Source organism: Acartia tonsa, chromosome 12 (assembly GCF_053477335.1).
Source record: "Acartia tonsa isolate MP-2025a chromosome 12, ASM5347733v1, whole genome shotgun sequence".
Taxonomy (NCBI): Eukaryota; Metazoa; Arthropoda; class Copepoda; order Calanoida; family Acartiidae; genus Acartia; species Acartia tonsa.
This window is the reverse complement of record NC_137271.1, coordinates 30,596,771-30,711,245: the sequence shown is the minus strand read 5'-3', so window position 1 is coordinate 30,711,245 and position 114,475 is coordinate 30,596,771. Positions and strand designations below refer to the sequence as shown.

Genomic DNA, 114,475 nt, shown 5'->3' with positions numbered 1-114,475 from the left:
TTTTCTTGGATGCATCTCCAGGTAATAAAATATGTAATTATACCTCTTGGGGCAAAGCCCCTAGAGGCTAGGGGCGAAACCGCTAGTATCCTTATATATTATCTAATCAGACGAAATAATTAGAAAGAAGAAAGGCGGAAGAGCTTTATCTCTCTTTCTCTTTTTATCTTTCTTTCTTTCTTTCTAGCTTTCTCCCTTAGCATACAAACCACCCTTAATTTCCCCCCCTTGAAAACATCTTTTTTGTAAAAAGTAAAAGTATGTTAATTTTTAGTTTAGCGAATCTTTAATTTTCATAAAAAAAATTTGGGGGTATTTATTGCTATTTTAGGAATATTATTATTTCAGAAGTTTTTCAGACGAAATTTTTATTTTTTGATTGTAAGAGTTTGTAAGACAACTATTTTTCCTTATTTATAACAATAACGGCACGCTTTTAATAATTAGGAAAGAAAGGTTCCTTATTTGTCTCTAAAATGTATTTTTTTTAGTTTAACCCTACATAAGCTGTGCGCATTATTTAGTTCATAACTTCAATCTTTGGTTCATAATTCCCCCTAGAGCTAATTTTGCACAACAAGCCTTCCCTATACACATTACACTTCCCCCCCCTATGGCCCTCTCTGTCCCACCACATCCACAATGGTAAAAAGAGTAGTATTTAAATTTTCAATATAAATTGACTTCACAAACAAATAATTAATTGAATTAGGTTTCAGAAAATTTGAAATATGATTTTTTTTATATTCAAGGTTTTAAGAAAGTAATTTAATAGCTATCTTATTGTTTTTTTTTAATGTTCAACAATCAATATTTAACAACTTTTAAAAATCTCAATTTTTGTCAAATCTTTGAAAGATTTGAAAAAGTTTCACTTGTTTAGAACATTAAAATTTCAAAACAGAGGAACCAACAAGTATATGATGGTACCAAACCATGCAAAAAACTAAATGAATACATGCATTTTGGAGGATTTTTACATTCGAAGATTTTTTTGTGAGTGAAATTGCAATCTTCATGGGAAATGCTATAAAAAATTATAGTGTCTCTTGTATTATCAATAGCTAAAAAAACTTCAGTCCTAGCAGTGGCCGTTTTTAGTAGAAATAAAAGAATTACCTCAATTTTACTGTATTAGCAAAGCTGTTTTGATAAAAAATAAGATATTTACTTCTTACTTATTGATTTCATAAAATTACAATATTTCAAAGTTGCTTGACAAAAAAATTCCAAAAAGTTCTTCTCAGTACATTTCAATTCTACTGTGCGACCACCTTAACCCTGCCTAGACTATTTGGAGGGGGGGGGGGGGGATTGTAGCACAAAAAAATTCCCCTTGAATTTTCGTACTTAGTATATACGTGCCTAGCCCTGGCCTTTCATCACTTCCTTCCCCCCACCTCCTCTTTTTATTTCAACGTATGCTGTAAAACTGTCAAAAAATAGAATATCTATCTACCTGCTTGTGCTAGCTTTGTTTACTATAGATTTTTTCTTTTATTTTAAACTAGTTATATTATATCCTTGCTATCAAATAAAAAAAAACAGTGAATTAACAGTACAACTGTACTATAGTAAGCTAACGGTGATAAAATGAATACAATACAGTTTTGTGTACAATATATCTGATACTATAGATTTATTTATGATAGTACAGTTGCTAAGGGTTAATTAATGATAAGAAATATGTACATTCGGGGTTAAACATTAAAACTTATTTTGGATCATGAAAAAGCAAACGAATTAGTGGAATTCGTCGTATTTTCACAGTAGTTTTTCTTCTATTTATATCACCTGCGGGGGCTCTAGCCCTATAGGGCAAATTTAAAAACACTGCGGGGCAATCATTAACATTAAACTAACCTAAAATAACCCATCCTAAGCTACTGTGAAAATACGATGAAACATGCTACTTTGTTTTCTTTCCCCTTTCGTAACCCTTATTTTATTTTTATATGTATATAAAGTTTATCAAAAATTTGAATATTTTTTAAAAAAAACTATTATTTATTAATTCTAAGGTTAATGAATTAACAGATTTTTTTTAATATGAATCCTTATGTAAATGTAACAGGATCTGAGTCTGTTTGTCTGTCCTAAGGATCTCTCTAACCACTGAACCTATATGGTTCTTTTATACCGTGTCCTGGAAAGGTTTATAACTTTTTGGGGGTGGGGGATTGTATTGAATCTTCTCCCAAGAGAAATCGCCCCTAGAATAGAATTCCCCCGCCCCCCTTTTTTTTATTTTTCTTGTTAAACTACAATTGAAAGGGCCTTAGAGCCTTTAGGGTCGTATCCGCCAGTATAAAAAATGTACAGAAAATATAAAGGGGGCTTATTACCCCCTCCCACTTTAAAAAAAAGTTGTTATATTTTTTAGTAATAATTCGTTATAATTTTTTTTTTTTGGGGGGGGGGGTTGTATCTCTTTCACCCCCATAAAAAGATTCCGACTACGTCCATTACAAAATCCTTAATTTATGTAAGTCTAGATTATACAACTTTGTACAGTACAAGAGATTAAAAGATTAGATTGAATTTATTTTAATTACAACCAATCCCCCTCCCCCCATCTTTCACTAAAATTAATAAAAGAAGCCGAACTTTCTATTTTTGAAATCCCACAAAAAAATATATCATGAGTCTAGCATGCAGTCGTCGTTTTCTAATATGTTTCTGCTTTTAAACTAAAATTGTATAATAGTAATTTGATTTTTTTTCAATTGTTACATACAGAAAAGCAAGCTTTTTTAAAATAAGATTTTCGAATTCAATTTTTGGCTTTTTTGTGTGCCTTATGCCTATTTATGTTATTAGATTTAGGAGACAATATATTTGGCTGTTTTTACTTATTTGCAACATTAAAGTAATGTCCCACCTGCCTTTCCCCTTACCTTTTTTTTATCTCACCACCACCAACCCCCCCCCCCCCCCCATCAGCAGCAGTGAGTGAAGGGGATGGAAGAAGGAGGAAAGTAGTATAACTTAGCGGTCAAGCTGAAACTTGTTTAATCAAAGAGCATGATGAAATAGATAAATTATTCTGATAAAAGATAATCTTTGTTTGCTTATAAAGATAAACTTTGAATGGGCAATGCATGAAGAACGTTATTAGTCACACCCCCTCTAATTACAAAAAGCAAAATTTTATATACATATATACATCGATATGGGGTTGGAGAATTAAAGTTACACCCCCCTCACGAAAACAACTACCTAATGGAATAAAAATTGTAGTTGGGGAGAAAAAAGCATTTTTCGTCATTTTTAAGCCCCCCCCCCCCAAAAAAAAAAAAAAAACGTAGATTATTAGTAAATGATTTTTTCAGAATAAAATATTGAAACAAAACATAAAAATACATATTTAGGAATTGTCTCTTATTATTTGCCACCATATTACAAACATAGCAAACATTTTTCAGCTTCAGTTTATGTTTTTAATGTCCAATAAATTCAATTTCCAGATTTATGCGGATTTTTAGTTTGGAGATTATTAAAGAAAATTAATATGCGAGTCTCGAGCTAAAAAGAACAATGCAATCCATTAGTAGCTGCGATAATAAATTTATTTTCTAGGCAGTTAGTTACTTTTCAATTCTGTAATATAATTTTTCAGAATCTTAAGATCTCTGAAATTGCTGGTCCCATTAAGTTTTACCTTTCTGGGAAGCTTTATAAATGGGTGGTTTTAGGCTATTTTCTTGCCCATCCAGTTCTGGCCCTAGTGTCTAAGGAGAAGCAGCTGGTTTGCAATAAAGTAAGGATAACAACATTATCCAAAATTATCAGCCTTTAACTAATAGTTTACATGTACAGCTTAAAACAAAATATGCCAAAAACAAGTATTTATATGAAAACATTTAGAAATGAATTATCTATAACAGTTCTTTCCATGGATATAGCTGTCTTTGTTTGCTGAGGGTTGATATTACTATGTGTTAAAAAAAGTAATCTTAAACAAATATCAAAATTTTATAAGAAAATTTGCTCATCAAATAGTTAAATCTAATGGTGTTTGCAAAAAACAGTAAATAAGCGTTGTAATATATTTAAGCCATAAACTGCTCAATGCTTCTAAAAACCCTAGTGAAGATTCCCTCGATTTATATGCCCTGCTTCTCGTGGTATTTTTCTGTAAAGATTATATTGACTATTGTGTACTTTTCTTATCCTTTCTATTACAATTTTTTACTTTTTACCTAGAAGTTTGTTAAAACTGAAGTAAACATTAATATAATATAATTTATTTTCTCGTATTCATTTGAATCCGGTGGATAGGAACCGGTTCTCATGAATACGAAAAAACTATGTCTAGCATCGTATTATATCCAGTTTTCTACGAATATAGAAATGTACAATCATAAGATTAAAACTAGTTTTTTTAGCCGGTGCCTTCGGCACCACGGGGCTAAAAAAACTAGTTTTAATATTATAATTGTACATTCTATATCCGCGGAAAGCCGTTTATAATACGATACGAGAAATAACTATTCTCGTATTCATTCGAATCCGGTGGATAGGAACCGGTTCACATCCATAGGAAAAATTATTATATCCAGCTTTCTACGAATATAAAAATGTACAATCATAAGATTAAAACCAGTTTTTTTAGCCCCGAGGTTCCGAAGTTAAAACTGGTTTTAATCTTATAATTGTACATTCTATATCCGCGGAAAGCTGTTTATAATACGATGAAAGAAATAACTATTAAAAGTATCATACACCAAAAACTCTTCAGTTAGAGAGAAAAAATGAGATATTTTGCATGAGAGTCAGACATTCGGACATGGACGAAATATAGCGTAGGTGCGCTACTATTAGTTTTATTTATTTTTTACATGATTATATCATTTGAGTCACCACGAATTTATCATGCTTATTTCATAATTTCAGGAAGGTAGGGGACATTGAACTGTAAATTACACTAGTACCCAAAGTTTTATAATAAAGTTATTTTATTCGTTGGCTCAAAAACTATTGGTACTTTTGTTGAAATTTGGTTAGTTTTAAACATTTCAACGAATAATTTTAATCTACATAATTTTGTTTATCATCAATGGGGAAGTTTATTTTTTTTATCGTCATTTGCCTTTGGGTTAATTTTAAATACTTCATCGAATAATTTTAATATACATAATATTGTTTATCATCAATGGGGAAGTATATTTATTTAGCGTTCTATGTCTTATCCCTTGAGATCCCTGATAATTATGTTTGTTTGTTTGCTAATATATTGGCTGAAGCTTCCCCAAATGCACTCTGCATGTTTTATTTTATAGAAGCACTAGCGGCTTCGTCCGCCATTGATGTTTGATAGTTAATTGTGCTCCTTATTAATATGAATGTTGTCAAAAAAATTCAGCATTCTATCTTTTATAGGAGCTGAGTAAACCTATTTCCCCCATAGCGTTACGGACTGACTGACTTACGGACAAAGTGAATTATAAAGTAGCTTCGCTACTAAAAAAGGACCAAGGATATCTCCTACAAAAAAGGGGGGATTTTTTTGTTTTTGGTGGGGTTGGGGGGGGTTGGGGGTGTCCCAAGAAAATAGCTTAAAATCACCACAGGACCAATAGGTATATACCCTGAAGAGAAGAATTCGATCGGTTCATTGGTTACCGAGATCTTAAGGGACGGACGGACGGACAGACAGACAGACGGACGGACGGACAGACAGACAGACATCAAGCTACTTTGTATTATAGATAGCTATTCTATAACTAGGGGGATATGTCCGCCTATATAAACTTACTGAATATTTAAAGTTTTAACTTTATCATCTACTAGCGGTTACGACCATAGAAGCCTCTAGGGGCACTTACGGTGGGGAGGAAAGTAGAAACCCCCTCACTAATAAATAATTTAAGCTTTAGAAAGAAATTTTTTTTGGGGGGGGATTTTGTTATAGGGGTGATTTTTCTTGAGAGGATGAACATACCCACCCCCAAATAGTTATAAACCTTCCATGGACCTATAAAAAAACTTCTTTGTAAAGGAAAACCAGTTTAGCGGTTAGCGAAATCCTACTATAAAAACTTATTACATTTTAATACTACAATTGAAAGTGGGAGTTCCCCTAGAGGCCTCTGGGGGCGTAACCGTAGGTATCAAATAATTTACCAATAGCTTTATCAAAGAAATTTTTATATTTTATCTTCCGTTAGGTATCCCTCAAAATATCTGTTTAATCCTTATAGTACTTTCAACCACAATGCATAGCTATAGGGAAATTTTCATAAAAAGTATAAATATGCCGGGTTAGGATAACTTAAACCTCAACCAAATAAAAATTTAAAAAAGATAAAATTATTTAATTCACTGTTATTTTACCCATATTTTCACTGATTTTAATTTTGTAAAAATAAACTAGAATTATTAATTAAGCATCTATTTTGTTTATGCCCAACCACCCCCCCCCCCTCCCCCCTCTTCAATTAGATTAGGTTCAGTTAAGTAAGGCTTGGGAATCCCTCAGGGTTAGAACTTTCTGAAAAGACTGGAATCTTTTTGCGGGTTGGGGATATTTTGAGTTCAAGAAACGATTCTAGGGATTTTACTGATTACATACATATCAAATATAGTTTGCACATATACTAAAGGGGTGGGGGGGGGGAGGGGGGATGTTAGATTCAATTCCAGTTTGTTCTTTTGTGACGTCATTTGTGACGTGAACGTACATCCCTCCACGCTCCCCCTCCCTCTAAGCAATCATTTATGTTGTTAACCCTATCCACCTAACCTTCCAGGGACATTTATTCAAAAAAAAATTAGCATAAAAAGTTAATTAAAAAAAAATAATTTTGTTTTGTTTTCTTTATTACCAGTCGATATATTATTACTAAGATTTTGCACCAGAATTTTATGTTCTCTATCAAAGTGTTTGCAGCTGGCTAAATAATGATACCCCCATCCCCTCTTACTGGATGAACAAACTGACCAATGAATGAGATTCATATTATCAAGCCAAATTGACGATAAATTTTCTCCTGTCAATATAACCACGTCTATTATATCCTAGGCTATATCCATTGTATTAAATTTTAATTTATGCATATTTAGAAATGAGTCTTTTGGTTCAGAATACATGTCTTTTATTTAGGAAATTTTTAATTTCCCCTTAATATCTCTCCTTTTCTCCAAGTTACCCAGGGATATATAGGGATGAGACAATGGAAGATAAATTGAAGTACATCTCAAATTACGAAAAAACTTATTTTCTCTTCTACAAAGTAAATTATCAGTGGAAAAGTTTACACACTTCTACTTTGCACAACCGAATCCTGTTGACATGAAAATACCGCAGTTTTTAGGCCAACGAATTAGGAAGTGTTTTTTTTTTTAATTTTGGTACTAGTTTAATTTTCAGTCTAATGTCCCTTCAGCTCTGAAGTTATCCCTTTATGTTGAGGTGTTTATATAGCGCATATAGCGTATATATACTTTACTGTCGACTGCGCTCCTAGCACCTAGGTGCCTAATATTCAGCTGGGTAAGAAGGGGGCAAAAAAAATAGCCTAAAACCGTTCCAAGACTTAAATCTTTAACCTTCCATGGTTATCTGTGTGTGAATCTTCCTTTTGAAGGAGAACTCAGTAGTAACCTTCAGACAAAAAAAACCTTACTGATTTATATAATAGGAGGATATGCATACATGATACAAATGTTCTTCTTGTTACTATTGTTGCAGTACGTTATTTTTTGGACTATTGTTGTTTTAAAAAATTGACTGTTTTGTATAAACCCTGTTATTTTATCCGAAAATCGGGGAAAGGTTTGAAAATTAATAATTGGGCCGTAACCGGATAAATCTAGAATTTTGCTTTAATTTTACTATTTGCCTACACTGTACAGTAAGAGATATAAGTTTTCCGGAATTGTAATGTAGGGAGTAGATTTGAAATCTGCATCAAATTTTAAGGATTTTTTTATAAAATTCGTTTTTTTGTAAAATTCTTTATCTAAAAGCGGAAATACAAATTAAGTTAATTAATTTTGGCATCCGTGATTGGTGGATTTAAAAAATCTGCGCTCTGATTGGATGTCGTACATCATTCAACCAATTAGAGCGCAGGTAGTTTAAAATCCACCTATCCTATTGGTCAAAATTAATTAACTTAAAATGTATTTCCGCTTTTAGATAAAGAATTTTACAAAAAACGAATTTTATAAAAAATCCTTAAAATTTTATGTAGATTTCAAATCTACTCCCTACATTAAAATTCCGGAAAACTTATATCTCTTACTGTACAGTTACTATATTAAGGCTATGACTGCTACATGGGGTAGCCATGATTTTAGGGTGTTGCTGTAGAACTGCCAATTTGTAGTGAGGAAATTATGATTTTTTGGCATTAGTTGAAGGGAGGGAGGGGACATTGGAATGTTTATTACAATAGTACCCAAAGTTTTATAATAGCGTTTTTTATTCGCTGGCTTAACAATTTTTGGGACTATTATTGAATTTTGATTGGTTGGTTCATTATGTTGAATATTTAGACGTTTCAACCACTAGTAGGAGACTGTATAATCTAATTGTTTCTTGGTTTTATCACTCAAAAGGTGTATCAAAATTCAAACCATGCTTTTATTGTAGCTCTTAGGTGTAATTAAATTTATGCTTAACTTTAGGAACATCTTTTTTCAAAAGTTATAAGCATAAATAATACATATATGTACAATGATCATACATATATGCATGACATTTGAATGTACATAATATTTGGATTTTAGTGGGTGTAATCACACTATGATTTCATCCTTCTATGAATATTCTGTAACTATATTGAATTTAGGACTAAAGAACACACGTTTTAGTAGATAAACTAAGATAAATGGATGTAATATATACGTGGATATTATTGCAGGGGAAAAATTTATGTCAATTTAGATTGAGTTAGGTTGTTTATCAAGTAGAAGGGGAGGGGGTAAAGGGTGGAATGGTTGATAATGTTATTTTTGCCCACTACAAGGTTGACTTTATTAGATATCATGAAAATCTGGTGTAAGATAGGTCCATCCGAAAAAATTTGCATAAAAGACAAACATTTTTTAAACACCAACTTTTTGGAAAATTTATCTTTAATATCATGGCATATGAATAAGAATCATTTTGTTAAGTTTTAAGATCGTTTTTGTCATATTAACATGGATTATCGTACATGCTTTACTTAGATATAGATAAAGATTTGTTTCATATGAAAAGTAAAATCCTTTGATAAGATAGAATTTGTTCAGAATCAATATACCTCGCAAACCACCGGGCCTGTAGAATTCTTCTTTTACAGGAAAGCTTTAAATATGTCTAGATGTCTAGGCCAAATTATAATCCATAGTTAAAAACTTGTTTAAAGATATAAAAATGGCCAGCCTAAAAGTTATTCTAAAGAGCAGATAAATCAATTTATTTAATCCAACATTTGCTTGTAACTAAACTTTGATACTTACAATTAAGAACATTTACACTAAAAATATCTAAAGATACACCCCCCCCCCTCCATCCCCATTAGTCAGTTTAGTTTGAAAATACCCTTAGTATATTCTATAATTCTCTTCCAGTTTCTAGGTTCTTCTCACCCCCTTTAAGCAGCGAAGCTACTCTATAATTATAAATGTTGTCTGTCCGTCGAAAATATGACTATCTTAGCTGTTATCAAATATTTTAATAGAATATGGTAATTTTTTGGAAAGATTCTCTGCACCAAAGAATATTCATTTTATGATTTACTTGAGCCGTTGCTCCTAGTTAAAAACAAAAATAACCATATTTTTTTGTGCTTCTTTTGAATGTCGTCATCCTTGTTTGAAGGGAATTTATGTACAACCTGTACAAAATTGTGTATGGAATGTATACTCAATCATATGGTGTACCAGAAAATGAACCAAATAATGCCATTTCTCGCTGTCGTACGCTATCATGCGTCATGTTGGAAGGGTGACGCGAATTTCAGATCTCAGTTTTCACTTTTTGATTTACTATTTTTCTCTATAAGATAAAAGCGATGCTTGCAAGATTATTTTATTCGCTATAATATAAAGAAAATTCTTTCTAAAATCAGGAAATATGTGATCTGAAATTTGCGTCACCCTTCCAACATGACGCAAGACGGCGTATGACCATGATAAATGGCATTATTTGGTCAACTATCGGTGTAGCATTCTATTTTTACACAAGGATAAGACACTTGAAGCCAAAATAATATTTTGAAATTTCTCTTTAAAATTTGGGTATTAAATGGTTATTTTATAGGTGAATATGAATAATGACTTTTTGCTTTCTAATAAAGTCATTCAAAATTATTTTATTTTTATGCCATCCGATGTGCTATTTCAATCTATGGGGAAGCAAAGGGTGTAATATTAGTTATTTCTCGCATCGTATTATAAACGGCTTTCCGCGGATATAGATTTTAATCTTATGATTGTACATTTTTATATTCGTAGAAAGCTGGATATAATACGATGCTAGACATAGTTTTTTCGTATGGATGAGAACCGGTTTCTATCCACCGGATTCGAATGAATACGAGAAAATAGCTTAAAACCAGACTTAGATTCAAAGTTCAAGGGACTCTATATTTGAAGGGATTGTGAAGGGTAGAAAATAGCATGATACAATCATAAGACTTAAAAATTATAGTAAAAAATGTTAAGCTTTAGAAAAAAAGCCTTACTGCTTTATATAATAGGATATTGAAATTAATAACCAGAAACAAAAAATCTCCTAAAATATTTCTTTCATTTCCCTACTCCCCCCCCCTTTCCTTGCCCCTATAGTATATAAAGATGAGTCCCCCTTATTTATCCGTCAATTAATACTTGTCAGCCATAGTGATATCATATAACACCCACTTTATACATAATTAAATTTTGGTGATTTATTTCATTAATATATTGTACAAAAGTAGCGCAGTAATAAAAATTATAATTCTCAGTGATTTATTGTTAATACCTTTTCTCGTATTCATTCGAATCCGGTGGATAGGAACCGGTTTTCATCTATACGAAAAAACTATGTCTAGCATTGTATTATATCTAAGTTTCTACGAATATAAAAATGTACAAGCATAAGATTAAAACCAGTTTTTAGCCCATGCCTTTGGCACCTCGGGGCTAAAAAACTGGTTTTAATTTTTTAATTGTACATTTTATATCCGCGGAAAGCGGTTAATAATATGATGAAAGAATTAACTATTTTAAAATTTTTATTTAACTACTGAGTGATTACTTTTATGTCAACACAACAATTTAATGACATTAGACTGTCGATATAATGTCAGCAACGATCACCTTTTGTAAATTTGAAAATTACTTCTGTATAATAGTCAATTAAAACTGCGTTCTTTTGGATAAATATAAATATATACATTAGGCCATAAAAGTTTTCCGGAATTTTAATAAATATAATAGATTTGAAATCTGCATAAAATTTTAAGGAATTTTTATAAAATTCGTTTTTTGTATAATTCTTTATCTATAAGCGCAAATACAAATTAAGTTAAATAATTTTGACATCTGTGATTGGTGGATTTAAAACTATCTGCGCTCTGATTGGAGAAGCTTAAGTGACGTACATCATTCAACCAATTAGAGCGCAGGTAGTTTCCAATCCACCTATCCTATTGGTCAAAATTTATTAACTAAAATTGGATTTGCGCTTTTAAATAATGAATTATATAAAAAACGAATTTTATAAAAAATCCTTAAAATTTTATGCAGATTTCAAATCTATTATATTTATTAAAATTCTGGAAAACTTTTATAGCCTAATATACATTATACATACATGTTATCTTTCTCTAATTAATTCTAAGATTTTTATTGGAAATTTATCGTATTCTATTATAGAAATTTTCCGCGGATAGTAAATGATAAGATTAATTAACGTTTTTGTTGGTCCTGAGGGGCCTAAAGCACTTTATTTCTTGAATTGGTTAATATTTTATTTTAATTTATTCGTCTTGAATTAACTTTTTTTTTCAATTACAGAAAGAGTTATAAATAAATGCATTTGTAATAAAGCTATAACCATTAGGAGGAAAGAAATATATTTTATTGGTTTTATGGGATTTATTAGGATTAATAGAAAAACTTTTGGGGGAAAAGTCACAAAGTTTTTGCCATTTAAATGGTTTTATATCCTAATATAAATCAATATGTTAAACGTTTATGGATTTTATAGATTAATTGGATCATGGAAAGAAAACGTAGTAGCGGGTTTCATTGTATTTTCACAGTAGCTTTTCTCCTATTTCAAGTCTCTGTGGGGGGCTATAACCCTGCGGGGCAATCATTAACATTTACCTAACATAAAATAAACCACCAAAAGCCACTGTTATATTGCGACGGAACTTGCTACTTTATTTTCTTTCCATGATCCGATTAATTAGCTAGTACATAATTAAAATAGATTTCGTCCTAATTTATGTTATCTCAATAAACAATATAAGCAAACTCAAAAAAATAGATAAAGAACTTAACTGATAACAATTCGTATTTAATTTCAGAATAATGATAATGACGCTGTATTAAAAATGATAATAAAAATGTATTTAATAATAAGTTAGTATATACACAGAATTGTTGTAAAAAACTGATTTTCTAGAAACTTTTGTATTTGTTATACTGGTGCTGTGGTAACTTCTTGATCTCATAATGTAAGTATTATTCTATAATATTAAGTAAATTTTTGTCTGGAGCGAAAGATCTCACTAACCTTTGAACCGATTTGGTGTTTCCACCCAACCCTAATAAAAAATAACCCCTCCAAAATTTTTTTTTTTAATCTTGAAATGAAATTGGGGGGGGGACTTATCTTAAGTGTCCTCAGAGTCTTCTAGGGGCATAGCCGCTAGTATTTAAATAACGCAGCTACATTATAACAAGGGTATGTAGGTACGTACGTTAAAATTATTCTTTCTCATTTTTAAAGAAACACTAAAACGATTGCGTTTATACAAGCGAAAATAATTAGCTTTGTGGATCACGTCTAATTATTTCAATATCATTTAGATATCACGCAATGGTCAATTCAGTGGTTATTTTTTGGGGGGGGGGGGATTATTAAGGTACGAATAATAGGGGGAGGAGTTTTAATAACTTATTAAACTTATTTGAATCAGTTCTTTAAGACACCTTACTTCAAAATGTTTTTCGCAGCTTGGAATCAAATTATTGCACGGTAAATCTTTTATTTTTTTTTGTAATTTGAATTATGTTATATAGTTTAAAATATAAATGTTATTTTTTCAGGTTTTCTCCAGATATAGCTGTTGTCCTGTATCGTGGACCCTTTCTTATTATCCTTTACCTTGGATTGCTGGCAATCAATCTAGCAGTATGGACAAGAGCCGGTGTTAATTATATCAAAATTTTTCAACTTAAACCTGGGTAAGATTTTAGATAGTTGATTTTATATTTTAGTAAAGGGTATTTGTTTGTCTGTTATGATCTCGCCAACCACAAAACAATTTAGCCGTTGGTCTATTTTATTCTAAAATTTAAATCTTTGGATGGTTTTAGGCTATTTTACTACCATATCTACTTCGGATGAAAGATCCTAATATAAAATGTAAATGAAAAATAAAGTTACTTTTAGGGTCGCTTCATATAGGTCATGATTAGGATGTTATGATTAAGTTGTTAAGCCAACGAATAAGAATACGTTATTAAAATAATTTTGGTACTAGTGTAATAAACAGCCCGTTGTACCCTTCCTTCCTGTATTGTACCCTAAAACATCTTCTCGATAATTAATGTTTATTTTTCAGGAGACGTATAATCCCAGCGGACTTGTTGCGAATCTCCGGCTGGCTAATGCTTCTATGGATGTTCTTCATTGTTGCCCTGTACAGTCACAGCTACTTCAACCTTATCTTCACCGACCCGTTCTCCATCCCTTTCATCTTTATCTGCAGCCTTGTGGCCATCTTGTTCAACCCTCTGAACATGATGTACCGCAGCTGTCGTGCCTGGATTATACGTACAACATGGCGGATAATTTGCGCGCCATTTTACAATGTAAAGTTTGCAGATTTCTGGCTGGGCGATCAGCTGGTTTCTATGGCGCAAGTTTTCAAGGATTTGGAATTTTCTTCTTGTTTTTTCATCACAAAATTTAGGTAAAGTTATTCTTGTATCTCATGATTGTAACAAACGAATGGAAATTTTTTGGTAGATTCTTTTTTTACAATCTTTATCTGTAGGCAATATTTTTACTTATGATTTGTAATTTTCATTAAAGTGACTAGCGGATACAGAACAACACTGTCCCCTTATTTTTAAAATTTAATTTAAATTAAAAGAGGGTGTTGTTCGTTCATTATGACAAATCCAATGGTGGGGGGGGGGGGGCGGGGGGGGGGTTTAATTTCAAAATAAAGAGGGTTATTTGCTCGACAATGAGGGTCTTTTACTAACGCTAACCATTTCATGACCCTTTGTAGACAAAATTACAATATAATTTATTTTCAGTGATGGTGTCTCCACCGTACCTGATACAGCCAGCTGTATGTCCTCTACCTGTCTCCCATATTTGCTGGCAGGAGCCCTTCCTAGCTGGTGGAGGGCCGCTCAGTGCTTAAGACGATACTGGTAAGATTTTGAAAAATAGCGATTTAGATAGATATCTTTCAATACAAGAAGGAAGGGACAATTGGCTGTTTATAACAATAGTCAAAAAAGCTTTAGAATAGTTTTTTTTATTTCACTTTGGGACTATGGGTTTTATTTTATTTGGTTGGTTCATTGAGTTTAGTGTCCTAACAATTGATCCACTAATTGCCACCTTGCCAATAGATATTTCATAATAGATAACTAATCTTGTATTTTAGTGATACTGGGGAGACACTGCCCCACCTTGCCAATAGATATTTCATAATAGATAACTAATCTTGTATTTTAGTTATACTGGGGAGGCACTGCCCCACCTTGCCAATAGATATTTCATAATAGATAACTAATCTTGTATTTTAGTGATACTGGGGAGGCACTGCCCCACCTTGCCAATAGATATTTCATAATAGATAACTAATCTTGTATTTTTGTGATACTGGGGAGGCACTGCCCCACCTTGCCAATAGATATTTCATAATAGATAACTAATCTTGTATTTTAGTGATACTGGGGAGGCACTGCCCCACCTTGCCAATAGATATTTCATAATAGATAACTAATCTTGTATTTTAGTGATACTGGGGAGGCACTGCCCCACCTTGCCAATAGATATTCCATAATAGATAACCAATCTTGTATTTTAGTGATACTGGGGAGGCACTGCCCCACCTTGCTAATAGATATTTCATAATAGATAACCAATCTTGTATTTTAGTGATACTGGGGAGACACTGCCCCACCTTTTCAATAGATATTTCATAATCGATAACTAATCTTGTATTTTAGTTATACTGGGGAGACACTGCCCCACCTTGCCAATAGATATTTATAATAGATAACTAATCTTGTACTTTAGTGATACTGGGGAGGCACTGCCCCACCTTGCCAATGCCCTGAAGTATTCTTTTGGTTTAGCTGATGTTGCTTTAGTTTATCTTAAAGTGTTTTATAGGTAAAATTTTTTAACAAATTTGATTAAAAACATACTTTTCTTTTTTCATTTATACTTTTCTCTTCCTTTTATAAATTATTTTCCTTGTCTCTCTCTCTCTTTCTCACTTTTTGTCTCTCTCTCTCTTTCTCACTTTTTGTCTCTCTCTCTGATTTTTTTCATTTATACTTTTCTCTTCCTTTTATTGATTACTTTCTCTCTCTCTATCTCTAACTTTTTTCTCTCTCTCTGATTTTTTTCTTTTCTCATATCCCCCCCCCCCTGTTATTATCTTCATTCATCTTTCTCTCTCTCTTATCTCTATCTTTTTTCATTTCTCCTCTATCTTTCTCTCCACTGCTCTGATCCATTTCTTTTTTTCTCTTTCTCTCTTGATCTCTCTTTTCCCTCTAAATACCTTCTCCTTTTTTAGTTCCGATATTGTGATGTATGACTACATATGGTTTGTGTACCTTGTGAACAAGACCATCCAGACCCTGTACTCCTTCTACTGGGACATTGTGATGGACTGGGGCCTAGTCACCCTCAAGTTTGGCTTCATTCCCGTCTGGTCCCGCGCTAGGATGCTTTACACACACAGGTATTGTGCAAATAATTGCGAACTTAATTATCCAACTAACTTATCGACTCTCCCCTTGTATCTAGAGGCACAGTATTTATAAGTGAAGGTAGGGGGGTCAGAAAATGGCCTGACATTTTTTTTTATCTTTTTGCTAACATTTTAGAAATTTTATTCAAATTTTATTGCCTTACCCCTGCGGTCCAGTAATCCTGATGGTTTAGCCAGTACCAATTATAACCTAACCTAACCTTACTTATTTAAACTTATATTTAAACGAGCAACAAACTAACTATTTATTCATACAGGAAAAGTTTCTATGTTTTACTTTTAAAAGATTGTTAATTTTTTTCTATTTTGTAGGTCTATCTACATCTTGGCAATGATTGAAGATTTTGTGCTGAGGTTTACCTGGCTGTACGCTCTGGTGCTGAAACAGTACCTGCTGCTGCCTGATCAGAGCACTGTCACCATTCTTGCCACGCTGGAGATTATTAGGAGGTAAATTTTACTTTCTTGTTCCTTAAAATCTCGGTAAGTTGGGTTCATTTACATGGATGTCCAGAGAACGGAGGGGGGAATAAATTGTTGTTTACCACCCAAAATAATGTATTATATTTTACCCTCCCAGCTAAAGATTTAAAAGTTCTGGGTACTAAAGGGTTATCTTAGTTACAAAACTTTGGGTACCAGTATAATTTACAGTTAAATAACCCATTCAATAAGTATTATTTTTCTCATATTTTCTTTTAGAATTATCTGGAATTGTTTCCGAGTTGAGAACGAGCATGTAAACAATTGCGGAGAGTTTAGAGAGGAGAATGACCTGCCCCTACTCACTCCTGATGATATTCCAGAACTTTATGTTCCTGCCAGGTAGATACATATATAGATAGTAGATAGAAAATGGATAGTTAGATAGATTATATGAATTATGGAAAGGATGCTTTTTATTCTAGGTATATAGTTAAAAGATAGATAATAGATATCGAGACAGATTCATATATAGATATATAGTAGATAGATAATGGATAGCTAGATAAATATTAGGTAGTTATCAAAAGGACGCTTTTTCCTTTCAAGATAGATAGTTCAAAGATAGATAATAGATATCGAGAGCAAGTTGTCCATGCAAGGTTGATACACAGATATATAGTACATAGATAATAGATATTAAGAGCAATGTTGTTCTTCCAGGTTGATACATAGATAGATAGTAGATAGAAAATGGGTAGCCAGTTAAGTAACAAATAAATAGATATGGAGAAGATAATCTTTTTGTTCCGGCTAACAATTAGTTATTAAAGTCTCTTTGGAAAGTATATATCCTTTAAATTAATATTTTTATTTATTTTAGCTGCAAGAAACGTAAAAAGTTCTTCTCCTTTGACTTTGGAAATAACGGCGATGAAACTGAACCATTATTGAAGGTAATTATTGATTGATTGGTCAATCTATTATTTACTATGCTTTTTCTTTTATTTTCTCATTCTGTTTTTTATCCCCTTTCCCTTTTTCTCGGTTTTTTCAAAACCTTTCTTTTTATGCTTTAATTTAATTTTCATTTCTCGGGTATCTAAAGGGATTAGACAATGGCCGATAAATTAATGTACATTCCCAATTATTATAAGCAAAATTGCCCCTATTGTTGATTAAAATTAAGGTTGAAACTTATGAACACTCAACTTAATGAATCAACCAAAAATGAACTGAAAAAAATCCCCAAAGTTGCGAAGGCAACGAAGAGGAAAAGGTTATTAATGTTATAAAACTTTGAAGACCTAGGTAAAAAAAGGCCCAATGCCTCTTCCCTACCCGTTTATTACAAATCTTTTTTTTTCACATCTTTTTATTTCTTTTCTCTATATCGTTTTTCTTTTTTGAATTCAAATAAAATTTTTATTCAGAGTCCCCCGCGATGCTCTAGCCCTTCCAAGACGTACAAAAAGATGGAAAGCTATAGCACCCTGAACCCAAGTGTTGCAGTCACTATACAAGCAACTGCCAATCCTTGGAACTCCAATTATTCTGTTCTTGTTGTCTGACCCTAGATTTGTTCTTTTTTTTGGTAGTATGCCCCTATTTTTTTTATATATAAATACATTCTGTAATTTTACAAAATTTTATAATATGTATGTAATTAGTTATGTAACATTTTTTGTCATTCATATTATAAAATTCTTATCACGGTTCACTAAATTTTTAAAAATCTGTTACTTCAGATTTTTATAGAATAAGATAAATGACTTTTTAATGATATAAAATTATTTTTGTTTGAAAAAATTTTCTATAAATGTTGACCCTTTTATTTGTTTAAAGCTAAAATACATCCAGTCATAATTGTAATAATTTTAATAATAATTAATAATGTATGTATAATAGAACCTTTGAATGGTGGCTCCATGTAAAGTAAAGTCCTGTAAATTTATTTTAATAGCCATTTTTCCTTTTTGCATGTCTTTAAAAATTCATTCTGTGTTTTTTATTTATAAAAATTGGCTGTAGATAAAGTATAAACTCCTGTAATTGTTTTTGAGTAGCCATTTTAGGCTTGTCTTGGATGTCTTTAAAATTCATTCTGTGTCTTTTCCTATTTTTATTATTATGTTTCATGATGTTCATGATGTAGTTTAATTGAATCAGTATTAATTTCAACTTCATTGTTATTGTATTTTTCAATAACTTGAATTATTTAATAATAAATGGATATAAATTGTAGTTTTGTGTTATTTTTTAGATTTATTTTATAAAAAGCATTTTTCATTTCTTGCTCGTCAATTATCCAGTTTAGGATAATAAAGTATAGATAATTAAACAAGGATGACAGCATCCATAAGTAGCTAAGCACAAAATCTATTATGAAAAAGACAAACGGACAAAGTGAGTTGTAGAGTTTATTATCTGTTATCATAACAAAGGAAAGAAAGAGAGATAATATGCAAAAACTAAAGATCACGAAACCTGTAAAAACAATGTGTTTATGTCTGAAATTTGTAAAAAGAAAAGCAGTCAGCGTTTTTTTTATATCTAATTGTGGTGAATAATTAAGGGAATATTGGCAAGAAGTTTCAGTTGTGTAACTTTCGTAGGAGCAGTAAAAATCTGTTGTAAAAGTAAAAGCTGCTTAAAAGCAGTCTGACCGCTATAAAGGTTATTTACATAATCATGCTTTATATTGATGGAAATGTTGACAAGAAGTTTCAGCCTTCTATCTTTTACAGTAGCCGATAAAATAAGTTGTGAAAAATGAAAGCTGCTTAAATGCAGCCCGATTGCTACTGATCTTTTATACTTAATTATGCTACTTATTTATGGGAATGTTGACAAGAAGTTTGAGCCTACTATTTTTAATAGGAGCCGAGAAAATTATGTGTGAAAAAAGCTGCTTAAAAGCAGTTTGACCGCTACGAATGTTTTATACTTGATTATGCTCCTTACTAATTGGATTGTTGACAAGAAGTTTACAGGAGCTGAGAAAATCAGTGGTGAAAATTAATGCTGCTTAGAAGCAGCCCGACCGCTACGGATCTTTTATACTTAATTATGCTCCTTATTTATGGGAATGTTGACAAGAAGTTGGAGCCTACTTTCTTATAAATTTGTTAAATCAAAACAATAGAGGGGGAAGAGGTAAAATAACTGTATATCCCCATCCCATGGACCCTGTGCTGATTTTCATTTGGGTCTTTGAATATCAGCCAATAGCGTCGCAGATATCAACATAGTTAAGTCGCTACAAAAGAGCTGAAAGCAACGAAAACGGTCCCCAACACTGGATCTAGGTAAGTATCAGGATTTATATCTATACCTATTGATTTATTATCAATCTATCTTCAATTGTCTTATCCCCAAAACTCCCTGTGATTTGTGATTACTCCTTTTCTAAAGAAGTGAAGAATCCCAATAATGCATGCAAAGTTACTTCCTGAACAGTCAATGAGGCTCGACCATTTACGAGGCCACTATATAGAAATACTAGAGTTGGCTCGATATAACTATCTCATTATTGGCTAGTTTTCTATAAGTACATATCTATTTTTCAATAAATCAATTATCCTCCCCCGCCATTACTATCCTAAAGAAAGAAGTAAATATTTAATGATTTAAATGACTTTAAAAAGATTTTTTCAATTATAGTTTTTTCACTTTACCATCACCAAATGGTTAATATGATTAAAGTTTTATTTTAGTTTTAATATTTGAACACACAAAGGAAGTGTCACCACAATCGAATTCTTTTAAAACAGAGTTTTCTTAAATTTACTATATTATGAACGCATATTTTTTGTTTATTAAATAAAGATTATATACTGAAATGTAATTCAAATATCAACATGAAGTAAAAAATTTAATTCTTTCTATAAACAAAAAGAAACAGGTCTTATCGCTTTGGTCAATGAGAGTTTAATTAGGATTATTAGAGCACTATGAGTATTAAACACTCTACCATTGGAAGACTCGAGCTCATTTATAGACGTTTATTTTCTAAATAGATCTGTCATGGATCTTGATGCAATATAGCAGGCCGTTTTGTACATGTTAAAAATTAGAAGATTTCATTAAATAAAAGTAATCGCAAATATACTTAGTAAATAATGAATAATATCACAGATAGTCAGGGATATGACATCGGACAATAAGTTGATGTGCATACATTCTCTATTTTGATAAACAAAAATAACTTTTTCTGAAGATTGATATTAATAATTGGTATTTTTTTTATCAATCGTGTACCTCATTTTTTTTAAGCTTACCAATGAGACAATGTACTGTAAAAAATTTAGATACCTATATGATTTACAGTTCCTTAGAGAAAATATATAGTGTGGATCTAAATTGAGTAATGCTTTTAACCCTTACAGATCGGGCCCCAATTCCCACCTTAATAGATCGGGGGGGGGGGGTCGTATTGACCCCCCCCCTCTATCTCAGCTTCTGTTACAGATAAAAACGTAAAATTTTTTTCTGATGGTTCATGTGTATTTTTAGAGAAAATTACTTTTTCTGGTCATGGCGGTCAGGCCGCTCCTTAGCCGCTTTTTAGCGGCCAGCCGCTAAATTTTTAAACAGCTGTAGAGCCGCCAATTTTGCAGCTAGAATGACCAAATGTTAGGACGAACTTTTATTTTTCATAACAAAAAAATTACTTTTTCTGATCATCGCCGAAAAACAACAAATAACGGAAACCGCCATTTTCGGCGGTTACGGCAGTAAAACGGCGGTTGGTGGCGCCAATTAATATTTTCATCTGTTATTGTTGCTCAAGGATTTACCAAAAAAAAAATATAGGTCTCTAGCTGTAATAGAAGCTGTAATATTCATTATATATGTCTGTAGTAAAAGCCGGACAAAAATCGGTCATAAAGTCGGTCAGGGTGCGGCCAAACGGTCATAACACCACTTTTCTCATAAGGTCATTGATATCTCAGTATTTACCAAAAAAAATTTAGGTTTCTACCTTATACACTAAAGTCATAATGTAGAAATTAAGATTTATTTAGAATTTTTTTGAAATTTTGGTGCTACCCAACCGACTTTGACCGGACACCACGACCGACACAGACCAGATATCCTAATAAAATCAACTCTTGCCGACGTATAATTACTAAACTTAAAAAGTCATGAAGTCACAATTCTCTATCTTACCTAAAAAAATGACATTGAAAAATCTAAAGGGGGGGTCAATATGACCCCCCCCCCCCCGATCTGTAAGGGTTAAAAGGTACTAAATGTTAAATTTATGAAGCTGAATATGGAACGTTTTACAATTCAAATAGAATATTACATTTTTTTAACTTATTAATATCAGATGAAATTCCGTTGCCTTCTTATTTTAAAATAAATTGAGATTACGAGTTGATTGAGTATTTTTTGTTCATTTGTTTTTTTATTTTAGGTCAGGTTAGGTTAGGTTATTTTGGGTACTTAAAGGGCATATGACCCGCCCCCCCCCCCCCTATCCTCTATATTTTAAATAAGTGGGGTGGGTATCAGTAATCAACCGGCTATTACTTCCATTTTTGTTGTTGACGATATAAAAAACACTCTAAAGTATGATAGGTTATATTAAAAAATATGGTATAGAAGAATTTCATATAAATACATGCATACATATATAAAAAAAGAGAGGGGATGCAAGAGAGGAGAGAGAGAGAGAGAGAGAGAGATAGAGAGAGAGATAAAGAGAGAGAGAGAGAGAGAGAGAGAGAGAGAGAGAGAGAGAGAGAGAGAGAGAGAGAGAGAGAGAGAGAGAGAGAGAGAGAGAGAGAGAGAGAGAGAGAGAGAAGGAGAGAGATAGTAACAGAGAAACTCGGAATAAAACTCCGTATATTTGGCTCTTATACTTTAGTTTGGGTTCAGAGTCGCTCCAGTATACATAATGTTAAAAAATAGTAATATGTTCAATATGAAATATTCAGGTTAGGTAAAGATAAATAAAACATAATTGATTTAATCAATAAAGATATTTTAATCCCATTATGGCGTTTAAAACTAAAAAATTGTTAAACAAAAATTTTAGTATCAGTTTTAAGGCAATGAACTATAAATTAATGTACATCCCAAATGATAATGAACAATCAAGTTTTAGAAAAAGTACCCAAAAATAAACTTTGGGCACTATGATGATTTAAAGTCCAATGTCTCCTCCCTACCTGTTATATACCCTTGATTCATTTATGCTGTTTAAACTAAACTTATATTTTTAAAATCAACGAAAAATTTAAAAAACAGTTTTCATGGCTTATGTCAATTAAGTGGTGTTTAAAAAAGTGGAAATTACTGGCAGTTCTTAACCTGACTGTTTTCGGAATAGAATATTTAATGCATGCTTAATGACATTAAATATTTGTTGACGTGGTCAACAAAACTGTGTTTTAATTTCTTATTAAGTTGATAAAATAACAGCAAAAAAATATGACAGGAATTTTTTTGTCAATCAAAATCTATTAGGTGATTAGTAAGAAAATATTACCCATAGTAAAAAGTAAAAAAGAAATATCAACACATGATCATATTCTCTAAAAGCACAACATAATTAGTTCGGTGGTTAATCTTAAAAATAGACCTGGATCCCCCTGTAAAGGACATTTTTCGTCTGCCAGCAAATTGCTTTCTGCTCTTTTGTAGCGACTTGGCTGTGTTAATATTCCCGACTCTATTGGTGGATTTTCAAAGACCTAATTGAAAATCGGCACAGGGTCCTTGGGAAGGGGACATACAGTTATTTAACCCCTTACCCCTCAATATTTTACTCTAATATCTTAAAGAACAAACAACGATTTTTTTGCTTTACAATAGTTGTTGATAATATGATATAAAAATGTTTGTATGGTAGTATATGAATAAACCCATATAAATAAAGGTATTGTTGTTCAATACTAGAAATACAATTAACCTTCACTCACACAAATAATTATTATTAAACAAGGATGACAACATCCAAATAAGCTAAGCTTTAATGGACTGGACATTCATTGACAGAGGTAATGCACTTTTGATATTTGATATAAACAACTCGTAAAAGCATTAAATATAAAAATCAACCTTTAAAAAATCATGAAAAGTATTTTTCTTAAAATATTAAATGAAAAATCAGCTTTTAAAAATGAACATACAGGCGTTTTGGTAAATATTATTGAGCTACTTTGCTCTCCAAAATTTTCGGTTAGGGGTGCTTTATTCAAAGTTGGAAGTCAATAGGACAAGTATAACATGCTTAAATAAACGGAAGAAAGATACGGACAAGTCACAAAAGGACAACCGAAATTGTAAAGAATGTTCGCTTAAAAAAAGACATTAACTAAAGCATGAAATTGAATTTATTATTTTTGCCATTAATGTTGTTTGTAAAAGAACAGCTGAATTTTAATAGGGTCTGTACGTACTTCCAAGTAATTTAGGTAATTATTTCTTGGTTTTTATTAATGATTGAAAATCTAAATAGCTTGCATTGTACGATTCTCAAATTCTCATTTGCTTCCAAATGAAAATGTTATTTGCGCCAAAAATTAATATATAGTGTTTTCATTAAATGATGAATCTTTAAAAATCTAGGTATTTATTTTTTTAAAATAATTTATGTTTTTGCTTTAAAACTTTTGCATGTTGTGTTTGTTATTGCTCAGCTTATGTGGATACTATTGTTATTTATTCTTGTTAAAATTATAAAAAAAATATACAAAAAATGCTATTATTTTTTATTTCCATCTACTGATCAAATATATAAAGTCAATAAAATGATTTAATTTCGACAAATTAGGTGGTTAGGCTAAAGTTGATTCTTTTATAAAAACTTCTCAATTCAAAAAAACCTTTTGATTGCATAACCTTGTCGTTATTACGTATCTTAAACTAAATTGCGCCTTTTCACATGCCAAAAAATAACCCCTAATATCAAATAATCAACCATTTTTCTACATCATAATAAACCAAAAACCTACTAGTAGACTTAACTTTTTATTATAATTAAAATTTTAATCACACGCGATACTAAAGTCAAACTAACATAAATGATCAAGTTTTTCTTAATTGAAGATATTTTGTTTTCTTTCCAAACAATAAGTTGTTCACAGAACTTTCCTTCTTATGGAAATGGATCTCAAAGACCCCATCTTAAAAAACAACAATTATATTCAAATGAATAAATGCATTATAAGTTTGATTTAAAGGTTGCCTTAAGTAGACAAGGAGAAAGGGGATATTGAAATGTATCTTTTACTTTTGTAGGGTTTATTAACACATTATATCAATTGTTGGCTTAATAAATGAGTATTTATTAAATCTTAATAGGGCTGTAAAATCCAAAGGTGTATTCCAAAAAAAATTGCGCCACTAATCGCTTAGTGGGGCAAAATTGTTTTCGTGAAAAATCCACCAAAATCACATTAAAAATCTACAAAAATTAAATAAAATCTTATGTTCATAACCCTTCTATGATTTTGTTTAATTTTTTTAGATTTTTAATGTGATTTTGGTGGATTTTCCACGAATACAATTTTGCCCCACTAAGCGATTAATGGGACAATTTTTTTTAAAGAATCCACCTCTGAAGTGTTCAAACTATTGCAATAATAATTTCAATCTACAGAAACTTTTAATTTGTTATTTAGTGGTGTTTATATTTGTATTGTCTTACTCTTATCCCTTAATTAAAATCCCTGTTGTTCGCCGTATTTATGAGGGGGGGGGGGGCCTCAGACGGTCCACATGCTACAAAAGAAATTTTTCTAAGTTGTTGCAATATCTTGTTTGGAACAGATAAAGATAATTGATATCCGTTCATTCTACACTTCCATCTTTACAAAATATTATATTCATATATATGGATAATTTTATTGTGCTGTGTTTATATTAACATAATACCTTCAGTCTTCTTGTCATTAAAATAACGTCATTTTGATAAAATGTCAACCATGTCGCCCTTTTTCAAATTACAATGTGATGACCTTAGAGTAATGTTATGTCGGTTTATGTTAGACATGACCTCTCTTATTTAATGACTTATAATCCATTAGAATTGCATATCGACATAAAAAATTTATACTTTTTGTTGTCTTTATATTATTATATTTTATTTACTAATATAGTTAAAACGAATCAGCACTATACCTAAAATATCACCTGAGAAATTCGCATTTCCTATATGTGTAACATTACAGACGAACGGAAAGACGACGTTTAAACGGAATTAATTATCGAATAGCTTCCCACTTAAAATACATTTTGAATTACGCTATGTCATTTGAATATACTGGGTCTCCAATTAAAGGGAAAAGCAGAAAAAATAACCAAACACCATCTTAATAATCAAATATATAATTTAAACAGTCTAATTCTATTTTATATAATAGAGTAAGAATTGAAATTTGATAGATTGTATATTTAAGCCTGTAACCTTATTAACTATGAAAACAATACAGATAATATGTTACTTAATCCTATTATTCAATAGATTTACTACCTTAGATGGCCAATCAGACACAAAAAATTGATAGGCGAAGACTTTTATTATGTTTTTTTTCACATGGGATAAAATCTTAAAAAAGACCAAAGATATTTTTGAAAGCGAAGCTTTTCTATAATTAGGGTCGGTCCGTCTGTACGTATGTAACGGATAGCTTTTTTCGTTAGTCTAGGCATGTTAGAATTGTCCTATCGATTTCAAATTTTGCATAGTGATTTCTGTTGTAGTAAGGTACGATTTAGAAAGCTTAGCAACTCTATAATCGTTACCATAATGTCCGTATGTCCATTTTAAACATACTGATTTTTAACTTTCTTAACAACAAATTTGTATGTGTTAAAATCATCCGATTGTTTTGATTTTTGGAATACTGATTCCTAGGACACCAAAGTACAATGTTATAAGCAAAGCATCTCTATAATCAAGTCCTAAAAACGTAAGTATGTCCTTAAACATTATCCTGTATTTTTGCAGTTTTTCAACAAATTTAATTAAAATTTTGATTCGACATTTATGTTCCGATTTTTCAGTTCTGACACACTACAAGTATAAATGTTCGTTTGTCCTACTATTTCAGAGCTTCGCTTTTATGGATGTTGGTCATCCTTGTTGAGATATAAATTCTTCAAGCAAAGCTTTATCCTACAGTAGCTTACCAATACTGTGGTCGGAATCTTCCCACACTTTGTTTTTAATGGTCTAATTAAGGCAATGGTCCTTCTATATATCTTTCTTCATAACATTTTACATTCATTTCATTAAAACCAAAATTTTTTTTCTATTCATAAATGACTTTTCAAGCATCTTCCTTTTGTTTCGAAATAAATTGAAAACAAAGGAGGGGTATCGTTAGTTAGTTTATTAATTATTAATTACGTCTGAAATGAGGTGTGAGGAGATTAGTGCTCGACAGGCACTTTAAGGAAAGGCATCAATAAGTGTATTTGTCAAATGATTGCCATTCAAAGATTATTTTCTAATTACAGGAAGAGTGACAAACATCCTAGTACCTTGGAATAATATGTTGCAATTATTGAATACTTATCAAATTAATTATGTCTTTCTAATGATAAGTAAACATAAACATACAAGAAGGCGTTGAAATACTGACGGTAATATTTTATTCAGGTTTGCTAGTTTAAAAAAATAATTTGGTGAGCAGTTGCCAGCTGTTCTTTTTAACTGTATGCAACATGAAAAGTACATAAGGCTCCCCCTTCTAGTGATATAAAACAAAAAAAGGCGGTTTTATTTTTAGGTTCACAAAGCACTGCAAGCAAGTGTCAAAAATTTATTGGCCGTCTTGAATTCCCTTATTTTTTTTCAGTCATGCTCTCAGGAATATAAAGGGATAAGACAATGGCCGATAAATTTACTACACCCCAAAGTATGATAAACACAAATCACCATTCTGTATATTAAAATAAGTGGTTGAAACGTTTTAACACTCAACTTAAAGCACCGACCAAAGTTGTTAGGCCAACGAAGAAGAAAATGTTATAATATAACTTTGGGGACAAGTGTAATAATAAGCCCATTTTCCCCCCCTCTCTCACTCTCTCTCTCTTTGTATGCTCCGCTGTCCTATTTAAAAATTTTAGGCTGCTCTCGTGATATTTGACTGAACTGAGTCGAGGTAGAAGAAAACTACCTTTCATTGCTCACTGATTATTTGATTATTCTCTAATTCCCGTATAATCTTGGCATTTATTGAGACAGATTGTATACCTATTAACTCATATATAAACCAACTAGAACGAATAATTATAAATGTGCAGCAGATAGGAAGAAAAAATGACCAAGTATATTTGTTAAGCTTTAGAGGGGACAATGGGATGTTTATTACACTGACCCAAAAAGTTTTAAAGTAACGTTTTCTTATTCGTTGACTTAACAACTTTGGGGATCGGAGTGAATTTTGTTTGGTGGATGCATTAAATTGAGTGTTCAAACGTTTCAAACACTAATTTTAATCTACAAAATTGGTAATTTTGAGTATTATTATAGGGGATGTACATCAATTTATCGGCCATTGTCTTATCTCTTTCGATACCTGAATAAAACAAAATTCTTTTCCAACAGTTGCCGTTATTGAGTTTTTTTGCAAGTCTTAGAGCATAATGTAATTTGGTTGGTTAATTTTGCTAAGTGTTATTTTGCATAATAGGAAACATTGTTTTCCTAAGACAGTCTCTAACTATGAACCATTAATCAATTTTAGGATTAATTATTCCTATGTATTTATTTTTTCTTTTCTTTTTAACCACTAAATTAATAAAAGCTTTATAATTAGGAACGTGATTTTCCATTTATTTTATTTTTGTAGCGAATTTTCTTTACAAGTGTTTTTTTGTGTGGTTCCATGCTATTTTTCTACCCCATCTCTCCCCTGTCAAAAACAAAGCCCTAAGATGCGAATGAAAATTGTAAAATGATCGAACCAGCCTTTTATGAGATCTTCTAAGACCTACATACAGACAGACAGATTTATAAATTATTTATATTATATATTATTTATAAATTATTTTTTCGGGTTTTTAAGCTTTACATTTATTAAAGCTATGCTAATACTGCACGAAATCTTTCTTGTTTTTTGGAATATATGATGGATCATTAGTAACTAATTATCTTATAATTAGCCTATCTAAAGTTATTTATTAAAAGCAATTAAAAAAATAAGGCAAAAACAGATTTAATCAAAAGAATCGATAGGACAATTCTAACATGCCAAAATTGACGAAAAAGCTATCCGTTACGGACGGACGGACGGACCGACCCTAATTATTTAAGATTTATTGGTTTCTTTTACTGTATATATATGACAAATTTTGTAGCTTTTACAATGCTAATCAACCATGGATCTTAAGAGATAAGACAGTGGTCGATAAAATTTATATACATCATATTTATCCCTTTGAACATCAAAATTCAATAAAAAAAAGTTTTTAAGTAAACGAATAACATAACTTAGTTACAAAACTTAAGTTATCAGTATAATTTATATTCCAGTATCCCCTCCCTTCCTGAAATCGTCCATAATTGTAAATATTTAGTTAGTTCTATTCACAATTGGTTGATTTATATGAACAATTCTGATAAGTAATTGTCCATAATTGGTATTTATTAGATATTCATTAATGGATCATTAAAGTTGCTCATTATTCATTTTTTATTAGTGCCAGTGCTACTCTACAACTGACCTTTGTGATTAAAGTGTCTTTTTTCTAATCTTTAGTTAAATTGTTGATAATATGAATATTCTATTAATAAAAATTTTAATTATTGCTTAAAAAAAACATTTTAAAATTAATCTAATTTAAAAGCACGAAATTATACCAAAAATAAATGACAACATTTTTCAACTTTTTAAATATTAATGAAAATTGTCAAAATCTAATTTGGGATAAAGACTTAGATTCTTAAAAATATGATATAATAGAATCCTAAATTTTATGATTTCAATCCTGAAATTGTGCGCTTAAAACAAATGAACAACAAAATATTGTAAGTTGTAATGCCCTTTATTCAAAGTGCTTTCAATCAAACCAAATCTAAAATAGACATCAAAATGTATTTTTTGGTCCATTCTTAATATGTGGGAACCGCCGATAAAATTAATCCTCCTAGTTATAATTTTTAACAACAAATTTGAGGGGAAAGATTTAATAATAGTCTATTATCCATTCCATGATTTTATGAGGTTAATGCAACAGAATTTTATCCCTCTGGGTTAATTAGTTTTCAAACTAATTTATATTTTAAATTTTAAATGAATATTAGGGCGGGTCGATTTTCAATCTTTTTCGGATTTTCACATTAGTAGACATTGGCAGGGGTTACTGGGCCAATATTAAAACCCTGTGAAACTTGAAAGGGTTTTTAAATCCAAAAACAACGGGCGTGTGGTGGGGGGTATAAAATGTGCCCACCCCCTTATAAAACCAAAAATTGAAATTCCTTCAAACACAGACATGTTGCATATCAAAATGACCGCATTGAAATGCTGATTACGAATCTGAAAACTGTTATTAAAAATATTGCTCCTAGTTCGAATAAGATCTCATTAGGTACCTAAAAACAGCCGATTTAGTCAAAATTGTTTATTTTTGTAGGTTATTTGAAAATCATTTCAGACTAAATCAATATTTTTCAAAACTGTTTTCAGATCTGTAATCAGCATTTCAATGCGGTCTTTTTGATATGCAACATGCCTGTGTTTGAAGGGGGCGGGCACATTTTATACCCCCCGCGCGCCCGTTGTTTTTGGATTAAAAAAACCTCTTTCAAGTTTCACAGAGTTTTATATTTGCCCAGTAACCCTTGCGAATGTCTACTAATGTGAAATTCCAAAATCGACCCACCCTAATGAATATACACAATTTGTTTTAATTGTTTCAATAAATGTATTTTAAAACACATTTCAAACATAAGAAGTTAATGTCTGCAAGAACAATACAGACACACCGACGACGGACCAAAAAAATCAGAAGCTTGAATCAAATTTACCCACCATAAGGCGGACAAACATAGGAAGTTATTAAGTTGCTTTGGTACTAAAAACTTATCAAAACGAATGCAAAACTTCCATAAAAATGTTGATGGTAATACACTTTTAAGTTGCACAAACGTATTGATTAAAATTTGCTGAAAGTCTGAAAAAGTATTAAAATATTGTATTCATATATAACATGTAACAAGGGCACAGCTAGAAGTTTATGGGGGTGGGGGCTGGGTTGAAGCTCTTAATATTATCTTTGGCAAAATTGTTATGGATTTTTTATCATCATTAGCTTGTCGTCATAATGTCATTAGTTAAGTATGATGTCGATAATATATCAGAACAAAAAATTTTATTTTAAGAAGAAAAAAAAACATTAATTGAGCCAGGTTACGATTTTTTAAAGAAACTTAATTCTTATTAGAGTTGGGTTAGGTTTGAGAATGACAATTATTACACGATACTTTTTTAAGGGTAGGGGGGTGTTAGCACCACTTAACACCCCTCCTAAAACTGTCTTTAGTGGTAGATCTTGTATTCGATATTGGAAGAAGAAAAACATATACTTTATGCCAAAAAATACACATAGAAATAGGAAACTTTTTCTTGGGAGCATAGTTACTCTGGTATATATGTTGTCTGTTAGTCTTTCCGTTAGTGTTAATTTAGTAGCGTAGCTTATACATAACTAGTTTATTAGTATGTCTGTCAGTCAGTACGTCCGACTTAAGGTTAATTGTCCAGTCCATCCAGAAAAGGAGGAGACATTGAGCTGTTTATTACACTATTCCCCAAAGTTTATAATACCGTTTTCTTATTCAATAGCCTAACAAATTTGGGGACTTTTATTGAATTTTTATTCGTTGGTGCACTAAGTGATTCAATCACTAATTAAAATCTACAGAAAGGGTAATTTTGTGTATGAACATTTTGGATTTATATTAATTTATCTGTCTTATCTCTATAGTAATGGTCTATCCTACTATCTTAACAACTGTGCTACTTATGGACATAATTGTCCTTGTTATTCATATAGTATTACATATTATTCCGTTTTTTGGGGGGTACATGGTAAATATAAAATAATTTATCAGCGTGACAAAATTGGTCTATTTACAACTGTCATATCTTGGCTTAATCTTTGTCGTTTTTCTTAACATTTATGTTCATGTGAGCATTATATTTTATGAAAGCGAAGATTTCTTTTAATTATGTTATGTCTTTATGTCCGTCCGTTCGTAAAGGATAACTCTTCTCGTTGATTTAGGCATGTTAGAATGTCCTAACGATTCAATCTTTGCATGGTGATTCATGTAATAGTAATACATTTCATAAGCGTAGCAATTTTATGATGATCCTAAAAGTCGGGAAATATGATGAGTTTTGTCATTAAAAATATTTTATGTTATCCTAATTTTCAAATCCCTAAGTATAATATTAGTCTTAGTCTTACCATCTAAGTATGTCTACATTAGGCCATTAGTATTTATTTCAAAAAGGGGGTGGGGAGTTCAGTGCTAGTCAGCCATTTTGTGGAGATTCAAAATTTCATTTGTGGTAAGATGAGGGTTAAAATGTCACTTCTTTTTTGTCTTAGAACTTTTAAAGTAGGTTTTTGGTAATAAGTATGGTTTGGTCATATAGTAAAAAAATTTATTGATAATTGGAAATTAGAAACTTCATTTCCAGAAAGCCTTCAAAACCGATAAATATCCGGTGGATTAGAACCGGTTCTCAGCCATACTGAAATATTATGTATAGCATCGTTTTATATCCAGCTTTCTACGAATATAAAACTGTTTAAAATATGTTAAAATATATAGCCCGTGCCTTTGGCATCTCAGGGCTAAAAAACTGGTTTTAATCTTATATTTGTACATTTTTATATCCACGGGAATATATACGATGCTATAAGCTTTTCTATAATTAGGTCCGTTCCGTAAGTCCATAACAGATAGACCTAATCGTTGATTTAGGCATGTTAGAATTTTAAAATTGATTTTGCATTATGATTCCTCATAGGTACAACTCATAAGCATAGTTATTCTAAAAGTCCTAATGATCAAGGGGGGGGGGGGGAAGTTCTGACACATTTGCGTAAACCTGGTGTATAGGCTTCATCTTTAGACTGAGAGGATAGGTTATTAGGGATAAAATCATTCTTATATGATGAATTTCCCCCAGATTTAAGATTTTTTGGATAGGCCACCAGGTTCCGGAGCTCCAGGCCTCCAGGTGGTCTCTCTACAGGTAAAAATGAAAAACAAATTTTTTTTTTATGAGTTAGATGTCAGCTTATGAGACAAAATATGTATGTTTTTTTCTTCAAATATGTGAATAACAATCAAAAAGAAGCATATTTTGTTTTATAAGTTAACCTCTAACTCTTCAAAAAAAAATCTTATTTTTAATTTTTACCTGTACAGAGACCACCTGGAGGCCTGGAGCTCCGGAACCTGGAGGCCTATCCAAAAAAGCTTAAATCTGGGGGAAATTTATCATATAAGAATGATTTTATCCCTAATAACCTATCCTCTCAGTCCAAAGATAAAGCCTATACACCAGGTTTACGCAAATGTGTCAGAACTTCCCCCCCCCCCCCCTTAAAAGATGATAAATTTTGACATTAAATATATTTTCTGCGATTACGTATAATATCTATAGTCAGTCTTACAATTTAAGTATGTCTGTATTAAGTCACCAGTTTTTTTCCAAAAAAAAGGGGGGGGGGAGGGTTTATTGTAGGTAAGATAGGGGTCAAAAATGTACAGTCCAATAAGTTATTTTTCTGTAAACTTTTGTCTTTATTGTCGTAGAATTTAAAAAGTTGTTTTTTAGTTATAAGCATGGACATCTAAAAAGTGATGAAAATTGATTATCAGAAACTTCTTTTACCTACCTAAAGTCCCCCCCCCCCCCCTTACAAACATTTCATCCCCCTCACACACACACATTAAAAGGCAAATTTATATGTAATTTATCTAGACGGAGGAAGTAATATATTTTTGTACAAGACGTGAACAGGAATTTGGGAAGGTTAGATCAGATTAAAAAGGAAATTATAATTAAATAAGATACATTATCATTATTAATATGTCTTAGGTTACTTATTATTAATACTGAAGATACTCCAAGTCAGGGTCAAGGGACTAAGATTCGTACAGTTTCTTTTATTAGCTTCGACCAAAATATAAATATTTGAATTTAATTGCTAAGCTCTATTACTTTTCTTTCATGTAAGATAAGATTCAGAAATGTTTTAATCTCCTTAACTATAAGACATATCTTATTATGTAAAGTAGTAAGGTTTTTTGTTTGTCCGTTAAGTTCTCCCTTTTAGAGAAGCTGCACATTAGGGTGGGTCGATTTTGGAATTTCACATAAGTAGACATTGGCAAGGGTTACTGGGCCAATAAAAAACACTGTGAAACTTGAAAGAGGTTTTTTAATCCAAAAAACAACGGGCGCGCGGGGGGTATAAAATATGCCCGCCCCCTTATAAAACCAAAAATTGAAATTCCTTCAAACACAGGCATGTTGCATATCAAAATGATTGCATTGAAATGCTAATTACAGATCTGAAAACCGTTTTGATTAATAAAAAAATTGAAAAAATATTGATTCAGTCTAAATGATTTTCAAAAAACCTACCAAAATAAACAATTTTGACTAAATCAGCTGTTTTTAGGTACTTAATAAGATCTTATTCGAACTAGGAGCAACATTATTCAAAACGGTTTTCAGATTCGTAATCAGCATTTCAATGCCTGTGTTTGAAGGAATTTAAATTTTTGGTTTTATAAGGGGGTGGGCACTTTTTATACCCCACGCGCGCCCGTTGTTTTTGGATTTAAAAACCCCTTTCAAGTTTCATAGGGTTTTATATTAGCCCAGTAACCCCTGCCAATGTCTACTAATGGGAAAATAAAAAAAAAGATTGCAAATCGACCCGCCCTACTGCACATAGGTCTCGGTATGGTCTTAGTCTATTCATTTTCAGACTTAAGTCCTGGGGTGTTTTTTTGCCCACCCACTAGCCTCCACCTTCGAATACAGAGCTACTACTTGCTATGAGCTCAACTGTTACTTTTAGTATTAAACAAATTTGCATTCAGATATTTTCCTTATAGATTTTGAGCTTTTAAAGAGTAATTGTAACTTTTTGTGGCTGTTTTTGTGTGCATATCCTTGTTTTTATACTTGTTAACATTAGTTTTCTTATTTAGTAATGTTTATTTTTTGTTAAAAGATTTTTCTTACTACAGGAAATTAAAGAAAATAGCTAAGCAGATTAAAACAAGGACAATTATGTTTAACATACGCGCAGCATTAAAAGATAAAAAGGAAAATAGAAATAATGAAACATAAAGAAGTACTTTTTCTAATTATAAAGTGGCTATTAAAGTGCTAAATTGACTCTAGTTTAAATATATCAATCCTTGGCACAGTAAATAGTTCACAAAAATCTATTTATTATGAGCTGAATGATTTTATAATGGCAAATAAAATAATACCTGTCTACTGGACGGACTGAGGGACGCATTCATGCCTAAATCATAAAGTAGCTGCGTTACTAAAAAATTAAATAGTTTGTTAATGTTTTCTTTTCAATGATAAGAGAACTAGTTCATTTGTAACTAAGGTTTAAAAACTTTTTAACATTATAAAATTAAATTAGGTATTTATAAATCTAAAAAAAATCTTCCAGGAGTCTTCTTTTGGATATAAGTGCCCTTGTTTAACTTGAATAAGATATTTTTTTCTTTATATAAAAGAGAAGGTACTATCATAAATGAAATCGAAAAACAAATAATCAAAAGCTTTGTTTAGTTCAAATTAACTTTAATTAATGGAATTTCCCTCTGTATAATTTTAATTAGAGCTAAAACTTATTCTTCTCATTTACTTATTGAAGAACAAACGCAAACAAAACTTTATGAATCTCAATCTTATTATATTGTGCTGGAATACAAAATTAAATTCTAAAAGTTTTATCAAAATAATTTATCAAATTTCCTGTTCAATTTATTGAATAAATTTGAAATTTTACCCACCTATATTTGGGTTATTTGTTTTAGATATTCCTTTCCCTTCCGTGTGTATAAATAATCATGCCTAATCTACTATGAATCACCGCTTTGAACGCCACTGCACCATGGGGCGAAGCCCCTATGAACCCCCCCTCCCCCCTAAAAGAAAAGTTAATATTTTTTTTACAAATTTTAATTTTTGTGTATGCGAAAAACCTGGGTTTAATTTGTACAAATTGAAATTTTTGTGTATACGGCAAACAACCTGGGTTTAATTTGTATGAATTGAATTTACCACAGAGTACTTAAACAAAGAATAACTTTTAAAAATATTTCTATTTAGGAGGGTTGACTTCCATTACTTCATAGGGTAAAGCCCCTAGAGGCTAGGGGTGAAGCCACTAGTTATTAATATTTCATTTTCTTTGCCATTTATTCCGTTGTTAATAAATTATGCATGTTAAAAATTTATATAAAAATTATATAATTAATTCTATATCTAGCTTAATTATAAAGAAAGGATCAATTAGACTGTAAACATGAAAAATATGCAAACTAAAACTTGTTGAATATGAAAAATGATTTAAAACCTAAAAATAAAAGAAAAAAGAATGGACTCCGTTTGGCATAATTTATTTGGTTAGTGTTTATATTATACTAGATGTTGCTTAGAGGCAGATCAATATTTTACCTTTCAACAAAATTTTCTCCAAATTAAACTTTTTTTCGGGTAGGTAGGGAGGGGAGAATAGGAAGAGAGTTGTGGAAATCAGAAAGATTAGCATTTTTTTGAAAAAATAAAATATAATAATTTTTTTTCTTTATAAATGATCAATATTACCAAGATTTGGAAGAGCTAATAGGACGAACCCCAATCTGTCCTACTTTGAGATATACGATTTCAGTGACGTCATATACGTTTCAGGAAAGAAAAAGGGAAGGGGGGAAGAAAATCTCTTCAAAAGAGATGGGAGTAAAGGGAAGAGATTTTCTTCCCCCTTCCATAAATGTAAATGACGTCACTGGAATCGTCTTTCTAAAAGTAGGACAAATTGGAGTTTGTCGCTAATAGCCCCAGTACATATAATGTTGTTAAAGATTGACAACCTAAACAAATACAGAAAGAAAAACCTTTGGGTTAATAACAGACTTAAAAGTTTTATGAGTTATTTGAAAAATTGTTTTTTTTAAACAGGTTAGTTTGTTTAACAAAATGCAATGGCAATAGACAAAAATTTGAAATGAAGGTTTTTTATGGATAAAAACAGCAAAATTAAACATAGAACTGAAATAGTGTAACAGTACAAACGAATGCATGTTATAGTTTTCATATTTATTTTTCCACTAGATAAAAGATTTGTTTTTAATTTGATATCTATCAGAAAAAAATGTAATCATGAAAAAAAAGTAGAATAAAAACACATAGTTAACTTGGCTGTAACAGAAAATTGGATCAAATATAAAACAACCTATGACCCCATGAAGAAACAAGAAATGGAAATAAAAAGGACTAATCTTTTGTCATGGTGTGGAAGCGGTAAAGCTTTCTTTATTTCATTGCCAGAATATTGTCACAATTTAGGCAAGTACATTTGGTCCTGTCTTTTTATTCTTTTCTGTTTGATTTGTATTTACATATAAATAAGGATATAAACACAAAAAATGATGAATATAAATTAGTATGAATGTTGTTGCTAAAAAAATTTTGTACTTCTTTTTCTTTATATAAAAATTTGCTATAGTTATTATTTGGGTCATATGTCCACAATTTTTTTTTAAAGGTACCAATTATATTTGAAATATATTTTGCAACATATAAGTTCGTATTTTGCCACTAAATTACAAAATTATAGTGAAGAAATGACTAATACAAATTAGTTATTATATTTATCAATGTGAACAAAAGAAAGATTACCTTGCATGTATACAAATATCAAGCTATTTTGTCAGCAAACAATATTAATGATAGCATTATTTTTTTAGGGGTTTACAGTAAAAAGGATTAACCAATTACAAGTTGCACCTTATTTGTTTAGTACAAATGGATAAGTAGTTTGATAAATTACAATAATATCTTAATACTTGAAATATTAAGTTAAAATTATCTTTAGGGGTGATTATTGTTTTAATTCGGTTAACAAGAAGGCCTTTTCTATTTCATTAGTTTAAATGTTATACAATTGAATATTATGTGTTAAAATCTGAGTGTAAACCTGTGTTTATTGATTTTAAAAAAATGGGACTAATATTTAACAAGAAGTTAAACCTGTTAAATACCTGGGAATTGTCAGTATCATAATCATCATTTTAATCAAACAGTATGTAACTCAATGGATTATGTTTTTGCAAATATCAAAATATACTTTTAATTTGAATTTTGCTATTTTCTAATTTTTGAAGAAATAAAATTTTCTTAGATATTAAATTTATAGAAATTATGAGATTGATGTACTCAGCTCATTACAGACAATCCAACTGACCATATGAGTTGTAAAGTAGATGCTCATATGCAATGGCATGCACAGGGATTTGTCAGAGGGGTGTATTTCTTGGAGAAGGAGGGGGGAGGCTGAAAAGGGAAGACAGGTCCTTGCAATTTTAAGTTTAGGGGGTTGTTGACTCCTCCCTTCTTCAAGTTACGCTCATATAGCAACATAATCATCTTAAGAATGAAAGATTATTTTCATGGGAATCTACACAAAAATCAATCATATCTTCCCCAAAAGTGTTTCATACAAACAGACAGATCTTTTTAACCACAGAGTAGCTTCACAGCAAACAAAAGATTGATCATTGACTCAACATCCACTTTTCTTCATCTTTAACTCTTCTTAAAGCTCTCTTACTCTCTCTCTCTCTCTCTCTCTCTCGCTTCTTCTCTATCTCTCTCTCTATCTCTCACTCTCGCTTCTTCTCTCTCTATCTTCCCTTTTTTCTCCTTATCTCCTTCTCACCTCATTACCTTCTCCCCTGCATTGTTTGAAGAGTAACACTCTCAAGAATTCCTTCATTTTCGTCAATTTTTAGTTGCAATCATGTTCAACATACAGGGTTTGTCTGTTAGTTTGTCCATCTGAAAGTGTAAAGAAGGTTTACAAATAATTTGTATAATTATTGACGATTGAATGATTAATAAGGAGATTATAAATTGTCCTAATAAGATAAGATTTATGGTAGTTATTTAGTGATTTGTTGACAATATGAATTAAATATATATTTCTTTATTACTTCTACATATAAAATTGCAAAAAGACAAAAAAGGTAAACATAAAAGAAACAAAAAGGGCGAAAATATTAAATGAACAGTTATGGATTATGAATGTAAGAGGGATAAGGAAAGAAGTAAACATTAACATGAAAGACAAAAAATAAGACTAACAGAAGAAGGTGAATTGTAAATTAGCCGTGGTTGAAAAAAAAACATTGCCTTTTTTCATAGTTTGGCTTCAATTCAATTGTTATGCTGCAACGTATTCATACTGCACTTCGTGGGTTGAAGAATCATCTATTTTGATAGCTCCAAGAGAATATACAAATGCAGGAATTTGGGGAAAAGCTCTTTCACAATAAATTTGGAGTTTTTAATTTTAGTTCCTTTAAACTAGTGTAACCTATGAATAAGTCTAACCCCTTTCATATTTTAAATCTCAAAATAGCCTTACATAAATATCATGTTATGTCATGGTTATTTCTTCAATTAATGAATTCACATTAAAAGTTTATGAAAACCAAATTTATCCACATAATTTTAATTAGTAGTAAGTGCACTTTTTATATAAACTTTATTCCTTTTATTAAAAATGTTAGTTTGTCCTACTTCTACTTTTTAAAGATATAATTTTTAACCTTACCTTTCTTTTATCCCTGTGTCGACATTACTACCATGCACTTTATATTCCAACTTGTCTAGGCTTTCCTTGTACACTTTTTATAAAATACTCTTTTTTTATAATACAATTAAATATAAGTTAATCATTAGCTCTATACCAACAACGAAATTAATTCGGTAAACAATCACGAAACATATACGTGTTTTTCAGTTGTCATTGGGGGGGGGGGGGGGGGCAACACAAAGTAACCGACCTCTACATATGCCCCCAAATATTATTTTATATATATTTCGCTTGTTGGTTATACCTTATACATACATTATAGTATACAAAATTTATATAAAAAAATACTGACATAGACCTATTCATGCTGGTCTAACATTAACCAAAAATAATCGACCACAATCTAAAAAAAACAAGTAATAAAATATTTTGGTGAAGATTTTTTCTAGGGGTGATTTCTCTAGACAGGATATAGCCATCCTCACTCTAAATAGTTTAAAACCTTCTCTGGACCTAAAAGAATCTTTTTTGTAAAGGAGAACAATATTGCTTAGCGAGAAACTAAAAGACTCAAAAAAATTTACTACCTAATTGCATATTTTTTTCTCATTATATGATCTTGTTTATGATCGTCAACGTGTTAAATTCCGTGGATCCTCTAAATTATAAATATCTATGCATAAACATGGATATGCCTAAACCACAAGGAATGATTTATCAAACATGTATTTTAGGCTGCCAACTCACGGAGGGAGAGGACAATGAACTTAATATTAATTTACATCCCTTATATTTCCCCAATCATCAACCAAGATACGGAGAATCTAGGACATACTCTTTAAGGAAAGATATATTTTTTATCCATTGTGCTATACCTGTATTTGTGAAGCCTAATATTCTCTGTTGCAAGTTTAGGATACAAGGATAGTTCAACAGATCTATAGTACAGATGTATATACAAACAACTAACTCCCTTTCTTTTTCAAAGACCTCTTTCGTCTGCTTCTAAATTATTTTCTGCTACTTGGCTGTGTTAATATAAGCGACACCATTGGTTGATTTTCAATAACCCAATAAAAGGGTTGCACAAGACGGTTGCGATGGGGAGATACAGTTATTTAACCCTTTCTCCCTCCCTCTAGTGTTTTACTCTAATGATAGTTCAATAGAATAACATTAAACCTTTTTTTATATATTAGGTATTAGGTTCATAATTGTGTATTTCTTAGATTTAAAATATTCTAGGTAATTAGCTTATTCTGATCATGTACCTATCACTATTTTACTTTTTGTATGTTCAGACACAAAAAAACACTATTCATGAAAAAACTGTCGATGACAGACAAACTAAGGGCATGATTTTGTACAGTACATAATTTGTACATTTGGGGTGTTAAAGAATTTTAAGAATATATGTATATTAAGATTATTTATGTAAAATTGAAGAATTGTGAAAATTAAATATTCATTCAACTTTTGAAAGCATTTTATAATTGTTTATTTAATATTATACTCTATATACTTACGTACATTTTTGGATTTAAAGCCCCTTGTCACCACAAGACTTTATAGGCTCTTGTTTAAAAAGGAACACATTTTTATCAAAAAAAGGAAACTTTAAGGTTATCATTTGCCAACCATTTTAATTCACATTTTAGTATAAAACAAAGTTTAGAAAAAAAATAGCTGATAATAAATCACGTGTTTTCATAAAATTGATTGAGGTATACCAACCATATAATTAAGCTATTGGTCATTCCATAATTTATCATTTTACTTGGTGGTTTCCCCTACATTGCAAAAGGACCACCACAAATTTGAAATACTGAATATTTGATGTTTTAGGAATGTCTTACATGGTTAGAGTTTGCAAGAATTAAAATTTAGGGGGGGGGGGCGTGAGGGGGAGGTAGTGGTTCATTGTAAGTATGAGTGAAAGCACCTTTTACTTCATGTTTTTGTTTTAGTTGCAAATCTCCTCTACACACAGTACACTCGAAGCGACAGTAAGAGAAAATAAATTTCCCTGACATAAGGCCAACTGTTTCTAAAATGTCCCAATGAACATATAAATTAAGTGGAAAAAGGAAAATCTTAAAATGAGGCCTTTTTAAGAAAATTAGATTTGAAAATTTCAAGTTCAATTTTCATCCCCTAGGAGTTACCGCCAAATCATGGCAAGAAAAGCAAAGATTATTTATTTTAAATTTTAAATAAGTTTGCTTTTATAAAGTTCTTCATAAAACCACTCCTGAAGGGAGTTAATTAATGACCATTTTTATCAGTTGCTTTGCTAAGGTCACGGAAATTCAGCCTTAAATAAATCATATATAGAGAGGTTTTATAAAAGACTTCATAAAAGCAAAGTTGTTCAAAATTTTAAATACATAATCTTTGCTTTTCTTGTCATGATTATGCAGTAACTCCTAGGGGGTGAAAATTGAACTTGAACTTAAAATCTAATTTTCTCAAAAAGGCCTCATTTTAAGATTTTCAGTCTTTTATACTAAATTTATATGTTCATTGGGACATTTTAGAAACAGTTGGCCTTATGTCTGGGAAATTTTTTTTCTCTTACTGTTGCTTCGAGTGAACTGTGTACAGTATTTTTGCAAGAAAATTTTTAGTTTTAGCTAGTTGGCATCAAAATATGCACCCTAATTGTAGGTATCGTCGATAAAGTATAAATCCTATGTCTTACTTTATTAATTTTTAGCCAACATTTTTTAAATTCATGATTAAATTGTGTTGTTTATTTTCAAAACCTCGTTGTTTTGATAATTCAAAGTAAACATAAAATATGATAAAATACATATATTGCTTATTTCTTTATCTTTGTTATTTGATATTTAAAAAATATACCTTAAAATTAATATAATGTTTTCACTACTATAAAAAAAAACATTGATAATGTTAGACCTGATGGTAAACAATCGCAACTACGAAAAAAGAAACATAATTCGTACAAGAATGAAAACAATGAAACGACAGAATAGCTTTTAAAGTTACTTTTAGGTTTCTTGTCTGAATTTTTTAGGCCTTTAACTTTAATTGTTGTGACGTATCATATGTTACAAAAATGTTTCTATTTTAGTATATCACCGTATGTGTATGTGTCTAGCTCCTGTTGGGAGCTCCTAACCCTAATGGTCATACCTTCGGTGTTCTAACCCTGCAGGGTTATCCTGTACACAACCAAATTAAACCTGACCTAAAGTAAAATGAAAGAAACCGAAAAACTACCACATCGATCCTCTTATTTTAAATTCATATCAAGGCAGGGAGTGGGGTAGGTGCTCGACTAGGAACTTTTGGGAAATTATCCAAAAAATGGTTAAGACTTTCTTTCAGTGACTAAAAATAAAAGTAGGGGGTTGGTTTTCTTAGTTCAGTGATAGATCCACGGGATTTCCCCACGTTAATAATTCATTAATCCTTTGTTTTTCAGATATTTGTTACAATGATGATAATAATGAGAGAGGGAAAATAATATTTTCTTAATACTGTCAGAGCTAGAAATGGATAGAAAAGAAATAAACAATATTTTCAATAAATTTTCAGGTAAAACTTTTGAAATTTGAATTGATTTACTTGTAAAGTAAAAGTATATGTATGTATTTTTCTGAATGTCCACTAAGATCTAATAAGCTGCATGATCGCAATTCCCCTCAAAGATCCTATTCGAGCATACAAAACCCCCATTGATTTGAAATTAAAAATAAGTCGGGGGATATGTTAGTTTTTCATGTGTTTGGGTTTTACTTTAAGTCAGGTAAGGTTAGGTTAAATTTGATATAGGGTTTTTTACCAAAGGGTTAAGGCGTGGTAGGGTTAGGGTTCCCCGCAGGTGTTAAACATGAAGAAAAAAAACATCCTCGCTTGCCCTTCCCCTTCTTTTTAATTTATTTCTTTCGTCAGTCTGATCCCCTATACCAATGAGAATCCAGTGTAAAACTTACTTAGTCCGTAGACTATAGTGTAGATGTATATACAGACAACCACCTCCCTTTCTTTTTCAAAGACCTCAATCGCCTGCTTATTAGTTATTTTCTGCTACTTGGCTTTGTTAATATAAGCGACACCATTTGTTGATTTTCAATTACCCAATAAAAGGGATGCACTAGGTGGTTGCGATGGGGAGATACAGTTATTTAACCCTTCCTCCCTCTAGTGTTTTACTCTAATGTCCGTAGGTGAGTCAATCATGCTAAAAAACTATTTTAACATATATAAACAAACATAGGAGAATGGCCTTGTGATGTTGCAATAAATCTATTCTTGATTATGACCACTGAACTTTTGTTCTCTAAATCACTTTGTCCGTATTCCAAACAATAATTTTTGTGCATAGCTCCTTTCCTATGATGCCATCCTTGTTCAAATATTGAACTAATATTCAGAAAAAGTTGAAAAATATTGCAAAATTTAATCCTCGCTCTCTCTATCTCTCCCCCCCCCTCTCTCTCTCTCTCTCTCTCTCTCTCTCTCTTTCTAAAAATCTAATTTTTGTAAAAACCTTTTTCATTAGATTTTCCTTTTCTCTTTTTAATGGCATTCCATCTTTTTTGAAACTTCAACATTATTCTTTCTTCTTCTGGCCTGTATTAAAGCATTTTTAGTATCCATATTGATAATGGACATTTAAAAAATATTTTGTACACCAAATACTTTTCTCTCTAATAAAAAAACAGAATATTTTTGTTATGGAAATATTTTTCTGCTAATGTTGATTATAAATTTCTGCTAGCAATATGGAAATTCGGGAGTGGGGACAAAACACCTAATTTAAAAATGCTAAAAATGCCTAATTAAAAATACCTAATTATAAAAATAACTAATATTAAAAACGCCTACTTAAAAAACATCTAATTTAAAAACATCTAATTTAAAAATACCTATTTTAAAAATTTAAATTAGGTGTTTTGTCACTTTAGACATTTATAAAATTAGGCATTTTTAAATTAGGTATTTTTAAATTAGGTGTTTTTTAGTAGGCGTTTTTAATATTAGCTATCTTTAAAATTAGGTATTTTTAATTAGGCATTTTTAGTTAGGCATCAAGAATTTAAGAATATCGTGTAAATTCATCATGTACTTTGTTTATAATTAAAAATTAATTATTTTTTCTTCAAATTGTATCACTTGACCTTGTCTTTTTTTTAACTTTGCACGGTAATGCATTAGGCCTGTACTTTTCATATTAGATAGTAATAGTACAGATTTTTAAAAAAAAATTTGATGGTTATGACGCGATTTAGGCCAATCTTCAAAGTCTAAAATGAAAAGTAAACAAAGTAACATTCTTGTGTGGAAAATGTATGTACAAGAAACAGAATATGATATCTAAGATTAGAAAAAAAAAGAAATATAATACAATAAATTTTGAAGATTCATCTTTTCCTTATATAAAAGTAACAGGATTTCTGTCTGTTTGTTTGTGAGTAGCGAAGGATCTTTATAACCGCTGAACCAATATGGATAACCTTTACAGCGAAGCTTCTTATTGGTCCAAGGAAGGAGGGCAACTCCACTCTGCTGAGAGAAATAGCCCCTAGAAAATGATAAGCCTTCCCCTCTTAAAACAATTAAAATATTTTTAATTTGAATTTATGTGTACTTGTGTGTTTCTTAATAATGGAATTGCAACACAGACTTTCGTGACTATATATAACTAGAGTTGGCTCGATATAATTATCTCCCTATTGGCTAGTTTTCTATATGCATATTTATTTCTCAATAAATCTATTTTCCTCACCCGGCATTACTATCTAAAAGAAAGTAAATATTTAATAATCTAAATGATTTTAAAAAGATTTTTTAAATTATATTTTTTTTTTACATTACCATCACCAAAGGGTTAATGATGATGATTACAATTTTAGTTTAATATTTGAACACACAAAGTGTCGCCACAATCGAATTCTTTTAAAACAGAGTTTTCTTAAATTTATTATATTATAAATTTAAATATTCTTTTTTATGATTAGAAATTAAATACATTGATATAAGGTAAATAGCAACATGAAATTAAAAAAATCGTTCTGGGCAATGAGAGTTTATTATGGATTATTGGAGCACTATGAGTTTTAAACAAATATTCCTTGGAAAACTTGAGCTTGTTTATAGACATTTATTTCCTATATAGATCTGACATGGATCTTGAAGCAATTAAGCAGGCCGTTTTGAAACATGTTAAAAATTGGAAGATTTCATTAAATAAAAGTTATCGCAAATATACTTAGTAAATAATATGCTTGTTAAAATTATATTCTTTGTTTACTTACAATATTTGAATCAAAACAAGCATGAAAATAACTTAATATCGTAAAAAAGAACTACAGCTAAAAACACCTATAAATATTTAGGTTTATCCAGGTTTCGGTAGACGCGATTAAGACTCAAATTATAATTGTTTGGATGGTTTGTATTTTTTTAAAAGGAGAGATTGCTGAATTTTAAAAAGTTGATTTCCCTGAGGCTTACATGCGGCTGACGCGCGATTAACCTTGCTTTATCTTCAGTGCATACTTTTTAAACCTAAATATTTCCATTATTCGCAGTTTAAATGAGATTGAAATGAATAATGTGAAAAAATCCATTTTTCACTAGCGCTTTTTTCCCCCATATTATTTTTATAGGAGGTTAATCTATAATTTACTTTGCCTGTCAATCAGTCCATAACACTTTAGGGGAAATGTAAATTGTTATCAGCTAATATTCAAGATAGATAGCTGAATTTTTTTTGTCAAGACTCCGATCAATGAGCACCCGGTATGCAATTTACTTTGTCTGTAGGTCTGTCATTCATGCTATAATATAAATGTAAAAAAATAAAACACGTGAAAAAGATTTCGTGATTTTTCCTATTCAATATATTTCTTCTGGATTTCAACAAATGCTCTTTAAATCACCTTGTCCGTATTCAAATCCATGATTTTTTGTGCTTTGCTAAGAAGAATGTTATCATCCTTGTTTTTCATATTATTCCAAACAGCTTCGCTACTATTGGGCATAATAGACTTTTTTAATGAAAATAATGCCGTAAAACTAAGATACTTTAACTAAAAAAAAGTACAAAAAATAAGACTTAAAAGCATTCCCTTTAAAATATTAAAACGAAAAGACAAATGGAAGGATGATTATTTATAGTTAAAGAGAAATTAAAAAGTATATAAATTTACTTTATTGCATTACAATTTCTGGACATTATTTTGCATAAACAATGTGCATTAGCGAAATTAACAATCACAAAAAAGCGCCCAAGTAAAATGTTAAATTAAACAAATATTGAAATTATTATTACTAAAATTGTTTAAAGACTGACGTGTTTAGAGTTTTTTTTCCTTTCTCGGTCTGGTTTTGTGCTATATTGCAAATACACACACTTACAAAAAATCGCACACATTTTAACACCATATTAGAGATAGAGGGGACACTGGTCTTTTTATTGCATGCACTAATCCCCAAAGTTTTATAATAACATTTTCTTATTCGTTAGCTTAACAATTTTAGGGACTTTATTCAATTTTGATTGGATGATTCATTAAGTTGAGTGTTCAATCGTTTCAACCACTATTTTAATCTACAGAAGGGGTAATTTTGTTTATCACCATTGGGGATGTACATAAATTTATCGGCCATTGTCTTATCCCTTTAGATTCCTGATGTAATGTAGAGATTTTACGCATCTAGACAAAAAATAAAATGCAAGTTAGTAAAAAATATGCGATCATTAATAACATTGAGACAAAATCTGATTAGTCTAGAATAGGGTTGGGCCGGATACCTGATATCCGGCTGATTTATAATGCCGGATATAACCGGCCAAACTGGATATCCGGCCCAACCCTAGTCTAGAATATATCATGTTATATTTTTTTGGGTCTAGGTCTGTTCACAGTAAAATGTTCCTGTAACGAATATCTCCAAAAATCTTTAAATTTTAAAGACTGCTAGCTGACAAACGGCTGAACGTACATACATATCATGCCTGCACACCGTTTTAAGTGTCATTAGAAGGCCTACAAATAATTTATAATAGTTCAAATCCAATTATGTACAGGGAAACTTCACTGAAAAAAGTACGTGTAAAGTTAGTCTTTTTTTGCGCATTTACGTGCACTGCGAGATAACTGTGCATTATTGATTAATGCAGCCTATTGACTATTCCTGATTATTTGTAGGACTTCTTTTTCGGTTAAAATTTTGTGCAAGCATAATCTATATGTTAAACCGTTTGGCCGTTAGAAGCCTTTAATGTTAATAGATTTTTGAAGATAATTGTTATCAGGAATGTTTTTTCATGAACTGCACTTGACTCGATATTTTAAGTAAGATTTGTACTCCCACCTAAGTAAAAATTCTTTTAACCATTAATAGTTGGGCCCCTTGCCGCACCTTAATCAGTCGGGGGGGGGGGTAGATATACCACACTTTTCTGGGATCTTGCTGAGTCAAGTATCAACTGTTGGGAATATCAAAGGATGACTCCATGCAAAATTTGAGCCGGATCCGGCCAAAACCGGCCGTGAATTTTATGAAAAACCGGTTTTTTCCGGTTTTTAGGGGGTATCTGTAAATCGATTCAGCTGGAGCAAAACCGGTTAGAGGTACAAAAAATTTTACTTCACATGAAATTTAGCCAATGCAATTGCCTACAAAAATGTACTTCATCATCAACTTGATTGGACAACTCTTTCCCCTCCTAAATGTCCATTAAAACCTCGGAAACGGCAAAAATCGCCAAAAATCACGCCTTCGGCGGCAAATAACGGCTAAACGGTAAGCCGGAGGCAAATGAAACATAAATAAAGAAATGTCTGCCTCAAAAAGTTGTTCAACATCAAAGAGATGCTTGAAGTCTCTAAAACGACTCCTTCCCCTCCTTTAAGGGGAAAAACTGAAAAAACGTGATTTTCAAAAGTATGCCCACTTTGTGGGTGTGGGGGGCACTGAACCCGTCACCCCAGGGTCACCAAATATAAAGTCTAGGCGGCCCACAATGCTGAATTTTCACCAAGTGAAAGTCTTGTGTCATTATCTCTTATAAGAAAAAAGTTATTAATTAATTAAAATTTCAAATTGTGATATTTTGATGGATTTCTTTGATGAAATGACAGGCCGGTCAATTTTTAGGCCATTTTTTGCGGTTTTTGGGCCGTCACGCCCAAACGGTTTGAGATAATCTCACGGGACCTTTTGCCCAACCTAAGTCTGGTTATTTGTGAGGTCTAGGAAAAAAAAACAGACTTACGCAAAAGATTATAATTATAATCTTTACACAGAAAAATGGCACGAGGTGAGGGTTTGAGGGGGCAAAATGAGCCGACCAGCGATTTTTGACGGCACGCAGCGACGTCGTGCTTCATCCAATCCGGGATTTTTTTTTTCTTAGACCTTACAAATAACCAGACTTAGGTTGGGCAAAAGGTCCCGTGAGATTATCTCAAACCGTTTGGGCGTGACGGCCCAAAAACCGCAAAAAATGGCCTAAAAATTGACCAGCCTGTCATTTCATCAAAGAAATCCATCAAAAAATCACAATTTGAAATTTTAATTAATTACTAACTTTTTTCTTATAAGAGATAATGACACAAGACTTTCACTTGGTGAAAATTCAGCATTGTGGGCCGCCTAGACTTTATATTTGGTGACCCTGGGGTGACGGGTTCAGTGCCCCCCACACCCACAAAGTGGGCATACTTTTGAAAATCACGTTTTTTCAGTTTTTCCCCTTAAAGGAGGGGAAGGAGTCGTTTTAGAGACTTCAAGCATCTCTTTGATGTTGAACAACTTTTTGAGGCAGACATTTCTTTATTTATGTTTCATTCGCCTCCGGCTTACCGTTTAGCCGTTATTTGCCGCCGAAGGCGTGATTTTTGGCGATTTTTGCCGTTTCCGAGGTTTTAATGGACATTTAGGAGGGGAAAGAGTTGTCCAATCAAGTTGATGATGAAGTACATTTTTGTAGGCAATTGCATTGGCTAAATTTCATGTGAAGTAAAATGTTTTGTACCTCTAACCGGTTTTGCTCTAGCTGAATCGATTTACAGATACCCCCTAAAAACCGGAAAAAACCGGTTTTTCATAAAATTCACGGCCGGTTTTGGCCGGATCCGGCTCAAATTTTGCATGGAGTCATCCTTTGATATTCCCAACAGTTGATACTTGACTCAGCAAGATCCCAGAAAAGTGTGGTATATCTAGGGGGGGGGGGAGGTTGAACGCCCCCCCCCCTATTATCTCAGTTCCTATTAGAGCTAGAAGACTAAAAAATGTTGTGCAAGTCCCCTGATTGATAATGATGTTCTGACTTTAAGTAAGTCAAAGTCAATTTCCGCTTCCTTCACCCTTTTATTTAACAACCTTTGTTTTTAGGTCCTTTTTTACTTAAAAATTTCAAACGACTGTAATTTTCTTATTTTTAAAGCTAGAAGAACAATTATTTTGCAGAAAATATTTATCTTTATGTAAATTTTATATTAAAAATATAAAAAAAAAAATTCAGCGGCCGCAGCTGCACTTGGCAGCTGCCAGCCGCTGCAGTCGGCGGTCGGCGGGAAAACGGCAGAAAAGCTTAGGTTTAAAATTTAAAGTCTCTAAGTCAAAAATTGCGGCCACAGAAGTTTTTTAAAGATTTCTGGAGACCTGGAGGATCAGGACCTGCAGGATCATACCTGGAACCTGAAATTGACTTGAACACATGTATTTTATATATGGATATACTATTAGAGGATAGTTTAATATTTTGGTAAGATAAAATGCTTTGTTTAAGTAAAAAAATATTTTTGCTCTTTACCTGGTGAACCTGCCAGGTCTGCTGGCATCCTGTGCCCGCCAGGATGGAGATATTCAAAAAATTTCAACTCTCAGTTATGTGTCATACCCATACTTAAAAAGTCACGCAGTTTGGGCTCTTTATCTTTCACACACAGAAAATAAGATAGAACCCCCCCCCCCCCCACACCGACTGTTAAGGGTTAATGTTACAATTAATTAGACACAGGTGGAATTTTAAATTTGTCGAACAGCACCATCTCGGTAAACAGCAAAAACTAATATATATTTTTACAGACTTTAAGAGAAAAGCAAAAATTACTAAGTAGTTCTATGAAAGTTAGTAATTTACCTAAAAATAAATAGTTTTTAATGTGTTAATTTAAAAGCGACCTAAAACAAAGATTGATAAGGGGTTGATTAAGCAAAATCGACACTGACTGCTTTGTAGGCGTAAATCCTAATTAAAAATTATTAGACCACTAACTTTAATAGTAGCTGAGATAATAAGGGTCCGCCACCCTAATCAATTAAGAACTTACTGAGGGCTCAAAATTTTAGGGATAAGCGGCATCCTATCCATTAAAAAATTGGAATAAATATACATCTATTATGAAAATATGTTTGTAAGCATATTTATCTGAATGATTTTTTTCTTTGAAGATAAAAAGTGGTGTATTTTATTCTATTGAACTTTAAGCATTTTACATTTCATTAGATTTATATGCATCAAACTTTAAAAAAAGAATGAAAACAGGAAATAAAATCAGCCATATTATTTTTATTGACTATTTTACAGTTTTAGAAGCAATAAGGGACAATTAGTGCGCGGCATTAATAGTTAGAGTAGGGGGAATGCATTGGCACAAAACAGGTGCAACTCATTATAATGCACAGTTAGGATTTCTCAGATGAAGGACAAGAAATTAAAGAGTTGGTTGTCTGTTGGATGTTACTTAACCTAATATCCTTGGGTGTTAGAGTATTGCATCCCATTACACCCATTACACTAAGCTCTGGATTCTCTAAATGATCACTTAAAATCCGAAGGAGAACCCCGCCCTTACGATGTAAAGGTAATAAGGTACAAATCTTATTTTAATTGTTGTTACGTTTGGGGGCTTATACTCGATCAGGGCACAGTGCTTAACACTCGCCCCTCTATTTGATAACTTTATTTGTTACTAATGCCTACGACCCTAGAGACTTTTATGGGTACTTGAGATGGGGATTATGGGGGATTGGTGGTAGGTAAGTCTTAGTCAACCCCTGCCAAATTTCAGTTTTAGATTTATGAAGGAAAGGTAAAAATAAATCGTACAGTGAGGTGATTTTTTTCTAGGAACAATCTCTTGGAAGGGTGGTGATATCCTCCCAAAAATAGTTTTAAACCCTCCCTTGACCAATAAGAAGCTACATTACTAAGAAGAACCATATCAGTTGACGGTTAGCGAGATCCTTCACTACAGACAAAAAAAAAACTAATTAAAATAGGAATATCTTTGGTAATTTTTTTTCTCGTATTCATTCGAATCCGGTGGATAGGAACCGGTTCTCATCCATACGAAAAAACTATGTCTAGCATCGTATTATATCCAGCTTTCTACGAATATAAAAATGTACAATCATAAGATTAAAACCAGTTTTTTTAGCCAGTGCCTTTGGCACCTCGGGGCTAAAAAAACTAGTTTTAAGCTTATAATTGTACAGTCTATATCCGCGGAAAGCCGTTTATAATACGATGCGAGAAATAACTATTCCTTGTTTTAAATACGAAGAACCATGTTTATATTTGAAGTCAAACACACATAACTCTTGGAAATATGTTTGCAATGAACTAAAATTTACCAGGGATATCGGGATATAGCAATGGAACAAAAATAAATCCTCCTCATAGTTGTAAACCTTTTGTTTTTTAAGATGCTTTTTCATTTTCTTTCTAAAGATTTTTCTATTCTTTACAATCAGAGGTGGATTCTGAAAAAATATTTGCCCCACTAATCGCTTAGTGGGGCATAATTGTTTTCGCGAAAAATCCTCCAAAATCACATAAAAAATCTACAAAATTAAATAAATCTTATGTTAATAACCCTTCTATGATTTTGTTTAACTTTTGTAGATTTTTAATGTGATTTTGGTAGATTTTTCACGAAAACAATTTTGCCCCACTAAGCGATTAGAGGGGCAAATTTTTTTTAAGAATCCACCTCAAGACTCAAATTTTCAAAATTTTCTCTTTCAGGGCGGCTGACGTTCGGGTGCTGAATCTACAATTTCTTAAAGTTTTCTAGTTACAGAGCAGTTTTGAAAAGCATTATGTAAGACATTTTTTATGGTTGAAATAAAAAAAATTGTTATGCCTTTTCCTTTCTAAACCTGGGAAAATTGAAACAAATTTGCAAATATGCAGAAATATTTGGATCAAGTGCAGTTTATTGTAAAATGTTCCTGGTATAGATCATCCAAAAATTCTATGATTTTTAAAAGCTATGGACGGCCAAATAGTGGAATGTATAGATTATGCTCGCACAAAATTTTAACCGAAAAAAAATTTAAATAATCAGGAATAGCTATTACTCAAAAAGTATCTGTTTTTTTCTTTAGTGAAGCTTTCCGTTTGCATCTTTGAATCTAGGCCATTCCAGATTATTCATAGGCCCTCTCATGCAGCTTAATTCGGTTGTTTGGCATGATATGTACGTTCAGTCGTTTGGCCGTTAGATACTTTTAAAGTTCATAGATTCTAAAGATAATTATCCCAAGAAACATTTTACTGCACAAGATCTAAATATTCTAACCCAAACATATTGGGTTTACTAACATTTTTGCAAAGTTCCTTAGATTTTCAAACCAGCAGAAATGCGAATTTAAAAGGTTTGGTTGTCTTATGAGTGCAGCTACTTTAAATAATTTCACAGGCCATTTAAGTTTCTTAGATCTTAATAAGCAAATATTACACGTGTTTTTCTCTAACGTGACTATAAATATTTGCAATGAATTCATAAATCCTAAATATATTTCCAAATATATCTTGTTCTTTTTACAAATTTTGAAATTTTAAAGAACAAAGCTTCTCTATTTGTTGGTTAATCAGTTATGCACTAACACAATACACATTTTTATTAATTGAAAGAACAGATCTTTAGTATTGATGTATATAGAGACAACTACCTCCCTTTCTTTTTCAATTACCTTTTTCGTCTGCTTCTAAATGTTAATTTTCAATGACCCAATTGAAAGGTTGCACAAGGTTGATACGATGGAAAGATACAGTTATTTGACCCTTTCTCCCTCTAGTGTTTTACTCTAATATTGAAAGTGAGGTCATAGTTTTTTTCTAGGTACACCTAGCCTTTTTCACTGGGCCCATATCTGAGGTGGATTATTTAAAAAAAATTACCCTACTAATCGCTTAGTGAGGCAAAATTGTTTTTGTAAAAAATCCTCCAAAATTACATCAAAAATTTACCAAAATTAAAAAAAAAATCATATAAGGGTTATCAAAATAAGATTTTATTTATTTTTTTGTAGATTTTCTATGTGATTTTGGAGGATTTTTCACGAAAACAATTTTGCCCCACTAAGCGATTAGTGCGGCACAGAATCCACCTCTGAAGTGTCATGACCCCTATTGGGCTACCCAGTTTCCAATATAACATAACATAACGAGACCTAGAGTATTAAACAAACCAAAAAACAACAAGGTACTTTGTGTAAAAAAGTCTTTGTTTCATTTGATTTAAAATCTAAAGATTCACAACAAACATATTACGTATTGAAATTTAAAATTTGTTTTTCTAAAGTTTGTTTTTTTAATGGAAGATATTGTACTCGTTATGAAATACAAATGGTAGAACTCAATAAAACTTTTGTGTTGTGGATTTTTTCTTGAAAACTCAATACATTCATATATGAACTATTACTTTCAGAAATTCATATTTTATTGTTGAAATTTCTATTTACCATTTTTATTTGAATTTTATATCCATAATATCTATAATACAAAATTCAACTATGTCTATCCGTCCGTCTGTCTGTCCATCTGTCTGTCTAAAGCTTTGGATCTTGGTAATCGCAAAACCAATTAGGCTCTACTCTTCAGGGAACATAGGTACTATTGTTTTACGCTTCTATGGGGAAGGAGGGGACAACCCATCCACCCCCCCCCCCCTCCAAAAAAAACAAAACATTTTCCTTGATTTCTTCTATTGAGGCTGAGCCCCTAGAGGCTAGTGGCAATGCCACAACAAGTTGCTTCGCTTCCAGAACGGGTGGAGTAAATCTTAGGTTGTCAAAAAAAGCCTAAAACTATGTTATGACCAGTAGGAATATTCTCATAAAAGCCGAGTCCAAACGGTCCAGTGGGTAGTAAGATTTTCTGCTTTATCTGGATTGAAGGACGAACTAAAAAAAGACATTGTTCTACTTTGTAAAGCCAAACTTTAAAGTCGGGCATGTTTTTGCAATTCTTTTGTAAACAACTTCGGATCATGAAGAGAAAACAAAGAAGCTAGTTTCGTTGTATTTTCACACTTACAGTAGCTTTTGATAAGTTATTTTAAGTTAGGTAAATGTTATTGATCGTGTCGCTGGGTTAGGAAATTGGCCTCTCAGGGTTAGAGCCCCTCACAGGGGCTAGAAATAGGGGAAAAGCTGCTGTGAAAATATGACAAAACCAGCTACTTCGTTTTTCCCTTGATCCACAACTTGTAACAAGATTACTCTTTAGAAATAGAAGGTTTTCTAAAGTTTTTTTCCTACAACTTCTACTCCAACTTTGACCATTACTGTAACAAAAAGTGTAAAGCAATCTTTATTTCTATGTAATTCATAATTCTTTATCGCATCGTATTATAAACGGCTAACCGCGGATTGGATATTAAAACTAAAAATTATAAGATTAAAACCACTTTTGTAAGCCCTGAAGGAACAAATGCCAGGTCTAGCAATAAGCATTAATTCTTATGATTTTTATGTTGATATTCGTGAAAAATTGTCTGTGTTATACACAACTTCTCAGTATGGCGGAGAACCGGTCCTAATTCAGCGTATATTAATCGGATTGAAAGCCATACTGAAACGTTATATATTATATCATTATACCAAAGATGATAAACTCTTCTTTTGCTTGTATATCTTAGTGAGTAAGCTACATAAATATTTATAGTTTAAAGTTAGGCTGCAGAGACGGCCAAGTCGTTAGCTGCAGATTAACCACGGCTTGTTAGTAATTGGGTGGTCTACTCCGTGAGCGGTTTCCAATTAGAATAAATATTAGGGTTTGGTTTTCTATCCTTTATTTGACGAAGAAAATGAACATAAGAATTTAGTTAAAGAATTTGAATTGAAATATCCGTGGAAAGCTGTTTAAAATACGATGCGAGAAATAACTATTCTAAATCTCATTTATTATTTTCTAGGTCTGTGTACCCTGATATGTTTACTTCTTGTACGCCCAAGTACTGGTGGGGTACCAATATGTACAGCGGACAATATGGGGGACAACCCCTTCTGTTTCCCTCCAGATTATAATAAGGTAAGGAAACTAGCGGTTACGCCCCTAGAGACCTCTAGAAGAACTTGAAGTGTCTTTTCCATATTTTCAATTTTTTTTATTAGGAGGGCATTTTTTTATGGGCGATTTATCTTAGGTGAATGATGGTGCCCTCTATAAAAATAGTTATAAGCTTTTCCAGAACCTGAGAAAAGCTACATTGCAAAGGTGAACAATATTGGTTTAGCGGTTAACGAGATCCTTCGTTACAACTAAAAATTCTTAAGGATAGAACTGTACCTAAACACAATTTTCAGAGAGGCTAAACATATTTTAACCCTTACAGATCGGGGGGGGGGGGCTCCAAGAGCCCCCCCACTCTAGTTTTTTCAATCTCATTTTTTTTGTAGGTAAGATGGAGTGCTGTGACTTCATGACTTTTTAAGTTTAGTAATTATACGTCGGCAAGAGTTGATTTTATTAGGATATCTGGTCTGTGTCGGTCGTGGTGTCCGGTCAAAGTCGGTTGGGTAGCACCAAAATTAGAAAAAAAATTCTAAATAAATCTTAATTTCTACATTATGACTTTTGTGTATAAGGAGAAACCTAAAATTTTTTTGGTGAATACTTAGATATCAATGACCTTCTGAGAAAAGTTGTGTTATGACCGTTTGACCGCTCCCTGACCGACTTTATGACCGATTTTTGTCCGGCTTTTACTACAGACATATATCATGAATATCGTGGCTTCTATTACAGCTAGAGACCTATAATTTTTTTTGGTAAATCCTTGAGCAACATCAAACTGAAAAAAATATTAATTGGCGCCGCCAACCGCCGTTTTACCGCCGTAACCGCCGAAAATGGCGGTTTCCGTTATTTGCCGTTTTTAGGCAATGATCAGAAAAAGTAATTTTTTTGTTACGAAAAATAATAGTTCGTCCTAAAATTTGGTCAACCTAGCTGCAAAATTGGCCGCTCTACAGCTGTTTTAAAATTTAGCGGCTGGCCGCTAAAAAGCGGCTAAGGAGCAGCCTGGCCGCTATGACTAGTAAAAGTAATTTTCTCTAAAAATACACATGAACCACCAGAAAAAAAATTTTACGTCTTTATCTGTAACAGGAGCCGAGATAGAGGGGGGGCTCTTGGAGCCTCCCCCCCCCCGCTCTATTAAGGTGGGAATTGGGGCCCGAGCTGTAAGGTTTAAGCTATTTAATTGGCCTTGATAAAATGTTTAAATGTCCCTATAAGCCTGAGTTTAAACCACTAGTTGCTGTATAAGCAAGGATGACAACATCCATAATGCAAAACTCTAAAATCAGACGTTAGGACAAACAAACATTAACACTTGTTGAGTGTTTTAACTTAATAAGCAAAATATTACGAAATTAAATATACATTGGAAGTAAAATTACTTAAGTGCAGTATACTGTTTAAAGAAATATTTTTTATGACTAGATTAAAGAAATGCTTCGCTTATAACAATAATCGTCACAGTTTTAAATAATTAAAAAATTAAATAATTGATGGGAAAATTCTAACATTCCTTGATTAACTATACAAGCTATCAGTTACGGAGAGAAAGACGGACGAACCATAAATGTAGAAAAGCTTCGCCTTTAAAGAGGTGCAAATACCACTTAATAATAAGTGAAAATATTGACTCTACTTCTGTTTTTCCTCTCTCTGATTTATATTAATGATATTGTTTTTAGGCGTGTGTGTGTGAATCTGTGTGTGCATGTATTTGTGTGTGTGTGTGTGTGTGTGTATGTAAATAAGTGTTCTTATTTAATAACATAAAAAATATAAAGTAGCTGTTCACTAAAATTAAAAAAATATACCTATAATACTTGGTTTAAGTAAACAAAATCCCATTCCCCCATATAAAAGTAAACGAATGTCTTTGTGTACCGAAAGATTTCGCTAACCGCTGAACTGATATGTTTCTCATTTATAGTGTAGCTTTTCTTAGTTCCTCGAAAGTTAGATAACTATTTAAAATTTAAAATTAATGGGGGGGGGGGTCGACAACTAGGGGCGAAGCAACTTCTTTATATATATTTCTAAAAATGATAATTTGTTTGGTTATTTTATTAGCACACCCTTAAGGGAGATGAGAATGTTTGCCTTGTCTGGTTGCTATATATACTCACAAATGTTCACAAATACACAAACTTTTTACAGGGTCATTCTTATATACACCTGTATAGACCTGTACACACACATATACACATGGGTTTGCTTTGGTTGACTGCTATATACACTCACTAGCGGCTAGCCCTAGAGGCCTATAGGAGCACTTGAGGAGAAAAAGTTAAAAAAGATTGTGGGGGGGGGGGGGGTATTTTTTTTTGGGGGGGGGGGGTGCCCTTCCCCATTTCTTATTTAATTTTTAAAAAAATTGGGGGGGGGGAATTTTTTACTAGGAGCGATTTCTCTTGGAAGGGTGGTGGTACCCTCCCCCAAAATAGTTCTCGGGACCTATTTGAAGCTACCCTGTTAAGGAGAACCCGATAGGTTCAGCGGTTAGCGAGATTCTTCGGTACAAACACATAAACACACAGACAAACAGACATTCTGTTACTTTAGTATAAGGATTAATTTTTACAAACTTACACAATAACTTTGTTTGCTAGATTTTTAACTATAATATAATAAAGTTTATATTTCTTTGGTTAATAATATTTTTCTTCAAATTTTTCCCTCAATTTCAATTAAATATATTTTTTTCTTTTTTTTCTTTTAAATCCCCCTGTACATGCACGCAAGAACATGTGTAAACATAAGCTTTTATTTAATTAATCTACCTTTACTTTTCTTCTCTATCTAAGTAGTGCAGCTATACAAGGTAGACGACTGAAATTTTTAGTGAAGATTCTTATGACATATGCCTATCTAATCTATACATTGTTTTGTCCATCTGTCTGTTATTCGGGATGCTAGATCGATTCCTAGATCGATTATTCTGTATGTGTGTAGCGAAGGATTTCTTTTAGGTTCCGAAAGGTCCAGAGATTATTTATAATTGTTTTGAAGAAATTGCCCCTAGATGCCTCTAGGGGCGTAACCTCTTACTAAACAAAGGAATAGTATATTGCAGTGTACCTTTTAGGCCAAAGTAAACCTTTCTAATTAGAATAGGCTTAGAAACTTAATTATCGATCTAGATGTTTGTTTTATTAAGCCTCAATACTTATCAAAGAAATACATGAAAAAGAAGCTGAAATTTTTTTTTTTTTATATTCATTCATTTTAATATAATAATTTATATAATTGTATACTAATGGCTTCGCTACCAGAAAAGACTAATTAGAGTGAAACACTAGAGGAGGGAGGGGTTAAATAACTGATATAATAATGTCCTTATTTTGGGGATCCAGGTAGTTGTCTGGTTATTTACAAATTTATTGATGACAACATACCCACACCTACTAGGAATAAAAATTATATAAAAGAAAGATTGAGTCCATATGAATATGCCTTAAACATGACCATGAGTAATTTAGATAAAAACCTAAAGTAGTAATAGGTTTTTTACTAATATTAACTTTTATGCTTTTTAGGATCTGATTCCTCCTGTCGAAGATTCTTTGCAGGTATTATCAATAAATATTGAACTACTGAGCTGTGAATTTTGATTGGTTTGTTCATTAAGTTGATTGTTCAAACGTTTCAACCACTAATTTTAATCTACAAAAGGTGGAGTTTTCTTTGTCATCATTTGGGATGTACATCAAGTTATAGGCCATAGTCTTATCCATTTAGATCCATCGGAAAATATTTACAATTATTTCTATAATTATCATCAGTTTGAACTTAGTAAAGCATTTGATTATAGCTTGAAAATATGAATATATTAATATTTTGAGTTAATAATTATTCATCGCATTGTATTATAGACAGTTTTCTGCGGATATTAAAATGAAAATTTAAAAAAATCAAACCAGTTTTAATAGCCTCCAGGGCCGAAGGCCCGGGCTAACATTTTAATTCAATATTCGTGGAAAATTGTATGTAATAGGATGCTAGACATGAGTTTTCGGTATGGCTGTGAACTGGTTCTAATCCAGCGGATATCAATCGGTTTCGTAGTCATACTTGAGAAATTATTTTTGTTTAGGTTCACGTAGAGACGTACATATTTGAGGTGTCTAAAATCGATGACATCAGCCTAACCATTACATTTGAGCTCTACATGGATCTGATGTGGGAGGAATCCAGGTAAAATTTTAATTAATTTGTATGTACAGGGAAGCTTCTCATTTGTCCTTAAAATTTCACTCAACCTCCCCCTCCCCCTCTAATATTTTTATTGAATTGAAAGTAAGGGGGTTTAGTAAAGCGGGGCGTATACCAGTAGAGCGAAGCGCTGAAAAGTGTCATATGTGACGTCATAGATATACGTCTATTATCCATCTCTATTTCAGAGGTTTCCTTTTCAACTTTTCCCCTCCTCCCTCTTTTTAGGACGTATTTTTATGACGTCACACATGACACTTTCCAGTGCTTACTGTGAATCCTAGGCCCTATGAAAAAAGAAGCTCTTTAATAGTAGAAAAAGATGTTTTGAATATGGGTAACGCTTGTAAGCTTTTTAATTTTATTATTTCTTAATTGCATAAAAAAAAAAATTTAGAGAGTTTTTCAGTTTGTCTTAATATCAAACATATTGTCCAATTTATTAAATGAGGTTAATTTTCTGTTAAACATGGTTGCAAGCAATTTTCCTCGAAAAAAAGGTTGTATGGCCTCTCTATACTACTCTACATAAATTTAACTGTGTGTTTACCTTTTACTTATCAATTTTCTTACTGAAATACCGTTTACTTTTAAATGCCTTAGTATTAGAGTAAAACACTAGAAGAGGAAAGGGTTAAATAACTGTATGTTCCTATCCCAAGGACCTTGTCATTTAAAATTAACCAATAGTGTCGGGAATATTAACACATCCAAGTAGCAGACAACAATTTGCTAGCAGACGAATAAGGTCCTTGTCTAGGGGATCCAGGTAGTTGTCTGGTTATACATCTATACTATAATTTTTACTGCCTTAGTTCTCAACACGTAGAAATATATTTACGTTCTTTGTAGAGATTTATTGGAAATTTGTTGGAATCATAAAAGTATAATTGTATAATGATTTACTAATTTATTATTAATTCAAAACTTTGCTATTGCTGCGCAACTATTGGACATATTCGTCTTTTCGTTATATGAAAATGCAGTACACTTTTTAAAAGCAAAGCTTTTCAAAATTAGGGTCCGTCCGTCAAACTTTGCATGGTGATTCCTTAAGTAGTTAGGTACGATTTAGAAAGCGTAGCAACTCTATAATCATTACAAGAATGTCCGTACGTCCATTTTAAACATGTTGATTTTTTACTTTTTTAACAAAAAAATTTTAAAAGATTGATTTGATTTTTGGTATGTTGATTCCTGGCTGGGACAACAAAGTATAATTTTATAAGCGAAGCAACTCTATAATCAAATCCTAAAAATGTAAGTATGTCCATATACATTATCCTGTATTAAGCAGTTTTTCAACAAATTTAATTACAATTTTGCTTCGACTCTTATACATTTATATTCTGATTATTCAGTTCTGACACTATATAAGTGTTAATGTCCGTTTGTCCTACCGTTTCAGTGCTTCGCTTTTATGGATGTTGTCATCCTTGTTTGAATGCATTTTATATTGTTAAATTGCTGAGAAAATTGGGTATAATCAAGTAAAATTAGATGTGTTATCACTTTCATCTGTTTTTTTTTGTATGAAAATTTAAACTCGCAAAGGATGTCTGTCTGTGCTTCTATATGTATGTATGTTGCAAGTATCTCTATGTACGAAAAATTGGTTCTCGTTTACAGTGATGCTGCTTATAGGTTCGGAGAAGGGTTAACGCAATTTTGTGAGAGGGTAGCTCACCTATCCAAGAAAAATTCCCCCTAATCCCATTATTTTTCTTTTTTTAAAGCTAAAATTTAAAGTGGATGGTCAACTGTACCCTCCCCTCTATCCCTCGGGTGCCTCTAGCGGCCTCTTGGGGGACATATTAAAATAAAAAAACAATTTTTTGTTACCGTAAAAATTTGCATTTTTGATAATACTTAATGACAAAAATATGCAAATAATTGAATAAATTTTAAATTATGCGTTTACCTGGTTTAAAAGTAAAGATTTAATAATAAATTAAACATATTCATTTTATTATTTTTAAATTGTCAAGCCTTTTACGTAATAAGTTTGGCTGATTTTTCTTATTCTAATACAATTTGTTTAATTATAATATACTTATTTATTTTTTACAAAACGACAAATAATAATAAAAAACATAATAAAAATGCAAATAATGATATGAAATAATAAATGAAATAATATATGTTGTAATTCGTTTTAAAATTCGCTAAATCTTTTAAACTCAATTTTTAAAAAGCTTTTGGTGAAATTTAATATTTTTAATATTTTTTACATTTTAATTTGATTAAAAAAACACTTTATAATAATGCATTGCCTAAAGTAAATATTAAACGCTTCAGCAAAATTAATTATTTTTTTTTCAATTTACATTTTAAATAAAAATATCAAATATAAGCAAAATGAATTTAGATTTTTATTGAAGTTGCTATAAAGTCGTATTCTTTTCATAGGTAATGAAAACAAAAATACATCTTAAATTTCTAGTCACTCTAATAATACTAATTATTATCATTGGCAATTATATTAACGGTTACCTATATTCTATTTCCATAGATTGTGTTGAAAAATCTGAATTATAACTTTTCGAACCCACCCCTGTAATCTATATTACAAAGTAGCTTGATGTCTATCCGTCCGTCCGTCTGTCCCTTCAGATCTCGGTAACCACTGAACCGATCGGATTCTACTCTTCAGTGAATTTACCTACTGTTCCTGTGGTTGTTTTGGGTTATTTTCTTGGGGGATTTATTTGCATTTTTTCCGCTGGGTAGGTAATAGAAGATGTAGTTATACCTCTTGGGGCAAAGCCCCTAAAGGCTAGGGACGAAGCTGCTAGTATCTTAAACAAAAAGTTAAACAAAAAATATTTAGGAGAAGGGACAGATAAAATTTAAAACTATTAAATAACCTATCAAAATAAACATGGAGGGAGGAGACATTGGATCGTAAATTATACTGGCACCTATAGGTTTGAAATCACGTTATCTTATTTCCAGGCTTAAAAACTTTTGGTAATTTTCGACTTGATTGGGCTATTCAAAGTCTTCAATCCATAATTTTAATCTTATACAATAAGATTATTAATTTATCCTATTAAATTGATTATTGATTAAAATCCAAGGTAGGAGTCATAGATTATTTGCTGCGTTATTTCACGAATCTGTCTTTGGAAGGGGTTCATAATACTATTATTAATATTGCCAGTTTCACCATTGAGTGCCTCTAAAATATAAAAACAAAATAATAATATATTGTTTGATTTTGTTTTGTTTACTTATGTCACTTAGCTTTTTTCATTTGTTTCCCCTTTATTATTACTACTAGCGGCTTCGCCCCTAGCCTCTAGGGGCTTCGCCCTATATAGTTTTGGGAAGTCAACCCTCCTTAATAGAAATATTCAAAAAAATATTCTTTGTTTAATTACTCTGTGATAAAATTAAACCCAGGTTGTGCGCTTTATGCAGAAAAATTTTAATTTGTACAAATTAAACCCAGGTTGTTTGCCATATACAAAAAAATTTCAATTCGTAAAAATTAGACCTAGATTGTACGCATACACAAAAATTAAAATTAAAAAAAATATATTTTGATTTTTTTTTGGGGGGGGGGGGATTCATGGGGGCTTTGCCCTATGTTGCAGTGGGGTTCCCCCACCCCAATTACTGGTTTTTGTTTAAAAAAATTTAAAAAAAAAATTTTTTGGAAGTGGGGATTTTTTTATTTTTGGGGGGGTTGGAGTGTCCCACCTCCCAAGAAAATAGCTTAAAACCACCAGAGGACCAGTAGGTATATTCCCAGAAGGGTAGAGCCAAATTTGATCAGCAGTTTATGAGATTTTACAAAAAATGTAAAAAAAAAAAAATTTGGGGGGTTGGATTTTTTTATTTTTGGGGGAGTTGGGGGTGTCCCACCCCCCAAGAAAATAGCCTAAAACCACCACAGGACCAGTAGGTATATTCCCTGAAGAGTAGAATCCGATCGGTTCAGTGGTTACCGAGATCTTAAGGGACAAATAACAAGATTGTAAATATCCACACGTAGCAAATTATAAAATAACAAAGAAGGCAACATCCATAAAAGCGAAGCTCTGAAACGATATGACAGACGAACATTAACTTTTGTTGAGTGTCAGAACTGAATAATCATAATATAAATGTATAAGAGTCAAAGCAAAATTGTAAGTAAATTTGTTGAAAAACTGCTTGATTCAGGATGATATTTATGGACATACTTACATTTTTAGGACTTGATTATAGAGTTGCTTCGCTTATTACATTATTTTTGTTGTCCCAGGAATCAATATACCAAAAATCAGATCAACCGGATGATTAGATCACATAAAAATTTGTTGTTGAAAAAGTAAAAAAATCAACATGTTTAAAATGGACGTACGGACATTTTGGTGATGATTATAGAGTTGCTACGCTTTTTAAATCGTACCTAACTACTAAAGAAATCACCATGCAAAGTTTGAAATCGATAGGTCAATTCTAACATGCCTAAATTAACAAATAAAAGCTAACTATCTCGTACGGACGTACGGACAGACGGACGGACCGATTCTAATTATAGAAAGGCTTCGCTTTTAAAATTAGAGAGCACAGTAATTGATATTTGGAGAAGATATTCACTTTCTCAAGAGAGTCTGATTTGAAATAAAAATTTTTCTATATATTTCCTGATACAATATTAAATTGATAAATTAAAATTTTTGTCTAAAAAATCTTCAAAACAATAAAGAAGTCTATCTAGTGTCCAAGAAAAAAGCCTTAGTGAATAGACCACGGATCGTAAGGGATAAGAAAATGAATCAAAATTTATGTACATACACAATTAAGATAAACAAAAATAAACCTTATTTAGATTAAAATTATTGGGGGAAAAATTTGCACACAAAAGGTATGCACGCCATGATAAAAGAGTCCCAAAAGTTCTAAAGCCAACAAATGAGAAAGATTATTTTATGTTTATTTTCATGTATTATATTTTTTATGGCTATTGTCAGTACGAGGAGAAAGTCACTTAAAAAATCAGCATGTGACGTCATAAAAATTGGGGATTATCCATCTCTTTTATAGGAGTTTTCTTTCCCAATTCTCCTTTCTCATTTGTTTGCTTTAGAACTTTGGGAACTATTGTCATCCTTGTTTTTTTTGTTTAGGATAATCATAAATGAAACCTCGCCATCCTGGGGCCCTGCTGGAACTTTTATGGGTGAGTGTCTTATTTAATTTGGTTGTTTAATCACATGAAGATGATATATCTCCGAATTTAATTCACAGAAAGAAGAACAAATAATTCATCGTCCATTGTCATTTCCCATCGTACTGAATTGACAATAAGTAATATCACAGAATAACATAACTGATCTAAAAAAGCTTTTTGTTCAATCTGTATAAATGAAAAAAAAATTGAAAACTTTTTGAAAATAATAATAATTTTTTAATTCTTTTAATTTGCAAAAAATTGGCATCAAAAAATGTAATTTTTAAATGTTTTCTAGTGTTATTTACATATTTCATAAATCTTTAGACCACCGCATGGTGTAACTTTTTCCATATAAATTGTTAGCAAAATTAAAACTTACTATCATGTAGAATAATTAATTATTTGGCTATCCAAAATTTAAATATACATGCAAGATATTTTTTGTAGTTTAAGAAACTTAAAAAGGAAGTCTTAGGGGTGAAATAGAATTAGAACAAAATTAAAGTAATTTTTCAAATCTAAATTCTTTTTTAGGGTCAACAAATTTTGTGGAACAAATGTGGCTCCCAGATATTCAGGTAAAAAGCTCATTAATCTTCTAATCTAATAACTGATTGATCCAGTTTTGTTGAATTGTGATTAATTGGTACAAAACTAGTAGTCTCAAGACTTTAAGACCAATAGTTAAATCTTCAAAACTTTTTTCATTTGTCTGTTACACATTTTGAAAAACATTTATCCTAGACATATTTTTTAAAATTTTTCCAATGTCCATCTATCAACCAATCATTTATTAAAATTATTGTCTTTGATTGCATTTTTTCAAGAGGTCACTTCAATGTAGAACTAGATCATCTGTTCATTTTCACTTTAAATGTCTGTTTATCTACATCTTTAAAAATAGCCATAATATATTTTTTGTATTCTATAATGAATTTCTATCTTTTCAGAATCTTTTTTATATTTTTGTATTATATATATATATCTCTAGATGATATCTTTTATGCTGTTATTTAGATATACAAGTGTAAACAGTTCAAGAAGAGACAGATAGTTACTGATGTTGCTGGTCTAATTATCTACAAAAATAGACAGGTAATTTATTTTCCAATATGTCTTCGAAACCGATTAATATCCGCTGGATTAGAACCTGTTCTCAGCAATACTAAAAAATCAAATATAGCAAACATAAACAGTTTTCCACAAAAATTTAAATAAAAATCATAAAATTAATACCAGTTTGGTTAGCCTGAGCCTTTGGCTCCGAATCTGATTATTTTTCGTTGGTTTAAAACCGGTTGTTAACCATACTAAAAAGTATTTCACGGAATTTTTTTCTGCTACAGAGATTAAATCAAAATTGATTCACAGGGAAATTAGGTACACCTAGTTAGGAAGATAGAAATATGAAAATTTAACTATAATTATAAACAAATTCAAAATTCAAGTCTTCTTGTTCAAATTTCTAATGGTGTATCTAAATTTAACAAGGATGACAACATCCATAAAAGCGAAGCTCTGAAACGGTAGGACCATAAGGAAAAAGGATAAGAGGATGAATACTCATCCCTTTTTCATGGTAAAATACTACTTCCCCATCCCTAAATTTAGAAGCAGACGAAAATCAAAAACCGCCCAGGGCTTTTTGTAAGTCAATCATAAATAATAATGTGAATAAAAAGAAAAGCGATATTTAGCAAACAGCCGTGGGCGGTCAGAATCAGCTGAATGTTCATTATGAAAAAAATTTCCCCCTTTTTAGAAATAGAAGGATTCATCTTTCATGAACAAATTTTTTAAAATAAAAATAAAATTCTATGTAATTTTTAATTAAAACATTAAAACGAAAATATCTAATCTAATATTCTTGCCCTAAATATGGAATTAGTAAAAAGTAAAAAAATATTTTTTTTAATAATTTTTAATCCTCCCATTTGAAAAGTAGTGGAATAGCAATAAATTTTAGCGCGGCAACAGCGCTGAGTAGGCCTCTAGGCCCACTGCCTATTTTCGTCTTCTAGTTGCTTCGATTCCTCTCTTTTATTTTTTTCTCTATGGGTAGGACAAACGGACATTAACACTTGTATAGTGTCTGAACTGAATAATCAGAATATAAAAGTATAAGAGTCGAAGCAAAAGTGTAAGTAAATATTTTGCAAAACTGCTTGATACAGGATAATGTTTAATGTTTATGGACATACTTACATTTTCAGGACTTGATTATAGAGTTGCTTCGCTTATAAAATTGTTCTTTGTTGTCCCAGGAATCAATATACCAAAAATCAGATCAAACGGATAATAAGATCACATAAAAATTTGTTGTCAAAAAAGTAGAAAAATCAACATGTTTAAAATGGACGTACGGACATTCTGGTAATGATTATAGAGTTGCTACGCTTTCAAAATCGTACCTAACTACTACAGAAATCATCATGCAAAGTTTGAAACTCGATAGGACAATTCTAACATGCCTAAATTAACGAATAAAAGCTATCTATCTCGGACGGACGTACGGACGGACGGACCCTAATTATAGAAAAGCTTCGCTTTTAAAAATTCTAAACATATCTTTCATAAATGTAACTTCATGAACTGAAAGTAGATTTATATGGGATTGAGGGATAGGATAATAGATGTTAAAACCTTCTTCACCTTAAATTGGCTGTTGTTTGGTTTTTGTTTATTATTGATATTTTAAAGTTTAAAGTATGTTTTTCAACCTATCTTTAAAAGAATTACACTATTCTAAGACATGAAGATATATTTCGATTTTAGCAATCATTTTCAATTCATTTTGTCTCTTGTAGAAGTGAATCAAGCAATATTAGCTTGGTCGTTTTATTATTGATGAAGGGGGTAGTAGTTTATTCTGACTAAGATTGCCCTTTCTGTCTCTAATTTTAAAGTGTATTCCTATATTTTAATTAAAATACTAATCTCTAAAAGTATATATGTATGTATTCAAAAAACAAAAACTATAAAATTTCAAAGTAAAATGAAACACTTCTTTAATTAAAGCTACTATAAAAGATATTGGTTTAAGATATTAATAAAGAATTAATTCTTAACAATCCTCTTAGTGTAAAATTACATGCTGTAATAGTTACAATAAAATCAAACACAGTTGACAAAACACGGCAACGTATGAGCTGACGGACAGACTGACAAAGTGAGTTATAAAGCCGCATTTTTTAGATGCTATATCCTCATATTCCAACAAAAATCAGGAGCAACCAAAAGCATAATTTAAAACATAAAAAGGGGGTAAATAATTATTTTTTTGTCTACTTCCTTCATTCCTGAGTTTTAAATCTGTTGAACTAACACACATACCATGGATAAAAGTAATAAGTTTATTTGATAACAAAAATGTTGAAATCATAAAAAAGCTATTTAATTAAAGTAAATATTTTTCAATAATTTAATGCTGCATTTATTCTCATATGTCATTGCTAAGGCTTTAACTTTGTCTCTAGTAATGAAAACATTTATAGAAAGAAGTTTGTTGCCCTTCTTTTAGATAGACCAACAACAGTTGTATAATTAATGTGCCATAGGATAAATGTCACAGAAAAATGCAGGCAGCTGAGGAAATAACACTCCCCCTTGCTTTACGGACTGACTAACGAACAGACAATTCTAAAAAGTACGAATCTTAAATTCTCGTTAGGGGGCTTATTTAAACCTACTTGGCTCTAGATTATCTTTAGTTGCCATATTAATTTTTCAAACCACTTAGCCATAACTTTATTTCTAAATTCTAGAAAATTATAAAGTTAGCAAAACTTAATTTCCTTTCTCAAATATTCTCAACTATTCTACAAATTTCATTTCATCTATGCAAAAAGAAAATTTGTTGAAATTAAACAGGGTTTGGCAAATGCTAATATAAACAATAACATTCACCCGCATTCGACATTTTTAAAGCTGCATCTTTATGGAGAATTTTTGAATAATTTTCCTAGCCGCCAGATTTATTTTAGCTGCATAAAAGCCAAATATATTTATCAAGTCAGATCCAAAGCCAAATATACGGTTGACAAACCCTGAAAATAAACACCTTTTTCCAAACCATTCATACAAGATTTGCTCTTATTTCTTTGAATAAAATAAGAATACTAAATATGTTAATATAAAGCGCTGAAAGAGCTATTATGATAAATTTTGTTTTAAAGAATATATCTATATTTTGTCTTTAAGAATATCTATTTTAAAGCAGAAAAACAAGTAAACAAGAAGCGTCTGATATTCATTTTTTGTGATTTACTAACAGTTATTGAAAAATCTTTTAGAATTGATTCAATGCACAGCAAAGAAAAACATAAATAAAAAAGTACAATAAAATAAAATCTTTGTTGTCCTAGGAATCAGTATACCAGTAATCAGATCAATCGGATAATCATATAAAATTTGATGTTTGTTAAAAAAAGTTAAAAATTAACATGTTTTAAATGGACGAACGAACTTTCTGGTAATGATCATAGAGATGATACATCTCTAAATTGTGCCTATATACTACAAGAATCTTCATGCAAAGTTTTAAATGAAATGACAATTTTTTTTTTTTAACCCATTAGTGCCGAGCGCCACTTTTATGGGCCGATCGAGCTGAAAATCTCAGGGAAGCTTTATAATGGTAAAAACGGAATTACAATTTTTTTGTTTTGCTCTAGTGGCGTGCACAGGAAAGTTGCAAAAAAAACCTGTTCGGCCTGGCCATAAATACCAACCAGGCATTATGACCCGTATTGGGCAGTTTCCCCAGGCATTAAAACCCTGTTTTGTAGTAAAAACCCGGTTTTTTCGACCAAAAATCGAAAAATGTAATTTTTGAACACCCAAAGTGAGATGAACACTTTTTAGAACTTTGATACGATCCGTAATTGAAAACTACACAACCTCATGTAATCTATAGAGCTACAAATAGTATACGAAGCGATTTATTTTAAATTTAGTGTTTCGGCTATAGGTGCCGCCGTTTTCGGGTAAAAAAACCCGTTGCTCGAAGTTTTAAAAGACACACACTACAAAAAAATAACATTTAAAATTTGGGTGTTACATATCAGAAAACGAGCATAAAACTATTGGGTGACACCTATAGAGATTACTAGGGTTATTAGGGTGGCTCAAACCCTTACTAATGACGTAAACTGTTATTTTTATTGGTTGAAAAGTTAAAACTGGGTAATAAAAACCAAAACCGAGCCGGGTTTAAACTGTTGGGTTTTTATGGCCAAGCCGAACCGGGTCATAATAGGGCATAAAAAAACGATAAAAAAATCATATATATATAGCTATACAGGCAAACAGAAGTAAGCTAAACTGCCTGCTCCAGGGGGAAATGAAAGCCAGGATAGTAGAGGGGGAATTCATACTGAGAATGATGCAATTATGAAGCCAGATACCGTTTTTTTTTCCATTTTTCGAAACCGGGTTTTAATGCCCGGTTCGGCACTAATGGGTTAAGTCAACGTTATTTTTTTTTATTTATTAAATGGGTCTTATCTTTGAGCAAATAACATTTTTAATGAAAAGAGCTAAATAATAACGATTACATAAATGATCAATTTAAATGAACAAGGACAATTGTACCTAAGACTGATTGATGGTTTGATGATTGGATGTACTGTTAATAAAATACCGTGATCATAGAATAACTACACTACTTTTAAAATATTATTAATAAAAGGCCTTTAATAAAACTTTGTCAATAGCTTTTGTAAATCTCAAAGAACCTTCAAATTCCTTGGTTAAAAAAATTCTTTTGGGACAACAAAACATTGATGAAAACAGATAAAATTATAGAAAAATTCAACATATTAATGAATTTCAAACATTGTCTATAGTCCAATGTCCCCTAACTTCCTGGTCTTTTTGAGACAAGTTTAAAGACACACAGAATATATGATCTAAAATGACACAGGTTCATTAGTTAATTACATTTTCGAAGATATCCAGCTGGCTCTCTTGAGGAAGGGGCAAATGCAATGTATTGAGGAATTGTGCTCTCCTGTGCGAAGTTTAAAATCTCTGGTTATATTCCAGTAAACCTGCTAACATGATACCTGCAGTTACATGTGTGATGAGAGAAAAAGTTAGCACACTAAGGGGGCAGCTTCTTTGGGCGCCACTTCTTGGGCCACATCACCACCTAACCATTTTGGATTTTATGTATTTAGCCTCTGGTAGGCTATAGATACTCCTCTACCAGTGTTTGCCCCAAACATCCTACTTGGCAAGCCAGGTATGATAAAATATTTACATTTTCTGGCCTGGGTGGAGTTTCTAATATATGATTTTTTGAATACTTGGCCATATACTGCTTGTGGATTTTCCATGTTCACAATAAACCCATCAACAAAATCTGGAGGATTTGCCATGAACTCATTGAAATCATTAAGGTATTCACATTGTTCAGCTGGAAATTTGTTTCATCTTATTTGAGTGATAACACTTCTAGCTGTTTTCATTATGAACGGTCCACAACATTGCTCATTAATGAGTTCTAGTGATAATTCCGGAAATTCTGTTACATTATCATTCAGAACAGTAACTTCTCCTATGTTGTACTGTTGCATTTAAATTTGAGTTGGTCTTTTGATTAAATTTACAGGAAATCTTGATACTTGTCAGTGGGTGTCCATCCAGTAAGTTGTTCTCATTGTTGAGCGAATATGTACACCTTCATCTTTAAAAGTGACTCCAGCCGGAAGTTGGTGAGTTAAGGTGTAAGGTTTGGTGACATCTGTTGTTATAGAGCTGATAACAAGACGAAAGACGAATATTTACATGACCTGTGGTGCAGGTTCATATCCACAAGGATTCAACCATGCAGGATGAATAGGGTATCTGTAACCACTAATCTGATATTGCCAATATGTTGAAAACAATTTTCAATCCTCCTCCTGTGACATGTAGAATATCCTCTACTGCAATTTGCCTCCTCTTTCAACAGTTGAGTTTCCTTATTGAAATCTCCATTTTTTGACAACGTAGGTGGAATCCTAGCTCCTTTGTCAGGATCTTGTATGAGTTCTCCACTTGATTTTGAAATACAATACATCACATGTCCTTCTGTTTTTGTTTCTTTTGCCAAAAGGAAGTTGATTATACCATCTTGATTACCATGCCTCTTCCATGCTTAGTCGAACTGGTTTATTAAAAACACATTGTTGGGTACTTGATCAAGTATACTTAAAATGCCTCCTTCAAGTCCTGCCTCTTGCTCAAGCTCCATATGCCTTATGTTGCGTTCGTCAGTACATGATGGGCTAATTGTGGCAGTGAACATGTTGATATATTATACAACACCATTGAACAGCAAACAAGCTTACCTAGGGAGTTGCTGTGCAATTTTGTGCTCCAAGATCTGGATTGGAGATATGGACCTGTTGACTTTATAAGGGATCCATTCCAATTAAGAACTACAAGCTTCATATCCCTGGGGGCATCAGGGTTTCTTTCTTTGTAGCTTTCTACCCAAGGGTAAAATAAAGCTGTGCTTTCATCTTAGATAGTTGCATTATGACCAGGAATAAGGTATAACCAACAAGCAAATTAATTCAAAAATTGATTTGGGGGGCAAAATAATGCAACCTTTATTATATTGCCTTTTTCAGCTGTCATTGGGGGGCACAATTTGTATTTCACCATAGATAAAATATATGTAATCACGGCATTGTGTGCATCGTCAATAACCAAAAAAATCTTTTAGTAGCAGACAATAATTTTATGTATAACTAGTGGCTTCGCCCCTAGCCTCTAGGGGCTTCGCCCCATGAGGTAATGGAAAGTCAACCCTCCAGAATAATTTTATAGTTATATTTTCAAAAAAGTTATTCTTTGCCGAATTACCCTTTGGTAAAATTAAACCCAGGTTGTGCGCCGTATGCACAAAAATTTCAATTCATAAAAATTAAACCCAGGTTGTTCACCGTATATCTCGTACGGGGTGAGCATAAGCGAGTACCCTGTATGCGGCGCAAGCTCTGATAGTCCCACTGATTGGACCACATATACACAAAAATTGAAAACTCTCCTCTGTAAATTTTATTTAATACCTATAATTGCAACAACTTTTTAAAGATGTCAATTTTTAAAAGTTACAAAAAGCCCAAAAAAAATTTTTGGTGAAATTTTTTTTTTTTTGGGGGGGGGGGTTCATGGGGGCTTCGCCCCATGGTGCAGTGGGGTTCCCCCAACCCAATTACTGGTTTTTGTTTACAAAAATAAAATAATTTTTTTTTTTATTTTTAGGGGGGTTGTGGTGTCCCACCCTCCTAGAAAATAGCCTAAAACCACCAGAGGACCAGTAGGTATATTCCCAGAAGAGTAGAGACCTTTGTTCAGCAGTTACTGAGATTTTACAAAAAATGTAAAAAAAAATTCTAGGGGTGGTGGTATTTTTAGTTTTTGGGGGTGTTGGGGGTGTCCCACCCCCCAGGAAAATAGCTTAAACTGTTTTTAACCTATTTTTAAAACATATATCAAAAATATACTATGACACCAGTAGAATTAAACTGCAGAGCCTAAATTTGAATTAAGTCCCCAATAAACTTTTTTGAGGGGATTTAAAAATTAATTTTACTGTTGCTGTGGTCTTTTTTGATCAGAGCAAAAGGTCTTTTTTTATTTGAGTAAAATTCGTAGCTTTTAGAGTGTTTTGCTTCATATATATAGTATTCTGGTATAGAGTAAAATTAGGCCTTTTGATTTCATCTAAATTAATTCATTAAAAACTTAATTCTTTACAATATATCAATGAATTAACTTTATCGTGCTTGTTTTCCATCACTTATTTAAAACACAAAAAAATTGGCTGTAAAGGGTTAAATAGTGAAAGATGACAACAAACGTTTATGCAATACAACAAATTTTTTTTGTCACATATACAAATATGATAAAATATAAGATTATTCAAACTTATTTTTTTAAATATTTTTAAAAAAGCATGTATCTTTTATGTGTATAGTTTTTTATTCTTTTCATTTTAATTAAATAAAAATTATTTAACTACATTGGAAATAAGTCACTTTGTGAAAACACTCTTTTTTGAATTGTAAAAAACTGAAATGAAACGAGACTTATAATTGGTTTAGACTTCAGAATAATATGTTTTATTTTAATGTTAAATTTCTTCTATATAAATTATTGTTTTAGAAAAAAATTATTTGCATCGAACAGAGTAGAGTTTTTATTATTGTATTGATATAATCTGAATCACATCAAATTGTTCTGTAAGAAACAATTTAACCCCAAACTAAAAAATGCTTTTGCTTCCATCAAAATGATCACAGCAACATATAAAATTGATTTTTAAATCCCCCCAAAAAAGTTTATTGGGGACTTAATTCAAATTTGGGCTCTGCAGTCTGATTCTACTGGTGTCATAGTATATTTTTGATATATGATAAAAAAATAGGTTAAAAACAGTTTAAAACCATCACAGGACCAGTAGGTATAATCCCAGAAGAGAAGAACCCAATCAGTTCAGCGGTTACTGAGATCCTAAGCTTCAGACGGACAGACAGACGGACAGACGGTCAGACGGTCAGACATTATAGATGACAATATAATGAAAAGGACTGTCCATTAGAAATTTTTTAAATTTTAAGCATACTATATATATTAACAGAATCAAGATATATCCAATGCCATTTAAAATTCTGACCTCCAACTATAAGGTTTCCGCCCGTTTTTTGTGCTCCTTTATTGGCGACCTGTATAGTTTTCTCTCCTAGTTTTGCCTCCAACATCGCTATATGTCGCTTACAGGATAGAGGTTAAATTTTTCGATGGGCTCCAATTGCTATGCTTCTACATAAAATCCGAACAGAAAGCAATTGTTATATGAATAAAGTTAAATTTATACTTTTATTTCTTTTTTCCTATTGTACAGTCCTAATTGAGAGTACAAATACAAGTTTTAGATTTAAAATATAGACATAGTAGATCTAGATGGTCAATCTGGCCTCTTATTCCGTCAAACTTAACAATGAGTTTCTAAGCAGACAAAACCTTTCTGTTTATTTATACATATATAGGATTTGTTCCATTAATACACATGATATTTTTTTCCCTATATAATTTCCTGAAAGTTATTCTATCATTAGAAATTAAACTATGCATATCTGACTTATATTTGTTTTCTCATATGTTTCCCTTTTAACGAAACTAAAGAAAATGCTTTATCCTAAGCTTTATCTGTACATTTTCTAAACATTAGAATTACCTGATTATTCCTCAACTGTTTTCCTGTTGACTGATTTATTGATTATGTATCTAGATTACATCTAACATTGAAACAATGAGCACCCAATAATAAAATATTTACACGTAGTTCACCATATTGCAATGGATATAGCAAAAGTGGATATATTGACAGGGTAAAATGTGTCGTAAATTTAGGTTGCTATTAAACAGGGATATAAAGGAATATAAGACAAAGACAAATAAATAAATAAATTGATGTATACCCCCAATGATGCTACACAAAATAACCTCTGTTTATTATAATTAGTGGTTAGAACTAGGGTTGGGCCGGATATCTGGCCATCGCCGGATATCCGGTAAATATCCGGTTATCCAGCCAAATTACCGGATATCCGGCCGGATAACCGGCAAAATTACTACATATTAAAGTATCAAAAAAGGACTTAGTCCCTTTCATGGCAACGCACCTTAAGGGGCGATTTCTTGTATTTTTAAAATTGCTTTTAAAAGGTTATTTTAGGTTAGGTTATATTTGGTTAGGTGATTGCCCCACAGGGTTAAGCATTTGGCCCCGCAAGGTTAAAGTCCCCCACGAGGGGCTAGAAATAGGAGGGAAGCTACTGTGAAAATACGAATAATTGCTCCTTAAGAGGCGTTGCCACAAAAGGAACTATACCTGCAAAAAATTTCTTCATTAGCTGGTGTTTTATATTATACTAGCGGCTGAGTCCCTAGTATCTAGGGATATTAGAAGGGACATGAAAGTGCAGATAAATAACTTAAAACCTTACAACGACTTTTTTTGTATGAAAATTAAACAGTAGTCTAAAATGAGGTTTAAATTGCAATATGGGTCCCTGAAGTCAAGAACTGAGAAATTTTCACGAATTTTCACGGTTGTTGACATTTTTTACATCTCAAAATCTTCCCCGTTTCACTTTGTTGGAGTACTACGGCCAAGCCATTTCAGACAGAGCACTCTAGTCTTTTCTAGTGTCTTTACTTATGTATCTAACAGTATCCCCAGCAAGTTGCATAACTCTACCTCACCTACAGATGGGCTGAGTTCAGATTTAGTGGGCCCTAGTCGAGAATCCAGATTAAACCACCAGCGCATTTGGAATCTGCCTTGTTGTACATATGCGAGGCCAGCTTGGTGTACACGTCCATCTTCGTCCAAAGATTTTTTTTGCTAAAAGGTCGTTACCTACGCTTTTTAGAGTGGGGTAAACGTCCTGATTGGTCAAGTAGTTTTGACGCCTCGATTTATGTGCCACACCCTGTATATCTTCATGTCATATTACAATTTTTTTAAAATCCGTTGCCGTTTACCTACCAACTGTCAGTTTGTGGTTGGCAGCTGCCAAGTACTGCTGCCACTGCAAAAATTTAAGTTTTGATATTTCTAATATAAAATTTACATAAAGATAAACATATTCAGAAAAAATTGTTCTTCTAGCTTCAATAATAAGAAAATTACAGCCATTTAAGATTAAAAAAACAGAGATTCTGTTGAAAAATATAAAAAAATATATTGCAGGATATCCAGCCGGATAGTTTCAATATCCGGTATCCGGCCGGATATTAAAAATGGCCGGATATCCGGCCGGATATCCGACCACACCAGAAATCCGGCCACACCGGATATCTGGCCCAACCCTAGTTAAAACGTTTGGACATTCAACTTTATGAACCAATCAATCAAAATTCAGTAAAATCACCAATGTTGTTTTACCAACGAATAAAAAAACGTTATTATAAAATAAGACTAGTATAATAAACAGTCAAATGGCCCCTTCCTCCCTTCTAAGATGGTACTCATTTATTAGTCGGTTCGTTTATCCAGTAGGAGGGGAGGGGATAAGGCCAAGGATGTGTATTGTGTGTTTCGTTGTTTTATCCAGCTAACAGTAAATTTTTCTAAAGGTGCACGAAAATCTGGTGCAACATCCATGTAATAATAGACCATTTACCATAGTGGGTCTGTTTTAATGCTAAAAATTGTATCTTCGATAAAACAGGTTTTAAGCAAGTATGGTGATTGTGAAATAGGGTTAAATAATTAATTCGCTTGTTGGTTATAGCTAGCTGCATTATGACATCTTGCCCAGAAGTCTTGTTTCCCCCCTCTGTGTGTAATTCTCTTTGTTAGTAGCGAAGCTACTCTATAATTTGAAATGTCCGTCTGTCCGTCTGTCTGTATGTCCGTATGTCCGTATGTCCGTATGTCCGTATGTCTGTCTTAGTTTGGGGGAAACGTGATTTTCTCGGCTCCTATAAAAGATAAAAGGCTGACATTTTTTGACAACATTCCCATTATCAAGGAGCACAATTAACTATAAAACATCAATAGCGATAGGACCGCTTTTTAGCAGGTTTTAGGCTATTTTTGTATTTTTCACATTTTTCTCCATATCTTTGGTGTTTATGGTCCGATTTCCAAAATTTTTTCAGTTATAGAATCAGAATTAAATTTTCTGTCGTTTCAAGAAAACAACTCTAACGTTCAGACTGCCTTTGAGCAGGTTTTAGGCTATTTTTGTATTTTTCACATTTTTCTCTATACCTTATGTGTTTATGGCCCAATTTCCAAAGTTTTTCAGTTTTATATATAAAAATTAAATTTCCTTTCATTTCAAGAACACATCAATGGCGGTCAGACTGCCTTTTTGCAGGTTTTTGGCTATTTTTATATTTTTCACATTTTTCTTCATATCTTTGGTGTTTATGTTTTTTTTAAATTTTTGTAGTTAAAAATAGCAAAATTAAATTTCCCGTTGTTCTGAGCATCCAGTATGTAATTTACTTTGAATGTCAGTCTGTTAGTCATAGTACTGAAATATAAATAAATATTAAGAAATTAAAAACAAATGTTGAAAAGGTTTCGTGATTTTTTCCTAATATACATGCTTTTGTCAACTTATATCTAAATTCTTATTTAATTGTTTATGCTTCGCTACTTATGGATGTTGTCATCCTTGTTTGTATTATAAATGGGTGTTGTTAAAATATAATTGATTAAGAATTACATTGAACCACCTAGAGCATGTTTCCTCACTAACTCCATGCATTGCCTCTAGACAAGAGCAATCTTTATCTTTATGAAGGTTGACAAGAACAGCTCCTGCAAAAGTGTCAGCTTGATAAGGGTGTTTTCCATCCATTGTAGGGATCTCATATTATTGATGGAAATCTGCTAAATGTTGATAGTCCATTCCATAGTGAGACTTAATATCTTCTAATCCAAACATGAAAGGAAATATGAATTTATTGTAGGAGTGTGACAAATTTCTTTGCTGGGGATAAGGATCAAACTCTGAGTCAACAGGTTTAAATTTACATTCGCATTGGGGAAAATTCGTCTACATTCTCTGTGGGTAAATGAGGGTGCTGCAATTATAATTTCTTGAATAAATCAATAAGGTGGAAGTTTCTATCCCAGTTGGTCAGATTATCCTCTGCAGTTTGGATTGGAAGGTATTCTGGTCTAAAAAAAAACATTTTAACATGCCTTAATTAACTTTTTTTTTCTTCACTACTTATGGGTGTTGTCATCTTTGTTTCTAAAAATATTTTGACCTGTTCAAGCTTGTAAATTGATCTCATTACTAAAAATAACCTTTATAATTAAAAAATAATTTATATAGAGCATATAAATGTATATGTATTACTGTATAAAAATGCAATATATTGTTATATTACCAAGAAAAAAAGCTTGTGAGTGAAAGAGAAAGGATGTGCATTGACTTACCCCAAATGTAACACACACCAACAAATTGCAAATTATTGCTACAGCAAAAAAAAGATTATTTTTTACTCTTTTTTAGTGGTGAAGTTATTATATAATTCACTTTGTCTGGCCTTCCGTTAGTCTGTCTGTAACGTTATGGGGAAATATGATTTTCTCGGCTGCTATTAAAGATAGACAGCTGAAACATTTGCACATCTAATCAAAACATTGTTTTGACCATCTGTCTCTCTGTCATGGTTTAAAAGATGTAAACATAATTTTTCTATGGTTTATTTATTTTTTTCTTGAAAATTTTGCATATCATCTATTTTTTTATTGTTTTTTATGAGAACTGAATATCTTTTTTATAACTTACTCTGCATGTTTGTCCATTCCATGATCTTTTTGTGCTTCTCCAGAATGGATGTTGTCATCCTTGTTAGAGGCTATTTGTCTTCTTGAATACAAAGCGGTAATAACAATATGCGGAATGGATATTACACCGAGAGAAAGAGAGAATAGTAGAAGTCATACACAGGGGAGATATTAAACAAAGTTATTCAAGAAAAGTAAAAGTTTTTTTTAAAAGTAGGATTGCAATATTTTTTATGGAAATCATATTTGTGCTATTCATTAATTAAAAATTTCAATGCTGTAATAGTTATTTCTCGCATCGTATTATAAACAGCTTTCTGCGGATATAGAATGTACTTAAAAAACTGGTTTTAATCTTATGTTTGTACATTTTTGTATACGTAGAAAGCTGGATATAATACGTTGCTAGACATAGTTTTTTTGTATGGATAAAAACCGGTTCCTATCCACCGAATAAATACAAGAAAATAACTTTTGGCTTCGTTTATGTAGCATCTAGGGCAGTGCCGTTCATGAGGGTTGGAATTGAAATTGTGCCTTAGGTACCCAAAATATATATTCGGAGATGGAAAATTTAAGCTCCATTGTCCTCTCCCTCCTTGGAAACTTCCTACTTTATTTGAGTTATCTTGACACATATACTATACTGACCCTTCAGTCTTGTTATTCCTTTTATTTCTTTTATATAACCACGGAAAGGTGCATATATTCAAAATTATAATATCATTAGGGATATGCCAACAAAAGAGAATATATCTTTAACTGGTTCGTTGAGCGATAACTGCTCACAAAGGTTCTGTTAAACTAAGATTTTTACTCGTTTGGATTTTTATAAAGAAAAGAATTTTGACTTTATAAAGGGATTTTAAGGACATGCAGGAAAGCTATCCTTAAATTAGAATATTTGTTTGTAAAATTTCCTTTCTTTCTAGTTTGTATAAAAAAAACTATCAAATTATTTTAAAATTTCGTACATTGCCATTAAATAAAAAAGTTTAGGGTGTAAGGATGGGGAAGGTGTTTGTAACAAATCCAGATTTCAGTTCTTCAATTGATTGTTCTTAGATAAAAACCAATTTTTAGCTAGATTAAAAGCAATTTATTAAAAATGTATAACCTTAACCTTTGGTGTTTGTTTTATAACATTTGTTCTTTAGCATCATCTTACAATAACCAAATTATCCAACATAATTTTGTTATTCAATTATAGGCGCTATCAAACAAAGTATTTTCATGAGCTCTACCTCCCTCCTCCGGCCCCTTTATTTTAAAATAAACATAAAATAAGGGGTTTGCTAATTTCTTTATAACTTGATGTAAGGATAGGTTATGTTATTTTTAGTACTGATATAGGAAACCGGAAGTAGAGGCCCAGCTGGAGTTAGGAATAGAAAAAAAATAATCCCCCTCCCCCCTTATTTCTATTTATTTCCAAATAAGGAAGGGTGGGGGTGGGGGGGGCGGGGGGGTATCAGTGATCAACTAGCTACTCGTGGAAAAGCTTCCATATATTAGCTACATATGTATGTATATTGTATATGTATATATTATTCCGAACCTTATATATTTATTTTTAAATTCGGCAGTTTCCCTCAAAGTGCCTAGTTGAGAACAAAACCTCCCCTATTTGAAATAATGAGGGTGTGTAATTTTTTGCAATGTCTAACCCTGCCAGACCCTACAGGACGACTCATTTTCCAATATAACCTATCCTAATTTGGCCTATTATAAAGTTATAAACAAACATTTTGTTTATAATAATAATTAAGAGACAACAGTCAAAGGCTTTGCTAATATCAAGTTGACTAGAATTTAATATTTTTTAACAATCTAATACTGTTGGAGATGAAACAACTACGAATTAATGTTTGTTAGCATTTAATTAATGAAAGAAATGTTTTAAAACTAGTTGAAAAAAAGATGCTGGTAAGCCATGAAAATCTTCATATTCAACTTAAAAAGCAGTCGATAAATCATCATTTACCATAAATTAAAGGCCGACCAACAAACTTTATATTTATGCAGTACGGCTTTGCTGTAGTTTATATCAGGCGTCTACAGGGATAAGACAATTGCCGATAAATTTGAGTACATCCTTAATGATAATAAACAAAATAACCCCCTTTTGTAGACTACAATTAGTGGTTGAAACGTTTGGACACTCATCTTAAGGAACCAATTATCAAAATTCCACAAAGTCAATTTAAAGACATCGAATATGAAAACGTTATCAGAAAACTTTGGAGACTGGTGTAATAAACTGCCCAAAGTCCCCTCCCTCCGTGAGTTTATATGGAGAGAGGATCGAGTGGTTTTGATGGGTTAATTATTTTCTATTCATTCCAAACATATATATTTCCAATATCTATTTATCTTTTTTAGATAGACAACTCTATAAGTATAGTAATTACGAATTCCTATGGGAAGGGTGAACGTGCCCTCCCCTAAAATAGTTACAAAAATTTTCTAGAGCTATAAGAAGCTTAACACGAAAGAAACATACACATAAAAAACACCCTTTTTTAAACACCAAACTAGAAATACTATTAATATTTCCTAATAAATCTCAATTTTTCCATTTTCTTATTGTTGCTGCGCTGTCTATGGAATACTTGTATTTGTGTTTGATCATATTTCTTTTCTTGGAAATAAAGCCAGTGCAATTAAAAAAGAACGCTCAAGTATGAAATAAGCGAAACCAAAGTACAAAATAAGTAAATTTAAGCAAAAACAAAATATTTATGTCAAATATCATCAATTATTTAGTTATCTATGACAACTAAAAGCAATGCATCTCTATAATCAAGTGTTCAAAAATGCAATTCAATGTTATTATTATTAATTTTGACCAAAATAACCTCAATTTATTTTATGTTTTTTTCTTAAAAAATCTATTTATTTTTTGCATTATATGACTTTAACTATTTAACGGTCCTTTTCATTGCTTAATTAAACAAATAATTATTATTGATGATTATTTGAGTAACTTTATTTATTTTACTTATAAATTAAGTACACTTTTATAACATGTACTTAATAAGTACAACTTTCTCTATCTATTTATATATCTATCTATCTATCTATCTAGGTGCTGTACACAGTATCTACAGAAGTTATTCTTGCCTGCCCAATGAAATTCAGTGCATACCCACTTGATCATCAAACATGCAAATTTCTGGTAAGGGCTTTACCTATTATCATAAGGGGGGGGGGGGTAACATCGGGATAAACATGTTTGGTCCGGGTGAAAAAAATATTTGCCTCGCTACGCGTTCTATTTTACCCTTCCAAAACTTTAATAACCATATTATGAGACTCGTATCACCATCCCCTTAAAAAAAAAATTATTGTTAATAATGCACTATTCATAATGAATAAAATTTATAAAAATTATCGCATTTCATCAAATGCGAATAGTTGAGTTAGTTTACCAAATTAAAAACTTTTCATTTAGTCAATTTAAAGTTTTGGAATATTTAAGAAATTTCTACTGTAGGTGATTTGAATCTTTATTTTACCCCCTTTATAAATTAAGAATAAATAATTTGACAGTTTAAGGCCTTTTTTTTTTAAAAAAAAAAAGGCATATGGTTTTTCTTTCTCTGCTCCAATACCATTTTTAAACCATCAGGTTTTCATGTAATTTTTACGGCCCCTGGACCTTCAAAACTGTAGTCTTCAAAAACAAAATTTAAAAATCCACGGCTATATATTTCGGCACTTTTTATTCTTCTGTTTATTTTATAACTTAATTTTGAAATAAAAACTACTTAAACTGTTATTAGTTTAATAAAAAATACTCTTATATATAATTCATTTTTTGCAAACATTTGTTGAAAAATTAAATTAGTTTTGTATAGTATTATTGTTGAAAACCAATTTAACTTTGAGTCATTTTACACAAATACAGACAATTGGAGTAAAAGTTTATTTTTTTGTTTTAGAGTTTTATATTCTAAATCTCTAAAATATATGAAACTGAAATTGCCTTCCACACAAAAAATTATCCAAAGATAGGAATATTTTTTTTATAATTTGAAGAATTAAATGAATTTATTGACCATTATCTTGTCCCTTAAGGCCTCTGCTCCCACTGGTCCTTGCTTTGCTTTCCGAAATGTTAAAGTATCTTTTAATGGGTTTGGCTATATATAACATTTTTATCAAGACTACATGTATGCCATAATAATTTTATACACATCTTGGTTTTTTTTCTTCATGGAACTGAAGAGGGGTGGGTAAGGTAAGGGAAGGAAAATGGGATGGGAGTTAAGGGGAAATATTAGAATTGTTTTTCAGAATATCATTTCCTTTTCCCTCGGTTTAATTAAATGTTATGGCCGTTTACGGCCTAATATTTTATAATAAAATTTTTGCTTTAAACTATTAACGCAAAGTTTTTTATAATCTCAATTGGCAAAAACCATTACAAAACTATGCAGTGTTTAAAAATGAAACTATAGATGGAAGAGGCAGTTTGTGCATTAAAGTAAAATAATAGAGAGGGCAAGAGCTGTATTAACTCTGCCCACAGGTCTTTGAAATTAGCTTATAGTGTCGGAAACATAAACACAACCCAGTCCCGACAAAAAAAACAGAAAGCAATTAGCTAGTAGACGCAAAAGGTCTCAAACACTTAGGCCAGGTAGTTGTATGGATTATACACCTATACTTATACGTTTATTGTTTGTGCTGTGGTAATAATTTGCTGATACATTTTTGTGGTAATGATGGGCCAGCATAATTTCTCATTACACATCTGTCTAGCCCAAATATTCTGCTAATGCATCACTTAAGTGTGTTCTTACAAAACTTTACAGCTTTTTGTAGCGCATCTGCTTCATAAGACAAGTTAACTTTTATGTTCAACAAGACGTCAGAAGGATTAAGTATCTAAGCATAAATTAAAAATAAAGGGGAGGGGGATGATTTTTTTCTATGACTAGCCCCTGCGGGGGCTTCCCTATTCCTAAAGTAACAAAACAACCATTGAAAACTACCCTCCTCCTTAGTTTTGATGTATTCAAAGGTAGGAAGGGGGGGGGGGGAGATGGGACTCTTTTGCTCAATCAAGCACTTTAAGCGAAAACGCTGAATTTTGTTTTATGACTTTTTTGGTACAATTTGTTTATATTAGTAGCCCAAAATTAGCTTAATATTTTTCTTATTAACTGTAAAAGTTTTAATTTCTTATGGTTCTATATTCTTAGTCCAAAAAGGTTCTTTTGTGTGATTATAGAACATCATTGTTTAAGACCGATCCAAAAGACTTTTATAGTAGTAAAATAACATCACTTTAGCATGGTAATATTATGGTATAAATATACAGATTATGTTAACATCTTTATATCCCATACATTTTATACCATTTACATTTATGCCTTAACCCAGAAAGAGAGAAATATTCATTAAGAGTACTTTATATATTATCTAGTGGCTTCTCCCCAAGCATAGAGAGGATGGGGGGGGGGGGGTCAGAAAATAGCTTTAAAATAGCCCAAGATATTTATCAATCCTTATACTAAAGTAACAGGATGTTTGTCTGTTTGTGTATCTGTGTTTCTGTACCGAAGGATCTCGCTAACCGCTGAACCGATTGGGTTCTCCTTAACAGGATAGGTCCCGGGAACGTTTATAGCTATTTTGGGGGAGGGTACAACCACCCTCCCAAGAGAAATCACAATAAAATCGAAAAAAAATTTAATATTCCCGCCGCATAGTGTCGCGAGCATAGTGGCGCTGCGTAGAGACATAAATTTAACAGCTGATTTAACATAGACAAATTATTTCTCAAATTAGATATTTAAAATAAAAAAATAGCATTTAATGCCACTAGAGGCCTCTAGGGGCGTAGCCGCCAGTAATATGCATAATGTATCTAATTAATATTTTTTGCCAATATAAAGGCATATAGATTGTAGACTTAAATCCTATTATAGTACTAATTTTATTGTCTGAAGCCTAAGATTTCAATAACTGCTGAAATGGTGGAGTTCTCCTTTATAGGGAAGCTACACATATGTCCACTGATGGTTTTAGGCCATTATATTTAAATCTTTATATGGTTTAAAGCTATTTTTCCAGCCCCTCTTCCCCTTCCCCCCCTCGAATGCAGAGCCCTCAGAGGCTAGGGGTGTAGCAGCTAGTACATCATACTGCTCGATGTTCTTTATGCCTACTTCTAGGAATTCTCCTGAGACACAAGCAATATCGTTGTCTCCAAGATATTAATAATAAAGAAAAAATAGAGAATAAAAAATTATCTAAGAAATTGTTTTTCAATATGAAGGAGAGGGAGGGGGGGGGGGTAGGGATCTAAAGTGATAAGCCGCAATGGCTAATAAATTGGTGGAGAATGTACATCCCTAATGATGATATATAAAATTATCTCAGTTCTTTGAAATGTTACTAACAAAAAGTATACTTTCCTTTGAACCTTGCAGAAAATTTAAATTTTATAGCATTAAATCTAGTCATATAACATTAGTTTTAAGCCTAGTACATTAAAAATCTTCTTATAAGAGAAAAAAAGCAAACATAAATAGGAAATCTGGCAATAAACAGTATTTTGGTTAATTGAAACTTTTCTATCTCTTAAATGGCTTGATTGGTCCACAAATTTCGATAAATGTATTTTCTAGATGCTACGGGCCATCCACTGTTAAAAATAATTTATCAAATAGGCTTAAATTTTTGTCAACATTCTGGTACACTTTAAAATTTCCAAAATATATAGCACTAAATCTTTGCTTTATAAACTGCTATTTCTTCAATAAAAATTGTGTAAGCTTGTTGTTGTTCCGCTACAAGTAAAATTGTTTGTCCTTGTTTTAATCTGATAAACATGAAAGTATTTCCCAAGAGGCTGATTCAGAATTTAAATACATTAATACTCTCATGCATATTAGATTTTCTTTAACAAGGATAAATAGCTTCATAATAAGAGGAGCTATTAAAAATTTTTAAAATGGCTAATATTGGATTTTGTTGGTTAATAAATTGATTATTTTAAGTTGCTAGGTATTCTCTTTTTTATTTAAAAAACATATATTTAAACTTTTAAAATCTGTTATTGGAGTTTGATTGGTTGTATCGCACTTGTATTGTACATACTTTTCAACCAATAATTTTCATAAACAAAAGGTATAATTTAGTTTTTCATTATTAGGGATGTACATGTAGTTATCGTTCATTGTCTTAAACCTGGTTGTTTATATTTTAAGAACTTAGATTAGATATAAAACATAAAATAAAGCAAGAAATTGAGCTAAAGTTCTTGATTTATTTTCAATCTCTTTGTGCCCTGTCTTCCACTTAAAAAATATTAGTCTATCTTAAATAGCAGACAAGAAAATCACATTTCCTCCATAGTATAACAAATGTAATAACAAATAGACAAAATTAATTAAGAAGTAACTTTGCTTCTAAAAACTGTTTTATTAACTATAGTGATATTGTTACTGTTTAATCTAGAGTACAAAATGTGCATATGGAAAATCTCATAAATGATAACTGGAGTACATATTTTAGACCCCCCCCCCCCTTTAACCTTTCTCCTAACCAAGATATTGAATACTTGTATTTCCTATGAAGTAGGGACATTTTTCTCAACCCTTAACAGTTCAAAATTCAAATTCTTTAATTCAAAATTACGGTCACGTGAGCAATTTAAATATTGTAGGAGACATAGAGAATCAGCAATTGTAGATCATACCTGGAACCTGAAATTGACTTACGACTTAACACCTATTTTTCCCTAATATAGGATATTTTAGTATTTGGGCCATATAAAATGCATTATTTAATTTTTAGAAATTATTTTACACTTTACCTGGATGACAATGCCAGAAATGATGGCTTCCTTTGCCCGCCAGGATGGAGATATTAAAAAAAAACTTTGCTTTTTTTCCTAACAGCAGTCTTACTCTTATGATTATGTGTTCAACTAGCTAAATATGATATTTTGTCATATGTTTGTCCATAATTTGATATGATGCATTTGCTAATATGTTAATCAAACTAAGGGTCCCAAAGGAAATTATGTTAACAGTGTACATGACATTGACTATGCAGTAAGCTATATAAGTTGGAAAGAATTTTAATGATTAAAATAGATTTGAAATCTGCATAAAATTTTAAGGATTTTTTTTATAAAATTCGTTTTTTGTATAATTCTTCATCTTAAAGCGCAAATACAATTTAAGCTAAGTTAAGTTTATTTGACATCTATGTTTGGTGGGTTGAAAACAATCTGAGCTCTGATTGGAGAAGATTAAGTGTCGTACATGATTCAACTAATTAGAGCTCAGGTTGTTTCCAATCCACCTATCCTATTGGCCAAAATTAATTAACTTAAATTGTATTTGCGCTTTTAAATAAAGTATTATACAAAAAACAAACTTTATAAAAAATCCTTCAAATTTTATGCAGATTTCAAATCTATTATATATACATTAAAAATCTTTCCAACTTATATAGCTTACTATGCAGTGCAATATATAGATGCAAATGCTTAAGGTGCCTTATGGTACCTAACTTTATTGATAGCTAGATATCTAGACATCCAGGGTCTATGGAAACTTTTGTTTGAACCTCCTGAAGGAAAGAACCATCCAACAGACCAAAAGAAAGAGTATTACAAAAATCGTGTAGGTGGTGCAGGAAAGTGGTCCACTTGGCAAATTATATACCTTATAAAAAAATCAATTAAAACCTTTCTGAGATTTTCAATTTACTTAAGCAATATGTTTACGTGAAAATGATTTAAAGGGATAAGACAATGGCAAATAGATTAAAATCAGTGGTTGAAACGTTTGAACATCCAACTTAATGGGGCAATCAAAATTAAATAAGTCCCCAAAACTGTAAATTCATTTTAAAACGTTGAAGACTAGTGTAATAAACAGCCCATTGTCCCCTCTCTCTTTGTGGCAATAAGAGCAGGATATTTTTTGAATGAAAGCTTAAATTGAAATAAATGTAGAAAAATTTATCATAAGGTGTCAATTCCCTGGCGTTTGATAAGTGTTTTGGACTTCTTATGAATTTTCATACATTAAACTAGTAAATTTGTGTCAATAACTTAATAATAAGCACAGCATTTATATAAGAAATTTAATTGAACTTAGAATTATCGAAATTTTAAAATTGGTTTCATTGTACATCTAAAGGGAAAAAAGGGAGGGATGGGACAATGATCCTTTTAATAAACTAGCCCCCAAAGGTTTGAATTAACAATTTCATACTCGTTATATTGGATTAGGTACTTTGGGGACTTTTATTGAATTTTGATTAATTTGTTGATTAAAATGGATATCCAAACGTTTCAACCACTAATTGTAATCTGTAGAAGGTGTAATTTTGTGTATCATCAATGGGGATGTATATTATTTTAATTATGGGAATAGGGAAGTTAAATCTTATATAAAAGTTGCGCATTTATGACGTTAATATTGCATAAGCATACACACATATTGAATTTCTTCATTGTCGAAATTCTAAAAACTTCAGCTGCATTCCACTTCGCTTTTTATTAAAATCCTGGAGAATTTTATTAAAATCAAAGAGATTCTATAGATCAAGAATATCATCACCAATTACAAAAATGTCAATTTTATTTTAAAATTACATGTCAATCAACACCAATAAATCTATAAATATAGATTTATGTAAAACCCAGACCATTTTCGTCTGCTAGCAAATTGCTCTCTGCTCTTTTTAGCAACCAGGTTGTGTTAAAATTCAGGACGCTAATGGCTGATATTCAAAAAACCTTATTGAAAGTTGGCACAGGGTACACAAGGTGGTTTTAAACCCGGCCTCCTCTATTGTTTTACTATAATCATATCCAACAATTAAAATCAATTTATATTTCCCACTTAACAAATGTTATGACCGGTCTTGTTATTCTTTGGTAATAATATGTTTATTATTATGTCTGTATTACTGTACTCAGACTTACATTAACATAAATGGCAGAACATAAAAGCAAAACTATTATGCAATCATAAAAGGGATAATACCACAATTTCCTATTTTGCTTAAGTTGGTTATTTTTACCTGCCTCTTTCCTATTTAATACACTACTTCAAAGCTACTTCGAAAAAGATTTTTTTTGTGGTTGATTCCTAGCAAAATTATGGGGGGAGGGGGAGATGGATACATCCCCTAGGTTTCCTCTCCACTATACTTTTCTACGGTTGTAGATAAAGTATATCTGACATGAAAAATATATCTTCTAACCGGTTCATGATAATAACAATAATAAAAGGAAAATCTCATTATTCGCTCTTTTTTTAAGTGCAACTACAAATCCTAGTGATTTTAAAAGACTAAAAATGATAAAAAGATTTTAGAATAAAATAAGCATAATATTTGAATTGTAAACCTATATATTTAATTACATCCAAGAAAAGCCACAAGGCAAATAAATTAAAGAGTAACTGCACTGTTGATCAACAATTTTTTGGCTGGAAATCCATAGTTTGAAATTTATAGGACAATTCTAACATGCTTAAATTAATCAATTTATCGCATCATATTATAGACAGCTTTCCACGGTTATTTAGAATGAAAACATATACAAATAAAACCAGTTTTGTGGGCCCTGAGGTGCCTAAGGCCCATGGTAAAAAAATTAGCATTAATTTTGTGATTTTTATTTTAATAATTGTGGAAATTTGATTGTTATACCAAGCTAAACATTATTTTTCAGTATTGCATAGAGCCGGTTCTAATCCAGCGGATATAAATCGGTTTGGAAGCCATACTGGAATAGGTATTTATTGCATTGTATTATAGACAGCTTTCCGCGGTAATTTAGAATGAAAAAATATACAAATAAAACCAGTTTTGTGGGCCCTGAGGTGCCTAAGGCCCATGCTAAAAAATTTAACATTAATTTTATGATTTTTATTTTAATAATTGTGGAAATTTGACTGTAATACCAAGCTAAACATTATTTTTCAGTATTGCATAGAGCCGGTTCTAATCCAGCGGATATAAATCGATTTGGAAGCCATACTGGAATAGGTATTTATAGGTATTATAGACAGCTTTCCGCAGTTATTTAGAATAAAAAAATATACAAATAAAACCAGTTTTGTTTGCCCTGAGGTGCCTAAGACCAATGCTAAAAAATTAAACATTATTTTATGATTTCTATTTTAATAATTGGAAATTTGACTGTAAAACGAAGCTAAACATGATTTTTCAGTATTGCATAGAGCCAGTTCTAATCCATCGGATATAAATCAGTTTGAAGCCATACTGGAATAGTTATTTATTGCATTGTATTATAGACAGCTGTCTGCGGATATTAAAATGGAAAATTATAAGATCAAAACCAGTTTTGTAATAAAGGCCTGTGATAAAAAAAACTGACATTATTATTTATGATTTTTATTTTAGTAATCGTGGGAAAATGTGGAAATTTGACTTTAATACGAAGCTAAACATGATTTTTCAGTATGGCTTAGAACCGGTTCTTATCCAGCAAAAATAAATTGGTTTGGAAGTCATACTGGAATAGTTATTTATTGCATTGTATTATAGACAGCTGTCCACGGATATTAAAAGTATACAATTAAAACCAGTTTTGTGGGCCTCAAATGGCCGGAGGCCTGTGCTAAAAAAACTGACATTATTCTTTAGGATTTTTATTTTAGTAATTGTGGGAAAATGTCTGTAATACAATGCTATACATGACTTTTTCAATATGGCTTAGAACAGTTTCTTATCCAGCGGATATAAATCGGTTTGGAAGCCTTACTGGAATAGATATTTATCACATCGTATTATAGACAGCTGTCCGCAGATATTAAAATAGAAATACAAGAGTTAAAAACTTAAAAACGAAGTGAAAAACGTTATTCTATAGCCATTAAATTACTAACAATATTTGTTAAAAAGTATCATTAAATTGGATGGTTTGTAACGTAAAAACGACGTAAAAAATTGATTAAAATAACAGTTATTCTATAGCCATTATATTGCTAACAATATTTGTTAAAAAGTATTGTTAAATTGGACGGTTTTAACGTAAACATGATGTAAAAAACTATTTGAAAAAACCGTTATACTATAGTTATTAAATTACTAAAAATATTTTTATAAAAAGTATCGTTAAATTGGACGGTTTTAACATAAAGACCATGTAAAAAAGGATTAAAAGACGTTATTCTATAGCCATTAAATTACTAATAATATTTGTTGAAAAGTATTGTTAAATTGGACGATTTTTAACATAAAAACAACGTGAAAACGATTCTAAAGCCATTAAATTACTTACAATATTTGTGCCAAATTGTCTTTAATATGATGCATTTCAGTATGGCATGGAACCAGTTATAATCTAGCGGATATAGCCATATAGGTTTATAAAACTTTGGGTACCAAATGTAATTTACAGTCCAATGTTTACTAAAGGTTATGAAACTTTGGGTACCGAGTGTAATTTACAGTCCAATGTTTACAAATGGTTATAAAACTTTGGGTACCAAATGTAATTTACAAACCAATTTTTACTAATGGTTATAAAAGTTTGGGTACCAATTAGTCCTGATTTAATATTGTTTGCCTTATTTATTATATGTTTATTAATAGAGAGAAAATTGCCTGTAATATGATGCTTTTCAGTATGGCTGAGAACTGATTTTAATCTAGCGGATATTTATCGGTTGCAAAGCTGTACTGAAAAAATAAAAGATCCCTCATTCATGGAAATATTTACAAGGTAGAACATGTTGTATAGTTAGGTTGTTTAAATTTCGGATCAATTATTTTTTCCTTTCACAAAATTAACGTTAACTTTTCGTGCAAAAAAAAACACTTAAAATAAAGATAGGAGTCTGAAACTTTTTGTGTAGATTCTTTAGACAAATGACAATCTCAGTTCTTTTATGCTTCATGATCGATTTTTACGTTTAAATCCCTTTAATTATGCAATCTTTGTCCGTAGGTACTACATTTAAAAAAGTCTTTTTTTATACTATTAAATAAAAAATGTTGATTGTCTCTGAGTGTCGTTAACTCATTGGCCTTTCAATGTAGATCGATGAAATTTTAAACATAGCTAGTTAAAGTAGTTGGTAGTCTCTGTATGAAATTTCATTAATATCACATGAATACAAAAAAACTTATTACAATCGTAAAAAACGACACTAAAAACCATAAACCCCAAATGAAAATAAAAAAACATTTTTAAAATAAATTATTTAAGACTGTTCACGTTATCGTCAGCTAAGGGGTTAATACGAGCCCACTTATTGAAACCATTTTTAAGATTTTTCATAAAAGCGAAAGTGTTCCCCATTTTCAGGCCATAAAGGGGGAGAGGGAAATGGCCACAAACCGGTTTCAACATATCCAACACAATATAGAATTAATCTATACTCAATCCTTTTCTACATCCCCATAATACAGCCAAGGGGAGTGACAATTTATCAATACAAGGACATTTTTTGACGTTAGGTGTAGGTGAAGGGTGTATCCATCCCCTCCTGACCTTAAAGTCACACCCCTTTTTGTCTGTATTATACACCCTATATATATTTTTGGTTTAAGGGGGGTGGCAAAATTTTAGGAAAAACCCTTGCTAAGCATGAAAATGGCATAGATTATGTTTGAATTGAGTGGGGGGGGGGGGTAGGTCAATACTATTCTTGATAAAAACAAGGATGACAACATCCATAAAAGCGAAGCACTGAAACGGTACGACAAACGGACATTAACACTTGTATAGTGTTAGAACTTAATTATCATAATATAAATTTATATGAGTCAAAGCAAAATTGTAAGTAAATTTGTTGAAAAACTGCTTGATACAGGAAAATTTTTATGGACATACTTAAATTTTTAGGACTTGATTATAGAGTTGCTTCGCCTAATACATTATACTTTGTTGTCCCAGGAATCAATATACCAAAAATCAGATCAATCCGATGATTAGATCACATAAAAATTTGTTGTTAAAAAAGTAAAAAAATCAACATGTTTAAAATGAACGTACGGACATTTTGGTAATGATTATAGAGTTGCTACGCTTTCTTAATCGTACCTAATTACTAAAGGAATCACCATGCAAAATTCGAAATCGATAGGACAATTCTAACATGCCTAAATTAATGGAAAAAGCTATCCGTTACGGACGTACGGACGGACCGACCCTAATTATAGAAAAGCTTCGCTTTTAACAAGGATGACAACATCCATAAAAGCGAAGCTCTGAAACGGTAGGACAAACAGACATTAATACTTGTATAGTGTCAGAACTGAATAATCAGAATGCGAATGTATAAGAGTCAAAGCAAAATTGTAAGTAAATTTGTTGAAAAACTGCTTGATACAGGATAATGATTATGGACATACTTACATTTTTAGGACTTGATTATAGAGTTGCTTTGCTCATAATTTTGTACTTTGTTGTCCCAGGAATCAGTATACCAAAAATCAGACCAATCGGATAATTAGGTCACATACAAATTTGTTGTTAAAAATGTAAAAATAATCAACACGTTTAAAATGGACGTACGGACATTCATGTTATGATTATAGAGTTGCTACGCTTTCTAACTCGTACCTAACTATTACAGGAATCACCATGCAAAATTTGAAATCGATAGGACAATTCTAAAATGCCTAAATTAACGAAAAAAGCTATTTAAAAAGTAAAAAAATCAACATGTTTAAAATGGACGTACGGACATTTTGGTAATGATTATAGAGTTGCTACGCTTTCTAAATCGTACCTAACTACTACAGGAATCACCATGCAAAGTTTAAAATCGATAGGGCAATTCTAACATGCCTAAATTAACGATTAAAAGCTATTTGTCTCGGACGGACGGACCGACCCTAATTATAGAAAAGCTACGCTTTTAAAAATAAGATTTTTATGTGAAGATTATGTAGCAAGTATGATGCCAAATGGGTTGTAGCCATTAAGAATAGATAAAAGTACCTTTTTATTTATCCTAGCCAAGATGAGGTAAAATATAATTGCAGACCAATACACAATATTAGCTTTCAAATACTTTCACGTTTATTTGAATTAAAATATTAGAAACTGGTTAAGACAATTAAGGCATTCAACATGTTCTAACTATTAATGATTTAAGCACCTGACTGACATAGTAGCAGTAGGAACTATAGTCTTTGTTATGGCCAAGATTCAAATAAAGTGAATTCGATAAAACAGTCGCGATATATCTAAATATATAAACCAACTCTTGTCAATTATATTAACAATCTTATTATTTCAGGTTGGTAGCTACATCCATGACGATTCGCAAATGTACTTTACAGGTAGTGGAAATATTTAATTAAGCTTAACCCTTAAATGTCCGGATTTTTTTCGTTTTTTGTGTGTGAATGATAGAGGGCTATAACTGAGTGACTTTAAATATGGATATGACACATAACTGAGAGTTGGAATTTTTTGAATATCCTCATCCTGGCAGGCACAGCATGCAAGGAAACTTGGCATGGCAATCCAGGTAAAGATCAAAAATAAAAAAAATACTTAAACAAAGCATTTAATGTTTTTAAGGTTAATAATAGATAAAAAACAAAAAGGCATAAAGGGTTTTGGGCACGTGTAAAATATGATCGCACTAACTGCAGGACTGATATTGTTCTCCATGACCAGAGAAGGTTTACGTTTTACATATAACACTTTGGGGATTATTGACTTATCAGCAATTGTCCTAATCCCAGTTTTCCTGAACTGAATTATTAAATCTTCAGATCAAAATTTTGAAAATTCAAATTGGTAAATCTCATCTAAAATATTAAACAAGGTATTTTAAAATTTTCAAACAAAGATGTTCAAATATTGAGTACAATCATAGACAGGGGGACATTTTATCATAAAAACAAGGAGGACAACATCCATAAAAACAAAGCTCTGAAACAATTCTCTTGTAGAGTGTCAGAATATATTTAATAAGCAGAATATAAATGTACAAGTTTTAACAAAATTGTAAGTAAATTTATTTCAAAGCTGTTAAGTACAGGACACTATTTAAAGGACATGTTCATATTTTTAGGGCTTAATTATAGAGATGTTTCGCATATAATATTGTACTTTGTTGTCCTAGGAATCGGATTCAAAAAGTTTACTAAATTTTTACTGTTTTCGCGGTTGGATATGGAAAATTTTTGTTTTTTAATAAGTCACAAATTATAACCATATTAAATTCGTATGTCCATAGCATAGGGTTAATTGACTAAAATTATATTCATTCTCCTAAAAGTTATATGAATTTAAGTAGCCTCCCTTAATGTAAACAAATGTAATACATATAAATAAATTAAGGCCAATTTAAACTAAATGTTAATGTAAATATGAAAAAATGCATAGAAAATTAAGTTAAGGCTAACATTAAAGTTAATAATAAAGTAAAGGTGAAATTTGAATAAACAAACTTATATCTGACAAGTTAAGAGGAAAATATACTTTCAAAATTATTGTGTTTTATGAAATTCAAGATTATTTAATTTTCTAAAAAACCTAAAGATTCAGAATCTGATAAATTTCCCTTGTTGAGGGTAGCTGAGGCTAGTGATGGCTGAGGCTAGTGGTGGCTAAGGCTAGTGATGGCTGAGGCTAGTGATGGCTGAGGCTAGTGATGGCTGAGGCTAGTGGTGGCTGAGGCTAGTGATGGCTGAGGCTAGTGATGGCTGAGGCTAGTGGTGGCTGGGGCTAGTGATGGCTGAGGCTGATTTAGGCTAGGGTGGCTGATTTGAAATTGACGCTTGTAGCTTAGTAATTCGCGCAGCTGACAGTAAGCCTTATTTTGGTTGCTTACCAACAGTAGGACTCAAAGTGAGGCATACTGAGTGTCTTAGTAAGCCGCGCGCCTGACAAGTAAGTCATAAAAAGTGGCTTATAACCGACCGGCTGCCACCCATGAGGTTTATTGGGTGGATACGAAATGTGGGGCTGATGATAGGGGTGGCCTCAGCTATGGCTAAGTCTACCGAATCCTTCTTTTCTTGTTTGTAAAATTTCAAATTAATATTTTATTTTTAGGCAAATACGACCATGATATAGAAAACCAGCGAGCACAACAGGAAACTAATATTTTAAAGCTTTCAAAAAGATCTTACAATACTTCAAGATAGATTTATTGAGATCGAGGACAATTTAGTTTTATTCACGGGCGGTTTTCCTTAAAGCAGGGACCTTCCCCCACCCCACCCCTTCCAACTTTAAATAGATTTAAAAAGGGGATGGAAAAAAGTTTTTCGAGGGTAAGAGACAATTTGATTAAGTAAGGTAAAATTAGGTACAACAATGTCCTTATTACCTATTCAGTCAAGCGTTCATCGAGATTTTAAGATTCAAACAGACTACGAACAAATTTATTTTACTTTTCAATATAGACTAGCAGCTAGGCACCTAGCACCTATGAGAATCATTCATCGAAGGTGTACAAAGGCAGAAAAATAGTCTAAAACCATCCAAGGACCTATGTGAAGCTTTCCCTAAATGGAGAACTCAATCGGTTTAGTAGTTATTTAAATCTTAAGCTAGAGACAAAAACAATAATCTATAATACAAAGTAGTACGATGTCTGTCTGTCTGTCTGAAGCTTAAGATCTCAGTAACCACTGAACCGATTGGGCTCTACAATACAGGGAATATACCTACTGGTCCTGGGATGGTTTTCAGCTATTTTTTTTTTGGGGGGGGGGGACACCCCCAACCTCCAAAAAATGAAAAATACACCCCCCCTTCTCAAAAAAAATATAAATTTTTAAACTAAAATAAAGATGAGTTCGTAAAAATTTTTTTTTTACTTAAATAAAATCTAAGTAACACAAAAATAGGTCGATTAAACCCCGTGGGGCAAAGCCCCTAGAGGCTAGGGGCGAAGCTGCTTGTAACTTATATAATACGAAGTGCTTTAAAATGAAAGTTTTGGTTGTAGTATGTGATAGAGTGCAAGGAATTGGATTTTAATGATACATTTCTATATCATGCAAACAGGTAATATTAAAAACAAGGATGACAGCATCCATAAAAGCGAAGCTCTCAAATGGAAGGACAAACTAGCATTAGAGTGTCAGAACTGAATGAGCAGAATATTATCGCTTAAGACTAAACAAAATTGTAAGTAAATTTGTAAACCACTGAACTTATAAAGTTCTCTTTTACAGTAAAGCATCTTTTAGGTCTAAGGAAAGTTTAAAACTATTTTAAGGGAATAGTATCTCCTCCTTTCTAAGAAAAATCACCCTTAGAAAAAAATTACCGGTCCCCCCCCCCCAAAAAAAAAAAAAATAATATTTTCAACTTTTACTTTTTAAAACTTAAACTAAAAATTGGGAGAGTCATCTTCTCCCCCAAATCCCCACCTTAAGTGCCCCTAGAGGCTTCTAGAGGCCTAGACGCTATTTTACTAAATAGAACAATTTGTACTATATGTATTTCCTTGCTTAATTTTGTTCATAGTTTTAATTAATTTGATCCAGTTTTATGTTATTTAAATGTCTAATTGACATTTTTATTCATTGAAGCGCATAAAAAATGACATATAAAATGTGTGGTTTTGATCGGGGAGAAAGGGAATTTTATCAGTTTCGATAATTAAAAACCCTTCTTCCTACTACAAATCTAGCAACATATATCCTAACCCATCGGGACACTTTCTAGATCTTAACTGGATGACCTGGCATACTGTGGTCACTGGCTTTTGATTATTTAAATCTAAATTATCTTATTACTTAAAGTAGTAGGATTTTTTTCTATAGCTTGATGTATCGGTAGCTATTGAAACGATTGAGAAGATGGTTTTAAGCTATTTATCTACCCTTCCCAACCCCGTTGAATATAGATTACCTAGATGCTAAAGTGCAGCCGCTATGTATTCTTTAAAAGTAATTGATAATTATATTCAAAATTAATTAACTGCTTTTGGTTTTGCCGGATATCCGGCCATTTTCAATATCCGACCGGATACCAGATATTGAAACTGTCTGGATACCGGATATCCGGCTGATTTCTAATGCCGGATATCCAGTAATTATCCGGATATCGGGCCATTTTTTAATATCCGGCCGGATATCGGTTATCCGGCATTATATATCGGCCGGATATCCGGTATCCGGCCTAACCCTAATGGACAAACTTATGTATGAAGTAACTGAACCACCAATAAACATATCTGACATTTTTATTTTTATTTTGAAGATCCTGCGTGTCCATGACTTACATGGTTTTGGAATAAGTAGTTTTTTGGCATTAAATATTGTTTATTAATCGTTTATTTTTTCCATAATAATTTCGAAAGTTTAGTTATAATTCATTGATTAATGCTCTGAAAGCGAAACATTTGTACAATTTAAACAATTGTCCGAAGGCTAAATAATTTTATATTAGAAAAATATTTTCGTCGTATGTTTTTTTTTTGGTAAACCAAACAATTCCCTAATTTTTTCTAGAACTCAAAAAGGCCCTATCCCATGCTATTTGCGCTTTAACGAAACCTAACTTAATCTAAATTAAGCGTTTTTTTCGTATTTCAGGGAAACAACAAATAGTTCTATGATTTTTATTTCCATACCCGTGGTATATTTCAAGCTTGCATCCTTGCATCCACATATAAGTTTAGAACGCATATGTAATAGAAGCATTTATTCCAATTCATAAAATGCCAATACGAATGCATAGTACATTGAGCTGTTTATTACACTAGTCCCCAAAGCCTTATAATAACGTTTCGATGGTTTAACAACCTTTTAGACTTTATTGAATTTTTATCGGTTAGTTCATATAGTATTCAAATATAGTATTCAAACGTTTCAACCACTAATTGTAATCTATAAAAGGGATATTTTTGTGTACATCAATTTATCGTCCATTGTCTTATCACTTTAGATCCCTGAATAGAAGCAATCCATTCTTTTAAACTTATAAAGTATGGCTATACTAATGCATAGTACCTTTTAGCCAGACATTCAAGTCGACATAAAGTCGACGGCCCTATTGATCTGACCACGTGACATAGAAAAATTCATGTAGGACAACGTCCCTTAATTCATTCGTCGTATTTCTAAACTGGCTTTTAATAGGTTATTTTAGGTTAGGTTGGGTTATATCGGGTTAGGTGATTGCCCCGCAGGGTTAGAGCCCCCTAGAAATAGGAGAAAAGCTACTCTGAAAATATGAAGAATCGCTTCTTAAGGGGCGTTGCCACGAAAGGGACTATACCCATATTTTGCATTACAGACAGACACGAATACTTAATTAAAGCAGCTTCGCTACTTATATAAGTGTTAATATTATTGCAGTTGGAAGCACAAAACCAATTTTTATCTAATAGAAATAATTTCTCGCATCGTATCATACAGAGCTTTCCGTTTTCCGGGTACAAGATGTCAGTTTTTCTTAGCCCTAAGGTGCGATGGCATAGGGTAAAAAAACAGGTTTTAATCTTATGATTGTACATTTTCATATTAGGAGAAAACTGGATATAATTTTATGCTAGACGTAGTTTTTTCTTATGAAAATAGCCTTGCTTGTAGAAATTTTACTGTTCAAAAAGAATGTGTCCTAACTTTTGTGATTTTTGTTTAACTCATTAGTGACAAGCTAACAAAGTTTAAAGTTTTGATTCACAGGGCTTAAATAATTACTCAACAGAATTTAAAAAGTAAGGTGACAAATTAAAGATTTTACTATTTTTGGTAATAATGGCAATTTCTTCATTTTATGTTACATTTTCCTTAAAACTAACTTATTTTTTTTTTATAAAAAAATTAAATTACTTCAAAAATAAGAAGTCTACAAAAAAAACTGATTGCATATCTAAATTCTATGGATCAAAAACACCGACTAGCTATTTTTTTTTAATCAAAAAAGTGAGGACACGTTTTTTAGACATTCATTGTTACTCTACATAATTCAAGTTTTTATTTGGGCTGATAATCGTACTTTATTGATCATGTAAGCGTAAAACATCTATTAATATATTTGTTTCATTGTCCCAACTGTAATTGTCTACAGGAATTTTAAGGGATAAGACGATGGCCGATGTATTTATTTACATCTTCAATTATGATGCACAAAATAACCCCTTCTGTGGATAGTAATTAGTGGTTAAAACGTTAGGACACTCCACTTAAAGAACCAACAAATCAAAATTCAATAAAGTAGGCCCAAAGAGGTTTAGCCAACAATTAAGGAAACGTTGATTCAAAACTTTGGAGACTTATATAATAAACAGCACATTGTTTCCCCATACCCTGAATTGTCTACCATTTGATCCTTTGACGTAAGCGGATAAGTAATTCTTATCTGCATTTATTTATCCTTATTTATTGTATAATAATTATTAAAGCTAGCACAGTTATATTAGAAGCACAGCAATATCAAGCTAAAAACATTTTTAAGCAGTTATACAAATTGAGTATTTGCTTTCTAATGTGGCTTCGAAACCGAGTAGTATCCACTGGATTAGAACTCGTCCCCAGTCATACTGAAAATCATAGTACAGCAAACAATTTTTCACGAATATTAAAATAATCATAAAATTAATTCCAGTTTTTTTAGCCCAGACTTTTAACAAAACTGGTTTTAATCTTTTAATTCTTCATTTTAATATTTTTTCCCTCCCCCCAACTTGAATCTATGGATTTGAAATTATCAAAAGGCTGCAATACAACTTGCTGTTAATTGTAGTTTTAGCGGTTGTGGACGCGACTGAGGCTGCCGAGCCCTACATATACCTTTTTAATGGATATACAATACTTTGATATATTGACAGGAAAATTTTTTTTTGTCATTTTTTTAAGTTGCTACAATGGTCCTCGCGTATTGATAGGTTCGTTCATTCAGTAGGAGAGGAAGGATAGGTGTAAAGAGCGTGGATGGGATGTATCGTTTTTTTTAGACAGCTGCGATAATAATTAGATTACATGAAAATGTGGTGCAAGAACCCAGTAATATTATATCAATTATCTTTTTTAGTAATACACTTATAAGATAGAAATATAGTATTTATAAAGAAATATAATAATACATTATAATATATACATTTCCTTCGGGATAGGATATGTAAGTAAACCCAAAATTATAATTTGTATTTACTTAATTTAAAAAAAAATTGGTTTCTGTAAAATAACAATTAAATTTAAATAACACATTTTTCATCCATCTTTCTGTCTGTCTGTTTTTGTGCTTATTTGCCCCTATTCTCTAAAAAATGAGACTAACCTGAAATAACCAATATATCTATAGTACTATATTACGCCCCCCAGAGGCCTCTAGGGGCACTTGAGGAGGGGGGAAGTTGAATTCAATAACCCAATATTTTTATAGATATAAAAGAAATAAATGTTAGGAGTAGATATTTTTTTGGGTGGGGGTTCCCCCCTATTTTTTTTTTAGTTAAAAAATCAAATTATTTTTTTTTGAGGGTAGGGAGATTGCTTTCTAGGGTCGATTTCTCTTGGGAGGGTTGTGGTTTCCTCCCCCAGAATAATTATTACCTTCCCAGAAGCTACCTTGTAAAGGAGAACCTAATCGGTTCAGCGGTTAGCGAGATCCTTCAGTACAAACAGAAAGACAGACAATCAGAAAAACATCATGTCACTTTCTGATAAGGATCCTATTTTACTTTTGCTTTGTGAAGTATCTCTATAAGGATACTCTTTACATTCTGACAGGTTATCTCATGCAGATAAGTTGTATAGCTTTTTTTCTAGAATATATGCTAGAATTGTCCTATATAATTCAAACTTTGCATAATGATTTCTGTAACAGTATTAGTTCTATTCATTCTATTTTTATTGTGATTCCTATTAATATGAGGTACAACATTTAAACAAAGCATCTAAAAAATCTAGTCTTATAATTTTAAACGACTTCCTCCCACATGGTGAAGGGTTAATAGAGATATGTGTTATCTACACATCTATGTGATCTTGTTGAATCTAAAATTCTACTTAACCTTTCAAATTTATGAAAAATACTTGGAAAATATATCAAATTTTGACACTGACAATCTCTTAAATCGAATCTGACTTTGTATTTGTCAAAATGACAGTTTTTATAGTAAATCTTACTTTAGATTTTTCAAATTCATTTCTTAATTTTCATTTTTTCAAATTGTTTTTCTTTTATAGTAATAAATTGCCTTTTACTTTAGATTATACTATTATTCAAATCTTTTTTTAGCAAAGATACTTTTTAATTTAAAAAGACCATCCGTTACAATCCGAAGCTACTTTGTCCTGAAGCTACTTTGTCCTGAAGCTACTTTGTCCGAAGCTACTTTAACTGAAGCTACTTTGTCCAAGATCCGGTTATGGTGGTTTGTTTATTTCACGGGTTAATTAACTGAAATTGTATTTTTTTCAGGACTTTCTCTCAAACTGGATTTCAAGTTGACCTCATTCGACGAAGAACACCAGTTCTATTACAGGTTAAGAATAAGATTAATTCTAGTTTTGTTAGCCTTAACATTTAAGGCTTAAGGGCAATTGGTATTTGCTTTAGGTTTTTTTTATATTTTAATTTCCGTAGAAAATTGTACATAATATGGTACGACAAATTATTTTCAGTTCGGATTAGAACCGGAGATATAATAGGTTTCGAAGCCACACTGGAAAAACTAAACATAACCATTTTTTAAATTAAACAGATAAGATTCAATTGCAGTGAAAAAGGGAAAAGCATTTCAAATAATGTGTTAGTAATATTTTTGTCCCTCAAGATCTCAATAACCACCAGAAAGATTGAATTCTTTTTTTAGAGCTTGTAGGGGCAATTTTTCGTTGGTTGATTTAATACTTTAGGTCAAGTTAGGTGAGGTTATACTGGGTGTTGGGTTGCCCCACAAGGTTAGGGCACTGCGGGTATAGGCCTATCTGTGTTAGAGTCCCCTGCAGGGGTTAGACAAAGGGAAAAAACTACCCCTCTACTGATTTTCAATTTATAAAAAAAAAATTTTTGGGGGGGGTGTATCATTGATAAACAAACAGTTTATGTGAAAGCACGCAAAGTTTAATCCCTAATCAATACCCCTGCCACCCTTGCCCTCTGTATAAGGTACTAGCTGCTACGACACTAGCCTTTAGTAATGTATACAGTGCTGGATTTTTAAATCATTTTAGTGGTGAGCCAGATCGGGGTGAGCCAACTTTCCAACAATGAGAGCACAGCATTTTATGAAATGCCGCGCTGTGATTGGCTGAAATTCGGCTCACCCTAATCTGGCTCACCACTAAAATGATTTAAAGATCCAGCTCAGTATACCTAAAAGCAAACTTTTAATATCCAGCCAATAGTAAATAAATGAATAAATTGAATAAAAACTATGTTAAATATATATTTAGGTATACCTAACAACAGGACTCTTTGTTGTCGTATCATGGATTTCTTTCATTGTACCTCCAGAAGTTGTGCCAGGTATAAATAGATAGATAGAAAGATAGATTAATACATTTTCAGGGACTAAGGAAAAGGTTATTTAATAATTATTTTTTCCCCATCATACTTATTTTGTAACTGAATCTTTGCTAGTTGACAAAATGAATGTAGTATAGATGTTTAACCCAAACAACTACCTAATCCGAGTGATGAGGACCTTTTTCGTCTATTGGCAAATTACTTTCTACTTTTGTGTTAATATTTCCGACACTATTGGATGATATTCTATGTCCCCTCCCCGCCATTTGGGTAGAGTTACATATGCTCGCGCCCCCTTTATTCTTTTACTTTAATGTTGACATATAATGGGGAAAGATAAGGGTGTAAATTATAAATTATTGTTTTCTACAATTATCAATTCTACATCCCATGCTTAAATGACAAAAGTCGCTAAATCACCCATTATTTTATTTGCAGAGATACTCTATAATCCACTATTTCTGGCGGTAGCAAAGCTATCATTAAATAAGTAGCATAAGTATAATTATTAACTCATTTTACTTGTGTGTTATAGTTTTTATTTACATTTCATTACTTCTTTGCGCATTATGACCAATTTCGATCTAAATTCTAAAGTTGATTATATTTTAGGACGTATGGCTCTGTTGGTTACACTCTTCCTTGTGTTGGTCAATATTTTCAATTCTGTCACTGCTAATGCTCCAAAAGTAAGTTCTTAACAACCCACGATCGTGGCTCAACACGGAGCGCATCCGCTCGTCGTTGGGGAGGTGATAGGTTCGAATCTCGTCATAACTAAAAACACATTAAAAATGGTTCCTACTGCTGCTATTTCAGGTGCGCGACATAAATAGTAAGAGTAAGGGGAATGCCATGGCCCTTAAACAGTAGCAACTCACTACTATGCACAGTTAGGACTTTTCAGACAAAGATCGTGCAATCAAAGGTTTGGTTGTCTGATGGATGTTACTTAACCTAATATCCTTGGGTGTTAGAGTGACTCATCCCATTACACGTGGATGATGCTCTGGATTCTCTAGATGATCACTTAAAATAGAAGGAGAATCTCGCCCCTACGAGGTAGTAATGGTAAAAAGTTTTTAACATGTATTCATGGAGATGAAGAAATGAATCACACCACGTTTTTGAGTTTTATTCTCCGCAGGGTTGTGGCAAATTTAGGTCACACAGGGGTAGGGTATCCTGCAGCGATTGGATCCACCATTATTATTGATACATTGCATTGGTTAAAAAATTTAAACATAATTAGTTTGGAACCAACCAATCAACAGCCTTTAAAATTCATAGATTTTTGGAAATATTCGTTACCAGCAATATTTCACCGTGAACGGCAGTTGATCCAAAACACCTAGATTTTTTAGCCAGCAAATAAGATAACGTGACTATAAAACTTTGTAGTCATCATAGTATATCAGAAATTCCTTTTTTTCCTTCTGTTATAATCAGTGTTGCGGAGCCGGAGCCGAGAGCTGTGGAGCCGCCATATCTTGATGGAGCCGGAGCCGTAATTTTCGTTGAAAAACAGCTCCGGCTCCAGACTTCATAAACAAAGAGATTTTTTATAAATTATAATTTGGTAACTCTGTTTTGTCATGTGCAAATGTCCCTTTTAAGTTTTTCAAGTCCATTTTTATCAAAAATTTAACTTTTAAAACGTTCAAAAGTCAAAAAATAGACGTGGGCAAAAAATATGTCGAGTTTTTTTTTGATTTTAGGTCGGAGCCGGAGCCGCACCAAAATCAAACGGCTCCGCAATGCTGGTTATAATACCTGGAGACAAAGGTTGCTAAATAAAAGAATAGTTATTTCTTGCATCGTATTATAAACAGCTTTCCGCGGATATAGAATGTACTATTATAAGAATAAAACCATTTTTTAGACCCGAGGTGCCTAAGGCATGGGCTAAAAAAACTGGTTTTAATCTTATGATTGTACATTTTTATATTCGTAGAAAGCTGGATATAATACGATGCTAGACATAGTTTTTTCGTATGGATGAGAACTGGTTCCTATTCAACGGATTCGAATGAATACGAGAAAAATCTATATTCTTAATCTTTCACATGGTCAAATTTAAACAAAATTGATTCTATTTCCATGTTTGTATGTTTTGTATATTTTTGCTTTTATGTAGATAAATGAGATGTATTATGCACGCATAATTACTCACATAATAGCTGTAATATGTTATATCATAAATGGGTTTATTTACATACTACCACAGTGGTACAGGAAACATGGAAGCAAAAAATTTATTTTATAAAAACTATGGTCATTTTTTCCCTAGTAATGTAAATAAGCTTAACTAATATTGAAGCATACTTAAAGGGCATAGTCAAGAACCTAGTAAAAGTGTCTGACTGTGATTATGACGTAAAAAAATTAGCCAATGAGAGGCCAGTATAAACTGTAATTGACCAATGCAGGTAAAATTTATAGTGGCCTCTCATTGGCAAATTTTTTTAAAAATCATAATCAGAGTCAGATACTTTTACTAGGTTCCTAGTCAAGCACAGAAATAAATTGTAAATAAATGAGGGGGGGGGGATGTGATTTTAGTTTTTTTTTATTACTTTTGGTCATATTATGTAAGGTAACAATGGTTACTTGGTAGCCCCGCAGGATGAAGGCACTGCAGGTAAAGGCCCTGCATGGTTTTCATTGCTCAGAAAGCACTTTAAGGGAAATTACCTAAAGATCAATGGTGTTCATTGCCTCTTAACAAAAAAAATTTAAAGAAATTTCACATCTCTTAAATCCGTGAAATTTTCTTCATCAGGAAGATCATTCATTGCCAAAATAATTGGATTTTTTATACTTTTTAGCCTTACATTATAATACAATTTAACCCAATTTTTTTGGGGCCTTGAAATATGAGGGGCTTCGACCTTCCTCTAGGTGCAAATAGGGCCCTGAATTATAATGGAAGAGTGGGGACTTTGGAAAGTAAATTACACTGATACCCAAAGTTTTCTAGATGCATTATGTGTGTGAAGCCATAGTTTCTTAGTGTTTGGACCTAAGTAGCCATAGAGTAGGACAAGACAATTTTGTATGCTAGCACCAGGGCCAGCTCAAGGTCCACGCTCAAGTACAAGTACTTGACCCGCTGTCTCAAGGGACCTACTCTTTATTACCTCACCCACGCCGAATATGGCAGGTGTCCCAAATTAAGTCACCGTAATGAATGACGCTCTCCACAGAGGAGCTTGGGTAAGGGTTGCACTGATATCATGTACTTGACTATGGAGTATCCAAACTACCCAATTATCACCCTTCTTACACAACCAAGGGGAAGTTGCGTGAATAAACTGCGACTGAGAAATTCTAGTTGCCACATGAGGATACATTATCTTATTAGTCAGGTCAAAAACTTTTGGTACTTTTATGGAATTCTGATTGCTTACTGTCAAACTATCAGTGTCCAAACCTTTCAACCAATAATTCAACCAGGAAAAATTTAAGGAACTTTTATTCTAATTAAATTATGGAATAATATCCCCTGATTCATTCCGGATCTAATTAATGTATTTTTTGCAAAAAGTTGAAGAGAAGAAGAGAAAATCTGTAAAAGAATTATCTAAATCCTTTTTATCTGATTAGGGAAGAGAAAATTAATCCAACAATTTCTTATTTTAATCTAATCTTTCACTACACTGTAAAATAAAATTAGGTTGTGTTAGCAATAATAATTTTTATTTCAATAAACTACAAAAAATATCAATTATGAATAACACATTTTAACATCTGACAAATGGACAAACGAACATTATATCTTTATATAATAGGAAAATGCAACTTAAAATGAAAAAAAAAAGTTGAGGAGATAAAAAAGAGATTATATCTGTATCATCTAATACTAGAAAAGTTGTGTTAAGATAATAGTTTTTATTACTTGTTGTGTTCCACACTCTTCCTAAATGATATTTAAACACTTTTTACAGATATAGATATATCTCAACCATAATATTTAAATTAGTAACTATTGCTGCATTATAAATATGAGCTTGGTCATTTTAGACAAAATTAACAATTTTGAAATAACACAAAAAATTACCTAAAAGATTTTTAATAATTGGAAGAAGTTCTTTCTCAAGAACTTCTTTCAATTTTTGATAATAATCTTTTTGCCAATTCATTAACTAGATGAAATGCTAGTGAAGTACGTAATTGTTGAAGTCTCTAGTTGTATATAGAAATATAAAAATTTTGATTTTGAAAATTGTATAAAAGCAAATTTGTTTAAAACCCAAAAACAGAAAATTAGCTGCTGATGGAATGATAAAGGTTGATTTAATTTAGGTTGATTTAATAGGATTTAATGATTTTTGAAAAGGATATTTAACTTTAGTTTTATAATATTTTTTTTTTGGTTTATCTTGATTGAAGAGCTAGTCAGAGAAAGACAGTTATATCATACAACTTTTGTTTTCTGTCTCCAAACTTGTACAAACAAAATACTGAGTGTAAAACATTTTCATCATTTCCTTTTAATTAGGACAAAAACTTTAATCATATGTATATAATGAAGGTATACCAAGAAGGTTTAAAAGATACTTTAAGGGCCTTACTTTTTATGAACATCAACAATTAAGCATTGTAGTTGGTTATGTTTTTGCCTTAATTCATTTATCTATATGAAAAGACAGCAAACAGTCTTAATACAAGTAATGCTAACTTAAATATAAGCATTTACTAGTTTATTATTTACAATTAAAATTCTTTTATGGTAAATTTAAAATCATATTTGATTCATATTTACATTATAGGCTGAAGGATTAACAGCTGTAGAGATGTGGGTGGTTCTTTGCATCATTCATGTGTTTGCTGTCCTTGCTGAATATGCTGTTATTCTCAAACTAATCCAGGTAAAATTATACTCTTTGTATCATTTATTGGCTGCTTATGATTTCAATGTGTAATAATCCATGTATAACATTACTGAATATGATATTTTTTTCCAGTTAGATTATGCTCTTTGCATTATTGATTTCCTTGCTATTCTGAAAATGATACGTAGTTGTTAATCTTTGCTTTACATACATAAAAAAAATATTTAAAACAATTGTTGTCATTGATGCTAATATAATTATAGAACTTACTTCTAAAATCTAAGAACAAAATTAAATTGCAGGCATATCATGTGATTGTTGATGTACTCTTTGTGCATCATGTCTAATTCTAAGTATTACTATTTAAATTCAAATGAGCCTTCATTAGGCCACATAAAGTTGAAGAATATGGTTATATCCAGTCTTTAGTGCATAGAATAGTTTTCCAAACAAACCACAACAACCATAACTTATTTATTAACTTTGTTGTTTGCTCAAGTTATTTCCTTCAGGAATTTAATAATAAAAGTTTAGAGCCAGCAAAGCCTTCACTTATCCTTTATCTACCAACCATGCATTTTTTGTGGTTTATGTTTCTCAAACTTTTCAAAACTTATGGCTAAATATATACATTAATTATGATTAACACCCATAAGAGGCGAAACATATAAGCAAAAAAATTCAATTGGATAAAAAAAATGAATTGACACAGTTAAAGAGTAGAAGTTTTATATAAGAGCAGGCAGACGAATAAACTAAGTGAGCTATAGAGTAGCTTCACATTATTTACTAAGTATATTTGCGATAACTTTTATTTAATGAAATCTTCCAATTTTTAACCTGTACAAAACGGCCTGCTTAATTGCTTCAAGATCCATGTCAGATCTATATAGGAAATAAATGTCTATAAACGAGCTCAAGTTTTCCAAGTACTATTCGTTGAAAACTCATAATGCTCCAATAATCCATAATAAACTCTCATTGCCCAGAACGATAAGACCCATTATTTTACTTTATTAAAAACAAATTCATTTTTTTCATTTCATGTTGCTATTTACATTATAATGAAGTATTTAATTTCTAATAATAAAAAAGAAAATTTAAATTTATGATATAATAAATTTAAGAAAACTCTGTTTTAAAAGAATTCGATTGTGGCGACACTTTGTGTGTTCAAATATTGAACTAAAATTGTAATCATATAATAAACCCTTTGGTGATGGTAATATAAAGAAAAAAATATGCATATAGAAAACTAGCCAATAGGGAGATAGTTATATCGAGCCAACTCTAGTATATAATATGTATACCTAGATAATTCATGTGACTCTATTTTTCGCCAATCATTTCAGACAAGACTGTACCGTCACTCTTCTCCTATTGGCTGATTTATAATACAATATATTTCTAGAGTATCTCAATTAGCTTCACAGACAAATATTCTAAAAAAAGAATATTTTGTGTACTTTATTATCTTTTCTGCATTTTGCATCAAAATTTGTCTAAACTTTCTTCATCAAACAGATTTATAAATTTCTAGATAATTACATAAAACAAAATTTTAACAAACATAAAGTAATATAAAATGTCAATAAATCTATATATGTCACTTTATTGCACTGTTGTTTAACAATTTATGTCCTACCATTTAAAAATATTGGTATCATAAAAATTCTACAGACAGACAAAATAAAATAAGAAAGTTGTACTTTCGCTAGGTACTCACAGTAATTATCATAACTCAAATCTAAGAATTTTAAGATTAAGTTAAGAATCAAGTTCAAAATTACACGAAAGAAGTTCTCATGAAATGCATCAATTTTAAGCTTTAATCAAGTTTATTAGCACAGAGTGGGGCCCAACAATTAAGGTACTAAAATAAAACCAGGGTAGCCAAATAAACTATCCCACTTATTGACCAGTCTACAGCCAAATCACTAAAAAGACTATTGTTTTAGAATGTAAAGCGGAAAGAATCCAAAGAAAGGCGGCGTGAGGAGCGCTACGCCCGTGCTCAAATGGACCAAAAAGACAACATCCACCTGCTAAACCTACATCCAGATAATCAAACCAACAGGAGTGCACCACACACCTGTGCAGAGAACAGGCGTAACTCACACGGTGAAGAATTGGCGGGAAATAATGGGCATGCGCGTTCTGAGAACCGGTTTGCACGCCATGCCGCCTGCCTTGTCCAGGGGGATGGGGAAACCTCGCTGGTTAACAATGGAAATAAGGTTTGTATGCTTTTTTTAGCATCAGAAATGAAATTGTTTTTCAGTATGATACAATTTCTAGTCATTCTGTAACTTTTAATAGGATAAAGGAAATTTTTAGTCGATATTAATTTTGTCAGAAATTGTTTGGAAAAAGTTTTAATTTAAATAAATTGCAAATTGAAATAATCTTCATATTTTTAATACTTTCGATTGATAACAAAATATAAACCAGTCTTATTTGTTTTGCATTTTTTTGCAAATGCATTTCAATATTCTAAAATGACAGTTAATCAAACTTTGAAATTAAAATTTAACATTGAAATTGATCTGAATTTCAGTAAAAAAACATAATCGGCTATCTTTCATAGCAGCCAGATAAATCTTATTTTAGTCATAGTGTTAGGGACATATGAATAAAAAGTTCGTGAAATCGCCACAAAAAAAAACTAAAAGATCAATCTTATTTTAGGATGGTAACCACCGTTCTACTGTGATGGGTAGAGGTGTAACGGACGCAGCCACAAAGGTGCTCAGACAACTACACAAGGAGACCAAGAATGAGAGGAGTAAACAGGTAGATTGAATCATTGGTTCAAAAGTTCATACACTTCTAGTTTTGATCCAATTAAACACCACTTTATATAATACTAATTGCTGTGCCATCTAGAGGCTCTGAATTCGAAGAGGCAAGGAGGCAGAAAATATTCTAAATCATCTCAAGTATTGTATCTAAAAAATAGAATAGCCTAAGTAAAACCATCCTGGGACCTATGCAAAGCTTTAAAAGATAGGAGAACTCAATCAGTTCAGAAGTTATTGACATCTTTAAGCTTTAGACAAAAAAAGAAACATAACTCCTTTATATTAGACTAGCGGGTGCGCTCCTAGCATCTAAGTATGTTTTCAAAGGAGTATGGAAAGTAGCAAAATAGCCTTAAACCAATCTTGGCTATTCAATTTATATAGCCTAAAACCATCCAGGGATCTATAAAAAGCTTCCATAAAATGGAGAACTCAATCGGTTCAGTAGTTATCGAAATCTTAAGCTACAAACAAAATAACCTTACTACTTTATATAATAGGATTAGATCTAAAGCTTCATACAGACAAACAGACATCAACCAACTTTTTATACAAGAATCTTCATTGAAAATGAGAAACATATCTGTTTAGAGTAAGGATAAGAATCAATGACTTTTTTTTCAGGTTCAAGAGCAAATAGACCGAGTGGCCCTGTATCTATTCCCAATAATCTTCCTCATGTTCAACCTTATCTACTGGCCATATTACCTTTTCTTCATTGATTTTGCTTAATCATGTTCTAGTAGCGTAGCTACTCTATAATTCACTTTGTCTGTCCGTCCGTAACGCCATGGGGAAAACGAGATTTTCTCTGCTCCTATTCAAGATACTACATAATCTATATACATTTTACATATTTACGCAAAGTTTCATTAAGGCTTGTCTATATTTGTTGGATGCTAGATCGATTCCTAGATTTTTAGTTTTTTTTGTGATTTTCTTTACTCATGATCAAGATAAACGGCTTTAATTTTCAGAGTTTGACTTTTATTAGCGTTTGAGCTTCGCTACTTATGGATGTTGCAATTCTTGTTGATTTAACAGATTAACAATAAATTAGCGCTTGATAAAGATTTAATAAAGATAAAACCTATTTATTTAAAGTTTTTAAATATCTCACAATAAATATAGAAAGTATAAATCCTCAATCACTTAATTAGACCAATGGGAAAGTAGTATAGGAAGAATTGGACTATTTTATTTCTTTAGAAAGTGTAAACATTTTGATACATAAGAAGAGTTATATCTTAATTGAATTCTTATGAGAAATAAGTTTGCAAAGTTAAATTTCTTAGGATAATGCTTTATTTCAGGAATTCATAATTTTATATCATCCAAAAAAAATATATTTTAATGAATATAAACACAAACCTTCGTCTGCTAAACAATTCCTTTTTTAAGTTGGACGTTTTATTGTGTCTGATAAACTATTAGTCTATTGTATTAACTTAAAAAGAAATATCTTAGTTATGATTAAATAATTTGTGTTTAAGTTAAAGTAGATAGAAATAAAAATGTTATATAACTATACTTTTGTGATGTTTTATATTTGCTAAAGATTACAATTGGATGCTAAGGTGTTTTTATGTTTTAAAATTTATCAATAATTAAAAAGTTATTAAATATATTTGATAGGGATGGCAATCCGTCAAATTTTTGGACCGGATTCGGATTGTAAAAAAAGGCGGATTCCCGCGGATTCCGGATTCTTATTTTTGGCAGATTCCGGATTCGGATTGCGGATTCTAGCAATATTTTTAAAGGCTTTTTTAAATAAAAAAAATTAAGTGATACATATGTCCTAAAAATTAATGTTCTTGGTTTTCTCTATAATTCACTTCCGAGAATAGAATTAAATTTTTATATTATATATAATAATGATAATCTTTGCCTTCAAAAAGGCGGAGTTGAAGTTGAAAGAAAAAACTCATGACGCTAATTTTAGCCTACCAATTAAGAATCCGAATCCGCTATTAAAAAGCGGATTACGGATTCGGATTCCAAAATTGGCTAAAAATTGGGCGGATGCCGGATCCGGGATTCGGATACGGATTGCCAACCCTAAAATTTGATCTTTACATTGCATTGCTTTTATCAAATTTGCTCAATAACTAACCTAATATATATAAATTTAAGAGATTTCACATGCTTTGCTAAGGTCATATAAATCAATATCTAAAGATATTATCAGATTTAAAAAAAAATATATTTCTAAATGTATTACTTACTGGTTCAAAAAGCGATTTTTTGTTCAATTAATTGCATAAAAACATTATTTTTTTTTCATTGAGAGTATAAAAAACTAACATATAGAATTGTCCATTTAAATAAAGTATATAAAAGTTATATTTATTATTACTTAAAGTATAATAAACAATGATATATGTTTAAAATCAATACAAATTATATTTTAATGATTTGTTTTTATTTTACTTTTATTTTAAATATAAAAAACCGTAATCCTGTACCATGTTAAATATTGAATAATTGTTAGAAAAAATTATTAAAATAAATGATTATATATTTAATGTTTTATAATGATCTACATGTCTGTTAAAAACGGTGTTGGGCAAACGTGAATTTCTCGAAGGTCTGTCCGTCCGTACTTACGGGACAGCTAGTTTTTTCATGTAACGTTAGCTCATTTTGTTAATTTAGACATGTAAAAATTGTCTTATCGATATCAAACTTTGCAAGATAATTCATATAACCATTAGGTATGATATAGGGAGCGTAGCAACTCTATAATCGTTACCGGAAAGTCTGAATTTTTACTTTTTGGAATACAGATTCCTATTTCCACAAGGTACAATGTTATAAGGTAAGCATTTCTATAAACAAGTTCTAAAAATATAAGTATGCCCTTAAACAGTATCCTGTATTTAAGAAGTTTACTTACAATTTTGTTACAACTTATTCTTAACTAGCGGCTACGCCCCTAGAGGCCTCTAGTGGCACTTAAAATGTTTTTTTTTG

At 31.6% G+C, this 114,475-nt stretch overlaps 2 protein-coding genes across 2 annotated transcripts; both read left to right on the top strand.

The window, feature by feature from the left end:
* Positions 1-12,492: 12,492 nt before the first annotated feature.
* On the top strand, positions 12,493-18,845 carry LOC145334769 (solute carrier family 53 member 1-like). The gene is made up of 10 exons (XM_080180368.1): positions 12,493-12,659; positions 13,255-13,392; positions 13,773-14,123; positions 14,476-14,595; positions 15,473-15,568; positions 15,981-16,148; positions 16,491-16,628; positions 16,881-17,003; positions 17,485-17,557; positions 18,035-18,845. Coding segments are annotated over exons 1-10 (1,347 nt in total). The 5' UTR covers positions 12,493-12,657; the 3' UTR covers positions 18,173-18,845.
* A 24,053-nt stretch (positions 18,846-42,898) lies between these two features.
* On the top strand, positions 42,899-113,126 carry LOC145333550 (glycine receptor subunit alpha-1-like). The gene is made up of 18 exons (XM_080178713.1): positions 42,899-43,013; positions 55,649-55,764; positions 59,289-59,321; positions 59,846-59,946; positions 65,085-65,137; positions 65,666-65,709; positions 66,149-66,226; positions 82,537-82,626; positions 94,709-94,751; positions 96,481-96,521; positions 97,382-97,440; positions 102,814-102,877; positions 103,791-103,863; positions 104,476-104,552; positions 108,636-108,734; positions 110,657-110,935; positions 111,387-111,491; positions 112,124-113,126. The coding sequence occupies exons 1-18, from the start codon at positions 42,971-42,973 to the stop codon at positions 112,229-112,231; spliced, it is 1,506 nt and encodes a 501-aa protein (XP_080034839.1). The 5' UTR covers positions 42,899-42,970; the 3' UTR covers positions 112,232-113,126.
* The last annotated feature ends 1,349 nt before the right edge of the window (positions 113,127-114,475 follow it).

What these genes read in the sequence shown, in the direction of transcription:
- LOC145334769 (XM_080180368.1), top strand. An exon ending in AGGATGCTTTACACACACAG is followed by an intron (nt 16,149 to 16,490) that starts GTATTGTGCAAA and finishes TCTATTTTGTAG; the next exon opens with GTCTATCTACATCTTGGCAA. An exon ending in GAACTTTATGTTCCTGCCAG is followed by an intron (nt 17,004 to 17,484) that starts GTAGATACATAT and finishes TATTTATTTTAG; the next exon opens with CTGCAAGAAACGTAAAAAGT.
- LOC145333550 (XM_080178713.1), top strand. Translation starts at nt 42,971, where the DNA reads ATGGATAGAAAAGAAATAAACAATATTTTCAATAAATTTTCAG. An exon ending in TGTGGCTCCCAGATATTCAG is followed by an intron (nt 65,710 to 66,148) that starts GTAAAAAGCTCA and finishes GCTGTTATTTAG; the next exon opens with ATATACAAGTGTAAACAGTT. An exon ending in ACCTCCAGAAGTTGTGCCAG is followed by an intron (nt 103,864 to 104,475) that starts GTATAAATAGAT and finishes ATTATATTTTAG; the next exon opens with GACGTATGGCTCTGTTGGTT.